We start from the raw sequence: 144,179 nt of genomic DNA, 5'->3' as shown, positions 1-144,179 counted from the left end.
CAGCTAAGTGGCAGTGCCGGGATTTGAACCCATGACCTCTGACTCCAAAGACCGTGCTCTTCCCACTGAGCCACACTGCTGTGGGGACTAGACTTGGGGTGGGAGGTTGTCTCTTACAGGGAGGGAGAGGAGCCGTAGCTTTGCTAAGTAAGCCTCCCGCTGTGTTTTGTGTCTCTGAGATCAGGATGGCTTCCATGCAGTGTTCTAGCTGTGGACTGCTTTTCTCTGCAACATGCAAAGCCTTCTTCTCCTCAAACCCTGCATTCGCCTGCCTGCCTCCACCTGCTCCAGTGAAAGGAGAATGTACCATCTCAGTCTCAGTGGAAAGAGCCCGGGCTTGGGAGTCGGAGGTCATGGGTTCTAATCCCGGCTCCACCGCTTGTCAGCTGTGTGACTTTGGGCAAGTCACTTCACTTCTCTGGGCCTCAGTTACCTTAGATGTAAAATGGGGATTCAGAATGGGAGCCCCCCCAATCACCTTGTATACTCCCCAGCGGTTAGAACAGTGCTTTGCACATAGTAAGGGCTTAACAAATGCCATTATTATTATTATTATTATGAGAGAAATGGGGCACTGACTGATCCCTCATTCCCAACCCCACCTCAGCTTACTCCATTTCTCCTTCATCTCCCCTTTCATAGGACACCCCCTCCCCTCACAGAGTCCCCTGCTCCATTCCCAGCGGCAGCCCCTCCCTCCTAACACCCATTTCCCCAAAATACAGCCCCTATTCCTGGCCCTTTCTCTTGGTCCAGGACCATCTACCTAGTGATGAGAATCCACGCAGGGTCGAGACTCTCAGCTTGGCTGCTGCGGAGGCAGGGAGGCAGGGAGGCCCCACCTCCAGCCCTCTGAGCGATGCCCTTCCAGACCAGAGGCCAAGTGTCACCTGCCCCCAGTTAGCAAGTAGAATCCGGGGCCAGGGCGGGGCCCACAAACACCAGTCTCCAGGCACACAGCATATCACAGCATTCCCACAGCATCCCCGTAGCATTCTCATGGAATCCCTATGGCATCCCTGTGGCATTCCACAGAATCTTGCAGGATCTTGCAGCATACCGCAGCATCCCTGCAACATCCTCACAGCATCCGTGAAGCATCCCCCGGGAAGCAGCGTGGTTCAGTGGAAAGAACCTGAGGTCATGGGTTCTAATCCCGGCTCCGCCCCTTGTCAGCTGTGTGACTTTGGACAATCACTTCACTTCTCTGTGCCTCAGTTACCTTATCTGGAAAAAAGGGATGAAGATTGTGAGCCCCACGTGGGACAGCCTGATTACCTTGTATCTACCCCAGCGCTTAGAACAGTGCTTGGCATTCATTCATTCAATCATATTTATTGAGCACTTACTGTGTGCAGAGCACTGTACTAAGTGCTTGGCAACATATAGAGACGGTCCCTACCCAACAGCGGGCTCACAGTCTAGAAGGGGGAGACAGACAACAAAACAAAACACATTAACAAAATAAAATAAATAGAATGAATATGTACAAGTAAAATACATAAATAAATAGAGTAATAAATGTGTACAAACATATATACATATATACAGGTGCTGTGGGGAGGGGAAGGAGGTAAGGCGTGGGGATGGGGAGGGGGAGGAGGGGGAGAGAAAGGAGGGAGCTCAGTGTGGGAAGGCTTCCTGGAGGAGGTGAGCTCTCAGTAGGGCTTTGAAGGGAGGAAGAGAGCTAGCTTGGAGGATGGGCAGAGGGAGGGCATTCCAGGCCAGGGGGATGACGTGGGCCGGGGGTTGACGTTGGGACAGGTGAGAACGAGGCACGGCGAGAAGGTTAGCAGCAGAGGAATGGAGGGTGTGGGCTGGGCTGTAGAAGGAGAGAAGGGAGGTGAGGTAGGCGAGGGCGAGGTGATGAAGAGCCTTGAAGCCGAGAGTGAGGCATATAGTAAGCGCTTAACAAATACCATGATTATTATTATTACTATTGCTACAGCATCCCCGTGGCATTCCACAGAAACTTGCAGCATTCCTCAAAAAATCTCCAGTGGCTACCAGTCAACCTACGCATCAAGCAAAAACTCCTCACTCCCAGCTTCAAGGCTGTCCATCACCTCGCCCCCTTCTACCTCACTTCCCTTCTCTCCTTCTCCAGCCCAGCCCACACCCTCCACTCCTCTGCTGCTCACCTCCTCACTGGGCCTCGTTCTCACCTTTCCCGCCATCGACCCCCAGCCCACCTCCTCCTCCTGGCCTGGAATACCCTCCTTCCTCACATCCGCCAAGCTAGCTCTCTTCCTCTCTTCGAAGCCCTACTGAGAGCTCACCTCCTCCAGGAGGCCTTCCCAGACTGAGCCCCCTTTTTCCTCTCCCCACTCCATCCCCCCGCCCTACCTCCTTCCCCTCCCCACAGCACCTGTATATATGTTTGTACAGATTTATTACTCTATTTATTTTACTTGTACATATTTACTATTTTATTTATTTAGTTACTGATGTGCACCTAGCTCTACTTCTATTTATTCTGATGACTTGACACCTGTCCACGTGTTTTGTTTTGTTGTCTGTCTCCCCCTTCTAGACTGCGAGCCTGTTGTTGAGTAGGGACCGTCTCTACATGTTGCCAACTTGTAATTCCCAAGCGCTTAGTATAGTGCTCTGCACACAGTAAGCGCTAAATAAATTCAATTGAATGTATGAATGAATGAATGAATGAATCCCATAACGTCCTTCAGCATCCCCACAGCATCCCTGCCACATTCCTGCAGTATCCTTGTAATATCTCCACAGCATTCCTGCAACATCTCTGCAGTAGCTCCACAGTATTCCACAGTATCCCAACATCCCCGCAGCATTTTGGAGTATGCATGCAGCATTCCTGCAGCATCCCACAACATTCCCGTGGCATCCCCGCAGCCAGCTTGGACCACTGCCTGTGGCCTAGGAGGCCCACAGAGGGCGCTCTCCCCATGACCCACGGAAGCCAGCTGGTCCAGACAAATCAATCTTTTCCTTAGGATCCTGTGATTTCTTTATTCACCGTATAATCCAGTCCACGGGGAAGCCTTAAGATTCTGAAATTAAAATGTCCCTTTAAGGATAAGGAGGCAGGGGAGGCAGGGAGACCCAACTTCTGCCCCTCTGAGGGATGCATTATTCTGGAAATACTGCCAAATACTTTCTTGTTCTTTAATTGGCTATCTTTTAATTGGCTAGCTTTGTACAGAAACGCTCTGGGCGTGCTACTCCCCTCCACAAAAACCTCCAGTGGCTGCCTGTCAACTGACGAATCAAGCAAAAACTCCTCATTCTCAGCTTCAAGGCTTTCCATCACCTCACCCCCTCCTACCTCACATCCCTTCTCTCCTTCTACAGCCCAGCCTGCACCCTCCATTCCTCTGCCGTTAACCTCCTCACTGTACCTTGTTCTCACCTGTCCCGCCGTCGACCCCTGGTCCACATCCTCCCCCAGGCCTGGAATGCCCTCCCTCCACACAACCACCAAGCTAGCTCTCTTCCTCCCTTCAAAGACCCACTGACAGCTCACCTCCTCCAGGAGGCCTTCCCAGACTGAGACCCTTTTTTCCTCTCCTCCTCCCCATCCCCCCACCCTACCTCCTTCCCCTCTCCACAGCACCTGTGTATATATTTGTACAGATTTATTACTCTATTTATTTTACTTGTACATATTACTATTCTATTTATTTTGTTAATGATGTGCATATAACTTTAATTCTATTTGTTCCCACGATTTTAACACCTGTGTACATATTTTGTTTTGTTGTCTGTCTCCCCCTTCTAGACTGTGAGCCCGTTGTTGGGTAGGGACCGTCTCTGTATGTTGCCGACTTGTACTTCCCAAACGCTCTGCACACAGTAAGCACTCAATAAATACAATTGAATGAATGAATGAATATCTTTGCTTTCCACGGATGAGCCTTCATGGTGAGCCCTGGAGAGGCAGGAGGAGGGAAGGACAGGGCAAGGGCAGAGGCAGGGGCAGGGTCAAAGCCAGGATCGGGGTAATGAGCTGCCAAGCCAAGGTGGACCTACCCAGGACTATCCCCCTCCATCTCCCCTTCCTGGTCAGTCACCAAAAAAGGCAGTCAAGGCACGAACCAACCCCAGTGCCATGCCCCTCCCCGAGATGCCGCCCCATTCACGGCCTTGATGAGGGGTCCAGTGAGCATCTGAAAGCATTTGGGTTTGGTGGGGGTGGACATTGGACAGTCGGGTAATGGTTACTGTAGCTGAGGGCCGTGGACGGCTGAAAGAATGGACATGAAGGACCTTGGGAAACTGAGCAGAGGCCGGTGACCCAGCTGGACTGACACCAATGCCCCCACCACTGGAGGCCTCTGACCTCTTTCAGGATGAGGGGTCACATTCCAGACCTTCCCTCCTGGTCAGGGATGGGCTCTGTTCAGACCGACCTGCTGTACTCCCTCTCTGGGCCTCCAAAGGGTATGCTTCCTTCACCCAGCTGCTTGGAGCAGGGGGAGGCTGAGCCTCTGGAGGCTGCCCAAAACTGGCCCCCAGTAGTACCTGGGACCACTTCTAATAATAATAATGAATAATTATGGTATTTGTTAAGAGCTTACTATGTGTCAGGCACTGCACTAAGCACGGGGGTGGACACAAGCAAATCATACTTGACACAGTCCCTGTCCCATGAGGGGCTCACAATCTCAATCCCCATTTAATGGATGAGATAACTAAGGCACGGAGAAGTAAAGTGATTTGCCCAGGATCCCACAGCAAAGCGGCAGGTGGGACAAGTGTCCCAGCTAACTTCTTGGGGCATCTTTGCCCATCACCATCCCCTTCATCCTCCCAGCCTGCCTTGTGCTGAGCTGGCTCTCTCCGCTTTCCAACTGCCCTTCCCATCCACCTGAATAACGCATCTCCCCTACCTCCTGACCACTTTCAAGGTATTTTAGTCTCCTCTTCCTCCTAACCCCTGCAAGTAGTTCAGGGGAACCCAGTGAAAAGAGCAGCTCAGGAACTCTAAGAAATCCTTCCCCAGGAGGGTTAGTACTAGCAGGAGTCCCAACATCTTTGGGGCCTACAGGCTCTCCTCCCTACAGGGTCATTGACACCTCAGTTACCTGGGGCTGGCCTGGAGGTCATGGCAGATCCTGTGCCTTGGGCTTCCCCCAAGATCCTAGGGCAGAGATGGGACAAAGACTTGAGAATTTCTGGCAAGATTGCATCTGTCATGTGCATGATCCCACTTATTCCTCTGTGTGATACTGTCAGGGGCGAGCAGAGGGTTCTGGGAGCTGCTTCCCTGCTCCCTTTTAGCCCTCTGGGGGAGGAGGAGGAGGAGGAGAAAGAGGAGAAGAAGGAGTAATAAGAGGAGGAGCAAGAGGAGAAGGAAGAGGAATAAGAGGAGGAGCAAGAGGAGAAGGAGGAGGAGCAGAAGGAGGAGGAAGAGGAGGAGGAGGAAGAGGAGAAAAAGGAAGAACAGGAGCAGGAGGAGGAGGAGGTGGTTTTATTTGTACATATTTATTTTATTAATGATGTGTATATAGCTGTAATTCTATTTATTCTGATGGTACTCACACCTATCTACTTGTTTTGTTTGTCTCTCCCCTTCTAGACTGTGAGCCCGTTGTTGGGTAGGGACTGTCTTGATATGTTGCCAATTTGTACTTCCCAAGCACTTAGTACAGTGCTCTGCATACAGTAAATGCTCAATAAATACGACTGAATGAATGAATGAATGAACAAGAGGAGCAGCAAGAGGAGGAGGAGAAGAAGGAGGAGGAAAGGGAGGAGGAGGAACAGAAGGAGAGGAAGAACAGGAGAAGAAGGAGGAGTAGGAAGAGGAGGAGGGATGGAGCTGTCTTTGAAGACCAACTTCCCCCTCCGCCAGGCCAGGCTGGGCTGGGGACAGGAGAGGTTGGACAGTCCAGAGCATGGGACCCACCGCCATTCTGGTTCCTGCCAACCCAGACAGGGCTAACATCTTGATCTGGCCACTGAGCCATAGTTCTGGACAGTTGGGTTTGCTGACCCTGGGCCAGGGACTGCCCCCGTCTCTGCTGTCTTCCAGCAGCAGCTTCCCGGCTGACATTTCTGGAGCTTAGCTTCCCGCACCGTGACCTTGACTGTTTGATCGATTTGAAGCTGAATTTCAGTTCTCATGTTTGCTCAATTTGGAAGGCAACTTATTGTCACTTAGGAAGCTCTGATTGCTTCGACTCATGGCTGCTCACACCCCTCACTCTCGTGCCTTCTCTCCAGCTGAAGTTAAATTAGAAAACATTTCTATTAGCAGATTTTCTCATAAGACATCCTTGGGCATCAGCAAGCAGTTCTGCTGTAGATTTCCATGGCCCAAGGGGGCCTGGGGAGATGGTCTGTTTTGGAATGACTTGAACAGAGATGCTTTCTGAGCTCTCTGGTTACAGCATCACCAGACTCCCACCCAAGGACTATCCATCTTGGATCGGGAGGGTGGGGCGGGGGTGGAGACTGCCTAGTCTCTCTAGGGATCTGCCTGCTCCCCACCTACCCCAAAGTCTAAGAAATGAAAACTAAGGAGCACCTCATGCTCCCTCCACACCCAGAGGAGGGGTGTTTTTCTGCCTTTGTTTCCCTGTCTAAGGAAAAGTCCACGTTGAAATCATATGTAGCCCCTGTGGTTACAGTTCAGCACTCAGCCAGTCTGAAGAAGCAGTATCGTCTGGGAGTCAGGGGATCTGGGTTCTAATCCTGACATCTTCTCTTGCCTGCTTTGTGACCTTGGACAAGTCACTGAAGCTCTCTGTATTTCAGTTTCCTTCTCTGTAAAATGGGGATTAACTATCTGTTCTCCCTCCCTCTTAGACTGGGAGCCCAGTGTAGGACAGGTGCTGCATCTGACCTGGTTGTTATGTATCTAACCCGGCACTTAGTACAGTGCTTGGCATGCATTAAGTGCCTAGCAAGTACTACAATTAATTAAGCCCTGTTAGCAGTTACAATAAACAGATTGGGCCGGATGAACTGGTGCTGGGATTTTTGTGTCCCATCTGTCTCCCTGTCATCCCTTAGGTTTCTCACTTCTTTTTGTCCCTTTACCAAGTCATGGCTGTTTCTTTCTCTTTCTCTCTTTCTTCCTTTCTCTCTCTCCCCTCCCTCTCCTGGTTTCACTCCCTCTCTTCAGTCTCTCACACCCTCAGACCCTCTTCTATCACCTGTCATCTCCTGAAAATGGCCCAGTGGACTGGGAGTCAGGGGACCTGGGTTCCAATCCCAGCTTTGCTATTTTGCCTGTTCTGTGACCTGGAGCAAATCAATTCATTTCTCTGTGCCTTGCTTGGTTTCCTCATCTGTAAATTGGAGATAAAAATGTCTGTTCTCCCTCCCTCTTAGATTGTGAGCCTGTGGGGCAGGGACTGAATAAAAATAATAATTGTGGTATTTGTTAAGCACTTACTATATGCCAGGCACTGTACTAAGTGCCAGGGTCGATACAAGCAAATCAGGTTGGACATAGACTGAGCCCCCTCCTTCCTCTCCTCCTCTCCATCCGCCCCGCCCTACCTCCTTCCCCTCCCCACAGCACCTGTATATATGTTTGTACAGATTTATTACTCTATTTATTTTACTTGTACATATTTACTATTCTATTTATTTTATTTGGTTAATATATTTTGTTTTGTATCTGTCTCCCCCTTTCTAGACTGTGAGCCCGCTGTTGGGTAGGGACCGTCTCTATATGTTGCCAACTTGTACTTCCCAAGAGCTTAGTACAGTGCTCTGCATACAGTAAGCGCTCAATAAATACGATTGAATAAATGAATGAATGAATGAACACAGCCCCTGTCCCACATGGGGCTTATAGTCTTGATCCCTGTTTTACAGATGAGGGAACTGAGGTCCAGAGAGGTAGAGTGACTTGCCCAAGGTCACACAGCAGACAAGTGGCGGAGCTGGGATTAGAACCCATGACCTTCTGACTCCTGGTCCCAGGCTCTAGCCACTACACCACGCCGCTTCTTCTTTCTGATCTGGCTATCTTGGTTTTAACCCCATATCTTAAAACAGGTTTGGCTGGCTTAACCAACACAATAATGCATGGGTTTTATTATTATTATTATTATTATTGTTACCCTGACTCTCTTTGTCCTTCTCTTTGATGTTCCCCACCTCTTCTTCTTCCCATATTCCCCTTGAATTCCTACTTCTCTGCAGGGTGGAGCAGGTCAGGGAAGGCCAGAGAAGGGAAGAGGAGAGCAGAGCAGGACAGAACAGAGCAAGGTGGGTCCAGGAAAGGGAAGGAAAGGGAGAGTAAGGTAGGACAGAGCAGGGCAGGGGAGGGGAAAGAAGGGAAAAGAAGAGAAAGGAAGGGGAAAGCAAAGCTGGGCAGGGGAGCAGAGAGAGAGAAACAAAGAGGAAGGACAAGAGGAAGGACAATTTCTGCAGAAGAATGCCTTCTTCCTGCTGCAAAGAGTTCCGCTTCATGCCCCCTTTCTCCCACAGATGGGTAGGACAACACTTCCTGTTCCTATTTCTAGTTTGTGTTGCCCATCATCAGAGTGACTGTTCTCTGTGTTCAGCTGTTCTCCTCCTTGGAGTTCCTGCTTCTGATGTTGCCTCCGAAAGCCTCTGAGAGCTCACCCTGCCTCACCTGGCGACTGTGTGGCCTGCCAATGAGATTTCAGTGCTGAGCTAGAGGCAAAACCCACCCCTCTTTCTGAAAGCGATGTCTTCCTTCCTCTCCTCCTCCTCCTCCTCCAAATCACTCAGGAATTCTCCTTCAGTGTCTGCCTGCGGCCGCCCCTCCTCTCTCTCCATCTCTGTTCCCGAGACCCATGCGACTCTGCAGAAAGGTCAAACCGCTACGCCCTTCTTCCTCCAAATTTGAAATAAGTCACTTGGCAGCTTTGAGGGACGCCCAGCCTTCTGGGGAGAAGATAGGTAGCTGGGACTGCCTCCTGCAGCGACCCCTCACCCTCGCCCTCAACAATGTTTCCTGGCCGGCCGGATGGTTACCCAGACAGGCAGAGAGGATCTCGCAATCTGTCTTACCAGAGGAGCCAGCCCAAGAGCATGGGCGGTCAGGGGAAGTTAGGGACAGTCAGAGGCCTGAAACTCAGGAACTCCATGGCCACCAGTAGCCTAGGCCTTTTCATTGTTCCTCGGTAACTACTGGTCAGTCATATTTACCTAAAAATAGAGAATTGGGCAATGTGTTCCAGGGATGAAGAACTTCTGGTTAGAGAGGAAATGAGAGTGAGAGAGACAGGCAGAGATAAATGGCAGAGAGACAGCATGTACAAGTGGGAGAGGAGAGACACGCAGAAATCGAGACCCTTAGAGACATTCGCACAGAACATACACAGACCTACAGAGACCCAATCCACACTCAGAGACCCATGAAGAGACATACACACAGATCTGCAGACATAACACCCACACCACACAGCCATAGATACATACACAGAAACGTAAACTACACAAAGAGTTCAACAGAAACACATACATTCATAGATAGAGACTTGAGAGACACACACACACAAACACAAATGCATGCAGAGACTCTCAGAGGGACACTTGCACTCAAAGGCACAAATCAATCTATCAATCAGTAGTATTTATTGAGTGCTTACTCTGTGCAGGGCACTGTATTTATGTCTTGACAGAACACGATAGGCATAGCAGACATGATTCCTGCCCTCAAGAAGGTTGCAGTATAATGGGAAAGACAGGTGCTAAAATGAGTTAAAGGTTGGTGGGAGCATTGGGCAAAAATTATGCACATGCATACCCAAGTACCTATGTGACTAAGAAGAGGAGGCAGAGGGAGGGGGAAACTGTTTGAGGATTATGGACAGGAATGGAAGGAGGAAGGTGTGTTAACCGGAAGGTGAAGTGGAGTCCAAAAAGGGTTTTGTTTTAAGACAAGGAGATGTATGGAGTGTTTGAAAGCAGAGAGGAAGAAGCCACTTGAGAGTGAGCAGCTGAAGATGACACACAGGCAGCAGAAAGACACTCACAGAAACAGACACACATAGACACATGCACACACAGCTTAGGAGACACACTGACTCACAGAAACCAGTAGAGATCTATAGAGATTCATTCAATCATATTTATTAAGTGCTTACTGTGTGCGGAGCACTGTACTAAGCGCTTAGACACACACACAGCCACAGACGGCCACAGAGACAAAATTTTGAAGACCCGCTACATACACTCACACAGAGTCATAGGGCGATATGCCCACACAGAGACACAAACTGAAGGCAAAGCCTGCATTCATTCATTCATTCAATCGTATTTATTGAGAGCTTACTGTGTGCAGAGCACTGTACTAAGAGTTCGGGAAGTACAAGTTGGCAACATATAGAGATGGCCCCTACCCAACAATGGGCTTACAGTCTAGAAGACCCACACACATACACAAAGACACAAACTAGAAATGAATCAGTCAATCATATTTATGGAGCACTTACTATGTGCAGAGCACTGGCTAAGCTCTCGGGAGAGTACAATATAACAGATAAGCAGAGCGTTGCAGATACACACACACACACACACAGCTTACCGAACACCCTGCAAACGCACATACATACAAATTGCAGATTAATAAAGAACTGCAGACAGACACGCGCACACTCTCACACACATGCAGAGCAAGAACAAGTGTCTTCTCAGAAGCAGTTGAACATCACGGCCCTGCTCTGCCTAACCACCTGCTTCCCTGTGATATTAGGCTCTCCCTGGAGTTTTTCAGGCCCGGGCCCTGGAAGGGTTCAGCCCAGTCCAGCCCAGTCCTCACTACTGTCAACATCTGCATTCTCTCTGAGCCACTGTCTCTGTGCCTCTGAACTAGACACAGCCTCTCCGGAACACTGCTGAAATCCACAACCCAGAAGCAGCACCCATTTGCACACAGACCTGGGAGGAGGATTCAGAGGCTCTGAACTAAGTATTACGGGTTAGGGTTTGCCCTGGAGAGACATCCTGGACTTGGGTGAACTCGTCACACTTCTGCAAAATGGTTTGGGATCTTTATAATTCGCTGTGCAGTCGGTGAGATGACATGCTCACATAGACCCCTGCCCCATGAGGAAGGGCCAGCGTAGGTGGGACATTTGATCAGGTGAAAGATTGTCTAGTCAGGAGGTGGCCAGAGAGGTTTGTTTAGGAAGGAAATGAGGACACTAACTCGTGACAGTCTTCCTCCCCTAGCCTCGGGCCTAACTGCCCTACTCTCTCTACTTTTAGACTGTGAGCCCACTGTTGGGTAGGGACTGTCTCTATATGTTGCCAACTTGTACTTCCCAAGCGCTTAGTACAGTACTCTGCACACAGTAAGCGCTCAATGAATACGATTGATGATTGATGATATTGAGTGAGCAAAAGTGGGTGGGGGAAGATCTCGGGATCCGGGTGTTGTCATTGGGCTCATCTAGAGACTGGGCCCACTGACTCCAACCAGTATGGCCAAGTGGATAGAGCATGGGCCAGGGAATCAAAAGGACCTGGGTTCTAATCCCGGCTCCACCACTTGTCTGCTGTGTGACCTTGGGTGAGTCACTTAACTTCTCCGTGCCTTAGTTCCCTCATCTGTAAAATGTGAATTAAGACTGTGAGCCCTGTGTGGGACAGGGACTGTGTCCAACCCAATTATTTTGTATCTACCCAGCTCTTAGAACAGTGCCTGGAACAAAGTAAGCATTTAACAAATAAGACAATTATTATTAATGATGATGATGGCATTTATTAAGCGCTTACTATGCGCAACACACTGTTCTAAGCGCTGGGGAAGTTACAAGGTGATCAGGTTGTCCCATGAAGGGCTCACAGTCTTAATCCCCATTTTACAGATGAGGTAACTGAGGCCCAGAGATTACCATTCATTCATTCATTCATATATATGTTGCCAATTTGTACTTCCCAAGTGCTTAGTACAGTGCTCTGCACACAGTAAGCGCTCAATAAATATGATTGATGATGATGATGATGATTCAATCATATTTATTGAGCACTTACTGTGTGCAGAGCACTGTACTAAGTGCTTAATTACTATTCCAGAGCTTGGCTGCCCCGGCCATCGTGGTCAGGCAGCCTGGTTGCCCAGAGCCAGGGTCGGTGGGCCACGGGGCCCTGAGATCTGGCACTTAGCAACCTCATGGCCAGTCTGGAAGCTCCATTCTTTGAAGTCCTCGGTTCTTCCTAAAGTCAGACAAACCTTGTTTTCCACAGAAAGGATTTACTATTTCAACTCTTGCTGCTATTCTAATACAAGATGACGATCTGATCTGCTCCCCAGGTCAGAACCCTGGAGATGGGGTTTGCAGGGACCCAGAACCAGTCCAGATTATTGGCTGGGGGGCAGTTGAGGAGCCAGAATCTTCTCTGACATCAGACACATGAATTCATGCTCTTTGAAGATGCTTCTCTGTGCTCCGTGGGTGCAAGATTCAGTGGTGAAAGGAAATCTATGTGGGGCTTTGGCTCCCACTCTGGAACCTCAGAGGGAGAAGGGGGAATTAAAATCTCTCCAATATAGAGTTCAACTGAGGGTCTGTTGGATTTTCCCCTGGAAAACTGCCATCTGCTTCCCCGGAGGGTGGTGTTTCAGGAAACACAAGGAATTCACTTCTAAAGACAGCTCACTTATGGGTCATTTTTCAAATTATTTGTTAAGCACCTACTTTGGGCCAAATTCTGTGTTATACTATATTAAACACTGGGGTAGATACAAGATAAACAGGTCCAATGCAGTTCCTATTCCTGATGGGGCTACAATCCTTAGAGAGCGTAGAGAACAGGTAATTAATCTCCATTTTGCAGATGAGGAAACCGAGGCCAGAGAAGTCAAGAGACTTGACCAGGGTTATACAACAGGCAATGTTCTGATGATTTTGACACCTGTCTACATGTTTTGTTTTGTTGTCTGTCTCCCCCTTCTAGACTGTAAGCCTGTTGTTGAGTAGGGACCGTCTCTATATGTTGCCGACCTGTACTTCCCAAGCGCTTAGTACAGTGCTCTGCACACAGTAAGCGCTCAATAAATATGATTGAATGAATGAATGAATGAGACAGAATTGGAACTCAGGTCTCCTAACTCAGTCAGTCAATCAATGGTATTTGAGCACTGAACTAAGCATTTGGGAGACTACAGGGCTGTAGGATTGATTAATTGCATTCCTGCCCACAAGGAGCTTACAGTCCAGAAGGGGAGGCAGGCATTAAAAGAAAAAACAGATAGGGGAAATGGCAAGAGTGTAAGGATAAGGGCATAAGCACTGTGGGGCTGGTGATGGGGTGAGTATCTAGTTCTTCCCAGGCCCATGCTTTTTCTGTTAGGCCAAGCTGCTCTTTCTAGGCATTGAGGTGAGCAGGCTTGGGCTAGGGGTCCATGTCAGCAAATAACCAAGCCCAGCCCTGCACACTGGCTGCCCAGAGGGTGACTGGAGGAAGCCAACCCAAGAGTTCACATAGGCTCAAGATGGAAAAGCACCTGCTAGCCTGCCAGCTCCCAGGTGACCGGACTTCTCTTAGCTCTGTTAGAGCCAAGAGACATCTGACAGACAATTGCTCTTCCCTTCTTCAAAGACTAATTGAAGGCATATCTTCTCCAAGAGGCCTTCCCTAAGTCCTCCTTTCCTCTTCTCCCACTCCCTTCTGGGTCACTCTGATTTACTCCCTTTATTCATCCCCCCTCCCAGCTCCACAGCACTTATGTACATATCTGTAATTTATTAATTTATATTATCGTCTGTCTCCCCCTCTAGACTGTAAGCTCGTTGTGGGTGGGGAATGTGTCTGTTTATTGTTATTTTGTACTCTCCTAAGCTCCTAGTACAGTGCCCTGCACAATTTAAGTGCTCAATAAATGGGATTGAATGAATGAATGAAAGGGGAAGGACTGACTCTGGGAACCATCTCTGGGCACTGAACCCGCAGCCTGCTGGGGAACACATGCAGTAGGACTCAGATTGGCAGTTAGCCTTCTGGTGCCCAGCCCTCTGGCTCCCGGCTTGGAGACGATGGGAACTAGGACAATCAGCCAGGGTGGTTGCAGTGGTCCGGCTTCATCAGGCAGCGACTGGGGCTGGGGAGGGAACCAGAGATGATCTGAATTCCAGCTATGCCCATCTCTGAGAGAATGAGGAGCCTTCGTTCTAGGTCTTGTCTGGCAGGGATTAGGGCCGAGCTGTGGAGACATACGTGCAGGAGAAAAAGGCAAGCACGCTCCGTGACATCAGTGGAAAACTGGAGGCAGCCCTGGAGGATGCTAGGAAGCTCCAAGCTGCCTGACTGGTCAGTCGAGGAGCCTCTGAGAGACATCTTACTGATACTGAATGGAGAACTCCAAAAGGTTAGGATCCCATTGGAAGAGTTGAGTGAGGCAGGGAGTCATCCCTGCTCGAAAGGAGAACCGGGAAGGATGAAATGACAGAGTTCCACCAGAAGTGGGGTGTCCTCAGAGAAAGGCCAGAGAAGGAGCACAGGGCTGGGAGTCAGAAGACCTGTGTTCAAATCCTGACTGCTCCACTTGCCTTCTGTGTGACCTTGGGCAGGTTACTTTGCTTCACTCTGCCTCAGTTACTTCACTTGTAAAATAGGGATTAAACATCTCTCATCCCTTCCACTATGACTGTGAGTTCTATGTGGGACAGGGAATAGATCTCTTCTACTTGAATATATCCACCTCAGTGCTTAGTACAGTGACACATATAATTAAGAATTAATAAAAACGACAATAATGGGGATATTTTTAAGCACTTACTATGTGCCAAGCACTTTTCTAAGTGCTGGGAGTAGGTACAAGGTAATCAGGTTGTCCCACGTGGGGCTTACAGTCTTAATCCCCATTTTACAGATGAGGGAACTAAGGCACAGAGAAGTTAAGTGTCTTGCTCAAAGTCACAGAGCTGACAGGTGGCAGAGCCAGGATTAGAACCCATGTCCTCTGACTCCCAAGCCCATGCTCTTTCCACTAAGCCACTCTGATTCTCTAACAAATAATTACAATATTTGCTAAGCATTTACTATGTGTCAAGCACTGTTCTAAGCCCTGGGATAGATACAGGTAATCAGGTCCCAACCAGGGCTCATAGTCTAAGTAGATGGAGAACAGGTATTGAATTCTCATTTTACAGATGAGGAAACTGTGGCAAAGAGAAGTTAAGTGAATTTCCCAAAGACACACAGTAGGCAGGTGTTGAAGCTGGGATTAGAACCCAGTTCCTATAACTCTGAGATCCCTGATCTATCCACTAGGCCACACTGCTCCTCTACATAATCAGCGAGGCTCAGTGGAAACAGCACGGGCTTTGGAGTCAGAGGTCATGGGTTTGAATCCCGGCTCCGCCACATGTCTGCTGTGTGACCTTGGGCAATTCACTTAACTTCTCTGAGCCTCAGTTACCTCATCTGTAAAATGGGGATTAAGACTGTGAGCCCCACGTGGGACAACCTGATCACCTTGTATCCCCCCAGCGCTTAGAACAGTGCTTTGCACATAGTAAGTGCTTAACAAATGCCATTATTATTATTATTATTATCAGCACTTAATGAAACATTAATTATTATTATTATACCAATAAAGTTATTGATGTAATAATTATAATACTGTTACCTTCGGGAGGCACCATTGCAAGACTTCTGCTACTGAGGAGAGAGGAAAGGAAGAGGCTGTTGTGGGCCTGGGCTTTGGGGCCAGCTCTCACAAGCAAAAAATCCTTCCAGGGTGCAAGAGAGGCCTTGAGAAATCGGGATTTTTTGGAACCAGCTTGGGAGTACAAGGAGTTTTGTCCATGCAAGAAGTTTCAGTACCACAACTCTGCAACAGGACAGGGAGAATGAGAAGCGGCATGGCCTAGAGGAAAGAGGCCTGAGAGTCAGAGGACCTGGGTTCTAATCCTGACTCTGAAAATTCCTTGCTCTGTGACCTTGGGCAAGTCACTTAACTTCTCTGTACCTCAGTTTTCCTGTTCTACCTCCTATTTAGACTGCGAGGCCCATGCGAGACAAGGTCTGCGTCCAACCTGATTAACTTGTATCTATCCCAGCACTTAGAAAAGTGTTTGATACATAGTAAGGGCTTAATGAATGCTAAAAAAATGATTACCTACCAACCAGAGTCAGCATGTAATAACAATATTTATGGGGTTTGCTAAGTTTTTACTATGTGCCAAGCTCTGAGGTAGAGACAAAATAATCAGGTTGGACAAAGTTCAGGTCCCACATGAGGCTCGTGGTCAGAGAGGGAGGGAGAACTTGCATTTTGCCCCATTTTTCAGATGAGGAAACTGAGGCTCAGAGAAGTAAAGTGGATTCCCAAGATCATACAACAGGCAGGTGGCAGAGCTGGGATTAGAACCCAGGTTCTCTGTCTCCTGCAGTGGGTCATATTGCATGGGCAGAGGTTGGGCCTGACATCATACTCTCCTAAACATTTAGTACAGTGCTCTGCACACAGTAAGTGCTCAATAAATTTGATGGACTGACTGCCTTGCGATTAGGAGTTGAGAAAAGTCTTCCATGTGACTTTTGCCTCTGGCTTTTTACCCTCTTTGTCTCTGTGCTTTTCACGGCAGAGAAGTTTCTGGGGTGAAGAGTCACTGGCCATATCATCTCAGCCCTGATGCTATGAGCAGAGTCTGCAGGCCACAAATGAGAGACAGTGGTCTGAGGATTGTGGTGGCCATTGAGGGACACTTGGGATCAGGGTGACCCTCCGCATCGGTCCCTGTCCTGGACCCCTCAGCCCCTAGAAGCTCCCTTTGAGCTTTCTCAGGTGACCCCTTTCCCTCTTTCCCCCAGCCAGTGGTGCAGTAGGCCCTCAAGTGAGAACAGTCAGCTTTGGCTTAAGTCCCGCATGGAAAATCAATTGCGCGAATGGCAAAGTGCATCCTGTGGCCATCTGTGGTGGACCAGATGGCTTATCTTCCTGGGGACTGTCCATCTTCATGGGTCCTTTGATAACATGAGGACAAGGCAGGAAAGAACAAGGCTTACGGATTCAGGGGGTGAACATGCCACTGGCAAAAAAAAAAAAAATTCCATCTGTTCTCCTTACACAGCATGTCCCATGTCTCTATGACTGAGAAATAAGAGAAATCTTTCCCTGGACCTTTCCTAGAATCTCCAGGCAAGCAGTAGTATCCAGGCCTACACTTAGATGCCAAAATCCACATCAGACCCGTGAACTGCCCTCAATCAATCAATCCACTGATGGTATTTTTAAGCACTTACTATATGCAGAGCACTGTACTAAGTCCTTAAGAGTGTACAATAATAATAATAAGTACTTACTATGTGCCAGTACCTCTCAGGGTCGCACCTGGAGGGTTTCCAGTACTCTACCATCTCGACTATGGGAAGAAGAATTAAGCAGAGGCATACCCATTCTATTCCTAGCTTGAGCAGTGGCTAGCAAGTGGAAGGCAATCTGCTACAAGTCAAAACTCACCAGTGCTGGGCAGCAGCGACATGGGAGAGAGTCAAGGGCGGAGACTCAGGTTTACTGTGCAGAAGGAGGCAATGGTAAACCAATTCCATATTTTTACCAAGAAAACTCTGTAGATGCACCACTAGAACGATTGCAGGTGGAGAGTGGGGCGTGCTAGGAGAGATATGGGTCAGACACAACTCGACAGCATAAGACAACAACAACGTGCGCCATGGACCATGCTAAGCACTGGGATGGACACAAGCAAATCAGGTTGACCACAGTCCCTGTCCCACACAGGGCTCACAGTCTTAATCCCCATTTTACAGATGAGGCAACAGAGGCACAGACAAGTGAAGTGACTTGCCCAAGGTCACCCAACAGATAAGTGGCTGAGCTGGGATTAGAACCAAGGTCCTTCTGACTCCCAGGCCTGTGTTCTATCCACTAGGCCACACTGCTTCAGTACAACAGAATTAGCAGATACAGAAAATCTGCCCAGTGGGAAGCAGCGTGGCTCAGCGGAAAGAGCCCGGGCTTTGAAGTCAGAGGTCATCGGTTCAAATCCCGGCTCTGCCACTTGTCGGCTGTGTGACTTTGGGCAACTCACTTCATTTCTCTGGGCCTCAGTTACCTCCTCTGTAAAATGGGGATTAAGACCATGAGCCCCACCTGGGACAACCTGGTCACCTTGTAAATTCCCCAGCGCTTAGAACAGTGCTTTGCACATAGTAAGCGCTTAATAAATGCCATCATTATTATTATTATTACAAGTTGGCCACATAGTAAGCTTGGTACATAGTAAGCCCCCTTCCCCTCATCCCCCTCTCCACCCCCCCCATGTTACCTCCTTCCCTTCCCCACAGCACCTGTATATATGTTTGTACCTATTTATTACTCTATTTATTTATTTATTTATTTTACTTGTACATATCTATTCTATTTATTTTATTTTGTTAGTTTGGTTTTATTCTCTGTTCCCGCCTTTTAGACTGTGACCCCACTGTTGGGTAGGGACTGTCTCTATATGTTGCCAACTTGTTCTTCCCAAGTGCTTAGTACAGTGCTCTGCACACAGTAAACGCTCAATAAATACGATTGATTGATTGACTGATTGATTGATTCCCTGCCCATAACAAGCTTATAGTCTACAGGGAGAAATGAAAATTTCCTTGGCCTGGGGAGGCGGCTTTGACGAAGGAAAGAGGTAGGGCCACAGAGATGCCAGCTTCCAAACACCCCATTGGGAACACTCCCCTCCTTTCCTCCATCCCTTTCTTTCTCCTCTACTCCCTGCCCTTTGGCCACCAACCCCTGGAGTCTCCCTAAATGTTCAAAACTAGATGTTTGGTTTCCTATGCCTCAGCAGCTCTAGAGATACATCTTCTCCTCCCAGACAATCTCCCTGAGCATACCTTGCCCAGAGCACTGTACAAAGTCCTTGGGAGAATACACTAGAATAGTGATGTAAGACACTCTCCATTTCCCCATGAGCTTACAGTGTTGAAGGGGAGACGGACATTAAAATAAATTACAGATATGCACTTAATCAATCAATTAATCAATCGTATTTATTGAGCGCTTACTGTGTGCAGAGCACTGTACTAAGCACTTGGGAAGTACTTAAGTGCTGTGGGGCTGAGTATGGGGTAAATATCAAGGGTTTGATGGGATTACATGTGGTCAATGGAAGGGCCCAAAGGTCTGGGACTTCAAAAGGTATTTTTTTATGGTATTGGTTAAGGAATTGCTATGTGTCAGAAACTGTAATAAGCACTGGGGTAGATACAAGCTCATCAGGTTGGACACAGTCCATTTCCCACATGGGGCTCACAGTTTTAATACCATTTTTCCATTGAGGGAATTGAGGCGCAGAGAAGTTAAGTGACTGGCTTGAGGTCAGCAAGCAGAAAGCTCTGATTCTTCCTGAAAGCCCAACTGGACAGAAGCTCATGAAACTGACAATCGCTCCTTCATTCATTCATTCATTCAATTGTATTTATTGAGCGCTTACTGTGTGCAGAGCACTGTACTAAGTGCTTGGCACTGTACTAAGCTCTTGGTACTGTACTCAATGGTATTTACTAAGGGCTTACTGTGTGCAGAGTACTGTGCTAAGTGCTTGGGAGACTACAGTACAACCGCAGTGTGGCCTGGTGAATAGAGCATTGGCCTGGGAGTCAGAAAGACCTGGGTTCTAATCCTGACCCTGCCACTTGTCTGCTGTGTGGCCTGGAGCAAGTCACTTCACTTCTCTGGCCTTCAGTTTCCTCATCTGTAAAATGGGGAGGAAGACTGTGAGACCCATGTGGAACATGGACTGTGTCCAACTTGATTAGCTTATATCTACCCCAGTGCTTAGCATAGTTGTCTGGCACAGAGTAAGCGCTTATCACATACCACAAAAAAACCCTAAAAACAGAGTTGATTCATTCATTCATTCATTCAGTCGTATTTATTGAGTGCTTACTGTGTGCAGAGCACTGTACTAAGCGTTTGGGAAGTACAAGTTGGCAACATATAGAGACAGTCCCTACCCAATACAGGCTCACAGTCTAGAAGTTGATGAACATGTTCTCTGCCCACAAGGAGCTTATAATAATAATAATAATAATAATAATAATAATAATAATAATAATGTCATTTGTTAAGCGCTTACTATGTGCAAAGCACTGTTCTAAGCGCTGGGGGGGGATACAAAGTAATCAGGTTGTCCCACGTGGGGCTCACAGTCTTAATCCCCATTTTACAGATGAGGTAACAGTCTCAGAGAAGTTAAGTGACTTGCCCAAGGTCACATAGCAGACATGTAGCGGAGTTGGGATTAGAAGCCATGAACTCTGACTCCCAAGCCCGTACTCCTTCCACTGAGCCACGCTGCTTCTCTAGTCAAGTCTATAATTCACTCTGTTGCCCGGATTATCTTTCTACAGAAACGCTCTGGGCATATCACCCCCCTCCTCAAAAGTCTCCCTTCATATCAAGCAAAAACTCCTCACTATTGGCTTCAAGGCTGTCCGTCATCTCTCCCCCTCTTACCTCCCTTCTCTCCTTCTACAGCCCAGCCCACACACTCCAATCCTCTGCTGCTAACCACCTCACTGGGCCTTATTCTCACCTGTCCCGCCATCGACCCCTGGCCCATGTCCTAGCTCTGGCCTGGAATGCCCTCCCTTCGCACACCCGCCAAACTAGCACACTTCCCCCCTTCAGAGCCCTACTGAAAGCCCACCTCCTTCAGGAGGCCTTCCCAGACTAAGCCCCCGCCTTTCCTCTGCTATTCCTCCCCTCCCCATTGCCCTGACTCCCTCCCTCTACTCTACCCCCTTCCCCGCCCCGCCGCACTTGTGTATATATGTATATATTTATTATTCTATTAATTTTTATTAATTATGTTTATATATCTATAATTCTATTTATTTTTATTGATGCTTATTGATGCCTGTTTACTTGCTTTGTTTTGTTTTGTTGTCTGTCTCCCCTCCTTCTAGACTGTGATCCTGTTGTTGGGTAAGGATTGTCTCTGTTGCTGAATTGTACATTCCAAGCATTTAGTACAGTTCGCTGCACACAGTAAGTGCTCAATAAATAAAATTGAATGAATGATTGATTGAAGCAAGCAAGCAAGCCAGACACGCAAGCCAAAGAGCACTCATCTTCTCACATTTACAGAAACTGTGCCCTTCTTCTCACCACTGTGTTTTTGCCTATCCATCCCACTCCTCTCCTCACCATCCCTGGCCCATTCTTGCAACTTTCAGTCAATCAATCAATCAATCAATCAACTAATCAATGGCATTTCCCTTTATTCATTCATTCAATCATATTTATTGAGCACTTACTGTGTGTAGAGCACTGTACTAAGCGCTTGGGAAGTACAAGTTGGCAACATATAGAGATGGTCCCTACCCAACAACAGGCTCACAGTCTAGAATGTGAGCTTATTCCCTCTAGATTGTGAGTTGGTGTGGGTAGGGAATGTGCCTGTTTATTGTTATACTGTACTCTCCCAGGCGCTTAGTACAATGCTCTGCACAAAGTAAGCACTCAATAAATATGCTTGAATAAATGAATGAATATTTACTGAGCGCTTGCTGTGTGCAGAGCACTATACTAAACACTTGATGATGATGATGATGACGATGGCATCTAAGCACTTACTATGTTCTAAGTGCTTACTATGTGCCAAGCACTATTCTAAGTGCTGGGGTAGATATAAGGTTGTCAGATTATCCCACTTGGGGCTCACAGTCTTCATCCCCATTTTACAGATGAGGTAACTGAGGCACAGGAGAAGTTAAGTGACTTGCCCAAAGTCACACAGCTGACAAGTGGTGGAGCTGATTAGAACCCACAACACTCGAGAGAGTTACAATACAACAAATTTGGTAGGCATGTCCCCTGACACAAGGAGCAGTCTAGAGGGGGAGACAGGCATTAAAATCTCCTGTGTCCTGCCAGCTTTAACATTCCTCAAAAGAATGCTCTGTTGTGGCTGAGTCTCCTCGGCAACCTCTTCATAAGTCAATCAGTCAGTCAAGCAATCATATTTACCGAGTGCTTTCTGTGGGCAGAGCATTGTACTAAGCCTTGGGAGAGAACAATAATTCAGAATTGGTAGACGTTACCTGCCCACAGTGAGCTTAGTCTAGAGGGGGAGACAGACATTAATATAAATTACATAAATTATGGCTATGTACATAAATTGAGCTGAGAGTGGGGTGAATATAGGGTACAAATCCAAGTGCAAGGGCGATGCAGAAGGGAGGTGGGAGAAGAGAAATTGAGGACTCAGTTGGGGAAGGCCTCCTGGAGGAGATGTGCCTTCAACAGGGCTTTGAAGGTGGGGAGAGGGATTGTCTGTTGGAGATGAAGAAGGAGGGCATTCCAGGCCAGAGGCAGGATGAGATTGAGGTACAGTAAGATAGAGGTACAGTGAGTAGGTCAGCATTAGATGAGCAAGGTGTGTGGACTATGTAGTAGTGGGAGAGCAGGGAAGTCGGGGGCACAGATAAAGAAAGGGGTTTGGCACAAGAATTCCATATGCCTCTCGATTCCCCTGAGGGAAAGTTGAAAGGGGTGATGACTCCAAACCCAATCCTAAAGGAATAGAGGCCCCTCAGTAAGGGAGAGCCACAATGGGGAGAGAGCTTCCTGAGCCCCTAAGGCAGAGGAAACTCAGCGCTGTGGAAATGGTGAGGAGACAACACCGAACTTGGAGGGAAAGCTAAGCCCCAGCCCCACCACTGTGGAAATCATTAATCTATTGACGCAGCCGCTGGAAAAAGCCGGCTTCAGCGGGAGGTGTGCTCGCACAGGAAATGAGCAGAAGGATCTGGCCCCAGGAGGGCCGGGTGAAGGCCTGGAGGCCATCGACAATCCCAAATACGATCACAGGAAGAATGCCGGGGCTGGGGCCCGGGACCCTGGTGGAGCAGAGAGGTGGCAGATGGGTCTGAACCATTCCTTCGCCAACACAGTCAGAAGGAAATTGCCCCTCTGTGGAGAGGAAATTAAAGAAGCTATAGTGGCATCAGACACTTGGAGTAAGAGAACTTTACTGCTAGAAAGGGGACTTATAGCCTTAAAGAACCCAAAGATATAATAATAATGATAATAATAATTGGTACTTGTTGAACACTAGCTAAGTGTCAAGCACTGTGCTAAGCACTGGGGTGGATGCACTGCAATTAGATTAGTCACAGAATTTGCCCCAACTGGGGCTCTTCGGCTAGGGGCTGGCGAGGGGGTGGGGCAGACATTGACCCCAGATGATTCCTTCATTGGTCCTCGGCCTTTTCTGGTTGTAGTAATAATAATAATAATAATAGTATTTGTTAAGCACTTACCACATGCCCAAGCACTGTTTTAAGTGCTGGGACAGATACTAGGTAATCAGGTTAGACACAGTCCCTGTTCCACATGGGGCTCGCAGTCTCAATCCTCATTTTACAGATGAGGTCACTGACACACAGAGAAGTTAAATGAATTGCACAAGATCACACTCCCTCTCTGCACTCCAGGATTTCTATCTCCTTATCTAAATTTCATTATCTTTACAATTTAGATTTATTTTCTCACTTTTAACCATGGTTTATTAGTCTACTGGACCTGGAATTAGACTGTAAGCTCCTTTAAGGCAGCGATAGCATCTTTAACTAATTTTGCACTTTCCTCAAGCACTTTGGACAGTGCTCTACCTTAGCAGGCACTTCAAAAATCCCCCTGACCTTGTGGCCAGAGCCTCTGGAGAAAGAGACAAAAACAAGACAGAGCCAGGGGTCAAAGCCTCATTAATTCATTCATATTTAGTGAGAATTTACTGTGTGCAGAACACTGTGCTAAGTGTTTGGCAAAGTAGAACACAGCAATAAAGATAAACAATCCCTGCCCACAACAAGCTCACAGTCTAGAGGAGCCTCTGGGGGCTACAGAGGCACCTGTCCCACTCTCAAGCTCACATTTTATATCCCTTTGGAGTGATGGTGGTCACTTCCTTTTCCTCCTTACTGTCCACTCTGCAGGCTTAGTATGCACTCCTGCATTAAATACACTGGACAAGACCATTCAAATCAATTTCTCACTGTATAAAAATCGTCACTTTTACCACTGTGCTTGTCTGGTTGCTGAAGGAAGGGCGTGGGTCAGCCAAAAGGTGGACAGCTTCTCCTCTGTAGCAACAGGGCTGCTGGTCAACTTTCAGTTGGCGCCAGCAAGTTTATCATCTCCTTATTTTCTCCGAAGTTTCCCATCTCCTCGCACCCAGTCCTATTATTATCTTGGGGAGTAGGCTCCCCCAACATGATCCCCCCTCCCTCCACCAGTGCCTTTTTAATATTAACCTTTACCCTTCCCCAAGAGAAGGTGCTGAATGTCAGCCAGTCCCTAGGCCTCCCATCGCCCCACACGTAGAGATCCGGGAACTCTGCCCCGCTGACCACCGCCTGGTGGGCCAGGCATGCCCAGCAGGATGGGCATGGCTGTTTGGCCAATCTGAAGAGCTTAACTTAGTCAGCTGAGGGAGGTGGGAAGTTGGGAAAGGGCAAGAGGAACGACCAGAGGCAGGGGCGGGAGTGAAGTGCCAGACAGGGGAGGACAACTGGGAGATGGGGCTGGACTAAGAGGAAATGACCCCGAGGAGAAATCATAATCGGTGGACTGACAGCTGGAGCCGCATGGAAGTGACAGGTAAACAGAGGACCCGAGGGTCTCCAGTTGACGGGGTCCCCTCTCTGAGGATGAGCCAGGACACTGGGGAACAGGAAGCTGGAAGGATGCATGATGTTTGCAGAGGGCCTAGGGGATCTACAAGCACAATGCTTAAGGCTAAATTAGCATTTATCCAGGAGGGAGAGGTGAAAGGCTGAAATGGTCATCTGCTGACATTCGAGGAGAATTTTGATGGATAAATGCAGCTCTGGAAGGAGAGAACCAGGCAGAGATGTGGCAGAGAGCCCAGAAAGACAAACTTTCTGGACTCAACCCCCGCTACCTTTTTTTTTTCAGGGTATTTGTTAAGTGCTTACTAAGTATTAAGTGCTGGTATAGAAACAAGCTAATCAGATTGGCACAGTCCCTGTCCCACATGGGGCTCATATTCTTAATCCCCATTTTACAGTTGGGGAAACTGAGGCACATAGAAGTAAAGCAACTTGCCCAAGGTCACAGAATTAGAACCCTAGTCCTTCTGATTCCCAGGCCCATGCTCTATCCACTAGGCCACACTGCTTCTTTACTCTACTTCCACGTGTCCTGACCAACTTCATTTCATTCTACTTCCCGGTCTCCTGGGCCCCCTTCCCCATTCAGTTCCTTTGGGCCAGAAATGAGGGTGTTCAGCAGGAAGACTAGCAGGATGAGGCCCCAGACCCTTAAAGGAGTGGGTGGTTTTATGGAGGAGGGACGTCCAGCACACTCCTGCTCCCAGCACGCTCTCCTCTCCCTGCCTACCCCTCATGAGCCAGCAGGGCCGGGAAGGTTCAAAGTCTCGAGGGGTGTAACAGATCTTGACCACAGTCCCACTCCAATAGAGCGGGTAGCAAAGGGGCGGTTATTAAGTCTGCAGGAGGAGATTTCCAAACTTCAGCAAAAAGGCATTTGGTAGGTCCATAGTAAATGACTGTGACTGTAAGCTTGTTGTAAGTGACTGTAAGCTCACTGTGGGCAGGGACTGTGTCTGTTATATTGTATATTGTACTCTCTCAAGCACTTAGTACAGTGCTCTGCACACAGTAAGCACTCAATAAATATGATCAGTCAATGGAGGAAGAGGAAAAGATTTTCAAACTTTACCTCAGAGAAAGGGCAGTTGGTAGTTCTGCAGTAAGAGGTAGAAGAAGAGGAAGAGATTTCCAAACTTTACCAGGGAAACCAGTTTGCAGGCCTAATCACTCACAAAATCAGGCAGTTCTTTTCAGCATCCTTCATGGATGCCTCCTGCTGCAACTGAAGCCAGTTTCCTCTCCTTCTTCCTTCAGTGGAGATGGGAAACAGCCTTCTGCCTACTCCGATGGCCTAGTTATGTGCAACGTGCTAAATCTGCTCTGCACGGAGCTGCGACTGAGCGTGGCTTTACGTTGACTGGAACCTAATTAGCCCTCTGGGTTTGGATGTGGTGATCATCCCTCCGCGGCTAATGGAAAGGAGGACTCAGTAGGTCTGAGGGTTGCTTCCCTGGCTGTGTTTCCTTGGGAAGCAGCTTGCCTTCATAGTAGGAGTACAGGGCTGGGAATCAGAGGACCTGGGTTCTAATCCCAGCTCTGCCACTTATCTGCTCGGTGACCATGGGAAAGTCACTTCACTTCCCTGGGCCTCAGTTTCCTCTTCTCCAAAATGGGGGTTCAATACCTCTTCTCTCTCCTGTGTACACCATGAGCTCCACGGGGGACCTGATTATCTCGTATCTATCCCCAGGGCTTTGTGCAGTGCTTGGCATATAGTCAGCATTCATTCGCTTAGAACAGCGCCAGCGCTTAGAACAGTGCTTTGCACATAGTAAGACTTAACAAATACCATCATTATCATTATTATTATTCATTCATTGTCGTATTTATTGAGCACTTACTGTTTGTAGAGCACTGTACTAAGCACTCGGAAAGTACAATTCAGCAACAAATAGAGACGATCCCTGCCCACAAAGGGCTCACCATCTAGAAAGGGGAAGACAGACATCAAAACAAGTAAAAGGCAACAAAACCATCACTATACATAAATAGAATTATGGATATATGCACATCATTAATAAAATAAATAGAATTATAAATATGTACATATATGCACACACTGAACAAATACCACTATTATTATTATTATTGTTATTATTATTATTATTTCATCTCCAGATGTACTTTCTACTGCGTTCCAAGCTTGGGCCTGCCTGCTTTCAGGAAGTAGTAAAAGTAATTGTGGTATTTGTTAAGCTCTTGTGACGTGCCCATCCCTTTGGTGGATACAAGATAATGAGGCCGCACACAGTCCTTGCCACACGTGGGGTTGACAGCCCAAGTAGTGGGGAGAACAGATATTGAATCCCCATTTTACAAATCAGGAAACTGAAGCACAGATAAGTTGTGTGACTTGCCCAAGGACACACAGCATGCATGTGGCAGAACCAGGATAGAGCATGGGCCTGGGAGTTGGAAGGACCTGGGTTCCAATCCCGACTCTCCCACTTGTCTGTTGTGTGACCTTGTGCAAGTCACTTCACTTCTCTGTGCCTCAGTTACCTCATTTGTAAAATGGGGATTAAGACTGTGAGCCCTATGTGGGCTAGACTGTAAGCCTGGTGTGGGCAGGGATTGTCTCTCTTTCCACTGAGCAGCGTGGCTCAGTGGAAAAAGCACAGGCTTGGGAGTCAGAGGTCATGGGTTCTAATTCCGACTCCTCCACTTGTCAGCTGTGTGATTTTGGGCAAGTCGCTTAACTTCTCTGTGCCTCAGTTACCTCATCTGTAAAATGGGGATTAAGATTGTGAGCCCCACGTAGGACAACCTGATCACCTTGTATCCCCCTAGTGCTTAGAGCAGTGCTTTGCACATAGTAAGCACTTAACAAATGTCATTATCATTATTATTATTATTATTGCTAAATTGTACTTTCCAAGATCTTAGTACAGTGCTTTTCACATAGTTAGGGCTCAATAAATACGATTGAATGAATGAATGAATTCATGTCCAATGTTATTACCTTGTATCTACCCAGTGGTTAGTACAGTGTCTGGCACATAGTTAGCACTTAACAAATACCATTAAAAAAAGATCTCTGACTCTCAGGCTCGCTAGGCCAGGGAGACCCTTCTATAGCAAGAGACTCCTCCTCACGGGGTTAGCTTTCCATTTTGAGTGTGGCATGAACTGAGACATTCCCAGGATGGGGTGATGAAAAAGGGGAAGGGGAGAGACATATTTATTACTCTATTTATTTATTTATTTTACTTGTACATATCTATTCTATTTATTTTATTTTGTTAGTATGTTTGGTTTTGTTCTCTGTCTCCCCCTTTTAGACTGTGAGCCCACTGTTGGGTAGGGACTGTCTCTATACGTTGCCAACTTGTACTTCCCAAGCGCTTAGTACAGTGCTCTGCACACAGTAAGGGCTCAATAAATATGATTGATTGATTGATTCAGAGACAGGGGCATCTCTTTAGGTCAGCCCGGGGATGGGGGGGCGGGGGGTTCCACACACTAAGAGGGGGCTGAGGAAGGGAGATGCTGGGCCCGTGAAACCATGATGGCCTGTATGGCCTGTGGTTGGGGAAAGCGAATCTATTAATTGTGATTAATGACGGATACACCAGGCTTTTTTTCCAGACCATGGCTGATTAAAAATACGAACCCAGTTCTGAGATTAATTAACTCTCAAATAGGAGGAAAACTAATCAGAAGTCTGGAACCAGGGAAGAGTTGGACCTGATTTCCCACTCCCGACTCGGTGTGAGAGCCGCCCAACTTTCTGGTTGTTGCGGAAGACAGAAGGGAATCTGATTCCCCTGAGGGGGGTCTGGTGTTGGGGGTTTAACCAGTGGGACCTAGCTGAGGCAAGCTGGCACCAGAGATCTGATTATAGGCTACTAGGGTAATAGAGCAGATACTTACCTTCTGAACTTCTGGTCAATTGATCAGTCGATCATATTTATTGTGCACTCAGCATGTGCAGAGCACTGTACTAAGCACTTCCCCGGGGAAAGGTCAGACTGGTTGGAGAAACAGGAATAGGATCCCCATTTTACAGTGCTTTGCACATAGTAAGTGCTTATTGAATACCATCATTATTTTACAAATGAGGAAACTGAGGTACAAAGAAGTGAGCAGCTGGGGCAGACACTGTAAGCCCCATGAGGGCCAGAGACCATGTCTAATTCCCACCTATGTAATCTCTCCTAATCAATCAGTCAATGACATTTTTTGAGCTCTTTGACCACTTTACTAAGTGTTTGGGAAAGTGCAATACAACAGAGTTGGCAGACACGTTCCCTGCCCACAACGAACTTGCAGTCTAAAAGGGGAGATAGGCATTACTGTAAATAAATAAATTACCGATATGTACATGTGCTGTGGGGCTGAGGGTGGGGTGAATACCAAGTGCTTAGTACAGTGCTCTGCACATAGTTTGCACTTACTAGATCTATCAATCAATGGTATTTGACTTTAGTGAGCTTGGTGTGGGCAGGGAATGTGTCTGTTTGTTGTTGTATTGTACTCGCCCAAGTGCTTAGTACAGTACTTTGCGACAGTAAGTGCTCAATAAATGAGATTGAATTTAATTGATTACCTGCTGCATGAAGTGCACTGTAAGTGCGACAGTAAGTGCTCAATAAATGCGATTGAATTGAATTGAATTGAATTTATTACCTACTGCATGAAGTGCACTGTACCAAACATTTGGGAAAGTACAATACAGTGAAGTTGGTAGACACAGACTCTGCCCACAAGGAGTTTACAGTCCACTAGTATACTAGATACTACTAGATACTAGTATAATAGTAGTATTATTATACTGCTATGATACTACATATTACATTGCATTATATAATATATTATCATAACAGTATATATTATATATCAATATATGATAAGTGATATAATTAATTATATGGTAAATATATAGTGTACTGCTCTAGACTGTAAGCTCCCTTTAAGACTGTAAATTCATCATGGGTAGGGAATGTATCTGTTTACTGTTGTAGTGTACTCTCCCAAGCACTTAGTAAGTGCTCAATAAATGCTACTGAATGATTGACTGTGTTGACCAACTCTGTTATTTGTACTTTTCCAAGTGCTTAGGACAGTATTCTGCACACAGTAAATGCTTAATAAATATGATTTATTGATTGATTGGTGGAATAGATACTCTGAGTACTAATACCACCTTGTGAAGCCAGGCCACCTCTGTGCTCCACCTGGATCCTGGAGAACTCTGGGCCAAAAGCCAATTGTCAGCTGTGCAACTTTGGGCAAGTCATTTAACTTCTCTGGGCCTCAGTTACCTCATCTGTAAAATGGGGATTAAGACTGTGAGCCCCACGTGGGACAACCTGATCACCTTGCAACCTCCCCAGCGCTTAGAACAGTGCTTTGCACATAGTAAGCGCTTAATAAATGCCATTATTATTATTATTATTATTATTAATAACCACCTGGAAACTCATTCATTCATTCATTCAGTTGTATTTATTGAGCACTTACTTTGCGAGAAGCATTGTACTAAGCACTTGGGAGAGTACAGTACAACAATAAACAGACGCGTTCCCTGCCCAAAACAAGCTTACAGTCTAGATGGGGGTAGACGGGCATGAATACAAATAAATGAAATTATAGATATGTATATAAGTGCTAAGGGGCTGGGATGGGGCAAGAACAGTGCTTTGCACATAGAAAGTGCTTAACAAATGCCATCATTATTATTATTATTAATAAAGGGAACAAGTCCGGGTGATGCAGAAGGGAGTGGGAAATGAAACTTTATGAGTCCATCCCAAAGCTATGGGTGCCACGAGCCCCAGCTCAGGAAGTCCTCACCCCCTCATCCCCAGCTGGAAGCACACTTGGGCCATCTGGAGTTTGCCATTTTCAGATGGCACCCAAGACAGGCCTGGGATCTAAAAACTCATCTCCTTCCCCCAGAAAAGTGGGATGGCCAGAGGGGAAACAAATAGAGGAAGCTGCAGTGGGGGCCAACCCCCCTCCCCACCAAATAATAATTATAAGAATAATTATAATAATTATTCTGGTATTTATTAAATGCCTATTATGTTCCAGGTACTCTACTAAGCACTGGGGAGGATTCAAACAAATCGAGTTGGACACAGTCCCTGTCCCATATGGGGCTCCACAGTCTCAATCTCCATTTTATAGAAGAGGTAACTGAGGCATAGAGAAGTGAAGTGACTTGCCCAAGGTCATACAAATGATAGATCTGGGATTAGAACCTGTGACCTTCTCACTCCCAGGTCTGTGCTCAATCCAATATGCCGCGCTCTGGGCATGTTACTCCCTTCCTCAAAAATCTCCAGTGGCTGCCTGTCAACCTACGAATCAAGCAGAAATTCCTCACTCTCAGCTTCAAGAGAAGCAGCGTGGCTCAGTGACAAGAGCACGGGCTTTGGAGTCAGAGGTCATGGGTTCGAATCCCGACTCCACCATATGTCTGCTGTGTGACCTTGGGCAAGCCACTTAAATTGTCAGAGCCTCAGTTCCCCTATCTGTAAAATGGGGATGAAGACTGTGAGCCCCACGTGGGACACCTTGATCACCTTGTATCCCCCCCAGCGCTTAGAACAGTGCTTTGCACATAGTAAGTGCTTAACAAATACCATCATCATCATCATCATTCAAGGCTCTCCATCATCTCGCCCCCTCCTACCTCACCTCCCTTCCCTCCTTCTCCAGCCCAGCCTGCACCCTCTGCTCCTCTGCCACCACTAACCTCCTCACTGTACCTTGTTCTTGCCTGTCCCGCCGTCGACCCCCAGCCCACATCCTCCCCCTGGCCCGGAATGCCCTCCCTCCACACATCGCCAAGCTAGCTCTCTTCCTCCCTTCAAAGCCCTACTGAGAGCTCACCTCCTCCAGCAGGCCTTCCCAGACTGAGCCCCTTTTTCCTCTCCTCCTCCTCATCCCCCCCAGCCCTACCTCCTTCCCTTCCCCACAGCACTTGTAGATGTTTGTACAGATTTATTACTCTATTCATTTTACTTGCCCATATTTACTATTCTATTTATTTTGTTAATGATGTGCATAGAGCTTTAATTCTATTTGTTCTGACGACTTTGACACCAGTCTACATGTTTAGTTTTGTTGTCTGTCTCCCCCTTCTAGACTGTGAGCCTGTTGCTGTGTAGGGACCATCTATATGTTGCCAACTTGTACTTCCCAAGTAATGTAATGGCGTTTGTTAAGTGCTTACTATGTGCAAAGCACTGTTCTAAGCACTGGGGGGGATACAAGGTGATCAGGTTGTCCCATGTGGGGCTCACAGTCTTAATCCCCATTTTACAGATGAGGGAACTGAGGCTCAGAGAAGTGAAGTGACTTGCCCAAAGTCACACAGCTGACAAGTGGCAGAGCTGGGATTCGAACCCATGACCTCTGACTCCCAAGCCCGGGCTCTTTCCACTGAGCCAAACTGCTTCTCGTGCTTAGTAATAATAATACTAATAATGGTGGTATTTGTTAAGCGCTTACTATGTGCAAAGCACTGTTCTAAGTGCTGGGGAGGTTACAAGGTGATTAGGTTGTCCCAAGTGAGGCTCACAGTCTTAATCCCCATTTTACAGATGAGGGAACTGAGGCACAGAGAAGTTAAGTGACTTGCCCAAAGCCACACAGCTGACGAGGCCGAGTCGGGATTTGAACCCCTGACCTCTAACTCCCAAGCCCGTGCTCTTACCCACTGAGCCACGCTGCTAGTGCTCTGCACACAGTAAATATGATTGAATGAATGAATTCTTGCATTAAGCGCTTGGGAGAATGCAATAGTTAACATAGGCACTATCCTTGCCCTTGAGGGAAGGCACAGTCTAGCAAGGGAGGCAGAGACCAGATTTCCATTCCCCTTCTTCCAGCTTTTCCCCAGCCAGCCCCACCTCTCTCCACCTGCAGGCTGGGTCATCCCAGGAGCCCAGCAGGGACTGGTGTGAAGCCATCCTGCCTGCTGCTGATGCCAGAATCAGGGGTCAGTGGAGGGTTTTCCAAGTGGCCAACAAGGCCGAAGCCTAGAGCAGCAACTTTTAAGGGTCAGTAAATGATATAACATGCAAGCAAAAAGAGATAAGGAACTGCAGCTAGACTCAAAGATCTGGAAGACCTTTCCTGATTAAGCCTTCATTTCTTTTCCTCCCACCTCCTTCTTCATTGCCCTGATTTGCCTCCTTTATTCACACCCTCCCCCAGCCCAGACCCCACAACACTTATGTACATATCTGAAATGTATTTATTTACATTAGTATCTGTCTCCCCTTCTAGACTGTAGAGAGCTCATTATGGGCAAGGGGTGTGTCTATTATATCATGCTCTTCCAAATGCTTAGTACAGTGTTCTACACACAGTAAGTGCTCAATAAATATGATTGATTGATTGATTAAAGAGATCGCAAGAGCTCACTTGACCCAGCAGGGGCCAATCATCTGCCCTCCTGCCTGGTTATTGTGGCCACCTGGCAGCAGAGGTAGACCAGTGGTAGAGGAATACCCCTCCCTTGACAACTTTTTCCTCACAATGAATTTACTTCGTATTAATTTGCCCATTTTTCAGTCATTCAGAAGTGCAGTGCACAATGTTGCTAGGAGACAAATCAGCTGGGCCACATCCATTGTCTGATGCTTGAATGTCCTGAATAGAGCCATCCTTCGGGCTTTTCAAAGCTATCTCTCCTCACTTCAGGAATTTGTCATAATTACCACATTCGTGGAAGAGAAAACATTTGAATTACAATTAGGTTTAAATTCACAGTTCCAGGCAAGGCCATTGGAAAGATTTAACCTGAGGAGCAGTGTCACTCAGTGGAAAAGACAAGGGCCTAGGAATTGGAGAGCCTGCATTCTAATCCACACTCTGCCACTACTTGCTATTCATTCATTCTTTCAGCCGTATTTATTGAGTGCTTACTGCGTGCAGAGCACTGTACTAAGCACTTGGAAAGTACAATTGGGCAACAGGTAGAGACAATCCTTACCCAACAATGGGCTCACAGTCTAGAAGAGGGAGACAGACAACAAAACAAAACAAGTAGACAGGCATCAATAGCATAGACAGGAATCAATAGCATAGATAGGAATCAATAGCATGCTACTGATGTAACCTGGGGCAAGTGACTTAACTTATTTGTGCTGCAGTTTCCTCATTCGTAAAATGGGGATTCAATGCCTCAGAATGGAAGGCCCGAGAGGGACAGGTATTGTGTCCAACCTGATCAACTAGGATCTGCCCTAGCTCTTAAAACAGTGTTGGACACATAGTAAGTGTTTAAAAATATAATGATAATAATAATAATAATAGTATTTGTTAAGCACTTGCTATATGCTAAGCGCTGTTCTAAGCACTGGGGTAGATACAGGGTAATCAGGTTGTCCCATGTGGGGCTCACAGTCTTCATCCTCAATTTTCCAGAGGAGGTAACTGAGGCATAGAGAAGTTAGGTGATTTGCCCAAGGTCACACAGCGGACAACTGGCAGAGGTGGGATTAGAACCCATGACCTCTGACTCCCAAGCCCAGGTTCTTTCCACTAAGACATGCTGCTTCTCAATCATCATCATCATCTATCACTAGCTCCTTCAGAGCAGGGATAGTGTCTACAGACTCTATTGCACTGTACTCTTCCAAAGTGCTTAATACAGTGCTCTGCACTTAATAAATACCTCTGATTGATTGAAGTAGTGTATAAAGGCACAGACATTATCCCCTTGGAAGATCTGTGCTGTAGAAGCCCATCCTGTGACTACTAGCCAGTGGGGATGAGGTCAATGCCAGCCAAGAAGTTGGCACTTTTGCAGAAGGAAATAGGAGTAGGAGCAGCTGACCTTTAAACTCTGTGCCCCCCTTACACCCGACCCTACCTCGAAGTATGTGGGAAGCCCCCAGTCCTCAGAAATCTCTCTCCCTCAAGGTGCCTCTGCTTCCCCTCCTGCCTCGGGAACCTTATCCCTCAGAAGTTCCACTTGGAAGCTTGGCTTCCTGACCTACTGACCTACTCTCCCCTGCTTTGAAACCTTTTTGAAGGCACATTTTCTCCAAGAGGCCTTCCCTGACTAAGCCCTACCTTTCCTCTTCTCCCATTCCCTTCTGCATCACCCTGACTTGCTCCCTTTATTCATCCCCCCTCCCAGCCCCCCAGCCCTTACGTACATAGTTTGTAAATTATTCATTTATTTTAATTATTGTAATTATTATTATGTAATATAATAATATAATATTATTACCCTCCACTGACCCCTTGACTGACCCCTGATTCTGGCATCAGCAGCAGGCAGGATGGCTTCACACCAGCCCCTGCTGGGCTCCTGGGATGACCCAGCCTGCAGGTGGAGAGAGGTGGGGCTGGATGGGGAGAGGCTGGAAAATAATAATAATAATATTATATTATATAATAATATATAATATTATGTAATAATAATAGTAATTATTACTATTAATTTATTTTAAATTATTCATTAATTTTAGAGAAGCAGTGTGGCTCAATGGAAAGAGCCCAGGCTTTGGAGTCAGAGGTCATGGGTTCAAATCCCAGCTCCGCCACTTATCAGCTGTGTGACTTTGGGCAAGTCACTTAACTTCTCTGGGCCTCAGTTCCCTCATCTGTAAAATGGGGATGAAGACTGTGAGCCCCCCGTGGGACAATCTGATTACCTTGTATCTCCCCCAGCGCTTAGAACAGTGCTTTGCACATAGTAAGTGCTTAATAAATGCCATCATTATTATTATTATTTATTGTCTGTCTCCCCCTCTAGACTGTAAGCTCTCTATGGTCAGGGAATGTGTCCGTTATATTGTTGTGTTGCATTTTCTTGAGTGCAGTACAAGGCTCTGCACCCAGTAAGCACTCAGTCAGTGTGGGCAAGGAAGGTATCTGCTTATTGTTATATTGTACTCTCCGAAGCACTCAGTACAGTGCTTTGCACACAGTAAGCGCTCAATAAATATGAATGAATGAATGAATGGATAAATTGACCGACTGACTGTTGGGGTCCCTCAGCTTCAGAGCAGATGAACTGCCGCTCAGAGACCCGGCTGAGGTCCCCTGGCTGGGGGCGGCTCCACTCCGTTACAATTTCACCTTGTCATCATCATCGTCAGGATTCCCCCGCTGGACGGCTGGGGAGGACTGTGCCTCTCTTGGCCACCACGGGCTCCAGACAGCCAGGGCTGCTCCCAAGGTCAGTAGTGAAAGTCACCTCAGCACCCAGGCAAATGCATCTGATTTGGCAGCATCAATAATAATAATGATGGCATTTGTTAAGCACTTACTATGTGCCAAGCACTGTTCTAACCGCTGGCATAGATACAAGGTAATCAGGTTTGTTAAGCACTTACTATGTGCCAAGCACTGTTCTAACTGCTGGCATAGATACAAGGTAATCAAGCTGACCCACGTGGGGCTCACAGTCTTAATCCCTATTTGACAGATGAGGTAACTGAGGCACAGAGAAGTTAAGTGGCTTGCCCAAAGTCACACAGCTGACAAGTGGGGGAGCTGGAATTATAACCCATGACCTCTGACTCCCAAGCCCGGGCTCTTTCCACTGAGCCACGCTGCTTCCCAAAAAACAAACCAACTCTGGTGGGATTCAAACCCATAACTTTTGAATCACTCTCTTATCACTAGAAGTCCATTGCGCTATCCACTGAGCCACAGAGCTACCGGTTGCCAGGGCCCAGGACAGGGAACAGAAGGAAGGGGCGGCAGTATAGCCTAGTGGAAAGAGCAGGGGCCTGGGCATCAGAGGACCTGGGTTCTACTTCTGGCCTCACCATTTGCTTGCTGCATGACCTTGGACAAGTCACTTAACTTCTCTGTACCTCAGTTTCCTCCTACTTATACTGTGAACCCCATGTGGGATGGAGACTGTGAATGATCTGATTATCTTATGCAGTGATTGACACATAGTAAGTACTTAACAGCTATTATCGTTTATTATTATTATTACTAAATAGGAAGTGGACAACTATCCATTCAATTGTATTTATTCAGCACTTACCGTGCTCAAAGAACTGTACTAAGTGCTTGGATGAGTACAATATAACATCCGTTGTTGGGTAGGGACCGTCTCTGTATGTTGCCGACTTGTACTTCCCAAGCGCTTAGTACAGTGCTCTGTACACAATAAGCGCTCAATAAATATGATTGCATGAATGAATGAACAAACATTCTAGCTCCTTGCCCAGGGTGACACCTATTTGTCTTTATAAAAGCTTCAGCTACCGTTTGCTATGCTTTAATCAATCAGTAATATGTACTGTGTGCTTACAATGTGCAGAGCACTGTACTAAGCACTCACAAGAACACAATAGTCAGTTGACAGGATCTTTGCTTTTAAAGAGCTTTCAGTCCAGCAGGGGAGATGGATATAAAAATAACTTATAGGGGGGAGGCAACTTAATCAAAGGATATGGATGTAAGTGCTGAGGAGGTAGGGGTGGAATGAGTACCTAAGGGCTTAGGAAGTGCAGATGTAAATGCATAGGTGATGTGGTAGTGAGGGAGAATAAGGTTGAGTTACTTTAGCCATGCCTTGGCCCCTTGTCCAGTTTCCCCAACTTTAGCTTAGGGGAGTGGAAGGGACAAGGGGGAACCCCAGAGCTCTGCTTCCATGGAGGGAGTTTCAAGCAGTGATTTGTTCCTTCAGTCGTATTTGTTGAACATATATGGCATTTATTATTAAGCACTTTGGGCAAAGCACTGTTCTAAGCACTGGGGAGGTTACAAGGTGATCGGGTTGTCCCACATGGGGTTCACAGTCTTAATCCCCATTTTACAGATGAGGGGACTGAGGCACAGAGAAGTTAAGTGACTTGCCCAAAGTCACACAGCTGACAATTGGCGGAGGCCGGGATTTGAACCCATGAACTCTGACTCCAAAGCCCGTGCTCTTTCCACTGAGCCACGCTGCTTCTCATATACTGTGTGCAGAGCATTGTACTAAGTGCTTGGAGTGATGACGTTTTGTGTTGGGAGTCCGAGGGGATGGGGCAACTGGAGAAGTCCTGACTTTTCAGTGGAACACCATGAAATGGCCGTACTCTTGCAGGAACTGTCTAATCAGGCCCTGGAGGTGCTGACCAGAGAGGGTAAGAAGGAACAGGGCTGTTGCTTGATATCACCCAAACTAATTTTTCTGTCTCCGTAAACAGGACCACCATCCTTCCTGTCTCATAAGCCCATAACCTTGGAGATATCCTCAGGTTATCGCTCTCATTGGACCCACATAGTCAATCTATCACTAAATCCTGTCGGTTCGATCTTCACAACATTGGTAAAATCCACCCTTTCCTCTCCATCAAACTACTTCCACATTAATCCAAATGCTTATCCTATCCCACCTTGCCTACTGCATCAGCCTCCTTGCTGACCTCCCTGCCTCCTGTCTCTCCCTACTCCAGTCCATACCTCACTCTGCTGCCTGGATCATTTTTCTACAAAAACAGTCAGTCTATGTTTCCCTACTCCTCAAGAACCCCCAGTGGTTATCCATTTATGTTCACATAAAACAGAAACTCAGAAACTCCTTACAATCAGCTTTAAAGCACTCAATCAACACACCCCTTCCTACCATACATGGCTGAACTGTTCTATAACCCAGGCTGCACACTTTAATCCTCTAATCCTCTCAACCACTGTGTATTTATTCATTGGTTTTTTTTAATGGAATTTGTTAAGCACTTACTATGTGTCTGGTAAATTGTATTTAACACTAGGGCAGATACAAGGTAATAGTATTGGACACAGTCCCTGTCCCACAGAGGGCTTACAGTCTTGATCCCCATTTTAATAATAATATTGATGGCATTTATTAAGCACTTACTATGTGCAAAGCACTGTTCTAAGCGTTGGGGTAGATACAAGCTGATCAGGTTGTCCCACAGGGGGCTCACAGTCTTAATCCCCATTTTACAGATGAGGGAACTGAGGCACAGAGAAGTTAAGTGACTTGCCCACAGTCATACAGCTGACAAGTGGTGGAGCCGGAATTTGAACCCATGACCTCTGGCTCCAAAGCCCGTGCTCTTTCCACTGAGCCACGCTGATTTATAGATGAGGGAACTGAAGCACAGAGAAGTAAAGTAATGTGACATCCAAAGTCACTCAATGGACAAGTGGTGGAGCTGCGATTAAAACAGTGCCTGGCTCAAAGTAAGCGCTTAATAAATACCATAATTATTGTTTTTATTGAGCATTTACAATTTGCAGAGCACTATACTAAGCTCTGAGGATAGTACAGTACAACAGTCGGTAGAAATGTTCCCTGCTCAACAAGCTGGAAACGCCAAACTTTGGGAAACTACTCTCTGACGGATATTTATATTGTATCGGGCATTTTGTTCAACTTCTTTATTGCCATAAAATAATTAAGTTTTCATTTGCATTCCTCTGGAAAGTGAGATTTTATTGTTTATCATTCCATTTAGGGGGTTTTGTGGAAGCAGCAGCATGGCCTAGTGGAAAGAGCACGGGCTTGGGAGTCAGAGGACCTGGATTCTAATCCCAGCTCTGCCAACTGCTTGCTTTGTGACCTTGGGCAAGTCACTTAACTTCTCTGTGCCTCAGTTCTCCTACCTAGACTGCGAGCCCTATGTGGGACACAGACTGTGTCCAACATAACTTATCTACCCCAGCACTTAGACACAGTGTTTGACACATAGTAAGTGCTTAACAAATACCATAAAATAAATAGATAAATAAATCTGATGTGTACTGTCTACAAGAATGGTGTCTTTTACTACTTATATATTAGTCAGTGATATTTATTGAGAGCTTATTACGTGCAGAGCACTGTTCTAAGCACTTGGGAGAGTATAATACAACTGAATTAGGGGGCAGATTCCCTATCCATAATGAGCTCATTGTTCTCTAAACACCTAGAACAGTGCTGTACCGCCACAAACTTCAGGTCTGAACCTACCATTGGGTTAGAGACTCAGTGCAGTCATGGTATAGATACAAAGTAATCAGGTTGGACACAGTCCCATGTCTCACATGGGCTCACAGTCATAATTCCCATTTTACAGATGAGGTAACTGAAGCACATAGAAGTTAAATGACTTGCCCAGGGTCACGGAGTAGGCAAGTGGTGGAGCCAGGACTAGAACCTAGATCCTTCTGACTCGCAGGCCCATTTCCCTTAGAGAAGCAGTGTGGCTCAGTGGAAAGAGCCTGGGCTTTGAAGTCAGAGGTCACGGGTTCAAATCCTGCCTCTGCCAATTGTCAGCTGTGTGACTTTGGGTAAGTCACTTAACTTCTCTGTGCTTCAGTGACCTCATTTGTAAAATGGGGATTAAGACTGTGAGCCCCCAACCCCTGGACAACCTGGTTACCTTGTAACCTCCCCAGCACTTAGAACAGTGCTTTGCACATAGTAAGTGCTTAATAAATGCCATTATTTTTTTTCTCCTTTGCAGGTTTCCTGAAGAAACCTCCAGTAGTTGTCCATTCCTCTCTGCAATAAGCAAAAACTCCTGATCATTGTCATTAAAGGCATTCAATCAGCTCTCTTCCCATTATTTTTTTATGGTATTAAGCACTTACTCTGTACCACTCCTCTCCCACTATACCCCAGCTCGCACTCTTCATTCTTCTACAGCCAGCCAGAGGGGGATGAAAGAAGAGTCTGAGGTTATTGCAGTTTTTCTAAGCCTGCTACCCAATTTCCATTAGGCTCATCTTAATTTCTTAGAGGCCCCAGCTGGTGAACTTGTGTTTCCTAGAATGTTTGTGATACTAGCTTTGCTTTTTGAGCTTTATGCCTTTCCTCCTTGGAAACAGAGACAACTTTATCATTTATATTGATTGTGAAGCCCTAGAATTGCCAAGGACACAAGTAGTGAAAAGCATACTAAGCCTCTTGTCTTCCTTCTCCTTGCTTCTGCAGCCTTGCTATTTTTGTGATAAAAGTTTAATAAATTGAAAGACACGGTTTTCATTCCACTGGTAATTAACTTCTGCTTCTGGGTTCCCGCTTAATTGTCTCTATTACTCCAGATATTCTTGAGATCAATAGAAACTGAACTCTCCGGGCTGGGAAAGTCACAATTAATTAATTATCTCCGTGGGTGCATCTCCATCAGCTGCTGATCAAACAAGATTGGCTGCTGGACATTTCAGGCCCGGGCCCGCTTATCAAGACCTGGTCTCTCCTGGCCAAAGGCGATGGCCGTTTGGGCGGTTGAGGTCCGGAGAGAGAGTGAGGGTCTTGTTCTGCCTCGCACTGGAGCCGACGTTTTCCACGGTTGCTAACCACCCCCATCTCCATCTCTGTCTAGAGAGGAGGAGAGCATCTGATGAGGCCTGGGTTTCTAGAACTCAAGGGTCCGGGGGTGGAAGAGAACCCCTGGTTTCAAACAGGATGTACCAGTCACAACTTCAAAATTTTGGGGGCCCAAACACTCAGGCCCAGCACTCTAAGGCACCCTGGAGCCTGGCAGCCTCCATACCCAATTGATCAATGAATAAATAAATCAATCGTATTTACTGAGAGCTTACAGTGAGCAGAGCACTGTACTGAATACATGGGGGAGTACAATATAATAATGTAACAAAGTTGGTAGACACGTTCCCTGCTCACGATGATGTTACAGTCTAGAGGGGAAGACAGGCATTAATATGCATAAATGAATTGCCAATAGGTACATAAGTGCTGAGGGGCTGAAGGAGGGGTGAATAAAGGGAGTAAATCCAAGTGCAAAGGCCACTCAGAAGGGAGGGGGAGAAGAGGAAATGAGGGCTTAGGGAAGGCCTCTTGGAGAAGATGTGCCTTCAACAAGGCTTTAATGGTTGGGGAGCGTAATTGCCAGATATTGTAATTGTCTGTAATTGTCTTTGTGCTCTAAGTCTTCCCTTGGCCTGCCAGCCTCCAAACCCAGGACTCTAAGGCACCCTCTATGCCTCAGTTACCTCATCTGCAAAATGAGGATTATTATTAATAATAATAATAATAATTGTAATAATAATTGTGGTATTTATTAAGTGCTTACTATGTGCCAGGTACTGTAACAAGCCCTGGGGTGGATACAAGCAAATCAGGTTGGACATAGTCCTTGTCCCACATGGGACTCAAAGTCTCGATTCCCATTATATCGTGGCTTAGTGAAAAGAGCACAGGCTGTGGAGTCAGAGGTCATGGGTTCAAATCGCAGCTCTGCCAATTGTCAGCTGTGCGACCTTGGGCAAGTCAATTAACTTCTCTGGGCCTCAGTTTCCTCATCTGGAAAATGGGGATGAAGATTGTCGGGACAACCTGATCACCTTGTAACCTCCCCAGTGCTTAGAGCAGTGCTTTGCACATAGTAAGCGCTTAATACATGTCATCATTGTTATTATATCTAAGAGGTAACTGAGGCACAGAGAAGTAAAGCGACTTGCCCAAGGTCAAATGGCAGTCAAGTGACAGAGCCAAGATTAGAACCCATGACCTTCTAACTCTCAGGCCCATGCTCTATCCACTATGCCATGCTTCTTCTCATAATTGTAGTTTTGTTAAGGGCTTGCTAAATGCCAGGCACTGTACTAAGCACTGGGGTGGATACGAGCAAATCAGGTTGGACACAGTCCCTGTCCCACGACAGGCTCGCAGTCTCAATCCCCATTTTACAGATGAGGTAACTGAGGCACAGAGAAGTGAAGTGACTTGCCCAAGGTCACACAGCAGACAAGTGGCTGAGCTGGGATTAGAACCTAAATCCTCTGACTCCCAAGTCCATGTTCTTTCCACTAGGCCATGGTTCTCAGAGGTTTGTCAGGAAATAATAATAATAATAATGATGGCATTTGTTAAGCGCTTACTATGTGCAAAGCACTAAATACCCCCTGGAGGAGGTAATGTTTTTAAGCTGGCTTTGAATGTGATATCTGAGTGCTGTATTTTTTCATCTATAAAAAGGGGCAAAGTTTCTCTTCTCCCTCTTTCCCTCTTAAGATTGTGATTCCCATGTGGGAAGGGGACCGTGTCCAGTCTAATTATGCCGTATCTACCCCCAACGTTTAGCACAGTGCTTGGCACTTTAGTAAGCACTTAGTAAGTACCAAAATCATAAAAGAAAATTCTATGGGCCCAAGCTGTTCTCAAAATTGACTCTTTTCCTGGGCTGTTACACAGACCAGGGACCTCTAGAAAATTAGTTAGGGGAGAGAAAATGGGGGTTCTAGTTTGTCTGAGCCTCTGTAGAAGGAGGAACAGAGCAGAGAGAATCTAGGGCGCCTTTCAGACAGACCTGCCCTTTCTGTATCTGGTTGGGGAACCGGCACATTTAATGTCAGAAATCTGTCAGGAACTCCCCGTGGAATGAGACGAAGAGGAAATCCTTGACAAAAGAGAAGAACTTCCCAAGGTGTCCTTTAAGCTTCAGAGGACACAGACAGGCTGATCGTGGCTTCCGTTCCCTCCAAGGAAACTGCCTGTCTAGGTTTTCTCTCTCTCTGTCCACATCAATGGGATCAGTCTATGCCCAGCTCCTCCTGTGAGAGCCAGAGAGGCTCCTTGGGCGTCGGCTCCGGGGAAATCATCCTTCCCTGGGCTGCCCCGGTAACCATCTCTGACAACCCATTTCAGCCTGGCAGGGTGCCACGGCCGCAGTGTCAGCCCGGCAGATTTAGGGAGGCCTTCTCACCCTGTTATCATCCTCATCATCATGATTATCAACAGCATTTATTGAGCATCTGTATGCAGAGCACCATACTAATAATAATAAATAATGATGGCATTTATTAAGTGCTTACTATGTGCAAAGCACTGTTCTAGGCACTGGGGAGGTTACAAGGTGATCAGGTTGTCCCACGGGGGGCTCACAGTCTTAATCCCCATTTTACAGATGAGGAAACTGAGGCCCGGAGAAGTAAAGTGACTTGTCCAAAGTCACACAGCTGACAACTGGCGGAGCTGGGATTTGAACCCATGACCTCTGACTCTGCAGCCTGTGCTCTTTCCCCTGAGCCATGCTGCTTCTCTATAAAGTTAATTTGTTATAGCATTTTTATTGCCAAAACGCTCTAATATTAATTAGTTCATTTCAACCCTCACAACAACCCTCTGAGGTAGGAAGGCAAGGCAGGTATTATTATCCACACTTTTGCAGATACTAGGCCCTTGGGAACATTCTGAAGAATTGATGCCACCTCTGCCCTTCAGGAGTGGACAATTTTAGCTGGCAAAATCATCACCATCATCATCATAAATGGAATTTACTGAGCACTTACTGTGTGCAGAGAACTTTACTAAGGGCTTGGGAGAGTACAATACAACAGAGTTGATAAACATATTCCCTATCCATAATGAGTTTACAGTCTAGAGAGATAGAGTGTGTGTATGTCTGTGTGAGCGAGTGTTTGTGTGTGTATGCGTGCATGTACACATGCACCCTCTCCACCATCTCTTCCATCTCTCTGTGTCTGTGTCCTCTGCGGCCCCTTCGATGGTCACCACGTGAGCCAACTGGTGACCCAGTCTACCTGGCAGATAGAGCTGAGATGCATCCAAATTTGACACTGCCAGTGTCCAACCAGAGCCACACACCAACCTGCCTAAAGATTAAAGATTAAACCTTAATGGACTGTACAGAATTCAGGTTTGTTGTTTTCAGAAAAATGACTATTATGGTATTGGCTAAGCACCGTTCTAAACTCAGGGGTAGATAGAAGACAATCAGGGCAGACACAGTCCATGTCTCATTTGCTCACAGTGTAGGAGGGAGAACAGGCGTTGAATCCCCATTTTTAATGGTGAGGAAACTAAGGCACAAAGAAGCTAAGTGACTAGCCCAAGGTCATACAGCAGGTAAGTGTCAGATCTGGGACTTGAACCCAGGTCCTCTGTTGTTGTTTCAAGGACTTACTATGTGCCAGTCACTGTTCCAAGCACTGGGGTAGATACACAGTCCCTGTCCCACATAAGACTTACAAACTTAATCCCCATTTTACAGATGAGGTAACTGAAGCACAGAGAAGTTAAGTGACTTGCCCAAGGACACACAACAGACAAGTGGCCGAGTCAGGGTTAGAACCCAGGTTCTTCTGACTCCCAGGCCGATGGGCTATCCACTAGACCATGCTACGTCCGCAATCCAGGGACTTCACTGCTCCTCCAACCTAGCTGCAACCCGACATAGTAAGTGCTTAACAAATACCACCATTAATATTGTTATTAATAATAATAACAACACTTGTTAAGCACTTAAGTGCCAATCACTGTTCAAAGTGCTGGGGTAAATAAAAGCTAATCAAATTGAACACAGTCCCTGTCCCATGTGGGGCCTACAGTCCAAGTAGGAGGGAATAGGATTTAATCCCCATTTTGCAGATGGGTTAACTGAAGCAGAGAAGTTAAGTGACTTGCCCAAGATCATCCAAGTAACAAGTGGCAGAGCTCCCAGGCCTACGCTCTTTCCACTAAGCTGTGCTGCTTCTGCTTTATTCCCAGAAGACATGGGAGTGCCAAGATCTTACCTGCCCATCCAAAAACCTTGTTCTCCCTTTGTTATCGGGAGCTGGACCCCAAGTCCCTCCCAATGCCACGGGTCCTTGCCCTAAGCCAGCTGGACTCAGGACACCTGAGCCCTTGCCCTATCCTGCCGGATAGCGGACACCTGAGTCTTTGCCCTCACCCAGCTGGACACAGAACACCTGCATATTTGCTCTCACCCCGAGCCCTGCCCACTATCCTGCTGGGTAGCCCAGGGTCTAAAGGCCCCAGGATCCAAAAAGTTTGGAGTAGGGCAGGGAGACAATGGCAAGGAAGTTGGCAGCTGTTGCTAAGCTCTAGTGGATTTGTGACCACTCAACCTGGCCTTATTCACGCTAACCACTTAGCATCCTTCCACCTTGCCCCAACCGCTCTGCATTCCAGCCCCTCAACCTGGGCTGTCTAGTCATGGACTGACCGGTACCCCCAGACTTTAAGTCCCTAATGACAGCAAGCACCAGCACTCCAAGGAGATACAATCAGTCAAATTCTCCATTTTAATTCTCATCAAAATCGTACCTGCTCACCGGCTGGTCTGGCCTAATTTCTTTTAGACCCCAGGCCCGAGGGCTCTGGATAATTTGCATAGCAGCTCTAATCCTTTTGTTGCTCTTCTCTGGAGGCTTACTTTAGACTTCCTTGAATATTATAATCCTGCTCATTCATACCAGTATCATAATGAGTTTTTTTTCTTTTTCTGAAAATTGCCCTTCTGTCATTGACACAGATTACATTTGTGGTCTAATCTGACCCCAGATTATCTTCTGCTCCTGCAGGGTTTACCACCCCCTACAAACAAAACCATTAAACTATAAACCAAACTTTAAATGTGCTCCCTTCGCCTCACTTCTTTCATGCACACTCACAGTGGCTAAAACAGCAGGTCTGCTCATCATGGGATCCCCGTAAGACTCCAGTGTTCACCCCGAAAGGAACCAGGATGAGCTGAAATGTTTCCAGTGGTTCCATGTGCGGCCTCTCCTGCAGCTCCCTGGGATTCTTTAGAGCTAGGAAATGTGCCTCAAATCAATCAATCAATAACAAGTATTGTCTGCTGTGTGTGCAGAGCACTATGCTAAGTGCTTGACAAAGCGCAATAGAAGTAAATAATAATAATAATTATGGTATTTGTTAAGCACTTACTATGTGCCAAGCACTGTTCTAAGCCCTGGGGTAGATACAAGGCAATTCCACGTGGGGCTCACAGTCTTAATCCCCATTTGACAGATGAGGTAATTGAGGCAGAGAGAAGTGAAGTGACTTGCCCAAAGTCACACAGCTGACAAGCGGTGGAGTCGGGATTAGAGCCCATGCTCTCTGACTTCCAAGCCTGTGCTCTTTCTGCTAAGCCACACTGCTTCTCAGGCTTCTCAGTAGACATGATCTTTTTTCTCAAGGACCTTACAGTCTAGAGGAGACAAACATTAAAATAAATTAAAGATGGCGGATTCATTCATTCATTCGTTCAATCGTATTTATTGAGCGCTTACTGTGTGCAGAGCACTGTACTAAGCGCTTGGGAAATACAGGTTGACAATATATAGAGACGGTCCCTACCCAATAGTGGGCTCACAGTCTAGAAGGGGGAGACAGAGAACAAAACCAAATGTATTAACCAAATAAAATAAATAGGATGTTACCAATATAAAGGTAGATACATATAGTAGTAGTAATACTAGTAGTAGTAGAGAAGCAGCGTGGTGGAGTGGATAGAGCACAGGCCTGAGAATCAGAAGGTCGTGGGATCTAATTCTGGCTCCTCCACATGTCTACTGTGGGACCTGGGACAAGTCACTTCACTTCTCTGGGCCTCAGTTCCCTCATCTGTAAAATGGGGATTGAGACTGTGAGCCCCATGTGGGACAGGGACTGTGTCCAACCCAATTTGCTTGTACCCACTCCAGCACTTAGTACAGTGCTTGGCACATAGTAACCACTTAACAAATTCCGTTATTGTTATCGGTAGTAATAATGGTATTTATTAAGTGCTTACTGGGTGCAGAGCACTTTACTAAGAGCTGGAAAAGATAAGCACTCAATAAATACGATTGAATGAATTAGATATGATGCTTGTCCCTTAGGGAGCTCACCATCTAAGTGAGGAGAAGAGACTGGAGACAGACACATCAGGAGAGGTGAAACATTAAACTACAACACAGACAAATACGCAGAATAGGTTAAAAGTCTTAGTGATGGTGGAGGAGTCCAAGAGCATGAAGGAGCCGCTTTTATCCCTGATCTGGTGGGCCTGGAGCTTGCCAGGAGCAAGGACCCTCGGAGGTGAGAGGGAAAGCGGCAGTTACTGCCTGCTTTTCTTGGCAGAGATGGAAGGGTCTAAGAACACCAGGAGCGGCTTTTATCCTTGACCCAGTGCAACTGGAGCATGCTGGAAGTGGGGTCCCTTGGGAGTGGGAGAGAAGGCAGCAGTTTACCTTGATGCTTGTTGGGGATGTGGAGTGACTACCTAAGTGCTTAGTCTTAAGTGCTTAGTACAGTGCTCTGCACACAGTAAGCGCTCAATAAATACAATTGATGATGATGATATGTTGCTGACTTGTACTTCCCAAGCACTTAGTACAGTGCTCTGCACACAGTAAGAGCTCAATAAATACGATTGAATGAATGAATATAGACCCAAGGGCCTAGGCAATGTAAAAGGGAGGGAAAATAGATATCTAGACTGTGAGCCCACTGTTGGGTAGGGATCGTCTCTATGTGTTGCCAACTTATACTTCCCAAGCGCTTAGTACAGTGCTCTGCACACAGTAAGCGCTCAATAAATACGATTGAATGAATGAATGAATGAAAATAGGGTGGAGAGATTCTAAACTGTAGACTTGTTGTGGTCAGGGAACATATCTACCAACCCTATCATATTATACCCTCACAGAAGCAGTGTGGCTCAGTGGAGAAAGCACGGGGTTGGGAGTCGGTGGTCATGGGTTCTAATCCCGGCTCTGCCACTTGTCAGCTGTGTGACTTTGGGCAAGTCACTTAACTTCTCTGAGCCTCAGTTACCTCATCTGTAAAATGGGGATTAAGACTGTGAGCCCCATGTGGGACAACCTCATCACCTTGTATCCCCCCAGTGCTTAGAACAGTGCTTTGCATGTAGTAAGCACTTAACAAATGCCATTATGATTATACTCTCCTAAGTGCTTACTACAGAGCTCTGCCCACAGTAAGTATTCAATAAATTTATATAAATATGTTATTTATATTAAAGTCTGTCTCCCCCTCTAGACTGTGAACTCGTTGTGGTCAGGGAATGTGTCGGTTTCTTCCAGGTGCTTAGTACAGTGCTTTGCACACAGTAAGAGCTCAATAAATGCGATAGAATGAATGAATGAATGAATATTATTGATCGATTGATTGAGAGATAAGAGGTTAGTCAGGGAAGCCTTCCTGGATGAGATTTTAGAAGGGCTTTGAAGGTGAGGAGAGAGGTGGTCTGCAGGATGTTAAGGGGGAGGGAGAGTGAAGGGGGAATGGCTTCTGAGGAAGCCACTGGCTCCAGAGGAGAGATTCCCTTCTTGATCCAGGAGGGGCATGGGGAAAGAGCGAGGGTCTTCACATCCTGCCCTCAAAACTTGAAGGAGAGAATAAGTTCCACGAGTTTAATTGTCATCCTCTCTCTCAGTCTTGAAAAGTCTCTTCTCCCTGGGAACGATGCTCCCCACCGCCACCCCAGTTCGCAGTTTTTGGTGCAGAGTTGCGTGATTTTGAAACTTGATGAGCGCGGATCCCGAGAAGCTGGAAAAAGCCAATTCAGCAGGAAAAAGCCTCCAGGCCAGGTTCGTGTCCTCCATCAGGAAAACGGTGATTGTTCCAGAGTGGTTCTCACGGAGGCAGGCAGAGCTGCGGGGGGGGGGGGTCAGATTCTCAGGGCCGATCAGACTCCAGCTGGGATTGGCAACTGCTGTGCCCTGCTGGGGATCCCTGGGGGTGGGGCAGAATAATTGGAAGCTGGACTTTCCCCATCCCAGCAGACCTAGGTGGGCAGCTCAGGCCTGGGCTGGGGCCTGGGTTGGGGCCAGTGAGGGGCTGCATTGGGCTCAACTCCCCAAAGACCAGGTCATCTGGCTGCTCCTTAGAGCCTGTCAGAGCCTGACAAAGATGGTCAGAGCCCATCAAAGTCTGTCAGAGGCCAACAGATCCTGTCAAAGCCTGTCAAAGCCCATCAGAGCCCATCAAAGCCCATCAAAGTCTGTCAGAGGCCAACAGATCCTGTCAAAGCCTGTCAAAGCCCATGAGAGCCCTTCAAAGCTCATCAAAGCCCAACAAAGTTTGTCAGAGTCCAACGGAGCCTGTGAGAGCCTGTCAGAGTTATCAGAGCCCATCAGAGCCCGTCAAAGTTCATCAGAGGCCAAGAGAGCCTGTCAGAGCTGTCGGAGCCTGTCAGAGCTCATCAGAGCCTGTCAGAGACTGTCAAAGCCTGTCAGAGCCCACTGAAGTTCTCCAGAGGCCAACAGAGCCTGCCAGAGCCCATCAGAACCCATCAAAGCTTATCAGAGTGCTTAATAAATACCACTAATTGAAAACTTCACTTTGAATTGAAACTTCACTCTGCTGCCCAGATTATCTTTCTACAGAAACGCTCTGGGAATGTCACCCCCCCCCCTCAAAAATCTCCTGTGGTTGCCTATCAACCTCATTATCAAGCAAAAACTCCTCACTATTGGCTCCAAAGCTCTCCATCACCTTGTCCCCTCCTACCTCACCTCCCTTCTCTCCTTCTACAGCCCAGCCCGCACACTCCATTCATTCATTCATTCAATCGCATTTATTGAGCACTTACCGTGTGCAGAGCACTGTACTAAGCACTTGGGAAGTACAAATCGGCGACATATAGAGACGGTCCCTACCCAACAATGGGCTCACAGTCCTCTGCCACTAACCTTCTCACTGTGCATCATTCTTGCCTGTCCTGCCATCGACCCCCGGCCCACATCCTACCTCTGGCCTGGAATGTCCTCCTTCCTCAAATCTGCCAAACTAGCACACTTCCCCCCTTCAAAGCTCACCTCCTCCAGGAGGCCGCCCCAGACTAAGCCCCCTTTTCCTCTGCTCCTTCTGCTCCTCCTCCCTCCCTCCTCCTCCTCCCTTCCCCATCACCCCAACTCTATCACCTCAACACCCCTGCTCTATCCCCCTCCCCACCCCACATCACTTGTATATATATGTACATATTTATTATTCTATGTATTTTAGTAATGATGTGTATATATCTATAATTCTATTTATTTATATTGATGCCATTGATGCCTTTTTACTTATTTTGATATCTGTCTCCCCCCTTCTAGACTGTGAGCCTGTTGTTGGGCAGTGATTGTCTTTATTTGTTGGTGAACTGTACTTTCCAAGCACTTGGAACAGTGCTCTGCACACAGTAAGTGCTCAATACTGTGCTCAATACTGGGAAAGCAGCTTGGCTCAATGGAAAGAGCATGGGCTTTGGAGTCAGAGGTCATGGGTTCGAATCCCACTCTGCCAATTGTCAGCTGTGTGACTTTGGGCAAGTCACTTAACTTCTCTGGGCCTCAGTTACCTCATCTCTAAAATGGGGATTAAGATTGTGAGCCCCCTGTGGGACAACCTGATCACCTTGTAACCTCCCCAGCGCTTAGAACAGTGCTTTGCACATAGTAAGCGCTTAATAAATGCTATTACCATTATTAATATATTCGATTGAATGAATGAATGAATATCTCTAAACTCTATTACTGTCTTCTACCAGATATTCATTTGTTTCCTCTGCTAGACAGTAAGCTCCTTTAAGTACTAATTCTATTGTACTCACCCGAGAGTTCAGTACAGTGCCCTGCGCCCAGTAGGCACTCAATAAATGCTATATTGAGTGACTGGTTATGATGCACTAGTTATATCTGGGAACATATGTCTGAGTATGTATATCTGTTTTTGGAGCTGTGTGCATATTTATGTCCATGTGGGTCTGTGTGTCCATACCTGCGTGTTCATATGACAGTGTCTGAATATGTATTCGTGTGTATGTCTCTGTGACTGTCTCCCTTGTCCTCCCAATTTCCTCTTTGACCTCTCTGCCAACCTACCTCTCTCACTCCCTCTCACCCCTCTCTCCCTCCCTCTTCCTCCCCCCCACCTCTCTCCCTTCTCTCTCTCCATCTCTCCTTCTCTCTCTCCATCTCTCCCTCTCTCTGCCCCCTCTACTTCCTCTCTGCCCTCTCCCTGCCACCATCTCTCTTTCTCTCTCTCTCCTTCTCACCACCTCTCCCTCTCACCATTTCTCCCTCTCTCTCCCCTCTCCCTGTGTGTCTGTCTTTCCCCCTCTGCTTTTCCTCTTCTTTTTCTCCCTCCAGCTCTCTCCCTCTCTCTGTCTCTGTCCTTCTCTGGTTCTCCTTGTTTCTTTTTTTCTTCGTTTCCTTTTTAGTGCTGGCCCCTTCTCACCTTGGTTCCCTACCATCTGGTCTTCTTTCCTCCCTGTGGATTGCAGGGGAGCTAACTGGGAGAAGTCGCTGTTTTCGGTTTTGCCCTCCATTAAGGGGCTGGGTTGGGAAGGCGGTTTTTTGGTCCAGGGGAGCGCGACTCTCCTGCCTTCTGAAACGCTATCCACTCCGATAATTAGCAGCTCTTTCTCCCAGCCAGTGGGAGCCTGGGCCATCCATGTACACTTTGACATGTTAATCAGCTCTCCTCCCTTCATTAGACCCAGGGAAAAGGCAATTTCCTGTTAGATTCCATTCTCTCTCTGGGTACCCCTGGGTTACACATCCCGATTATGAGGCTGACCCTGGAGTCTGATTATTGCTGCTATGAGAGGCTCAGTGGCTTCTGCTGCTTTCAGGCTGGATTTTTCAGCCTAACCTGTCCTCTCCATGGGCTTTAAGTTGCTCAGCTCTCTCCCCTTTACCTATTCCAGTTTCTCTCCCACTACAGCTCAGCCTTGCATTGCATTTGCTATTGCATTTGTTAGGTGCTTACTATGTGCCAAGCACTCTGCGAAGTGTAGGGTGGATTAAATACAATTCGAGTGAACAAGTCCCTGTCCCCCACAGGACTCCCTGCCTAAGAGGAGGGAGAAAAGGTACTGAATCCCCATTTTACAGATGAGGAATCTAAGTGACTTGTCCAAGGTTACATGGCAGGCAAGTGGAGGATCCAGTATTAGACCCAGCTCTCCTGACTTCCAGTGCTTGTACTCTTTCTGAAGGACAGGACCATGTCCAGTTTTCCTGTCTAATTCTCTCCCAGCACTTTGTACAGTGTTCTGTCCAGAATAAGCACTGAGTGAATACCATTAATTGAGCTCAGCCTTGCAGAGTAGGAGGGTTCTGTTGCAGTGAGGAGAGAAGCAGTGTGGCTCAGTGGAAAGAGCATGGGCTTTGGAGTCAGAGGTCGTGGGTTCAAATCCCAGCTTTGGGCAAGTCACTTAACTTCTCTGTGCCTCAGTTACCTCATGTGTAAAATGGAGATTAAGACTGTGAGCCCCCCGTGGGACAACCTGATCACCTTGTAACCTCCCCAGTGCTTAGAACAGTGCTTTGCATGTAGTAAGTGCTTAATAAATGCCACTATTATTATTATTAGCGAGGGACAAGGGACAAGCAGTCCACATCTGGTCAGTTGCTATGATACAGCCCCAATGTCCAACTGCAAATTCGCTGCTGCTCCTTCCCAGCAGTATCCTCAGAGGAGCTCTCCTCCCTCCTTTCAAGTGCTACTCTGGCCACCTGTGCTTCTGACCCCATTCCCTCTCATCTCATGAAATCTCTCGCTCCGTCCCTTCTCCCCCTCCTTTACTTCCATCTTCAACCACTCACTCGTCACTGGTTCCTTCCCCTCTGCCTTCAAACATGCCCATGTCTCTCTCATCCTAAAAAAAAAAAAACCCTCTCTTGACCCCACATCACCTTCTAGTTATCGCCCCACCTCCCTCCTACCATTTCTTTCCAAACTCCTTGAACGAGTCATCTACATGCGCTGCCTCGAATTCCTCAACGCCAACTGTCTCCTCGACCCCCTCCAATCTGGCTTCCGTCCCCTACATTCCATGGAAACTGCCCTCTCAAAGGTCACCAATGACCTCCTGCTTGCCAGAGCCAACGGCTCATACTCTAACCTAATCCTCCTCGACCTTTCAGCTGCCTTCGACACTGTGGACCACCCCCTTCTCCTCAACATGCTATCCAACCCTGGCTTCACAGATTCCGTCCTCTCCTGGTTCTCCTCTTATCTCTCTGGTTGTTCATTCTCAGTCTCTTTTGCAGGCTCCTCCTCCCCCTCCCATCCCCTTACTGTAGGGGTTCCTCAAGGTTCAGTTGTTGTTACCCTTCTGTTCTCGATCTACACTCACTCCCTTGGTGACCTCATTCGCTTCCACGGCTTCAACTATCATCTCTATGCTGATGACACCCAGATCTACATCTCTGGCCCTGTTCTCTCCCCCTCTCTCCGGGCTCGCATCTCCTCCTGCCTTCAGGACATCTCCATGTGGATGTCTACCCACCACCTAAAACTCAACATGTCCAAGACTGAACTCCTTGTCTTCCCTCCCAAACCCTGCCCTCTCCCTGACTTTCCCATCGCTGTTGACGGCACTACCATCCTTCCCGTCTCACAAGCCCACAACCTTGGTGTCATCCTCAACTCTGCTCTCTCATTCACCACTCACATCCAAGCCATCAACAAAACCTGCCTGTCTCACCTCTGCAACATTGTCAAGATCCGCCCTTTCCTCTCCATCCAAACCGCTACCCTGTTTATTCAACCTCTCATCCTATCCCGTCTGGACTACTGTATCAGCCTCCACTCCGATCTCCCATCCTCCTGTCTCTCCCCTTTTCAATCCATACTTCACACCGCTGCCTGGATTGTCATTGTCCAGAAACGCTCTGGGCATGTTACTCCCCTTCTCAAAAATCTCCAGTGGCTACCAATCAACCTACGCATCAGGCAGAAACTCCTCACCCTTGGCTTCAAGGCTTTCAATCACCTAGCCCCCTCCTACCTCACCTCCCTTCTCTCCTTCTCCAGCCCAGCCCGCACCCTCTGCTCCTCTGCCACTAATCTCCTCACTGTGCCTCATTCTCAACTGTCCCGCCATCGACCTCTGGCCCACATCATCCCCCCGGCCTGGAATGCCCTCCCTCTGCCCATCTGCCAAGCTAGCTCTCTTCCTCCCTTCAAGGCCCTACTGAGAGCTCACCTCCTCCAGGAGGCCTTCCCACACTGAGTCCCCTCCTTCCTCTCCCCCTCCTCCCCCTTTCCATATCCCCGCCTTACCTCCTTGCCCTCCCCACAGCACCTGTATATATGTATGTATGTATGTTTGTATTTATTTATTTATTTATTTTATTTGTACATATTTATTCTATTTATTTTATTTTGTTAATATGCTTTGTTTTGTTCTCTGTCTCCCCCTTCTAGACTGTGAGCCCACTGTTGGGTAGGGACTGTCTCTATATGTTGCCAACGTGTACTTCACAAGTGCTTAGTACAGTGCTCTGCACACAGTAAGCGCTCAATAAATACGATTGAATGAAAGAATAAATGAATGAATGTGCCAGTGCCCCCTGAGCAGCCCTGGCGGTGGTGCCCACCCAGTCCTGTCTCCACAGCCAGCCCAACACTGTGGGCAGCCATCCTTAATGAGAAGTAGTATGGCAGTACCTCATCTGTAAAATGGGGATGAAGACTCTGAGTCCCCCGTGGGACAACCTGATCACCTTGTAACCTCCCCAGCACTTAGAACAGTGCTTTGCACATAGTAAGTGCTTAATAAATGCCATTATTATTTCTTCTAGACTGTGAGCCCGTTGTTGCATAGGGACTGTCTCTATTTGTTTCCAACTTGTACTTCCCAAGCGCTTAGTACAGTGCTCCGCACACAGTAAGCACCCAATAAATATGATTGAATGAATGAATGAATGACAAAATGGATAGACCATGAGCCTGGGAGTCAGAAGGTTATGAGTTCTAATCCCGGCTCCACCACTTGTCTGCTGGGTGACCTTGGGCAAGTCACTTGACTTCTCTGTGCCTCAGTTATGTCATCTGTAAAATGGGGATTAAGACTATGAGTCCCCCACGGGACAGGGACTTGATCCAACCCCACTGACTTGTATTCACTCCAGTGCTTAATACAGTGTCTGACACATGGTAAGCATATAACAAACACTATTATTATTATTAAATGCTTCTCTTGCACCATATTCTGCCCTGGCAGAGGGAGACACCATCAGGAAGAGATTCCAGTTGAGGAAGACATTGACAGAAAGAGACACTGATAAAGGGAGATACACATTGGCAGTGGGACACACTGGCAGAGGGAGACACTGGCGGAGGGAGACAGTGGAAGAGGGAGACACTTGCAGAGGGAAACAAAAACTGGCAGAAGGAGACACTGGCAGAGGGAAACACTGGCAGAGGGAGACACCAGCAGAGGAAGACACTAGCAGAGAGAGACACTGGACGAGGGAGACAGTGGAAGAGGGAGACAGACACTGGCAGAGGGAGACACAAACAAAGGGAGACACTGACAGAGGGAGATACTGGAAAAGGGAGACATTTGCAGAGGGAGACAGACAATGGCAGAGGGAGACACTGGCAGATGGAGACACTGGCAGAGGGAGACACCAGCAGAGAGACACCAGAAGCAGGAGATTCTGGAAGAGGGAGACTCTGGCAGGGGAGTTCCTGAGGTGGGTGGATATCTGGCAGCGCAAAGTGGGGTGGGGATAGAAAGGCAGAAACACAGAGATTCAGAGAGGTCAGAGAGAAAAAGAAAAGGATATTAAAGTGGAAAGAGATGTGGAAAGAAGACACAGAAGGAGATAGAGGGCAGAGAGAAAAGGAGCTTTTGGTTACAGGTGGAAACATGGAGATGAAAAGGGATTCAGGGGCAGTTTCTACAAAAACCACACACATATAGAGACACAGTCAGCTATAATAATAAGTTTGGTATTTGCTAAGTCTTACTATGTGACAAGGACTAAGTGCTGGGGTAGGTATGAAATAATTAGGTTGGAAACAGTCCCTGTCCCCCATAGGTCTAAGGGGAAAGGAGACCAGGCATTGAATCCCCTGAGGAAATTGAAGCCCAGAAAATAATAATTATTATTATAATAATTGTTAAGTGCTTACTACATGCCATGCACTAGTCTAAACACCTGGGTAAATGCAACTTAATCAGGTTGAAGCAGTCCCTGTCTCACATGGGACTCATATGGGACACCCTCTTCTATTCATTCATTCAATCATATTTATTGAGTACTTACTGTGTGCAGAGCACTGTACTAAGCACTTGGGAAGTACAGGTTGGCAACATATAGAGATGGTCCCTATCCAACAGTGGGCTCACAGTCTAGAAGGGGGAGGCAGACAACAAAACAAAATATGTGGCCAGGTGTCAAGTCATCAGAACAAATAGAATTAAAGCTAAATGCACATCATTAACAAAATAAATAGAATAGTAAATATGTACAAGTAAAATAAATAGAGTAATAAATCTGTACAAGCATATATACAGGTGCTGTGGGGAGGGGAAGGAGGTAGGGCTGGGGGAGATGGGGAGGAGGAGAGGAAAAAGGGGGCTCAGACTGTGAGCCCATTGTTGGGTAGTGACCGTCTCTATATGTTGCCAACTTGTACTTCCCAAGCGCTTAGTACAATGCTCTGCACACAGTGAGTGCTCAATAAATACAATTGAATAAATGAATGAATAAATAGGAGGGAGTAGGATTTAACCCCCATTTTATAGGTGGGGTAACTGAATCACAGAAAAGTTAAGTGATGTGCCCAAGGTCACACAGCAGACAAGTGGCAGAGCTGTGATTAGAACCCAGGTCCTCTGACTCCCAGCCCCTGTGCTCTTTTCCAGTCCAAGCTGCTTCTAAATGCTGGTACCGTTACCTCCAAAGCTCAAGCAGTATTTCCTGTATCCTCTCCCCCAGGTAAAGTCCATTAAGTGAACATCCTGCCCCTCCTAGCCCTTGGGCCTTTCCTCAGATAACCTTCCCAGTGGTTATCCCGGAAAGGCATTGCTGAGTTGCTATGGATTTCCTGAAGTTCTGGATGGAATCCAGGGCTGCAGGGACAGCTGGCAGAGCCAGCATTCCTGCCTTCAGTCCAGATGCCCTGGCCCTGGCTCTAGTGTTGGAGAAACGAGCCCCTTGGCTCCAGCCCTGCCCCCTTTCTGACCCCTTCCCATTCCCGCTAAGCTCCAGCTCCCTTACCCAACTCCAGGAGCGATCCAGATCCGTGTCCATAAAGGAACATGCCCGAAGCGGGATCCAAGATCTCTTGCATGAGAAAGATTTGTCTTAGAGCCAGCTGCCCTGACCACGGGCTGGCCATCTGGCCCAAAGGGCCAGTGAATCTGAGAGCTGGGCTGTGAAAAGATTCCTATCTTCCTAATTAATCTGTTTGCCAGCTTTGGAACTGAGAACTAATTTCCCTCCTCTCCTGCCTCTGTGGAGCTCTCTCCCTCGAGGATCTGATCTGCTTCCAGCCGCTCTCTCCTTTTTTTTTTTCTTTTTGAGTTTCAGCTTCAACTCCTCTGCTTAATTATTATTCCTGCTCGGGCTGTCATCTGAATGAAGAGACAGAAGAGCCTGGGGTATTAATCCTCCCCTGATGCAGTCCTTCAGGAAGCAGTGCGGGGTGGGGGTGGGGGGAGAGCTGGAATCCCGGGCTCTAGAAAGCACCCTCCGAAGTCGGCTGATATCAAGGGACAGAAGGAAACGGGGAGCAATGCCCACTCCCCATGGGCTTGAAAACTGACAGGACTTGATGGTGTATCCTGAAAGGGAAGGGAAGGGAAGCCCCAACCCAAGCCCCCTGCTCCAACTGAGGTCCAGGGGTTTTCTGGGCCTCAGCATCTCTGGTACAGACAGTTCATAGCCCAAGCACCTCTGGGATAAACAGATAAAAATAATAATAATTATTGAATTTGTTAAGCACTTACTATGTGCCAGGGACTGTACTAAACACTGGGGTGGACACAAGCAAATTGCAATGAACACGGTCCCTGTCCCACATGGGGCTCACAGTCTAGAGAAGCAGCATGGCTAGAGAAGCAGCATGGCTCAGTGGAAAGAGCATGGGCTTTGGAGTCAGAGGTCATGGGTTCAAATCCTGGCTCCGCCAATTGCCAGCTGTGTGACTTTGGGCAAATCACTTAACTTCTCTGTGCCTCAGTTACCTCATCTGGAAAATGGGGATTAAGACTGTGAGCCCCATGTGGGCCTGATCACCTTGTAACCTCCCCAGTGCTTAGAACAGTGCCTTACACATAGTAAGCACTTAATAAATGCTATTATTATTATTATTAATCCATAAAATGAGGATTGAGACTGTGAGCTCCACTTGGGACAGGGACTGTGTCCAACCCGATTTGCTTGTATACACCCCAGCACTTTATAGAGTGTCTGGGACATAGTAAGTGCTTAACAAATGCCATAATCATTCTTATTATTATTATTATTATTATTATTATTATTATTATTATTATTAATCCCCATGAGGTAACTGAGGCACAGAGAAGTGAAGTGACTTGCCCAAGGCCACAGAGAGACAAGTGGCAAAAGCAGTGTTAGAACCTATGACCTTATGATTTCCAGGCCCGTGCTCTATCCACTCACCATGCCTGCTTCCCCTCAAAGCCCCAGCACCTCTGTGCTAGACAGTTCATAGCCCCAGCCCCTCTGGGCTTGGCAGTTCAGAGTCCTGGCACCTTTGTGCTTGCTGTTCCATGTTCTGTGTTTGAACCATTGTACTGCCACCCAGATGAGCTCTGGCACCTCTTTCATTACAAATTAAGCCCTGCAGCACGTGGATGTGAGGCCAGGATAAAAAGCAGGAAGGGCTAGCCTAGAGCCCAAAGTTTGAACCTCCCAGATTAGTAATGATAATAATAATGATCGCATTTGTTAAGCCCTTACTATGTGCAAAGCACTGTTCTAAGCGCTGGGAAGGATACAAGGTGATCAGGTTGTCCCAGGGGGTGCTCACAGTCTTAATCCCCATTTTACAGATGAGGTAACTGAGGCACAGAGAAGTCAAGTGACTTGCCCAATCAATCAGTCAGTCAATCACTGGCATATATTGAGAGCTTACTATGCGTAGAGTACTGTACTAAGCGTTTGGGAGTATAATACAACAGAATTAGCAGACATATTCCCTGCCATAAAGACTTTACGGTCCAGATGCCTGAAGTGTGGGGAGAGGGCTCTTGGATACAGTAGGAGGAGGAGAATGAGGAGGAAGAGGAGTTGGAGGAGTCATAGTAGCATTTATTAAGTACTTACTGTCTGCAGAGCTCTGTACTAAATTCTAAGAGAGAATACAGAGGTGGGAATTAGCCATGGTCCCTGTGCTAATCCCCCAAAGATTTGATCTCCAGCTCCCAAACAAAATGGAAGATTGAGGGAATTATCCAGACCACTGGTTCAAAGATCCTGATGGCTTTTCCCTGCTTTGTCGGTATGGTTCCTTCAGCCTCAGTTTGGTTCTGGCAATGTGGGCCAAACAAAGACAGTGGCAGGGTGAAGCTACTGGATATTTTCAGCAGGCCCGGGGATCCAGATTTGCAAGTCATTCTGCATAAACCTGGGCACCAATTTAAATGAATTTGCATGATCTCTTCATGTATATAATTTTAGATGTATGTAAAGTAAAGCCAACAAATTATAGCAGCTATAGAGCAAGGGTACCAGAACCAGCACTCAAGAGGGAAGTAAGGGGGGGAGGGGTGTGTCTTTGGGGTGGGGGGTGTCCTGAGAGATGTGCCAGCCTGAAACAGGAATCATCTGTGAGCTTTGCTGAAGGACCAGAGAAATAAAAAGGGTAGCAAAGGGAGAAAATCAGGTGTAACTATGAGGAGGGTAGAAAGAAAGGAATAGGAGAACTAGGGGTAAGTCAGTTTGGCTAAACTGGGACACCAGTCCACTTTGGATCCTGGATCTTGCAGTTGGTTTGTCTACATGGAGATAATCAGTAGGGTAATTTCTTCATTGTTTTCTTTGTTTGGTGAAAGGTGGGAAGAGAGAAACATTTAGATAGAGTGAGAGAAAGTGAGATATGCAGCAAGAATGGAGATGGAAGAGGAAATGGATAGGTAGAAAGAATGAGAGAGTTAACCAAGAAAGGCAAAGAGAATGACAGAGATTAAATGATGTGGAGAAAAAGCAAGAGCTAGGGTGAGAGTGAAGAGTACAGGAGGCACAGAGACAGAGATAAGAGAGAGGGACAGAGAGACAGAGGTCGAGGGATGGTGAGAGAAACAGGGGAAAGAGATGGGGAGGGAGACACAGAAGGGAAGAGAGATGTAAGGAGAGAGACACAAAGTGGAAGAGAAATGGAGAGAAGAGACATGGGGAAAGTGAGAGGAGGGAGAGATGGGGGAGAGAGAGAGAGAGAGAGAGAGAGAGACAGAGAGAGAGAGAGAGAAAGAGAGAAAGAGAGAGAGAGAGAGAGAGGCATAGAATGAGAGACTCAGAAAAAGTGAAAGGGTCTTGGTCCTTAAAAGCAGGATTTTCTTTTCCTTTCCAACTGCCCTTTAACTAGCTTAAGAAGGCTTGGCTGGAAGGAGGCAGCTCAGCTCCTGGCCTCTGGGAAGTGGAAGTCTTTATGAAGAGAGTTGGGGAAATGGGGACGCAGAGGTGGGGGGTGGGTAAGTGGGGGAAGTAAGAGAAGTGGGGGGCAGAGGGAATGGTGAGGGAGGAGGCCAGAGGGAGTGGGGGACAGGAAGGCAGAGAGGGCAGGGGGGTAGTGCCTGATTTGCACTCCATCAAGAGCAGAAATAAGATGTCAGGTATTTGCTGAGTGTTCTATGGACACAAACATTGGAAGAGGAGGGGGACGAGAGGAGGGGGAAGAGAGGGAAGATGAGAAGGGGAGAAGGAGGAGGAGAAGAAGGAAGAAGAGGGGGAAGAGGAGGAGGAGGAAGAGAAAGCGGTGGAGGAGGAAAAGAAGGAGGAGGGAGAGAAGGAGTAGGAGAGTTGCACAGATGATTAATAGGGCTGGAGAACAGGGCCTATTGGGAGGAAAGGTTAAGGCCACGGGGATTATTTATTCTGTTGAAGAGGGGATTTAATAGTCTTAAAGTCTCTGAAGGGCTGTTATCCAGAGTAGAGTGATCCCCATTTCTCATCCTCACAGGTCAGAAGAGGAAGTGCTTCAGGAGGGAGGTAGATCAGAGAGAGGCAAAGCTTTCTAACAGGGAAGCGGGCAGAGAGGTAGTCAAAGAGAAATTGGAAGAGCGATGGGCTGAGTCAGAGGACCTGGGTTCTAATCACAGTTCTGCCATTTGTCTGCTGTGTGATCTTGGGCAAATCTTTTTCCTTCTCTGGGTCTCAGTTTCCTCCTATGAAAATGGGGTTTCTAAACCTGTTTTCTCTCCTACTTAGACTGTGAACCCCATGTGGGACCTGATCATTTTATATCTACCCCAGCACTTAGCACAGTGCTTTGCACATTGTAAGCACTTAACATATGTCACCATTACAACAATTTATAATAATAATAATAATAATAATGGTATTTGTTATTGTTAAGCATTTCCTATGTACCAGACACTGTACTAAGCACTGGGGTGGATACACGCAAATCGGGTTGGACACGGTCCCTGTCCCATGTGGAGCATGTTTCCTCATGCAACAGATGAAGAAAATGAGGCACAGAGAAGTTAAGTGATTTGTCCAAGGTAACACAGCAGATAAGTGGCAGAGCTGGGATTAGAACCCATGACCTTCTAACTCCCAAGTCCATGGTCTATCCACTACACCATGCTGCTTGTCATGATAATAATGATAATTATCATTATTACTATTATTAGAATCTCCTCCAAAAGCCAATATAAACAGAAGAGTCCCACCTCTGTTAATGGGAAGAGGTAATTCTGCTTGGGAGGAAACAAGAGTGAAAGAGTCCTGGTCCTTAAAAGCAGGATTTTCTTTTCCTTTCCAACTGTCCTTTAACTAGCTTAATAAGGCTTTGATTGGAAGGAGGCGGCTCAGCTCCTGGCCTCTGGGAAGTGGGAGACTTCAGGAAGAGAGCTGGGGCAACAGGGAGGCAGAGGTGAAGGCAGAGGTGGGGTATGGGTGAGCTCTTCCAGCTCCTGGATTCTAGGATTCTGTTAGATTGGAAACTCTTTGAGGGAGGAGAATGTGTCTTGTAGTTTTGTTGTACTTTACCAAGTGCTCAGTACAGTGCTCTATACTCAACAGGTGCTCAATCCAAGGATGGTTTGATTTACATTCTCCCAGTATTACAGGGGCAGGAGGCAGGAGATGAAGGTGATGCTCCTTGGTGGCTCCAGATAGGGAAACGGAGGGTCAGAGAGTCTCTGGAAGAGTCAGTGGGAACTCAGATACCCTCCCATAGGTAGCTGAAGCTCTAAAGGAGCCGGCCGGCTTAGCCTGATCCTTTCCATGGGAAGCGGCATGACCTAATAATAATAATAATAATAATATTGGTATTTGGTAAGCACTTACTAAGTGCCAGGCACTGTACTAAGAGCTGAGGTGAATACAAACAAATCAGGTTGGATGCAGTCCCTGTCCCATATGGGCTTCACGGTCTCAATCCCCATTTTACAAATGAGGGAACTGAGGCACAGAGAAGTTGAGTGACTTACCTAATGTCATATAGCAGACAAGTGGCAGAGCTGGGATTAGAACCCATGGCCTAGTGCAAAGAGCCCAGGCCCGGGAGTCAGAGGACCTGGGTTTTTTTTTTTTTATATGGCATTTATTAAGTGCTTACTATGTGCAAAGCACTGCTCTAAGCGCTGGGGAGGTTACAAGGTGATCAGGTTGTCCCACGGGGGGCTCACAGTCTTCATCCCCATTTTCCAGATGAGGGAACTGAGGCCCAGAGAAGTGAAGTGACTTGCCCAAAGTCACACAGCTGAGAAGTGGTGGAGCCGGAATTTGAACCCACGACCTCTGACTCCAAAGCCTGGGCTCTTTTCCACTGAGCCACGCTGCTTCTCTGGGTTCTAATCCTGGTTCTGCCAGTTGCTTGCTGTGTGACCTTGGGTGAGCTATTTCACTTTCCTGTGCCTCAATTTCCTCAACTGTAAAGTGGGGATTAAATCCTGCTCCCTCCTATTTAGACTGTGAGTCTCATGGAGGGCAGGGACTATGTCCACCCTGATAAACTTGTATCTACCCCAGTGCTTAGAACAGTGCTGGACAAATACCATAAAAAAAGAGAGAGAGGAGAGGCAGCCACTGGCCCCCAAACTGACTAGGCCCATCACAGTCCTGGGTCATAGTCATTCAGGCAAATGTGTCTCTAGGGGTGGAACAACTTGGATTCTTGGAATAACTTGGAATACTTTATTTAGATTGAAATGGATATTTTCCCCTGAATTGTCCTGATTAATGCCTCAATTCCCCCTCTCAGGATCGTACCTGGAGAGTTTCCAGTACTCTACCAGTCTCGGCTACAGGAGGGAGAGTCAAGCAGAGGTGTACCCATTCCACTCTTAGCTTGGGTAGTGGCTAGCGAGTGGAAGGAAATCTGCTACAAATCAAAACTCACCTGTGCAGGGCAGCAGCGGCACTGTAGACAGTCGAAGGCAGAGATTCAAGTTTACTGCATGGACCAAGGCAATGGTAAACCACTTTTGTACTTTTACCAAGAAAACTCTGTGGATTCACTACCAGAATGCTTGAAGATGGAGGTGAGGCATTTTGGGAGAGATGTGTCCATGGAGTCGCTATGGGTCAGAGACGACTCAGCAGCATAAGACAAATGCCTAAATTTCCATTTCACTTTGCCAGCAAAGACCTATCTCCTCCAGGAGGTCTTCCATGACTAAGTCCTCACTCCCCTGTAGCCCCTGGGTCTGTAGCCCTTAAGCATGGTTTAGTGGAAAGAGCATGGGCTTGGAAGTCAGAGGTTGAGGGTTCTAATACCGGCTCTGCCACTTACCAGCTGTGTGACTTTGGGCAAGTCACCTAACTTCTCTGTGCCTCAGTTACCTCAGCTATAAAATGGGGATTAAGACTGTGAACCCCATGTGGGACAACCTGATTACCTTGTATTTATCCCAGAGCTTAGAACAGTGCTTGGCACATAGTAAGTGATAAACAAATACCATCACTATTGTTATTATTATCATTATTAATAAACACTTGGATATTTACCCCTCCCCCAGCCCCATAGCACTTAAGCACAAACACATCTATTTTAATGTTCATCTCCTACTTTAGGCTCCTGCTCATTGAGGATAAGGAACATGTTTACCAATGCTGTTGTATTGTACTCTCCCAAGTGCTTAATACAGTGCTCTGCTCACAGTAAGTGCTTAATAAATACCATTGATTGTTTGACTGATTGATCTTCTCAAAGAGGCCTTCCCAACAACATGGCCTAGATAGAGCATGGTCCTGGGATTCAGAAGGATCTCGGTTCTAATCCGATCTCTGCCACGTGTCTCCTGTGTGACCTTGGGCACGTCACTTCACTTCTCTGGGACTCAGTTTCCTTAGCTGCAAAATGGGGATTAAGACTGTGAGCCCATATGGGTCATGGACTGTTTCCAACCTGAATAGCTTGTGTCCACCCCAGTGCTTAGTAGGGTGTCTGGCACACAGTAAGCACTTAACAAATACCGCAATTATTATTATTGTTACTTTGCATTTGGTTGTGTACTCCTTAAGCACCCTGATTCTCACCCCACCCCTACGATCCTTAGGTAAATATTCTTATACTCTATTTCCCCTGACTCTAATCTATTTTAATATCTGTCTCTCAATGTAGACTATAAGCTCTTTAAGGGCAAGGATCATGTCTAACAATTCTAGTTGTATTGTACTTTCTCAAATGCTTAACACGGTGCTCTGCACACAGGAAGTGCTCAGAAAATGCCATTAATTGATCTATTGTTGGCACTCTCCCAAACACTTATTACAGCACTCTGCACACAGTAAGCACGCAAGAAATACCACTGATTGATAAACTTAAAGGGTGGAGAGGGGGAGATGGAGACAGAGGCAGAGGTAGATGAATGAAAAGCAGAATGGCTGAGGGATAGACCACAGGCCTGGGAATCAGAAGGACCTGGGTTCTTATCCTGGCTCTACCACATGTCTGCTGTGTGACCTTGGGAAAGTCACTTAACTTTTCTGGCCTCCTTTACCTCACCTGTAAAAAATGGGGATTAAGAGTGTGAGCCCCATGTGAGACAGGGACTATGTTTAACCTAATCAACTTGTATCTCCCTCACCTCTTTGAACTGTGCTTGGCATATAGTAAGCGCTTAACAAGTACTACAAATTAATTAAATTAATGAAAGGTCAAAGAGATTGTTTATCTCCGTGAAAAATCACACTGGTACCATGAGAGGACCTGAAAGAAAAACCCTTTGTTTTTCCAGGAGACTTCACTCTGAGAGTCTGGTTTTCCCCCATCTTCCTGTCACTGGAACTTGTCCTCCCTTAGAGGGTATGAATTGAACAAGCTTCCTCCTTTATAATAAATATGAACACATCTGATACTCTAGCACTGACGTAGGGTTCTAATCTTTAACCAGTTTCAATTAGGCCATCTTCTTAATCTTCTGTTTTCCTCCCCTGAACTTTGGTCACTGTCCCTGATGCTGCCTGTCACCTCTCCTCCAGGACCCTGACCGGGGAACCGGGATCCTGATTGGGAGTCAAGACTGACTGGGAAGTCGAGACCCTGACTGAGGAGCTGGGATCCCGCCGGGGGAGCCAGCCCCTTTGCAGTGGAAGGCCAGAAGCAGGGAGGAGGAGGCAGAGTAGCCAAAAAGGGCAGGACTACCTACCCTCAGCTTCTGGAAGCCTGGACGGGGGTCATCCCCACCTTCCATGGGGCAGAACCCCCCCTCTAACCACCACACCCCCTAACACCACGTCCGTGGCTTAGTGGTAGAGCAGCACTTAGAACAGTGCTTTGCACATAGTAAGCGCTGAACAAAGTGCTTAGAGAAGTAGTGTGGCTCAGTGGAAAGAGCCCGGGCTTTGGAGTCAGAGGTCATGGGTTCAAATCATGGTTCCGCCACTTGTCAGCTGTGTGACTTTGGGCAAGTCACTTAACTTCTCTGGGCCTCAGATACCTCATCTGTAAAATGGGGATTAAGATTGTGAGCCCCATGTGGGACGACCTGATTGCTTTGTATCCCCCCAGTGCTTAGAACAGTGCTTTGCACGTAGTAAGCGCTTAACAAATTCCATTATCGTCACTATTATTATTATTATTATTAAATGCCATCATTATTATTATTATCATTATTAGAGCATGGGAAGGGGAATCAGAAGGACCTGGTTCTAATCCTGGCTCAGTCGCATGTCTGCTGTGTGATCTTGGGCAAGTCACTTGACTTCTCTGGGACTCAGTTACCTCATCTGTAAAATGGAGATTAAGACTATAAACCCCAGTGGGACAGGGACTATGTCTAATCTGATTAACTTGTATCTACCCCTGTGCTTAGAACAGGGCTTGGCATTCATGCATTCATTCAATCGTATTTATTGAGCACTTACTGTGTGCAGAGCACTGTACTAAGCGCTTGGAAAGTACAATTCAGCAACAAAGAGAGACAATCCCTGCCCACCACGGGCTCACAGTCTAGAAGGGGATTTTTAAGTGCTTACTATGTGACAGGCACTGTATTAAGCACTGGGATGGATATGCTGGGATGGATACAAGCAAATCAGGTTGTGCACAGTCCCTGTCCCCTGTCTCCAGGACTGCACCTGGAGAGTTTCCAGTACTCTACCATTCATTCATTCATTCAATAGTATTTATTGAGCACTTACTGTATCCAGAGCACTGTACTAAGCGCTTGGGAAGTACAAGTTGGCAACATATAGAGATGGTCCCTATCCAACAACGGGCTCACAGTTTAGAAGGGGGAGATAGACAACAAAACAAAACATGTGGACTGGCGTCAAGTCATCAGAACAAAAAGAATTAAAGCTAAATGCACATCATTAACAAAATTTATAGAATAGTAAATATGTACAAGTAAAATAGAGTAATAAATCTGTATAAACATATTTACAGGTGCTGTGGGGAGGGGAAGGAGGTAGGGCAGGGGGGGATGGGGAGGAGGAGAGGAAAAAGGGGGCTCTGTCTGGGAAGGCCTCTTGGAGGAGGTGAGCTCTCAATAGGGCTTTGAAGGGAGGAAGAGAGCTAGCTTGGCTAGCGCCTCTTCCCACCACAGCCAAGACTGTTCCACCTGGACACAGCCCTGCCAGAGGAGGAGGATTGTGAAGGAAGGCTGGAACTATCCTGGATTCCCCAACAGCCATGGGCCTGGGGCAGCTGCTGGCCAGGATCCGGTATCGGTTTGTGTGACTCAGAGCGGCTCTGGAGACAGCAGTCCTCTCTCTCATGAAAGAAACATCAGCGCTAATTGAATCCAACCCCACCTGGCAGCACACATGGGGCCCCGGCCTCTCATTCATATTTTATTTCACTGTTTAAAACAGAAAAAAAGGAAAGGAGAGGAACAGGTTGGGGGAGGAAGGGAGCAAGGAGGAGGAGAAGGAGATCAAGGAAGAGCAGGAGGACCGGGAAGGGGAGGAGGAGGAAGAAGGAGAGCAGGAGGAGAAAGAGTTGGAACAGGTTCAGGCCAGTGGATTGCAGTACAGTGCTCTGCACAGTGTAAGCGCTCAGTAAGTATCATTGAAGACAGGCTAGAAAAAGCATCGATTCTTTTGAAATGTGGTGTTGGAGAAGGCTTTTGCAAATACCATGGACTGCCTGAAAAACAAACAAATGGATTTGGAGCAAATTAAACCAAAGTGGTCTTTGGAAGGCAAAATGACTTGACTTGGATTAACCTTTTTTGGGTACATAAGCAGGAGGACTAGCTCTCTGGAGAAGACACTAATGCTAGGAAAAGTCCAGGGAAAACGTGGAAGAGGCAGACCAGCAGCTAGATGGATAATAATAATAATCATGATGATGGTATTTATGAAGCGCTTACTATGTGCAAAGCACTGTTCTAAGCTCTGGGATAGATACAACGTCATCAGGTTGTCCCACGTAGGGCTCACAGGCTTAATCCCCATTTTACAAATGAGGGAACTGAGGCCCAGAGAAGCAAAGTGACTTGCCCAAAGTCACACAGCTGACAATTGGCGGAGCAGGATTAGAACCCATGACCTCTGACTTCAAAGCCCAGGCTCTCACTGAGCCATACTGCTTCTCTGAAGAACTGTTAGAAAGATTGCAGGTTACGGCAGAAGACAGGATGTTCTGGAGAAAATCTATCCATAGAGTTGCTATGAATTGGAAACAACTCGATGGCGCTTTATAATAAATACCATTGACAGATGGACTTACTGACACAGAGGCTGAAGCTCGTTATGGGCAGGGAATATGTCTGTTTATTGCTATGTTGAACTTTCCCAAGTGCATAGTACGGTGCTTTGCACACATTAAGCGCTCAATAAATGATTGAATGAATGACTGGAGGAGAGGGAGGGGAGGCAGGTGAGGGAATGGGTGATGACTAGGACTAGAGAAGCAGCTTGGCTTAGTGGAAAGAGCCCGGGCTTGGGAGTCAGAAGTCATGGGTTCTAATCCCGGCTCCACCACTTGCCTGCTGTGTGACCTTGGGCAAGTTGCTAAACTTCTCTGTGCCTCAGTGACATCATCTGTAAAATGAGATTAAGCCTGTGAGCCCCATGTGGGACAACCTGCTGACCTTATGTCTATCCAGCACTTAGAACAGTGCTTTTCACATAGTAAGCGCTTAACAAATACCATAAATGTCATTATTATGATTATTATAATGGGACAATCTGATTACCTTGTTTCTACTCCAACACTTAGAACATTGCATGGCAGGTAGTAAGCACTTAACAAATGCCATTATTATTATTATTACTATTATTAGGGTGGGGTGGGGGTGGGGCTTCAGCAGGAGGGTCCTGGCGGGAAGATCGTGAGGCATGGGGCTTCTAGCTTCAATCCTGGAGAGTTGGCGGAAGAAGGTGCTGGAAGCTCAGGGTCAGTGCAAAAACTGGAGTAAGTATTCATTTTATTATCATCATTATTTTGATTAGAAGTAGTAATAATAAGAATAATCATAATGCTAGTGGTGGCATTTATTAGGCACTTACTAAGTGCCAGACAACCCTGCCCCCATAGCATTTATGTACACATACTTATATCCTGCGGCTTCCCCTAAAATTATAAGTTCTTCAAAGGCAAGGATCATGTCTTCCAGTTCTATTGCACTACACTCTCCCAAGGGATTAGTACAATCCCTATAGGGAAGCAGCGTGGCACGGTGGATATAACACGGGACTGGGAGTCAGAATGACCTTGTGCAAGTTACTTCACTTTTCTGTGCCTCAGTTACCTGATCCATAAAATGGGGATTTAGACGGTGAGCCCCACGTGGGACTGGGACTGTGTCCAACCCGATTTGCTCATAACCACCACAGCACTTAGTACAGGGCCTGGCACATTGTAAGCAGTTAACAAATACCATAATTGTTGTTATTATAATAATTACAGTGATCTGCTCACAATAAGCAATCAACTAACACCACTGATTGACGGATTGATCCACGTTTATTTTATGCTCTGTCTCTCCCACATTAGCTCCTTTGTCTACCAACTCTATTGTCCTCTCCCAAGCGCTTAGAACAGTGCTCTGTACAAAAAAGCGCTTGATAAATATTGTTGATTGATTGATTGCTGGGGTAGATACAATATAATCAGAGCAGACACAGTCCTTGTCTGATAAAAGCTCACAGTCTAATGTGTTGTGACAGAGTGGTTGTCATTAAAATCCTAGATATTATCAATTCCTTCTTCTAGACTGTGAGCCCATTATTGGGTAGGGACCGTCTCTATATGTTGCCAACTTGTACTTCCCAAGAGCTTAGTACAGTGCTCTGCACACAGTAAGCGCTCAATAAATATGATTGAATGAATGAATTCCTTGAAAGGAAAGCCAGACCTAATGCTTTATAACAAAGAACAGCTTTATCATCATTTAAAATGGTATCATTGATACTCCAAGGAATGGTAAAATCAGAATTCAGCCCGACCTTCAGTGGGAGGGATTGGGAATCCAGTAGTGGGAAGGGCCCCAGACTGGGAGTCAGAGGACCTGGGGGTGGGAGCCTCTCGGGGTGAGGGGTCCTGGGCTCTCAGGTCGGCTGCTCCGTCTGTGGGATCCATCTGGGCCCGTGGAGTGGGGAGACTTGACAGCTGGCTGGCAGCAGGCCCGGGCTTGGCCAGCTGAGGGAAGAGGAGTCTGAGGGCAGGAACGTTTGTCAGGGGCTGGGTCCCCGCCTGCCCATCAAAGGCAACCGAGGGTTCAGCTAGGGCTGCCGGTCAACTCTGCGGCTGTCAGTCAATATCCCCGGAGCCCCTCCGTATCTTGGTGGGAGGGGTCTCACTGAGGGTCTGCCTGAACCCCCTGCTTCATCAGACATCCATCCATTCTACAGACTCCTCTCCTGGGGGAGGTGAAGGAGGGCTACCTGTCTGCTGGTCATTTGGCTCCTTGGAGAGAGGGTGGTGGAAAATAAAAAGGCAACCCCTTTAGTAGGACTGGCACGGAAACTTGTTCTCATCTATCATGCCGCCAACCTCTCACCCTTGTCATGCCTCTGGCCTGGAACACCCTTTCTTTTCATATCCGACAGATAGATAGTCTCCCCAATTCATGATACTTAACAAGTACCATAATTATTATCTTTATTATTATTGAAAGTCTTACTGAAGGCACAACTCCTCCAAGAGGCCTTCCCTGACTAAGCCTTCATTTCCTCTTCTTCCACTCCTTTCTGTCACCCTGACTCACTCCTTTTATCTGCCACTACCCACCCCCAGCCCCACAGCAGTTATAATAATAATAATAGTAATAATAATAATGGTATTTGTTAAGCACTTACTATGTGCCAACACTGTTCTAAGCTCTGTGGTAGATCCAAGGTAAGCAGTTGTCCCACAAGGGGCTCACATCCCCATTTTACAGATGAGGTAACTGAGGCACAGTGAAGTGAAGTGACTTGCCCAAAGTCACCCAGCTGATAAATGGCGGAGCTGGGATTAGAACCCACAACCTCTGACTCCCAAGCCCGGGCTCTTTCCACTAAGCCATGCCGCTCTCTCTAAAGTTATTTATATATCCATAATTTATTTGTTTTTTATTAATGTCTGTCTCCCCTTCTAGACTGTGAGCTCGCTGTGGGCAGGAATGTGTCTGTTATATTGTACTCTCCCAAGAGTTTAATACAGAGCTTTGCACACAGTAAGTGCTCAATAAATAGGATTGAATGGATGTCTGTTATATTGTTGTGTTGAATTCTCCCAAGTGCTTAGTATAGTTCTTGGCACACAGTAAGTGCTCGATAAATAAGATTGATTGACTGATTAACTGTTCCTCACTTAAGGCAGAGGTGGCTTCCCCTTGGCCAGTGTATTCTGCATGGAAAGTGCTAGAGGAAGGCACCACATCACCAGATCTTCTCCGGCCATTCCCCAGTGACTGCAGCCTTCAGTGAACCCCAGCTACTCAAGCTCTTTCCCTGCAGACCTGAAGATGAGGGAGCCCCGTCCCCAGACCCTTGATTTCCTGGCTCTGGAAACAATGGACAACAAATCTAGGCTCCACATCATCTAGCCACTCCACATTAGCTTTGGCCAGGCCTCCCCTTCCGTCACTGGGGTAGTGATTGATGTCCCGGGTGGGTGAGCTTTGCTGCCCAGGAGGATGCTCCTAAGGAGCAAACCTGTTTCTAGGCCTATTGGCGCTTGGACTTCCTCCCCGTCCTCCAGGCAAGGGGCAAAACTGGCTTGACAGTTACAGCCCTTGGGAGAGAAAGAGACAAACTCTTTGGGGTCTTCAGACTCCCGCTCTCCCTGCCTGCCCAAGTGAGTGTGAAGTCATAGGGCCTCCCCTCACAGGCAGAGATCCAACTCCTGCCCATCCCTCCACCCTGGGGCTTCTATCTTCAAAAACAACTCTTCTCTATGGGGCTTCAAAGAGGCAGGCCTGCCCTGCAGAAGCTTCCACACTAAATCAATCAATCAATCGTATTTATTGAGTGCTTACTGTGGGCAGAGCACTGTACTAAGCGCTTGGGAAGTACAAGTTGGCAACATATAGAGACAGTCCCTACCCAACAGTGGGCTCACAGCACATTCGGCCCCTTGGACCCATTTAGGGTGCATCTGGGACAGGGATGCAGCAGGGACTGGGACAAAGGCCGGAACTGGGGTCAGGGAGAGGTTCATTCATTCACTCATTCATTCATTCAATCGTATTTATTGATAGCTTACTGTGTGCAGAGCACTGTACTAAGCACTTGGGAAGTACAAGTCGGTAACATATAGACACTGTCCCTATCCAACAGCGGGCTCACAGTCTAGAAGGGGGAGCAGATAACAAAACAAAACATATAGAGAGGTTGAGGCAGGACTGGCAGGAAGCAAATTTCCCTCAAGCAGAACTCAGGCAAGTTGGGGCAGAGAATGATGGGAATGGCCTATGTCAGGGGAGAATTGAGCAGCCTGGAAAAGCTACTGGGGAGACCGTGTTACCCGTGTGATCCAGGAAGACCCCAAGAGGTCATGTAGTCCATTCCCCTGCTCCTAACCAGGATTCTAACCAAACCCCTCTAAGTGGCCAGTATAAGTTTCTAACAAAATATCACCTACACAAGAATCTAGAATTCTATTTATCTATTTTGATGCCTGTCTACTTGTTTTGTTTTGTTGTCGGTCTCCCCCTTCTAGACTGAGAGCCCGTTGTTGGGTAGGGATTGTCTCTATCTGTTACTGAATTGTACTTTCCAAGCGCTTAGTACAGTGCTGTAAGTGTTAAATAAATACAATTGAATGAATGAATGAATACACAAGTAGCATTGACTAGTTGATAGAGCATGAGCCTGGGTGTCACAAGGACCTGGGTTCTAATCTTGGCCCCACCACTTGTCTGCTGCGTAACCTTGGTTAAGGTACTTCATTTCTCTGTGCCCCAGGTCCCTCATCTGTAAAATGGGGTTTAAGATTGTGAACCCCATGTGGAACAGGGACTGTGTCCATCCTGATTTGCTTGCATCTACCCCAGCACTTAGTACAGTGTCTGGTATATAGTAAGCTCATAACAAATACCATAGAAAAAGTCTTGCCGGGAAAGGCTAAAGCAGTTGGTGTTCACAGTTGGCAGGAGACGAGAATTTGGGCCACCAAGTTTCTATTAGTGAACAGTATTCGTAGTATGGCCTAGTAGAAAGATACCAGGCCTTAGAGTCAGAGGGCCTGGGTTCTAAACCCTGCTGTACCACTTGTGTGCTGGGTGACCTCAGGCACATTACTTAGCTTCTCTGTGCCTCAGTTCCCTCATCTGAAAATTGGGGATTCAATACCTGTTTTCTCTATGTCTTGGAGTGAAAGCCCCGTATGGGACCTGATGATCTTGTACTTACCCCAGCGCTTAGAACAGAGTTTGTAACATAGTAAGCACTGAACAAAAACCACTATTATTATTGTCATTATTATCATCGTCATTATTATTGTTATTAAAATCAAAAAATGAGGTTTATCTCTTTACATCTGTTCTGGAGAGCAAGAGGAAAACAAAATTAAATTGCAGTTTGATTGATGTATTTAGGTATCAATCAATCAATGGTATTTATTGAATGCTTACTAGAGGCAGAACACTGTACTAAGCACTCGGGAGAGTAGACTACAACAGAATTAGCAGACATATTCCCTCTCCATAATGAGCATACAGTCAGAGGGAGCTTACAGTCTAGATTTATAAAAAAGACCCTCCTGAGGGAAATTCTTCCTGGGGAGACTGGGTGTGAAACACCCTGTCTTTGGATGAATCAGTTGCAGTCTATTTGGAGGCAGAGGGAGGAATCAATTAACCCCTCACCCCACCCACAGAGAGAATGAGCCCACGAAATACTGGCTCCATTCAGTAAGTAGATGTTGGTCCAGTGGAAAGAGAGTGGGCCGGGGAGTTAGAGGACCTGGAGTCTAATATAGGCTCTGCCGTGTACCTGCTGTGTGACCTTGGCCAAATCCCTTTACTTCTCTGTGCCTCAATTCCCTCATCTACAAAATGAGGATTCAAAACCTGTTCTCCTTCCTACTTAGACTGTAAACCCCCACGTGGGGTCTGATTGTCATGCATCAACCCCAGTGTTTAATACTACGATGGACACATAATAAGTGCATAATTCATTATTATCCCTACCCCAAGCCACGGGTCCGTCTTGTCCATCCAGGACTGTCCACCCTCCTAGTGGCAGCCAGCCAGCCCGAGGCCATGGTTGCCCCAGTGACCCTTCAACCGGATCCACATCCCTTTCCCAGGGGCCCTGGAGCTTGGGGACTAGACACATTCCCTTCTGAGAATCCAGAGACCTCTATCCTGAGAAAGTCCAGGAGGAAAAGCTCAAGGCAGGGAGGACTCTTGAGAACCAGACCAGCTTTTGGATCAATCGCTCTAGAGAGGAGGAGGGAGAGAGGGGGGGTCACCAGTACAGTACAGTGAGCAGGGGTCACCAGAGGCAGGGGATGTGATGCTCCCCCTAGGACAGACAGCAGTAGGGGTGACGCTGCCACCAGCTCTTTGGTCTCTTTCCCTTTCCCTCAGTCTTTATCATCTGCCCATCTCCTGTCCCAAACCTGAAGACTTCCCTTCCTAGGGGACTTCAGCATCAGCTCTCTGTCCAGTCTGCCAGCCCCTCCTGCCCTCCCCTTCCTCTCCTCTCTTGGGCTTGTTTATTTTCCATTTGAAGTTTGCTGATTGCCATTTTTTTTGTATTCAGAAAGGAATGTTTGTCTCTAATCTCTCAGCTCTAAATGCTCCTCACACTTCTCTTAAATGAGAGGAGCCCCCCCAAATTTAATCTTTTATTCATAATCCTCCTCCAGGTCCAACACAGGAAAACATGTAAATTCAAAACCTACGAGAATTGAAAATTTCACAAGTGCAGCTGACCCTTCCCCACTAGCGCAGGATGTGAGAGAAATAAAGCAACTCTAATGAGGAGCCTTGCCTTTGGGTACTGGGGGCTAGAGAAGATGTCCGCTAACAGAGACCCGTCTTCTGTCTTTGAGGGGAAGGGGGAAGCAGAGGAGGGGAGAAGAGGCCAAAGGGACAGAGGAAGAGGTAGTCGGGTGGAAAGAGCACTGTACTGGGAGTCAGATGGCCCAGCTTCTAATCCCGGCTCCTCTGCTTGCCTGGCTGCATGCCCTTGGACAAGTCTCTTAACTCCTCTGTGCCTCAGTTTCCTCATCCACAAAATTGGGAGTAAATATCTTCTCTTCTCTGTGCCTCAGTTAGCTCATCTGTAAAATGGGGATTTAGACTGTGAGCCCCATGTGGGTCAGGGACTGTGTCCAACCTGATTTTCTTGTATTCATATCAGTGCTTAGCACAGTGCAGAAACTCCTCACCCTCGGCTTCAAGGCTTTCTATCACCTCACCCCCTCCTACCTCACCTCCCTTCTCTCCTTCTACGGCCCAACCCGCATCCTCTGCTCCTCCGCCGCTAATCTCCTCACCGTGCCTCGTTCTCGCCTGTCCCACCATCGACCCCCGGCCCACGTCGTCCCCCTGGCCTGAAATGCCCTCCCTCCGCACATCTGCCAAGCTAGCTCTCTTCCTCCCTTCAAGGCCCTACTGAGAGCTCACCTCCTCCAGGAGGCCTTCCCAGACTGAGCCCCCTCCTTCCTCTCCCCCTCCTCCCCCTCTCCATCCCCACTGCCTTACCTCCTTCAGTGCCTTGCACATAGTAAGCACTTAATAAATACCATTATTACTATAAATATTATTATTATTATCTATTCTCCATCCAACTTAGACTGTGTCTAATCTGATTATGTTGTAACTACCCCAGTACTTAGCTTGACTACTTGTTTTGTTTTGTTGTCTGTCTCCCCCTTCTAGACAGTGAGCCCATTGTTGGGCAGGGACCATCTCTATATGTTGCCAACTTGTACTTCCCAAGTGCTTAGTACAGTGCTCTGCACACAGGAAGTGCTCAATAAAGATGACTGAATGAAGGAATGAATGAAATGCCATCGATATTATTATTAGGAGACCAAAAAAGGGAGGAAGGAAGTGGGAAGGGCTAGAGGGATGGGATATGTGGAAGCCAGAGAAGTTGAGAATTGAAAAGGCTTTATGAGAAGACCCAGACCAGACCCCCAGGTGGGTCTTAACCATTCAGACCCTTCCCTGCCTGCCCCACTGCCTCACCAGTGTTAGCTTGAGGGCGCAGATGTGGGTGCAGTTGGGATTGTGAGGGTCTGAACGAACAGAGGTGGATGGGACCCCGGCGGGGGTGAAGACAACCACTGAACAAAGTTTGTGTAGGAGGTTGTGAGACAGGGAGAATTCAGAGCCAGGGGAGTGGGGGTGGATGGGACAGGGTGGAGTGGAGGGTTCTGCAGGCAGCGGAAAACAAAAACTGGAACTGAGAGATCAAGGCCGAGAGGGACATGGGATGAAAGTGGAGGAGGAAAGAATTGGTCCAGGTGGAAGGCAGGGGAAGTCTTCTCTCTGAGACTTGGAGGACAACCAGTTCCTTGGGCCCAGGCCAGGTGGCAAGGAGACAGAAGACCCAGGGAAGCAGCATGGCCTAGTGGATAAAACACGGGCTTGGGAGTCAGAGGGACCTGGGTTTTAATCCCATCATCATCATCATCATCATCATCATCAATCATATTTATTGAGCGCTTACTATGTGCAGAGCACTGTACTAAGCGCTTGGGAAGTACAAATTGGAACATATAGAGACAGTCCCTACCCAACAGTGGGCTCACAGTCTAAAAGGGGAAGACAGAGAACAAAACCAAACATACTAACAAAATAAAATAAATAGAATAGATATGTACAAATAAAATAGAGTGAAAAAAAAATATGTACAAACATATATACAGGTGCTGTGGGGAAGGGAAGGAGGTAAGATGTGGGGGATGGAGAGGGGGACGAGGGGGAGAGGAAGGAATGGGCTCAGTCTGGGAAGGCCTCCTGGAGGAGGTGAGCTCTCAGCAGGGCCTTGAAGGGAGGAAGAGAGCTAGCTTGGCGGATGGGCAGAGGGAGGGCATTCCGCCACTTGTCTGCTATGAGACTTGGGCAGGTCTTTTAACTTCTCTGTGCCTCAGTTCCCTCATTAGTAAAATGGGGATTAAGACTGTGAGCCCCATGTGGGATAGGGATTGTGTCCAACCTGATCACCTGGTATCTACCCCAGTGACTAGAGCAGTGCCTGGCATATAGTAATTGCTATAAAAATACCATTAAAAAAAGAGCTTCTGGCAATTAATCTTACACTCACAAGTCACAGGAAGGCTGATATCCCATGCACACTGGGTCAGCTTGTCTTCCCTAAATTCATCTTTGAGGAGACACCTCCATTTCCACCCGGATCAAAGTTAATCCAGAGCCAGTAGGGATAGACCTGCCCACCATTTGAGGACCCTGATTATCATTCATTCATACAATCGTATTTATTGAGCGCTTGCTGTGTGCAGAGCACTGTACTAAGCGCTTGGGAACTACAGGTTGGCAACATATAGAGACGGTCCCTACTCAACAACGAGAGAAGTAGCATAACTCATTGGAAAGAGCACAGGCTTTGGAGTCAGAAATCATGGGTTAGAATCCCAGCTCCGCCACTTGTCAGCTGTGGGACCTTGGGCAAGCCACTTAACTTCTCTGTGTCTCAGTTCCCTCCTCTGTAAAATGGGATTAAGACTGTGAGCCCCATGTGGAATAACCTGATCAACTTGTATCCCCCCAACACTTAGAATAGTGCTTTGCACATAGTAAGCGCTTAACAAATAGCATAATCATCATCATCCTGCCACTGAACCGCTCTAGGAATCCAGATGCCAGGGCCTTGGTTTGACTGGCAGGCTATTTCAGACTGTCCTTCCCCAGGCCTGATTCTCAGTGCCCAACCCCTGCTGCTGCTCTGGGGAGTCCTCCTGGGAAGAATCACCAAAATAGCGATCAACTAAAGGCTGGGTGGAGAGAGGACCACGGCAGGACCCAAGCCACCGGTTGTCAATCATGCAGACTCTTGGGGCCCCTCAGGAAGGGGCACCACGGACCAGTCACCTTGTCTTGTTCATGAGCCCAATGGAGCCGTCTCAAGGTGACCCAGCTCAATGACACCAAATAGGAGGATTCCCAGCCCGTGCACACTGACTTGAAGATAGAGCTGGCCGCAGCGGAAGGGCTATAAGCCAAGTCCAATCTGCTTGGAAGTTTTCCCAAGCAGCAGCATGGCCTAATGGATTTAATCCCAGCTCCAACATTTGTCTGCTGTGTGACCTTGGTTACTTAAATTCTCTGTGCCTCAGTTCCCTCATGAGGGACGGTGACTGTGTTCAATCTGACTGACTTGTATCTCCCCCAGAACTTAGAGCAGTGCTTGACACACAGTAAGTACTTAACAAATACTATCATTATTATTATCACTTCAATTGCTGCTCTCCTTCTGTAGACTGACCCAACAGGAAGGTTTTGTGCCCTCCTTTACTCCCTCACCTTCCCAGGGACCAGCAATTTTGGCTGACCATGAAGGCCAAGAAGAGGCAAATAACCTGGGTGGTGGACCAGAGTCTTTTGGACGGCCCTCCAGGAGGCAGCCCAGAATTCAAACCACCCCTCCCTTCTGGGGTGACCTGGTTTGGGGGTCTGAAGAAGCGGACCTATTGGCTAAGAACCATCCTGTGAAGGTCGAGCAGGAGGGAATGGCCCCAGAGCAGCACTGCTAGTTGACACAGACCAGGCCGAGCCCCAGGGTCCCATGGCCTCTGCTGGACCCAACCCGGAGCGATCCTGGGGGTCGAAGGCAGAACCCAAACTGGTCTGCTCTGCTCTGGGCTGGGCATCCACTGCTTCCCGGCCAACCTGAGCATTCAGGGAAGGGTTGGGACCGTGGACCATGGACTGGTCTAATCTCCCTCTAGACTGCAGCATGGCTCAGTGGAAAGAGCACAGGCTTTGGAGTCAGAGGTCATGGGTTCTAATCCTGGCTCCGCCAGTAGTCAGCTGTGTGACTTTGGGCAAGTCACTTCACTTCTCTGTGCCTCAGTTACCTCATCTGTAAAATGGGGATTAAGACTGTGAGCCCCCCATGGGACAACCTGATCACCTTGTAACCCCCCAGTGCTTAGAACAGTGCTTTGCACATAGTAAGCACTTAATAAATGCCATTATTGTTATTATTATTATGGGCAGGGAACATGATGATGATGATAATGACATTTGTTAAGTGCTTACTATGTACAAAGCACTGTTCTAAGTGCTGGGGGTATACAGGGTGATCAGGTTGTCCCACGTAGGGCTCACAGTATTAATCCCCATTTTATGGATGAGGCAACTGAGGCTCAGAGAAGTTAAGTGACTTGCCCAATGTCACACAGCAGACATGTGGCGGAGCCGGGATTTGAACCCATGACCTCTGACTCCAAAGCCCGTGCGAACATGTCTATTATTATACTGTTTCTCCCAAGTCCCTAGCAGAGTGCTCTGTACACAGTAAGGACTCAAATATGATTGACTGCCTGGCTGACTGGGAGAGGCTGTTCCACTGTCAGGGAGGGAGGAAGGGAAGCGGTGCCTTTGGCTGGGAAGTCACTGACAGACTGAGACAGACAAGAGGGAAAAAGATTTTATTGTCCTGGGAAAGGTGCAGACCAGGAACTTAGTGAAGGGGAAGGGGGAGACCCTGGCTCCTCCCCCGGAGCTCCCAGGGCGGCAGTGCTCTCTAAACACCCAGAACAAGCCACCACCGCTGACCGTTCTCGGCCACTGCTTAACTGAAGTGGACGCCTTTTAGCTGGGCCGGGGCTGGGATAGAGTAAGCAGCCAGGGGAGTGTCTTTCACCGCCACAGGGAGAGCCTGGTCCTGGTTTCCAACTTCCATAGGAAGGAAGAGCAGTGTGGGTACATAGTAATATAATATATAGAGATGGAGGTGGTGGAGGGCGGGGGGGCGGGAGGAGGGAGGGAGAGAGAGAGAGAGAGAGAGAGAGAGAGAGAGAGAGAGAGAGAGAGAGAGAGAGAGGTGTAGAAAACTAAAGCACAATGATTTAGGGGGTGAGTTGAGCCAGAATTATTGCAGTCGAGAAAATTGGCTTGAAACCCCCCACCCCACCCCGCCACCCGCCCCTCTATTACCCGATGCTGGTGAGACGTTGTGGACCCTCTGCTGGCTGAAGGAGAGAGTCTGTCCACCCCCCTGACCTCAGCCAGCCGTGTCCCCAGCTAACCTCCAGACTGGGGGATGGGGTGCAGGGACAGGGCAGCCTGATTTCAGAGGGGTTGGGGCCCCCACACAGACAACCCCCACCCCAACGTACACACCTGCTAAACGTGCCCTTGGAAGGGTTTCCTCCCTTGGGGACATTTCTGTGCTTTGAAGACCATTTTTGCATTGTCTAAAGTCAGGAATCAGTAAAATACTCTCAAAAGGGGGAGAAAAGACCCAGAAGGAACCAGGTTGGGAAAGGCTGGGTTTGGAGACAGGGGCCAGCTCTGCCCCCATCCTGCCTGCTGTGCCACCCCGGCTAGGGCTGAGGTTGCACCAGGCCCCTCCTTGAGCCCTGGCGATGACAGAAAGAACCCACCTTGGCTCTGCTTTCAACCTGCCTTGTCTGGGAGAGGCCTCTGAGGCCCTGCGGCACAGCTGTTTCGTCGGCAGAGCCCGGCTCCTGCAGAACCAGGGCCCGGTTCCTGGGAGAATGAAGGCCGAGGATGGGGCTGGGGAATAAGAAGGGCCCCAGACAGAGGGAGAGGGTGCCAGCTGCCAGAGCCCCACTACTGCCCTGGCACCATTTCCGCCCATGAGTGTCAGTGAGGAAGAAGACGAGGATGTCCAGAACAGTGACACTAATTACCCTGTTGGCCCGTTCAAGTCTTGTGATGGAGTCCTGGGAGTGGAAGGCATGGCAGGCAGCTGGGCTGGGTGAAGGCTCCTTGGCCCCAGACTCCCGGGCTCACCCAGCCCTGCACGGAGAGTCGGTGGGGGGGGGGGGGGGGGGCAGGAGTTCTGTTGCCCTCCTCCGCTTCCTCCTCCCCCACATCCCTCCTTTTGGCCTGGCCCACTGCAGTGGGCTAACCTGAGGTTGGGGCTCCCCGAACCCCTGGCAGCACCCCAGGGCAGGGATCAGAGGGGGTTGGTGCTGGTGAATTTTGGAAATGCAACCCCTACTTTGACTACCTCCTTAGCTGTGCAGTGGAGGTGGCAGCAGTAGCAGTTCTCCTCACAGTCAAACCCTGTGGGGCAACACCTAGGCCCGAACACACAAACACACACACACACACACACTCTCTCTCTCTCTCTCTCTCTCAAGCAGATATACATGGCCTGGTCAATGGTACACATGTTCAGGCATGTAAACATACATGGCAGACACCTGCTCAGACTAGGGCCCATCTTCTCCCAAGTACAAGGGCACACATGCGTGTATATGCACACACATGCATAGTCACCCGCAGATCCCCTCCTTCATTCGAGTGCACAGGAGTGTGCACAGTTCACACTTACAGCCCCCTCTAGCATACATGCACACACATGCTACACCCACACCCACACAAACACACACACACACACACTCGGCCTTAGGCTGGCCATCTGCTCAGACTGTGAGTCGTTCCTGAGGAAGAAGCCCCAGGGCTTGTACCGCTGCACTCTCACCCCAGCCAGGGGAGGGGCTGGAGGGGGTGGCAGTGAGTGAGTGAGATGAGCCCGCCGGATCCCGGGCCAGCCAGCGGCCTCCGGGGAGAGCCCGGGCTTCCCCAGCAACTACATAGGCTAGGGCCTCACTTGGTCCATGATGCCGGCTAGGATGGCTCTGAGGTCCAGCACCGCTTTGGGCTAAGGCCAGAGGACCCCCCCAGGCCGTTCCCCCTGGGGGGAGACCCTGACCTTCCCTCTGCCCTGCTGTGGGCAACTGCCCCAGCGGGACCCAGGAGAAGCAGCTCCGGGGTCCAGCTCTGTTTTTGGTTCGGCCCGGTCCGGAGTAGCAGATGGGGCTTGGCGGGGGTCGGTGGCCACTGTCTAGAGATGTCTGCGTGGGCCATTGGTGCTGGGCAGCTGAGTTCTCAGGGTCTGGACGCTGCTCAGGATCTTCTTCTGGTGCCCCAGGAGGGTGATCCCCAGGCCACGCACATCCCTGTGGGACCAAGGAGGTGTGTGAAGGCCATGGGCCAGCCCCTCCTCTGAGCCTGATGCCCAGCTGGGGGGATAGACACGAGTCCCCCAGGGAGGGCCTCGGGTGTTTGGGGTAGCCTCTGCCAGACAGAGCTCTCCAGAGTAGGAGATCTAGCCCCCTGACTCCTTTGGTCACAATCCTTCTGGTTGGGAAATTCTCCCGAAAATCTAACAAGTATCCCTTCCCGTGGACTCTCCCTTTCGGTCCTCAGTGGAGCAGGGGAATAGCGGCCACCCCACAATTGTCCCTAAACAATTCCCAACATTCTTGAGTAATTAAATGAGTTCCGAGACCACTCTTCTGTAGTCTCACAATCTAATTACTGCTCCCTAAAAGAGCCCTTGTGCTTGGTCCTCTGAACAGGTAGTCTAGCACTTTGGTTAGGGATCCCAAACTGCACCACCACCTGCTGCTGGGCCCATCTGGGTCCTTCTGAGTCCCAGTGGCCATAAATGGGTACTAGGATGGGGGTGTCTTCAGGCTGGTGATGGGTTTGACCCTCTCTTCATTCCTGGGCAGTTGTGTGTAGATGAATTTCCTCCTGGTCCCCAGCTGGGGCACATCTCACAGGTGGGGTGAAGAAGGGGCTGCTCCTGAGCTCATGGTTCCAGGAACCACCCTGTTGTCCTGAGGACACGCTCCCCTTGGAGCATCTGGGGGCAGCCTCCTCTCTACTCTCCTGCCCTCAAATGCACCCCTCAGCTGGACTGTGGCCTGAGTGGGACAGGCTGGGTGGCACGACCTTGGTAGGGGTAGGCTAGGTGGAGGCGGGATGGTTAGTGTGGCCTGAGTGGGGGCAGACTGAGTGCTGTGGGCTGGGTGGGGTGGGCTGGGTGCAAGAAGCAGCGTGGTCTAGCGGCAGGAGCACGGGCTTGGGTGTTAGAGGATGTGGGCCCTAATCCTGGCTCTGCCACTTGTCTGCTGTGTGACCTTGGGCAAGTCACTTCACTTCTCTGGGCCTCAGTGACCTCATCTGTAAAATGGGGATTAAGGCTGTGAGCCCCTTGTGGGACAACCTGATTACCTTGTATCTACCCTAGTGCTTAGACAGTGCTTGGCACATAATAAGCGCTTGATAAATACCATAATTATTATTGTTACTGTAGGCTGGGTGGAGGTGGGTTGAGTGGTGGTGTGATGGGGGTGCAGGCTGGGTACTGTGGACTGGGTGGGCTGGATAGGGGCAGGTTGAGTTCTGTGGGCTGGCTGGGGTGGACTCCAGAGCTCCAATATTTGACAGCCTGGGCCAGGAGGATGTTGAAGGAGGGGACGGCTGACCACTCATCCTACGTGCCCGGGATCAGGACAGCATGGGGCGAGCTGGGCAGGACTGGGACGGAGGTTGGGGGGACCAGGTCTGGGAGGATGAGACTCACTCGGCGGTCATCTGCAGGACCATGGCCAGGGACGAGTATCCGGCCACCGCGAAGTGCTCTCGGTAGCGGCCCATGCGGATGGAGTCCAGCCAATCGTCCACCGTCACACCGCTGCGCAGGTCAAAGCAGCTGCGGGCGAGGGCCGGTGGGGGACAACTGGGAGGCAGGACGTGGACAGGGCCCACAGCAGAGTGGTCAGGGTCCGGGCAGGATGTGGGCAGGGCCAAGAGCGAGACACAATAAAGGCCAAAGACAGAACTCGGGTCAGCAGAAGCATAGCTGGCAAGGGCCCAGGACCTTGTGTCCTCACAGCTCTTCCACCTCCCTCCCCGTCCTCTCCCAACATCCGTTGGCCAGGCATGGCCCTGGGACTGGGGCACCTCAGGGGAGTCGGGACAGGTGTTGGGCTGCTTCCCTGAGGAAAGGAGCCAGGGCAGCCCTGGCAGAGCCCTCTGGCTGCCCCGGCCTGGCCCTCTGGCCCCTGAACCCCACCCCTCAGATCCAGAGGATGGATCTCTTCCAGACTGGAAGGAAGCCCGGGATGCCAACTCAATCTAGCAGAGGGGACCGGGGCAGGTGCAGAGGCCAGGGAGTAGGAGGAATTGGAAGCTGGGGTGGAGGGAGGACTGGGATGGAGCTGGGGCCAAGGAGGAACGCGGGGCTCGGGGCGTGGTGGGGGTGGAGGAAGGTACCGGTTGACCGTGGCGGTGACCCTGAGGTTCTCGGGGCTGCGGATGAGTTGGTCGAGGACACCAACGATGTGAGGGAAGCGGGGGCGCTGGCTGCGGTCCTTGTGCCAGCAGTCCAGCATGAGCTGGTGCAGAGCCTTGGGGCAGCCCATGGGGGCCGGCAGCCGGTACCCCTCCTCCACCGAGTTGATGACCTGAGAGATGGGCTTGTGAGGGGGCCGGGGAGAGACCTGCCTTCCTACTCACTTCCACAGCCTCCCTGATTGCTCCCCTGGTCCCTCCTCCCCCGGATCACCTAGCCCCTCCTCTCCCATCCTCCCCACTCATTCCCCTGGTCCCTCTTCCTCTCCCAGGGGCTGCAGGCTGTGGTGAGGAGAGAGGGCTGCCCCGTGGGAAGGGGGCTTCGCTTACATCCCTGTTGTTCATGTTCCAATAGGGCCGCTCGCCGTAGGCCAGGACCTCCCACATGACTACGCCAAAGCTCCAGATGTCGCTGGCCGAGGAGAACTTGCGGAAGGCGATGGCCTCCGGAGCCGTCCAGCGGATGGGGATCTTCCCGCCCTAGCATGGGATAGGCAGACACGGGCACGGCCTCCTGTGAGACGAGCCAGTTTCTCAGCACCCAGGCCCCCAGAAGGCACCATGTGGGGTGTGCCCACCAAGTATAGTAGAGGGGTAGTGGCAATGGGGGTGTACCCACCGTGGGATTTTTTGGTTTTGTTTTTAATGGTATTTGTTAAGCACTTACGATAGGCCAGGTACTGTACTGAGCACTGGGGTAGATACAAGCTGATCAGAATGGACAGTCCACATTCACCATGGGGTTCACAGTCTTAACCCCCATTTTCCAGATGAGGTTACTGAGGCGGAGAAGTAAAGTGAGAAAAGCAGCATGGCGTAGTGGATAGAGCATGGACCTGGGCATCAGAAAGTCGTGGGTTCTAATCCTGACTGTGCCTCTTGTGTGCTGTGTGACCTTGGGCATGTCGCTTAATTTCTCTGGGCCTCAGTTACCTCATCTGTCAAATGGAAACTGAGACTGTGAGCCCCCCATGGGACAGGGACTGTGTTCAACCTTATTTGCTTGTATCTACTCTGGCTCTTAGTATAATGCCTGGCACACAGTAAGCGCTTAACAAGTACCGCAGTTATTATTATTTGCCCAAGGTCACACAGCAGATAAGTGGCAGCAAGAGTTTGGCCACTGTGTGTCACAAGGAGGAGTGGCAGAGGAGGTCACAGTGTGCAGCAGAGGGAGTTTGGCATCGGGGGCGTGGCCATAGTATGTTGCAGAGGGGGCAGAGCAGTGAGGGGATGGTTGTGGGGTGTGGCATGGGGGGCCATGTCAGCAAGAGCTGTGGCAATGGAGGTGTGGCCCTGGAAAGAGAAGTGGCGAGGCACTGAGGGGTTTGACAGCACAGGTGTGTTAGCCAAGAGGACGGCAGCAGCAAGCTTGTTAAACACAGGGAATGTCTCCCTTATTCTATTGTACTCCCCCAAGTGCTTAGTACAGTGCTCTGCACACAGTAAGTGCTCAATAAATGCGATTGAATAAATGACTAAACCTGGGCCGAGAGTTGGCGGGGCAAAGATGTCCTCAGAATCAGAGTCACTCAAGCCCAAGACAGAGTGAGGATAAGATCTGGGGGTCCAGACTCCTTGTCGGTCACTTGGGCCTAAGCACTTATCCTCTGTGCATCCCGGCAGCTCAGGGGGAAGTGAGGAAGCGGCGGGGAGCGACATACCGAGGTGGTGTAGGCGGCATCGGGGTCGTCCTCCAGGACCCGCGTGAGGCCAAAGTCGGACACTTTGCAGACCAGGTTGCCATTGACCAGGACGTTGCGGGCGGCCAGGTCCCGGTGCACGTAGCCCAGGTCGGAGAGGTAGCGCATGCCGGCCGCCACGCCCCTCAGCATGCACGCCAGCTGCACCACGGTGAACTGCCCATCACGGGTCTGTGGGAGGAAGCACCCCAGCCTGGGCAGGTTCCCCGGAACCTCGGGAGCCAGCAGTCTGGGAACCCCGGGGGGCCGAGGGGGCAGGAATGGGACTGCACCCCAAGAGCCAGGGATTCTAGGATGCTGGCAGGATGATCATCATCATCATCAATCGTATTTATTGAGCGCTTACTATGTGCAGAGCACTGTACTAAGCGCTTGGGAAGTATAAATTGGCAACATATACAGTCCCTACCCAACAGTGGGCTCACACTCTAAAAGGGGGAGACAGAGAACAAAACCAAACATACTAACAAAATAAAATAAATAGAATAGATATGTACAAATAAAATAAATAAATAGAGTAATAAATATGTACAAACATATATACATATATACAGGTGCTGTGGGGAAGTGAAGGAGGTAAGATGGGGGGGATGGAGAGGGAGACGAGGGGGAGAGGAAGGAAGGGGCTCAGTCTGGGAAGGCCTCCTGGAGGAGGTGAGCTCTCAGCAGGGCCTTGAAGGGAGGAAGAGAGCTAGCTTGGCAGATGGGCAGAGGGAGGGCATTCCAGGCCCGGGGGATGACGTGGGCCGGGGGTCAATGATGGGCTCCCGGAAAAATAAAACAGGGGTGGGGGGCTCCCCCCACCCCCACCAGGCCCGGAAGATGCTCTGCTTCGGCCCAGGCCCCATGTGTGGACTACTGACAAGGCAGTGAACTGAGCTGCCCATTGGCCAACTCCGCCAATGGGGGACATTCAACAGCTTCTGAGCTCAAGCCAGGCAGGAAGCCGGTCCAGTGCCAGGGCCGGAAGAGGGGGTGGCATAACCGTCTACCTTGTCAATGTGTAAAATGTGCAGAGGGCAGGGGCTTGGCCCATTCATTCATTCAATCGTATTTATTGAGCGCTTACTGTGTGCAGAGCACTGTACTAAGCACTTGGCAAGTACAAGGTGGCAGCCAGTTCGCAGGAAGAGTGGGTCCTCTGGGGGTTGGGTCTCTTGGGGGTGGGAGAGGTTTATCCTATCACCGAGTGACCCCCCCCCCCCGCCCCAACACTTGCTTGTATTGGGACCACTCACGCGCAGGAAGTCATCCAAGGAGCCATTTTCCATGTACTCGGTCACAATCATGGCCAGGCGGCCTGGAGAGCCAGAGACAGATGCCTTGCTGGGGTGGCCACCGCAGGAATCCCCCAAAACTTCCCGTCCTAGGGAACAAATCCTTCCTCCCTTCCCCTCGCACAAACCAGCCCCCGTGCAGCCAAAGTCCCATGCAACCATCAGTCCCAGTGCAACTTTCAGCCCCCGGGCACCTGGAAGCACCCATGCAGCTCCTCTGCAGCTGACCAAGACGTGGGGCTTCCAACCACCACAGCCATTACTGGGACTAGCCGAAGGTGCCCCCAAGATTTTGGAATTCTGGGGATGCCCAAGGGGGCGGAGGTGAAGTGGGGCAGAAGTCAGAGAGGGTCACAGCTGGGGATATTGAGTCAGGAGGATCTGGGTTCCAATCCCTTGTTCCACCATTTTTCTCCTGTGTGACTTCAGGCAAAGTCACTTAACTTCTCTGGGCCTCAGTGACCTCATTTGTAAAAGGGGGATTAAGACCGTGAGCCCCACGTGGGATGTGGTCTGTGTCCGATCTGACTCTCTTGTATTTACCCCACACCCAGGCAGGGCTCCAGCTCTGAGAGAGATTGGTTTCCCCTCCCCACCCCACTGCTCCTCTCCCAAGAGCATGCGGGCCCCCACTCCTCCCGGCCACCTACTGCGGGTGACAACGCCCTCCAGACGTATGATGTTGGGGTGGTCGAAGCGGCCCATGATGGAGGCTTCGCTGAGGAAGTCCCGGCGCTGCCGCTCAGAGTAGCCGGCCTTCAGGGCCTTGATGGCCACGGGCACCTCCCGCCTGCCGGGTAGCTGGAGCCAGCCATAGCAGACCTCTCCAGACTCTCCTGCAGGGGAGACCAGGCTTGGCCCACCCCAGACCACCTCCCACTGTGTCCCTTTGGACTGGTCTGCCCATGCCCACCTGGCTTCCCCGACCCAAAGACCGGACAAAAACGTGCATGCAGCTGAAACGACTCCCTTTCATAGGAAAGATTTTTTTATCAAAATCCTGACTGTCTTTGGCTGGCAGCTCCACTGTCATGGTCCCCCTGGGCTCGCCCCTACCTCCTCCTCCTCTTCCTTCCACTCCCATCAACTCCTCTGCCCATTGAGCCCTGCGGCCTCCTGCCCCCGCTTCCAACGCTCACTGGGCCTTGTGGCGTCCTGCCCCAGACTCCCACCGAGGCTTGCCGCTTCCCACCCCCCACCACCTATTAGACCCTGCAGCCTCTAGCTTCCCATCCCCCACCTCCCACCAGGACCTGTGGCTTCCCACCCCCCTACCCCTCCATGCCCACTGCATCACCTTCCAGGCCCTAAGCCTCTTGCCCACCTCCAACCACCCACCAGGCCCTGTGCCCTCCTGTACCACCTGCCCCTAGCCCCCACTGGACCCTGCAGCCTCCTGGCCCCAGCTGCCACCACTGCTTACTGGGCCCTGTGGCCTCCGACTCACACTCCCACCACCCACCGTTCCCTGGGGCCTCTCTTAGCCCCGCTCTCCGCAGACCAGCCCTGGTGCCGCTCACCAGAGCCAATGATTCTCTCGATCCGGATCATAGAGGCCTCGATCTCCCGGGTGACCCCGCAGCGAATTCGGCTGGGGTCCTCGTAGGTGTGAGGGTCCGTGTAGAACTGGGGCTCCGAGCACTTCCCTGGGGTTGTGTGCAGCGGAAGGAGGGCCGGGGGAGGGGCTGGGGATGGACATGGACCATCACCGGGGCTCAGGGTGGGGGCGCCTACCAGGAACCCCCACTCTGAAGTCCAACAGGGTAGAATTGGGTGACAAGATGGGAGAGGAGGGAAAGAGATGGGTCTCCCTCAGGGCTCTCTGGGAACCGAGGGGACACGGGTCTTTATAGGCTCAGCTGCCTCTCCCCTACAGTGGACTTCACTGGCCTGCCTTTGCCCCCTCCCCTTGGGGTGCATCCCGGAACCCCTCTCTTCCTCCTCCCTCTCTCCCCTTCTCTCTTCTCCCTGACTTTCCCACTCACCCTGGCCATTCTGCTGATAGTGCATCTTCTCCTCATCAGGGTCCTGGAAGGCTTTGCTGTAGCCACAGTGCCTGCAGGGAAATAATTGAATGAATGAATCAAGCAATCAGCCAGTCAATCAGTGGTATTTATTGGGAAACGTGGGGCATGACATGGGGCCGGTAGCTCTCACTGTATCAGCCAGGCCCATCCAGGGGCTTCAGGAGGACTGGCGGGCCTCACCACCAGTTCCACCTGGTGCCAGTTTCATTGGCTACCCTCCCTCTCTCCATTCTCCCTCCCTTCCCTCTCCCTCCAAATCAGCCCCCAGAAACTCAAACCCAGTCCCAGGGACTCCAGTCCGTGGACATTCCTGCTGCCTCCTGGCTTCTCCACTGGAAACTCTGGCCTTTTCCCGGGCAGGAATCCACACCAGCAAGAGAGAAGGAATATGAAGGAGGGAACCCCCATCACCCAGACCTCAAGGTGGGGGGCCAAATGCACTGGGATCTGGGACCCAGGTTTGTTTCTTTTAAAAAATAATATTTGTTGATCACTTACTATGTGTCTAGCACTGTTCTAAGCCCTGGGGTAGACAGACTGGACTCAGTCCTTGTCCCACATGGGGCTCATAGTCTAAGTTGGAAGCAGCATGGCCTAGCGGATAAAGCCCAGACTTGGGAGTCGGAAGGACCTGGGCTTTAATCTCAGATCTGTAATTTGTCTGCTGTGCGACCTTGGACAGGTCATTTAATTTCTCCGTGCTTCAGTTACCTCATCTGTAATATGGGGATTAAGACTGTGAGCCCCATGTGGGACAGGGACTGTGTTCAACCTGACATCTTAGTATCTACCCCATTGTTTAGTAGAGTGCCCGGCATTTAGGGAAGCAGCGAGGCTCAGTGGCAAGAGCCCGGGTTTTGGAGTCAGAGGTAATGGGTTCAAATTCCCGCCCTGCCAATTGTCAGCTGTGTGACTTTGGGCAAGTCACTTCACTTCTCTGTGCCTCAGTTACCTCCTTTGTAAAATGGGGTTGAAGACTGTGAGCCCCCCGTGAGACAAGCTGATCACCTTGTAACCTCCCCAGCGCTTAGATCAGTGCTTTGCACATAGTAAGTGCTCAATAAATGCCATCATTATTATTATTATTATTTAGTAAGCACTTAGCCAATACCATTGTAAAAAAGTCAGAGGGAGAAGGATTTAATCTTCATTTTACACATAAGGAAACTGAGGCACAGAGGGTTTAAGTGAGTTGCCCAAGATCACATAGCAAGGAATTGTCAGAGCTGGGATCAGAATGCAGGTCTTCTGACTCCCAAGCCGGTGCTCTTTCCACTAGGCCATACTGCTTCGCCTAGCCAATTCCAGAGGGATGGGGGAGAGGTACTAGGGTCTTGTTTAACCTATTCCCTTCCTGCTACAATGCAACTGATGGGCCTCAAAATATGCATTTTGGCCCATTAACATGATGACTTGAGTCAAATTCACAGGGTCCTAGAGCCGGAAGAGACGTTGAAGGTCATCCTGTCTATCCCCCTGCCACCCAGCAAGACAACACCAAACCCAGCCCAGGCAAGAGAGAAGGAGCTCTGTGGCAGTTCCACAGGTGCATGGTTCAATCTACAAGACCGTGGGCTTTAAATCCAGATGAGAGGGTCAGAGAAGATGTGTGTGTGTTTGGGGTGGAGGGGATCAGGAAAAGGAGGGGCAGGGAAGGTGGGACATTGTGAAAGGTAGGGGGGGCCAGGAAAGGTGGGGGCGGCTGAAAAATGTTTGGGAAGCAGAAGGTGGGGGATGGAGGCCACGGGTGAGCCCATTGTTGGGTAGGGATCATCTCTACATGTTGCCGACTTGTACTTCCCAAGCGCTTGGTACGGTGCTCTGCACACAGTAAGTGCTCAATAAATATGGTTGAAAAAAAAAAAAGGCCCAGCGGAGAAGGTACCCAGGGGAGAAGTAGCCCAGGAGGAGTCTCCTTTTTTTCTTGAATTTGGTAAGTGTTTACTATGTGTCAAGCACTATGTGCACTCAGATCTAGGTTAGCTCGGCCCAGCAGCTAAAGTACGGTCCTGAGAGTCAGAAGGACCTGGGTTCTAATCCCAGCTCCGTCACCTGTCTGCTGTGTGACTTTGGGAAAATCACTTGACTTCTCTGTGCTTCAGTTATCTCATCTGTAAAATGGGGATTAAGACTGAGCCATATGTGGGACAGGGACTGTGTCCATCCGATTTGCCTCTACTCCAGCACTTAGTATGGTGCTTAACAAATGCCACAATGTATTATTATTATTACTTTTATCATTATTATCATCATCTGGGGTCCTCGGTTTTTTTCTAATAGTATTTCTTAAGTGTTTACTACATGTCAAGTGCTGTGCTGGGGTAGACACAAGTTTTTCAGGTTAGACCCTGTCCCTTCCCCATATGGGGCTCACAGTCTAAATCAGAGGGAGGAGGATTTAATCCCCATTTTACTGTTGAGGTAACTGAGGCACAGAGAAGTGAAGTGACTTGCCCAAAGTCACACACAGCAAGCAACTGGCAGAGTGGGGATTAGAACGCACATCCTCTGACTCCTAACCCTGTGCTCTTTCCACTAGGCCACACTGCTTCTCCCAGGGGAGACAGTGTCCAGTAGAGAAAGCTGCCTGGAGGAGGCTCCTGTTGGGAGAAGGGGAGGTGGCGACAGGGCAGTGGGGAGGGGGACGGCTCCCCTAGGGCCCCTGAATTATTTCTTCAGCCCTCAGTCTCCTCCTCCCCCCTCCTGCTGGCTCACCCATAGTGGCACACCTGGAGGGGCAGAGGGTGGGGGATGGAGTGGGCGGACAGTGGAGCCTGGGGACCCCCCAAGAGCTGCCAGGACAGGAGTGCCCAGGCCTCCTCCTACCTCTTCTTGCAGATGAGCAGCAGCAGCAGGAGGACGAGGCCGGTGATGAGGGTCAGGCAGATCCAGACGATGGTGCGAGTGTCGTAGCGTAGTCCCGCTGCAGGAGAAGAGGGGCCTAGGCCTGAGCCCCCTCCTCACCCTGCCATCTGGCCTGGGAGCCACACCCCTGACTATCCCAGCCACTGATACAACCCGGAGGGCTGTGCACTCACTGACTGGGCTGGGCACTTTTCTGCATTTCCCCTCTTCTGGGCTTGGGGAGTGAGGGGAATTCCCCAAAGTTGAAACACCTGTTCCCCACCTCTCTGGCTCCTTCTCTGGGGCCCAGGCTGTGAACAGCAGGCACAAAGGCACAGAACAGACTGGCTAGGCTGTCAGCTCCTTAAGGGTAGGGGCATGTCTTCTACTTCTATCATGCTCTCCCAGTAGCTTCAAACAGCGATCTCCATACACACTCAGTAAATACCAGAGATTGATTAGTTAAAATTCCCTTTCTCCTCCAGCTCCTGTTTTCCCTCCTAGCACCTGCTTACCCTAATCAATCAATCAATTAATCACTCATATTTACTGAGCGAGCAGAACACCGTACTAAGGACTTGGGAGAGTACAATACAACAGAGGTGATAGACACGTTCCCTGCCCACAATGCAGAACATGCTATCTATAGCGAGTGAGAGAGTGTGCGTGTCTATGTGTGTATGTGATGGTTGTCCTTTGACCCCTTTCACTCCCCTCCCACAGGAGAAATTCGGATATGAGGGAGAAGCTCTGGATGCCGTATAGTGGCAACACAGGCCAATGGGTGGGAAAGCAGGGGCTGCTGAGCGATTTCCCAGATTTCCTAGAATTCAGTGCTCTATCCTACTGCCCAAAATGTCTAAAGAACCACTAGGGTCTTCTTTTTGGCTGGGGTGGTCGGGGGGGGGTCTCAGTTATGGCTACAATGGGATGTGGTGGGAGTGGGGAAAAGAGAAGGAGGTGAGAGAGGAGGAGGGGAAAAGGAAGGAGGAGGAGAAGTCCCCCAGTTAAGGGCTGAACCCACATGACCATCAATGCAGTTTGGATGGTGAGGGTAGAGAGGGTAGGGCCTGTCTCTCCTGACTCCCTGTCCTTTCTCCTCCTCCTTCTCCTCCCCGCACTCCTCCCCAACTTCCTCTCTTCTTCTCCCCCTCTAGATTGTAAGGTCGTTGTGGGCAGGGAATGTGCCTGTTCATTGTTAATAATGATGGCATTTAGTAAGCGCTTACTGTGTGAAAAGCACTGTTCTAAGCACTGTTGTTGTTGTTATTGTTGTATTGTACCCTCCCAAGTGCTTAGTACAGTGCCCTGCACACAGTCAGCTCTCAATAAATACGAGTGACTGACTGACTGATTGCTGTTCGTCTCCACCCCACCTGGTGTGGGCCATCACCAGATCCCTCTCAGACACCCCCACCTTGAGGCCTGGCTCCTCTCTGTACCACCCCACCCAGCCCCGCCAGGACCCCCTCTGCACCACTCACTGGGCTTTCCGGTCTGCACCTCCACCGTCTGGCTGAACCGCCCGCAGCCGGCAGACGTGCGGGCCCGCACCTGAAACACGTAGTGCGTGGCCGGCTTCAGGCCGGCAACCGTGGCACTGGTGGTCTTGGCCTTGAGGGTGGAGTAGCTCTGCATCTCCTTGTCCTGGCGGGCCGGCAGGGACCATCTCACTGAGGACACCAGAGCCTCCCTGGGCCACAGCAACCTCCCTGCTGCCTGGCTAGGCCCCCGGAGGGGCAGACCCATCCCCCTGCCCGCCCCTCGCCTGCGCCAGGCCAGGCCAGCCAGTGCAAGCCCTCCCCGTCTCCTCCCCGTCTGCCCCATTCCGGCCCTCCCTGTCCACTCCTGCCTGCCCCTCTGCCCGTCCCTGCCCACCCCCGGCCCTCCCCCACCTTCTCGTAGTATTTGATCTCGTACTCCAGGATGATGCCGTTGGGCCTCTCGGGTTCATGCCACAGCAGGGTCACGCTGTTCTGGCCAGTCCTCTCCTGGCGGAGGACCACCACCTGGGACGGGGCTGTGGGCACCAGCAGGAGGGTCAGAGATAGTCCTGCTCCCTGCCACCCTCACCGAGCTCTCCCCCAGCTCCTCCCCTCAGACACATGCTCGACAGCTGGCACTGCCCACAGCTGGGCAGTAGCATTGAGCAGGGAGTTGAGGGAAGGTAATGGTGAGGGCTCCCACTCCACCCCGCATGCCAAATGGTCTGTGCCAGGGACAGAACGAGAGGGCAGTGTCTGGGCAGAACTCCGGAGCCCAGCAGGCCACCCAGGCCCGAGATCATTATTTAAAATGTCATCCTAGATCGGGGCACACTAGATTACAGGTGCTCAGAGATGTGGAAATGAAAATTGTAGGAAAAAGTACAATCTGAGAGGGGAGGCATCTTGGGGGCACCATAGGGGGAATTGGCACCTCTCCACAGAGTCAGTCTGTTGTCACTTGCTGCTGTTCCCCAGGAGAGCCTCTCCACCCTCCTTTCTCCCAGCCAGCCCCACTCTGCAGGACTTACTTCCATTTACCGCCCCCTCCCCCAACCTCGTGGCCCCCCGGGGAGCTGTTGCTTTTGCTGGGTATCACCGCTGTGGCCCTCACCATCCCCTCTGGGACCCTCAAAGTTCCAGGGACCAGAACAGATGGGGCAGATGGATGGACGGGAGTGGTCCACCATCACTGCCCTCCCCACATCCCATCTCAGCCCAGGCCAGATCCCGTGGTTTGAGTGGTTTGGGGGGCAGGGGCTGATGGCCCCCAGTTTGTGCTTTCCCAGTCTGCTTTGCACTCTCCCAACCCATCTGGAGCCAGTTCATTCATTCCAAGCCCTCCTGCCTTGTCCCCTCAGTCCTATCCAGGCCCCTCCCAGATGCATCCTCACCCTCAGCCCACCCAATCGGTCTCAGTAGAGAGGGTGGCAGAGAGGGTAGCCACAATGTGTCTGTTTTGTGACAGAAAGATGGGGTGCCAGTACCTGGACCTTGGGCAGAGAGACTCTATGTCCACCTAGGCTGCCCCCCGCCCTGGACTCTGGGCCCCACCTTTGTTCCAGCAGAGAAGCTTCCAGGGGCGGGACCTTTCAAGGCCTCAGAGACCCTGGGCAGGGCCCCTTCCACTGCCCCGAAGAGGCCCTGACACTCCCTGTCCATCTGCTCGTCCTACCCGCCTGGTTCGTGGTGATGTTGACCGACGTGGCATGGCGCGGCTCCAGACTCAGGTCGGACACCCCATTGACGGCCTCGACCCAGAAGGAATAGTTCATGTGGGCCAGCAGGTTGGTCACGGTCAGAGAGGCCTGTACCAGGCTGGTCTGTTGGGGCAGGAAGCGGACGGTGCCCCCGCAGGCCTGGCACAGGGCCAGGGCCCCGGCGCACCGCCGGCAGATCACGTTGTACGTGACGTCGCTGCGGCCTCCTCGGTCCAGAGGAGGGCCCCACTCCAGGGTCACCGAGGTCCCGTTCACACTGGAGATGAGGTTAATGGGGGCAGAGGGAGGTCCTGGAAGCAGACAGAATGGAGCCTCACAGTATCAGGGAACCAATGGCTGGGCGTCCGGACCCCGGCCCTTGCAGCAGGCAGAATGGGCCCTCACAGCATTGCGGGGCCACCAGCTGAATGGGCCCACATCACATCTCAGAGCTACTCTCTGAGCACCTGGGCTCCAACCCTGGGCCCCTAGGCCCTGCCTCCCTATAATAATAATAATAATGATGATGACATTTATTAAGCGCTTACTATGTGCAAAGTAATGTTCTAAGCGCTGGGGAGGTTACAAGGTGATTAGGTTGTCCCACGGGGGGCTCACAGTCTTAATCCCCATTTAACAGATGAGGTAACTGAGGCAAGTCACTGTCCTGGCAGGCCGGCAGGGACCATCTCACCAAGGACACCAGAGCTCCCCTGGGCCACAGCGACCTCCCTGCTGCCCAGCCAGGCCCCCAGAGGGGCAGACCCATCCCCCTGCCCTCCTCTTGTCTGCGCCAGACCAGGCCAGCCAGTGCAAGCCCTCCCCACCTCCTCCCTGTCTGCCCTGTTCCAGCCCTCCCTGTCCACTCCTGCCTGCCCCTGCCTTGCCCAAGTTAAGTGACTTGCCCAAAGTCACACAGCTGACAAGTGGCAAAGCTGGGTTTTGAACCCATGACCTCTGACTCCAAAGCCCGTGCTTTTTCCACTGAGTCACGCTGCTTCTCATATGAGTTCCCCAGGGGCAGAACCTGGCGTTTTCCTCCTTCTGCCCCTATCACTGCTCCCCGTATGAGACTCTGGGTACTGTGGGCACTCAGGACTGGTGGGCAGCTTGGAGACTGATAGCAAGATGATGATGGTATTTGTTAAGCACTTACTATGTGCAAAGCACTGTTCTCAGCACTGGGGATTTTACAAGGTGATCAGGTCATCCCACGGGGGGCTCACAGTTTTTTAATCCCCATTTTACAGATGAGGTAACTGAAGCCCAGAGAAGTTAAGTGACTTGCCCAAAGTCACACAGCTGACAGTTGGCGGAGTGGGGATTTGAACCCGTGACCTTTGACTCCAAAGCCCGTGCTCTTTCCACTGAGCCATGCTGCTCATGGATGGAGGGTGGATGGCCCTCAAGGGGCAGGCCCAGGCAGGGTGGGCCTGGGGATGGGTCAGGGCCCGAGAGCCGGAGAGGGGAACAGGAAAAACACCGGGATCTGCTTCCTAACAAAGAGCCTGTTCCTGTTTGGGGAAGTTTTGAAGGGAAATGAATGGTTTTCTGGTTGGAATGGGCAGTGGGGGTGCCCGGGAATGTGCCAGGGGGCTGTGGCTGGTGGAGTGTGCCCAGAGAGGCCATTAGACAACTGTGGGGGGGAGGAGGAGGTGGAGGGAAACCTTGGGTCTGAGCGGGAGGGGCAGGTTCACCCCTTAGGTCTGGTGTGACCCAGGCTGTGAGCTGGGGCTCTGATCAGGCCACAGGGAGAGTTACTCCGGGTGAACTGCTCAGGGGGAGCTGCTCCAGGAGACCCACTTCGAGAGAGTTGCTCCAGAAAATCCACTGAGACAAAGCTGCTCCAGGAAATCCATCCTGGGAGAGCCACTTGGGGAGAGCTTCTCCAGGAGAGCGGCTCCAGGAGGATCTCTCTGGGACAGCTGTTCCAGGAGAACTGATCAGGGGGAGCTGCTCCAGGAGAGCCATTCTGAGAGCCGCTCCTGGAGAGCCGCTCCAGAAGAACTGTGGGGTGGGGGGAGGTTTCTGTCCCTGTCAGACAGGGGATAGGCCAGAGAAGTGAGGCTGGGGCTCCTGGCCTCCAGCTCAGCCCCACAAAACATCACAGTTTGTTCTGTGCCCAGAACTACATGTGACTTCATGAGTGCCCGGGGAAGAAACACAAGAAGGGATGGCCTTTTTTGGGTGCCCGCTGTGGCCAGGATAGTGGATCTCACACTGGCTTTTTCAGCCACACCCACAGTCACAGGTGAACTTCCGTGCCAGTGGTGTCTTTCCAATATTACCCCCTCCTCAGTCCCCCTCCCCCAGAACATGATGTCCACGGGAGTGGACACTGAGGCGAGGCAAACCCCGGGATAATCGCCCACCCATCCCTGCATTTGCTGCGCTGACCCGGCAGGACCCAGAGGCCTGGCCCCTCCACCAGGACCTCGATATTTCAGTGGTCTTGTCTGAGTAGAAAGAGGTGGGCCTGTGCCCGGAGGGCACCTGGGAGCTCGGGGGTGGGTGGTGGGCGGCAGCCCGGGGGCACTCACTCACGCGTGCAGTCTGAGGACGGGGGGTCCCGGGCGGCTCGGTAGTAGTTGGGGTCACAGGGGCAGGCTCGGGCCGCTGGCGCTGGCGAGTGGCTGTGCAGTGGGCACCTGGAACACAGCTGATCCCCAGGCGCCGACTTGTAGAATCCCTGCTCACAGGCTGCAGAGAAGGAGAGAAGCAGCCAGTTGGGGTATTCCCAGTGGTTGCACCTAAGCGCTTAATATAGTGCCCTGCATCCATGTCTAATTCACACTTGTGTATTTTCCCAGTGCTTAAAATACACTGGGAATTTTAGTGGGCCCTGCACACAGTAAGCACTTAATAAGTACTATAACCAGTGTTACAGTTGCTCCCAGCAGATGCTCAATAAAGGCTTTCGAACGATTGATTGGATGAATTCCATGAACATGCAGTCGCCACTCTTTTTTAAAAAAAAATTGTACTTGCTAAGCGCTTTCTAAATGCCAAGCACTGTACTAAATGCTGAGGTGGATACAAGGCAATCAGGTTGGACACAGTCCCTGACCCAGATGGGGCACTTCGAGTAGGAGGGAGTAGGAATTAATCCCCATTTCATAGGTAAGGTAATGGAGGAACAGAAGCAGCATGGCCTAGTGGATAAAGCACGGGCCTGGGAGCCAGAAGGTCATGGGTTCTAATCCCAGCTCTGCCACTTGTCTGCTGTGTGACCTTGGACAAGTCACTTCACTTCCCTGGGCCTCAGTTCCTTCATCTGTAAAATGGGGATTGAGACTGTGAGCCCCACGTGGGACAGTAACTGTGTCCAACATGATTTGCTGGTGTCCGCCCCAGTGCTTAGTACAGTACCTGGCACATAGTAAGTGCTTGACAAATACCATAATTATTATTATTATCATTATTTACCAGTAACAGAGACATTAACTGACTTGCCCAGGGTCTAATTCCACACAGCAGACAAGTGGAATTAGAGCCTGGATCCTCTAACCCTCAGGACCATATTCTTCCACAAGGCAATATTGCTTTCCTAGTTCCTCTCTACCACCTCTCTTCTTTACCTCCCTGACACTGAAATTTGGTTTTCACTTTCCCGTCCTCCTCTGAGTGCTCCTGGCAAGTTCTCCTACTCTCCCCCTTCTCTGTTCTCATCTTCCCCAGCCTCTCTCCTCGAAACTGGCTCCAGCCATGGATTCAAGGACCTGCATCGCTCTGATGACTCCTGCTTCATCTCCTTTCTCTACTCCTTGCCCTTAAATGGTGGGAATATCCCAGGGCCCCCTTCTCTTTGGTTTACACTAACTCCCCCCAAGAGTTCATGATTCCATGGTTGTGAAACTTCTCACAAATCTATGCCTCTGGTCATGGCTCTCCCCTGCCTCTCTCATGTCAAGTTTTCCTCTTTTTTCTGGGACAATGTTCCTGCCTCTCTGATGTTGATTTTGCTTTTTTTTTCTGGGATACTTTTCATCAGAAAGTCCTGCCCCACCACTTGGAGTGTAACAAGTCCAAAACTGAATAATTATGATGTTTGTTTAGCACTTACTATATGCCAGTCACTGTTCTAAGCTCTGGGGTAGATACAAGGTAATTAGGTTGGACACAGTCCCTGCCCCACATGGGGCTTACAGTCTTAATCCCCATTTTACACATGAGGGAATGGAGGCACAAAGACGTGCAGTGATTTACCCAAGGTCACACAGCAAACAAGTGGCAGAGCTGGGTTCAGAACCTATGATCCACACATCCAATCTTCTAGATTGTGAGCCCGTTGTTGAGTAGGGACTGTCTCTATATGTTGCCAACTTGTACTTCCCAAGTGCTTAGTAGAGTGCTCTGCACACAGTAAGTGCTCAATAAATACGATTGGATGAATGAATCCAATCCATCACCAAAACCTGCCGGTCTCACCTCCACAACACCGCCAAGATCTGCCCTTTCCTCTCCATCCAAATTGCTACCACGTTAGTACGATCACTCACCATATCCGGCCTGGATTACTGCATCAGCCTCCTTTCTGATCTCCCATCCTCCTGTCTCTCCCCGCTTCAGTCTATACTTCACTCTGCTGCCCGGATTATCTTTGTACAGAAACGTTCTGGGCATGTCACTCCCCTCCTCAAAAATCTCCAGTGGTTGCCTATCAACCTTCAAATTGAGAAAAAACTCCTCACTCTCGGCTTCAAGGCTGTCCATCACCTCGCCCCCTCCTACCTCACCTCCCTTCTCTCCTTCTACAGCCCAGTGTGCACACTCTGCTCCTCTGCCGATAACCTCCTCACTATGCCTCATTCTCGCCTGTCCCACCGTCGACCCTTAGCCCATGTCCTACCTCTGGCCTGGATTGCCCTCCCTCCACACATCCGCCAAACTAGCTCTCTTCCTCCCTTCAAAGTCTTACTGAGAGCTCACCTCCTCCAGGAGGCCTTCCCAGACTGAGCCCCCCTTTTCCTCTCCTCCTCCTCCCCTCCCCATCAGCCCCCCTCCCTCCCTCTGCCCTGCCCCCTCCCCTCTCCACAGCACTTGTATATAATTGTACATATTTATTACTCTATTTTATTTGTATATATTTATTACTCTATTTTATTAATGATGTGTATATAGCTATAATTCTATTTATTCTGACGGTATTGACACCTGTCTACTTGTTTTGTTTTGTTGTCTGTCTCCCCCTTCTAGACTGTGAGCCCGTTGTTGGGTAGGGACCGTCTCTATATATTTCTGATTTGTACTTCCCAAGCACTTAGTACAGTGCTCTGCACATAGTAAGTGCTCAATAAATATGACTGAATGAATGAATGACCTTCTGACTCCCAGGTATGAGCTTTATCCACTAGGCAATACTGCTTCTCTAACTCAGCTTGTTGCGGGCAGGGAACATATCTACCAACTCTGTTGAATTGCACTCTTCCAAGTGCTTAGTACAATGCTCTGCACACAGTAAGGTGTTTGCCGTGTGGCCCTGGGCAAGTCACTTAATTCCCTGTGCCTCAGTTCCCTCCTCAGTTAAATAGAGATTAAGACTGTGAGCTCCATGTGGGACAGGGATGGTGTCCAGGCTGATTAGCTTGGATCTACCCCAGTGGTTAGCACATAATAAGGACTTATCCAATACCATTAAAAAAATGTAAAACTACAATGGATTGAATGATTAATTGATCACCCACCCATGCTTCCCCAATCTACTGAAGAGTAAAAGAGGTGGGAGGGAGGTGAAGCATCAGGAGGGAAGGAGAGAGTGGGAGAGGGGCTAGCAGAACAAAGGCCAGGCTGTAGGGAAGCAGGGAAGTAAAAACAATAATAATAATTGCGGTATTTCTTAAGCGCTTACTATGTGTCATTCATTCATTTCATTCAATCGCATTTATTGAGTGCTTACTGTTTGCAGAGCACTATTCTAAGCACTGGGGTAGATACAAGGTAATCAGGTTGTCCCACGAGGGGCTCACAGTCTTAATCCCTATTTTATAGATGAGGGAAATGAGGCACAGAGAAGTTATGTGGCTTGCCCAAGGTCATACAGCAGACAAGTGGCAGAGCCGGGGTTAGAACCCATGTCCTCTGACTCCCAAGCCCGTGCTCTTTCCACTAAGCCCCACTGCTTCTCAGTGTCAGGCACTGTACTAAGCGCTGGGGCGAATACAGGCAAATTGGGTTGGACAGATTCCCTTTCCCGTGTGGAGCTCACAGTCTCAATTCCCATTTTACAGATGAGGTAACTGAAGCACAGAGAAGAGAAGTGACTTTCCCAAGTTCACACAGCAGACTAGTGGGGGAACTGGGATTAGAACCCATGACTTTCTGACTCTCAGGCCGGTGCTCTAACCACTATGCCGTGCTTAAAATAACAACATGGTTTTTGTTGAGTGCTTACTATATGCCAAGTATAGTATATGCCAAGAGAGAAGCCTTATGGCTCAATGGAAAGAGCCCAGGCTTTGGAGTCAGAGGTCATGGGTTCAAATCCCAGCTCCGCCACTTGTCAGCTGTGTGACTTTGGGCAAGTCACTTCACTTCTCTGGGCCTCAGTTCCCTCATCTAGAAAATGGGGATGAAGACTGTGAGCCCCCTGAGGGACAACCTGATCACCTTGTATTTCCCCCAGAGCTTAGAACACTGCTTTGCACATAGTAAGTGCTTAACAAATAACATTATTATTATTATTAATTATGGTACTTGTTAAGTGCTTACTACTACTACTACTAATGATGGTTTTACATAGTAAGTGCTTAGAGAAGCAGCGTGGCTCAATGGAAAAGAGCCCGGGCTTTGGAGTCAGAGGTCATAGGTTCAAATCCCGGCTCTGCCACGTGTCAGCTGTGTGGCTTTGGGCAAGTCACTCAACTTCCCTGTGCGTCAGTTACCTCATCTGTAAAATGGGGATGAAGACTGTGAGCCCCATGTGGGACAACCTGATCACCTTGTAACTGCCCCAGCGCTTTGAACAGTGCTTTGCACATAGTAAGTGCTTAATAAATGCTATTATTATTAAGTGCTTAGTACAGTGCTCTGCACATAGTAAGTGCTCAATATATACGATTGATGATGAAGTACTGTTCGAAGCATTGGGGTAAATACCACGTAATCAGGTTGTCCCACATGGGGCTCACAATCTTAATCCCCATTTTACAGATGAGGGAACTGAGGCCCAGAGAAGTGAAGTGACTTGCCCAGAGAGCAGACAAGTGGTGGAGCTGGGATTAGAACCCATGACCTTCTGAATCCCAGGTTCAGGCTCTATCCACTACGCCATGCTGGTCCCCACTGGGTATCAACCACTGGGGGAGTGAAGGGGCCAGAGGTGGTTGCGGAAGCCTTATCTGCCCTGCCCGCACACACATCGTGGGTCCTCCGTGAATACTGGCAAGAATGTAGGCGACGCTCACCATTGTGGGAAGCGAGAATTGGGGGGCTCCCCTACTACAGCCCTGGCAGGAGCACTGGCACCTCTCCCAGCCCTGCCTGGACCTGAGTTCTCTCTCGGAGGGTGCCTAGTGAAACAATGTGGGGCGGTCACAAGATTCAGAAATGGAAACCTCCCATAATACCCAGGCGGAAAAGGGAAGGTCACAAGAGTCAGAAAGGAGAAACTCCCATAATACCCAGCTGGACAATGATAATTATTAAATCCCAAGAATGTTTAACCGCAATAAACTCCATCCTTCAGTGACCCAGAGAGAGAGATGCCACCTCTGGGGACTGGTGATAAAGGGGGCCTTTCCATACCCGCTCCCCCCCCCCCCCCCAAAAAAAAAGGGTGTCACCTGTCTCAGGAAGGCTTCCAAGGGGTTTTCTTTCTCCGGTCTGCCATGCCAGGGGCTGCATGGAGGCTTGGCACATTAGCCAGCTGCTCTCCAGCCTTTGATTTGATGAATCGGTTCCCTGCCTGCCAGTGGCCTCCGGAAATGAATTCTCAGATTTGTAGTGCCTTGAGGAAGACAGAGGATCTTGTCTTGTCTTGCATTTATTCCCCCCAGAAATAAGTTTCTCTGATGTTTAGAGGAATGATTAGGGTCACGGCTGGGTGGGATACTGGGTCTCAGACTGCTGAAATGCCTGGATTTCTCCCTCCAGGGCCAAGGTGGGCATCAGCCTGTGGGATGGCTGAGTTCAGAGAGCAGGTGGGCCCAAGGAAGGGGGGCCTTGAGCTATGTGCATGAGCCTTCCTTCCCAAGGGTTAGCTCTGCAGCTATGGGGAGGCCCAAGCTGTGGCTCCTCTCGTGGCTGCCCCTGAGACTCAGCCACAAGATACCCAAAAATCTGCTCCTCTAGCCAGGGTGCCCTATTGATTTGCTAATCTGATTTTCGTATTCATCCCTGTCTTTGTCTTTCATGTGGTTTATGTCTTGTTATTGTTTGATCTTTCCTTATGTGTCAGGCACCAGTTGTCCCCCTCTCTTTCATGTGCCTGTTATATTGTTATATCGTACTTGCCCAAGTGCTTAGTACAGTGCTCTGCACATAGTAAGTGCTCAATAAATTGACTGACTCTTTTGTTCTTAGATTGTGAGCCCCTGGAGGGCCAAGGACTGAGTGTAATTCCCACCCATATTTTCTTTTCCAGTGCATATTATTATTATTAATAATTATTATTATTATAAGTGCTTAACAAATACGGTCATCATTATCATATGCTAAGCACTGTACTAAGCACTGGGATAGAGACAAGATAATCAGGTCAGACACGGTTCCCGACCCATATGGGGCTCACAGTCTAAATTGGAGGAAGATCAGGTATTGAAGCCCCATTTTACAAATAAAGAAACTGAGACCCAGAGAAGTTTAGTGACTATCCCAGTGTCAACATAGCAGGCAAGAGTTGGGGCCGTATTAGAACACCGGTCCTCTAACTCCCAGACTTGTGCCCTACGTGCAATACATGCTTAATGAGTGATTTTTACTCCTACTGTTGCTACTTGGACTATTGGGGTTCAATTGGACTTCTGGACTTCTTTTTAACAATTTTGGAGGGTCTCTCTCTCTCTCTCTCTCTCTCTCTCTCTCTCGCCTGCATGTGCCAATGGATGTTCCTGCCAGAATACTCATCATTCCGTTCACCTCACATACTCTCCTCGATTTGATAAGTCCCTGCAGGAGAAAAGCAGACAGCTGCAGTGGCATCTCCACATGAGTGTCAGTGCGGGAGATGGAACCTCCCTTGAGGCAGGGATGGGTATGGCCCCAGGGACCCCAAGGGGTGAACTGTACTCTCTCAAGTACTTAGTACAGTGTTCTGCACACAGTATCTGATCAGTAATTATCTTTGCTCGTACGCTCACTGTGGGCAGGAAACGTACTTACCAACTTATCTTCCCTCCCAAACCCCGTCCTCTCCCTGACTTTCCCATCACTGTGGATGGCACTACCATCCTTCCCATCTCACAAGCCCGCAACCTCGGTGTCATCCCTGACTCTGCTCTCTTACTCACCCCACACATCCAATCCGTCACCAAAACCTACTGTTCTCACCTCCACAACATCACCAAGATCCACCCTTTCCTCTCCATCCCAATTGCTACACGTTAGTACAATCACTCACCATATCCCGATTGGATTATTGCATCAGCCTCCCCTCTGATCTCCCATCCTCCTGTCTCTCCCTGCTTCAGTTTATGCTTCACTCTGCTGCCTGGGTTATCTTTCTACAGAAATGCTCTGGGCATGTCACTCCCCTCCTCAAAAATCTCCAGTGATTGCCTGTCAACTTTAGAATCAAGCAAAAAATCCTCACTCTCAGCTTCAAGGCTGTCCATCACCTCGCCCCCTCCTACTTCACCTCCCTTCTCTCCTTCTCCAGCCCAGCCCGCACCCTCCACTCCTCTGCCGCTAACCTCCTCACTGTACCTCGTTCTCACCTGTCCCACCGTCAACCCTGGCCCACATCCTATCTCTGGCCTGGAATGCCCTCCCTCCTCAAATCCACCAAACTAGCACACTTCCCCCCTTCAAAGCCCTACTGAAAGTTCACCTCCTCCAGGAGGCCTTCCCAGACTAAGCCCCCTTTTCCTCTGCTCTCCCTCCCCTCGCCATTGTCCTGACTCACTTCCTTTGCTCTATCTGCCTCCCCACCCCACAGTGCTTGTGTATATATGAACATATTTATAATTATTTTAATTTTTATTAATGATGTGTATATATACATATAATTCTATTTATTTATATTGATGCTACTGATGCCTGTTTACTTGCCTTGATGTCTGTCTCCCCTCTTCTAGACTGTGAGCCCATTGTGGGCAGGGATTGTCTCTGTTGCTGAATTGTACTTCCTAAACACTTAGAACAGTGCTCTGCACACAGTAAGCACTCAATAAATATGACTGACTGAATGAACTCCGTTGTACTATACTCTCCTAAACGCTTAGTACAGTACTCTGCACATTGTAAGAACTCAATAAATACCACTGATTCATAAACTGATTGAAGGGGTGAAGTCATATAGGTGAGTATTTACATATGGAGGTGAGGAGTGAGATTCTCACGCTGAGTATCACCTGACTGAGCTCATGGCCTGAAGCAGAAGTGCAGAGAGGAACTGCAGAGGCTGAACCGACTAACATGCCTGGAGCTCTGAGTGGTAACAACTCTGGCTCAGGATTTGGTCCAGAGAAAGGAGGGATTGTGTTTTTTAACTGGATTTTATTTCCTGCTTTTTTGCTTCATGAGTTAGCATTTAGGGGACTTGCTTCAATACTGAATCTGTTGCATGTCATGATCTTTCTCCATTTTTCTAACCTACTTTCTCATAAAATGCCTTTCTACTTTTTAAATCAGAAATGTCTGTGGTACTGTGTTACCTCCAAACTTCCAAGAGAGGGGACAGGAAGCTGTAAGTAAGCAAGCGAGGTTTGTTCTATCTTTGGAGATGGCTCCCTTTTAGACTGTAAGCGCATTGTGGGCAGGGAATATGTCTGTTTATTGTTATATCATATGCGCCCAAGCACTTAGTACAGTGCTCTGCATACAGAGCATTTAAGGAAGCAGCGGTTCTCTGCTCACAGTAAGCACTCAATAAATACGATTGAACGAACGAACGAATGATTGACTGATTCAGTTGTGTCCAGAGCTGGATTGCAAGGAATTCTCGAGTTGCTGGATAGCCACGGCAGTTGGGAGTTTCAGTAGGAATTGCAATGCCCCATGTCTGCTGAAGGATAGAATATGACAGGGATGAGGCAAACCAACCTCAGGTGCCATAATCAAGAGAGGCATGGGGTTTGGGGGAAGAAGACTCAATCAATCAGTTGTATTTATGGAGTGCTTACTGTGTGCAGAGCACTGTAATTAGCACTTGGGAGAATCCAAGAGAGTTGGAAGTACATTAATATAAATGAATTACAGATATGGACATAAGTGCAGTGTACAGCAGTATCTTCAGATGAGATCTCCTCTCTCCTCTCAAGTGACACCCCATCCGCCTGTGCTTCGGACCCCATTCCCTCTCATCTTATGAAAACTCTGGCCCTTCCCTCCTCCCCTCCTTAACTTCCATCCTCAACCGCTCAGCCTCCACTGGTTCACTCCCCACTGCCTTCAAACGTGCCCACGTCTCCCACATCCTAAAAAACCCTATCTTGATCCCACTGCCCCTTCTAATTATCACCCTATCGCCCTCCTACCCTTCCTTTCCAAACTCCTAGGATGAGTCGTCTACACTCGCTGCCTCAAATTCCTCAACGCCAACTCTCTCCTAGACCCCCTCCAATCTGGCTTTCGTCCCCTCCACTCCACCGAAACTGCCCTCTCAAAGGTCACCAATGACCTCCTTCTTGCCGAATCCAATGGCTCCTACGCTATCCTAATACTCCTCGACCTCTCAGCTGCCTTCGACACTGTGGACCGCCCCATTCTCCTCAACACACTATCCAACCTTGGCTTCACAGACTCCATCCTCTTCTGGTTCTCCTCATCTCTCCGGCCGTTCATTCTCAGTCTCCTTCATGGGCTCCGCCTCCCCCTCCCATCCCCTTACTGTAGGGGTTCCTCAAGGGTCAGTTCTTGGTCCCCTTCTGTTCTCCGTCTATACTAACTCCCTTGGTGAACTCATTCACTCCCATGGCTTCAACTATCATCTCTACATGGATGACACCCAAATCTACATCTCCACCCCTGTTCTCTCTCCCTCCCTCCAGGCTTGTATCTCCTCCTGCCTTCAGGACATCTCCATCTGGATGTCTGCCCTTCACTTGAAACTCAACATGTCCAAGACTGAGCTCCTTATCTTCCCTCCCAAACCTTGTCCTCTCCCTGACTTTTCCGTCACCATAGAAGGCACTACCATCCTTCCCGTCTCACAAGCCCGCAAACTTGGTGTCATCCTTGACTCCGCTCTCTCGTTCACCCCACACATCCAATCTGTCACCAAAATCTGCCGGTCTCACCTCCATAACATCACCAAGATCTGCCCGTTCCTCTCCATCCAAACTGCTACCTTGCTGGTTCAATCTCTCATCCTATCCCGACTGGATTACTGCATTAGCTTCCTCTCTGATCTCCCACCCTCCTGTCTCTCCCTGCTTCACTCTGCTGCCCAGATTATCTTTGTACAGAAACACTATGGGCATGTCACTCCCCTCCTCAAAAATCTCCAGTGGTTGCCTGTCAACCTTCAAATCAAGCAAAAACTCCCCACTCTCAGCTTCAAGGCTCTCCATCACCTCGCCCCTCCTACCTCACCTCCCTTCTTCTCCTTCTACAGCCCAGCCCGTACACTCCGCTCCTCTGCCGCTAACCTCCTCACTGTGCCTCGTTCTCACCTGTCCTGTCGTCGACCCCCGGCCCAAGTCCTTCCCCTGGCCTGGAATGCCCTCCCTCCACACATCTGCCAAACTGGAGGAGATGGGATTTTTAGAAGTACTTTGAAGGGGAAGAAGAATGGGGTCTTCTAGATTGTAAGCTTGTTGAGGGCAGGGAACTTGTTTACCAATTTTGTTGTATTGTACTCTCCAAAGTGCTTAGTACAGTGCTCTGCACTCAGTAAGCACTCAATAAATATGATTGATTGATTGATAGGGGTCTTGGGAAGTGGGGAGGGAAGGGCATTCCTGGCTGGGGGAATGGTCTGAGCTCAAGTGCAGGAATGAACTGGGTTGTTTGGTGAAAGCATAGAAAACAAGCTAGATAATGATAATAATTAATAATAATAATTAATAATTATGGTATTTGTTAAGCACTTTCTATGTACCAGGCACTGTGCTAAGCACTGGGGTGGATACTAGCAAATTGGGCTGGACACAGTCCCTGTACCATGTGCGGTTCACAGTCTCAATACCCATTTTACAGATGAAGTAATTGAGGCCCAGAGAAGTGAAGTGACTTGCCCAAGGTCACACAGCAGACAAATGGCAGAGTCAGGATTTGAACCCATGACCTTCTGATTCCCAGGCCTGGGCTCTATCCACTAAATCTGTAGAGAGAGAAGAGAGTGATCAGGTTGGGACCCTGGAGGAACTGACACATAGCTCCCTTCCCTCCCTCCCTGAAGCAGCATGGCCTAATGGTTAGAGCAACAGGCCCGGGAGTCAGAAGACCTGGCTTCTAGTCCCCGCTCCTCCACTTATCTGCTCTGTGACCTTAGGCAAGTGTCCCCAGGTGACCCTGGGGTACCGGCCATCTCAAGGTCAAATACAATCTCGTGACCACCTGAGCCAGCAGGCAGAACTCAGAAATGAGGGTGGGATACTTTTTGTTGTCTGTCTCCCCCTTCTAGACTGTGAGCCCACTGTTGGGTAGGGACCGTCTCTATATGTTGCCAACTTGTACTTCCCAAGCACTTAGTACAGTGCTCTGCACACAGTAAGCGCTCAATAAGTACGATTGAATGAATGAACAAATGAATGAATGCCCCCGCAACCAAAACTGCTAGATTGACAGCCCAAGCCGGGAATACAGAAGGCATCCCTCGCCCCCGTGCCAATCAAATTAGGTATGGAGCAGGGGGGAGGGCAGAGATTGGATAGACTGAGGCCGGAAGCTGGAATGGCCTAGGGGCACAGGTGATAAATACCTGTTGCCTCTGACCTTTGGGGTCAGAACACCAAGACACACAGCAGCAGGAGGACAACCTGCTGCAGCGTGGCTCAGTTGAAAGAGACCAGGCTTTGGAGTCAGAGGTCATGGGTTCAAAACCCAGCTCCGCCAATTATCAGCTGTGTGACTTTGCGCAAGTCCCTTAACTTCTCTGGGCCTCAGTTCCCTCAACTGTAAAATGGGGATCAAGACTGTGAGCCCCGCGTGGGACAACCTGATCACCTTGTAACCTCCCCAGTGCTTAGAACAGTGCTCTGCATATAGTAAGTGCTTAATAAATGCCATCGTTAATTATCTTCTAGACTGTGAGCCAGCTGTTGGGTAGGGACTGTCTCTATATGTTGCCAACTTGTACTTCCCAAGCGCTTAGTACAGTGCTCTGCACACAGTAAGCGCTCAATAAATATGATTGAATGAATGAATGAATGAGGAGCAGCTGCTGCAGCAGCAGCAGCCCATGTGTCTCTCTGCCTAGAAGGCCAGATGCCCACTTTGCAAACAGAACCAACACACTGAGACAAGGGCCGCAGGACGGGTGAGTGTCTGCTGATGGGATTTATGAGTTGATTCCTCCCACGTAGGGAGAGCACATGGTGAGAGCTAGCCGCCCACCACGTGCGCGGGGAATGGAATGAATTCTTCCCATGTGGGGAAGTAAGTGGATTCTTCCTGAGTGGGAAGTGCACATGGGTGAGAGCTAGCCGCCTCACCCACATGCAATTAACGTATGATTGTGTTCCTCCCATGTAGGGAAGCTCTAATATTGCTAATTGATTATATTCCTCCCGAAATGGAAGTTCAATCCATTGCGCCTAAACAGTTACATAAATTCAATTCGCCTCACGGAATAAATTTTATATAAAACTCAGGCTTTCTGTCCCCAGCCTCTCTCTCTCTCGCCTTGCCGATCACTGAACGAACCCGTCCCCGGACGACGGGTGACTGCAAGTTGCTTCCCTTCTCTGTACCTCACTTACCTCATCTGTAAAATGGGGATTAAGATTGTAAGCCCCATGTGGGACAGAGATATGTGTCCAACCTGATTAGCTTGTATTAATTCCAGTGCTTAGAACAGTGCCTGTACGCACTTAACAAATACCATGAAAAAAAAAAAAGATTTTTCTATGGCAGAGGAAGGGCAGAGGGAGGGAACTTTGACTGCCCAGAGGGATCCAGGGCAGGCTGAACCAATGCAGGCCCTATGTACCCCTCCTGGCAGCCATCAATCAATCAATCAATCGTGCAGCACGACAGAGTAATAATAATAATAATAATGTTGGTATTTGTTAAGCGCTTACTATGTGCCAAGCACTGTTCTAAGCACTGGGGTAGATACAAGGTGATCGGGTTGTCCCACTTGGGGTTCACAGTTTTAACCCCCATTTTCCAGATGAGGTAACAGCAGGCAAGTGGTGGAGGCGGGATTAGAACCCACGACCTCTGAATCCCAAGCCCAGTCTCTTTCCGCTAAACCTTGCTGCAGAGTAGAGAAGCAGCATGGCATAGAGGATAGAGAACGGGGCTGGAAGTCAGAAGTGGGTTCTAATCCCACTTCCACCATTTCTCTCCTTTGTGACCTTGGGCAAGTCAGTTCACTTCTCTGGGCCTCAGGTACTGTATCTGTAAAATGGGGTTTGAGACTGTGAGACCCATGTGAGATGGGGACTATAACCAACCGGATTTACCTATAGCCACTCCAGTGCTAAGTACAGTGCGAGGCACATAGTAAGCGCTTAACAAATACCACAATTATTATTATTATTCCTTTATGGAACACTTACCGTATGCAGAGTATTGTTCTAAGCGCTTGGGAGAGTACATTATAACAGAGTTGGTAGACAGGTTCCTTGTACACAGCAAGTCCCCAGGGCTTAGAACAGTGTTTTTCACATAGCAAGCGCTTAATAAATGCCATTATTATTATTATTATTATTATGAGCTCAGTACAAAGAAATCACTTCATCAACCACCAAGTACCACTGTTCCACAGACGTCCGCTCCTTCCCTACACAGCCTTGTGGTCCTAAATCAGTTCAGAGAACTGTACTAAGCACTTGGGAGAATACAACACACCAGTCGGTAGTCAGGTTCCTCGTCCATAATAGGCTTACAGTCTACTCCTCCGGCAGCAGCCTCAGCCCAGAGGAGATTCAGAGTCCCGAGCAGATCGGCAAGGCCCTCAATCAATCAGTCGATCAATCGGTCAGCTCCATCATTGAGCGGTGCCTGCCTGCCCATCACCCGGCCCTGCCAGAGGAGATCCATCCCACTGCTCTACCTAATCCACTCTTAGGCTCAGAGGCTCAGAGTCAATAGAGCTTAGAAGGCGGGGAAAGCCCTGGGGTAGAGGGTGAGGCTGGTGGAAAGAGCCAGCCTTTCCTGACAGATTCAGGCCAAAAGCCTTATCTCCGTTTGCTCAGTGGTGATCCCCGGGCTACTGCTCAGCAGCAATTGGCCGACCACAGCTCCGGGCTGCCCAGCTCTGGCACAGGGCTTCTGGGCTTGTGACACTACAGCTTCTGGTGGGGGCACCTGATTAGGAGAAAATCCTGGGAGAGTGAGCATATGGCCTGCCCTGGTGGTCATTGTGTAAAGGAGCCAGGCAGACTCCCTGTTTTCCTCACCTTGGCCAGGATTTCTGGTTCTGAAGGGGGTCCAGGAAGGCACTGCCTGAGATCCCCTGCCTTCAGGATATGCCAGAAGGGCAGGGAACTGTGGTGCCTCAGTTAGGGTCAGAGCCACGCTGTTACCCCCTGCTTCTCAGACCCACTCCTTTGGGTACTGCTCATGGATGATGACTTGGGCTTCAGACATTTCATCATTTTGAGGCAGGGAAGAATTTGTCACCCTCGACTCACCCTTCTTAACTCCAGGGCTACTCTGCCTCCCCCCAGGTCCCTGGGCTACAGGTGCTCCTTCCAACGAGCGGACACTGTTCAACTGCAATTGCTCCTTCCTTCTGCCCATCCCCTGATGACCCCTGTCACTTTCTGCGGCTTGCCAGCTGATCACATGATCGTTCATTTTGAATCAATGGCCCCACTCTCGGTTTGGCTGAAATGACCTTGGGGAGTAGGCTTGTTCCCTGCAGGGCCTTGAGACACTCTGATAACCCCTGAGGCCCCATGTTTAGTGGCCCAACCCCTAGGGGCCTGGGCAAAGTTGGGACATGTAGGGCTTATGGTGGGGGCAGATGCCAGGGGCTGGGGACCTCCTGGGAGTATTTAGGAATCCCCTGCAGATGCTCAACCTGAAGGATCCAGGCAGCCTAGAAGTCTTGGGATGTCACCCCAAATCCCTTTCCACCCGGGGTCTCTCCTCCACCCTACCTCCTTCCCCTCCCCACAGCACCTGTATATATGTTTGTAAGATTTATTACACTATTTATTTTACCTGTACATATTTACTATTCTATTTATTTTGTTAATGATGTGCATCTAGCTTTATTTCTACTTGTTCTGACGACCTGACACCTGTCCACCTGTTTTGTGTTGTTGTCTGTCTCCCCCTTCTAGACTGTGAGCCCATTGTTGGGTAGGGACTGTCTCTATATGTTGCCGACTTGTACATCCCAAATGTTTAGTACAGTGCTCTGCACACAGTAAGTGCTCAATAAATGCGATTGAATGAATGAATGAATTCCAGCTCAGAGAGGCCAGGCCTGGCTCCCCAAGGGCTGGCACGAACGCCTGCTTCCTCCTCTCACTACTCCTTGCTCCTCCCAAGCCTTTGTGCTCCGGCAACTCTGGGAAGGGGCTGGGTCGTGGCCCTGGAGGTGGCGGGCCCAGAGCAAGAAGACACCAGGACATCCTCCCTACCACCTCGGCCAGACCCCAGACCCGTGGCCCCCAGCCCAGTGTCTGGGCTCTGCCCATGGAGGGGGAACAGAGCGATGGACGCCTACCGTCATCATTAGACAAGTTTCATCCCGATTGCCAACCTTCCCTCCTGGTCTGCCCCCTTCTCTGGCTATCTGGGAAGTGTCCAAGCCCTCCATGAATCTCATGATCAATCTGGAGGACGGACTGTCCTGGGGGCTAGTGCCCAGGCCCTGGACATACACCACCTGGGACCTGAGACCAGAAGTCACATGACCATGGGCCCCAGGCAGAGCCAGGGCAGTGGACTGGAGGCACATCTTCAAGAAACCTTCCCTTGACTAAGCCCTCTTCTCTTCTCTCACTCCCTTCTGCGTCACTTTTACTTGCTCTTTCATCATCCCCACTCCCAGCCCCACAGCACATATGTATATATCTGTAGTTTATTTATCTACTCATTTCTATTAATGTCTGTCTCCCCCTCTAGTCTGTGAGCTCATTGTGGGCAGGAGTGCGTCTGTTTGTTGTTATAGAGAAGCAGCATGGCTCAGTGGAAAGAGCCTGGGCTTTGGATTCAGAGGAAATGGGTTCAAATCCCGGCTCAGCCACTTGTCAGTTGGGAGACTTTGGGCCAGTCACTTCACTTCTCTGGGCCTCAGTTCCCTCATCTGTAAAATGGGGATGAAGACTGTGAGCCCCATGTGGGACAACCTGATCACCTTGTAACCTCCCCAGGGCTTAGAACAGTGCTTTGCACATAGTAAGTGCTTAATACATGCCATCATTATTATTATTATTATGCTGTATTCTCCCAAGCACTTAGTACAATGCTTTGCACACAGTTAAGAGTTCAATAAATAGGATTGGATTGAATTAAATTGAACTAAAGCTTCACACTGGGTTGGGTTGAGCCCAAGTTGGTGGGTCTGGCTCTTGGCCCTATCGTAGTTTCCCTCCATCTGATTCCTCCTTCTCTAATCCCCCCTCACCAGGCTCACCCCGCTCACCCTCATCCAGCTCCCTCTAACTCAGCTCCCTCTCACCCAGCTCCCTTTCACCTTGCTTTCCATCACCTGACTCCCCTTCATCCAACTCCCCCTCATCCAGCTGCCCGTCACCCGGCTCCGCCTGGCTCACCCACACACGCATCCCGGTGCTCCTGGTAGCCGGCCCCGCAGACACACTTGCCGATGGGCACCAACCACTCCCCCTCGGCGCTGCAGTACATCTTTGGCGTGTCCCTCTCCTCCGAATGCCGGACACACTCGCCCCGCACCTCCACCAGGGAGGACGAGTCGGCGCCCGTCACCGCCTCCGAGAAGGCCGCCAGGTTGCGCACCGTGGCGGGGCACTTCTTGTAGTAAACGCGGAGGGACAGGATGGCGAGGCAGGCCCCGATGTCCTGGAAGGCCAGGTAGAAGCCCCGTTTGCTCAGAGGCCCCACTCCCCGCACCTCCGTGTTCAGCTTAAGGCGTCGGGTGCCCAGGTCGGCGCCCGTGAAGCTCTCGTCAGCCGCGATGGTGTCGATCTTGACGAACTGGCGCTCCTGGGTGCTGGGGCCCAGGTCCCTGTCGGACTCCAGGTAGTAGAGGTTGAAGGTCTCCTTGCAGGTGCCCAGGACTCCCGGCATGCTGTTGCAGTCTCTCAGCGTGAACTTGACCTCCGCATATACCCGCCGGGCCCCATCCCGGGGCATCCAGTTGGTCCTCAGCCAGTTGTTCTGGTTGGGGCTCATGACGTTGCAGACCTGGTACGTGTGGATGGGACTGAAGAATTCGTCCATCTCATTGATGGAGTCCCACTGGGGAGAGAGAGACCAAGAGGGCTGTGGTTAGAGACCGAGGTCCCGGGCCCCTGGAGTCCCAGCTGGGACCAGGGAAAGGCAGGGAGGCTGTCTGCCAGGCAAGTCTCTTCCCTGCTTCGGACTCTGGGCTTGGAAGGGGGAAGCTTGGGCACAGTTCCGGCTCCAGCAGGCATTTAGTCTACCCAGGTGGCGAAGCTGAGGATGGCGATGACAGCCTGGAATGCCCTCCCTCCTCATATCACGCAGATTATTGCTCTCCCTCACTTCAAAGCCCTATTGAATGTGCATCTCCTCCAGGAAGCCTTCCCTGACTGAGCCCTCCCCTCCTCTTCTCCCACTCCCTTCTGTGCCTCTCATACTTGCTCCTTCATTCATCCTCTCTCCCTTCCCCATGGCACGTATGTATATATCTGTAATTTATCTATTTATTTATCTATCTATTTCGTAGTGGTTAGAGCACGGGCCTGGGATTCAAAAGGTCATGAGTTCTAATCACAGCTCCACCACTTGTCTGCTGTGTGACCTTGGGCAAGTCGTTTCACTTCTCTGGGCCTCAGTTACCTCATCTGCAAAATGGGGATTGAGACTTTGAGCCCCATGTGGGACAGGCACTGTGTCCAATCCGATTTTCTTGTATCCACCCCAGAGCTTAGTGTCTGGCACATAGTAAGTGCTTAATGTCTGCCTCCCCCTATAGACTGTGAGCCTGTTGTGGGCAGAAAATGTGTTTGATGTTATTTTGTACTCTCCCAAGTGCTTAGTATAGTGCTTTGCACTCAGTAAGCACTCAATAAATATGATTAATAATAAAAGGCCGGAAGACTGTTAGGAGGGGCAGCGGGCCACCTGCCCAACACCAGCAAGGTTCTCCCTGGCCCTTCTTGCAACCCCAACACCTCTCCTTCCTGCCAGAAGCAGGTGGCTGGGAGACTGGGGGAGTTCTGATGAGTGGCTCTGAGACCCTGAAGCCCTGAGGACTTACGGCCATACGGGCCGGGGACCGATGAACTCGAGACTCCAAAGCAGGCTAGGGGAAGAGAGCTGAGAGTCAGTCAGTCAGTCAGTCAATCATATTTATTGAGCACTTACTGTGTGCAGAGCACTGTACTAAGTATTTGAGAGAGTATACTATGACAGACGCATTCTTGCCCAAACAGAGCCTACAGTCTAAGAGGGGGAGATGGACGTTAATAGAAATAAATAAAATTGCAGATATGTACATAAGTGCTGTGGGCCTGGGAGCAGGGGCTGAATAAAGGGAGCAAGCAGAAGGGAGTGGGAGAAGAGGAAATGAGGGCTTAGTCAGGGAAGGCCTCTTGGAGGAGATGTGCCTTCAATAAGGTTTTGGAGGGGTGGGGTGGAGTAACTGTCTGTCGGATATGAAGAGGGAGGGCATTCCAGGACAGAGGCAAAATGTGGGTGAGAGGTCGGTGGCGACATAGACAAGATGGAGGTACAGTGAGAAAGTTGGCATTAGAAAAGTGAGGTGGGAGGGCTGAATTGTAGTAGGAGAGTAGCGAGGTGAGATAGGAGGGGGTAAAGTTGATTGAGAGCTGAGAGGGTGGATGAGGTACGAAAGGGTAAGTTCATGAATTTGCCGCTCTCCTGCCTGGTTCCTGGGCAAAGTCAGACTGCAAGCCAATGAGAATGGTACAAGGGGGAGATAGTGGCAGGGGTGAAGAGTGGACCCAGTGAGGAGCTGCTGGGCCTCACTCAACCTCCATGCCCTACATCGCTGCAGCAGGGCAACTGCCCCTGAGGTCCAGGGGATGTGAGGCTGGAGCCATTGTCCCATGGCTCTTAGGTTAATCTCTCCTTAAATACTGGCTCAGCCTCAATGGCGGCCACTAGGCCCTAGGTCAGGGAACCCTGGACAACTGACCTGGGTGCTCCCTAGTTGGGGGAATGGGCAAGAGGAGAGGGCAGCAGGGCCATGGTGTCCCTTCTCTTCCTTTCTACCCTGGTGCATTAGAGTGCTTCTCTCTAGGGCTTGCCAGAGACAGTCCCCTTAGGGCATACCCCTAAACACAAACACAAACACAAACTCACACTGTGGGGGGTATGCCTCTCCCAGAGAAACACACACACACACACACACACACACACACACACACACACACACACACACACACACACACACATGTTCTGGCTGGGCACATGGACAGAGGTAGTCCCAGAAACCTCCATGATACATCTGCAGTAAGGTGCTTACACAGACACCAATCACATCCCCAGGTTTGAGCTCAGGTGCACCCACGTACAAAGGTAGACCCACCCAGCCCTGGTATTCCCAGCTAAACCTATGGATACTCAGAGATCCCCTCATGGGCAGAGAGCTCCACATATGGCCATCCCCACAGAGCACAAGGGCACAGAGCTCAAACACACTCAATCACGCCCTTATGGGTTCTGTTGCTTTGGAACTGGCTCCAGAGAGGTAGAGGTGGCTGGAAGGAAATGGAAGCTGTGGGTCCAGTCCTTCAGGCCTCCCAGTTTATGGACTGAGCGGGGTCACTGGAGCCCGGATCCTGGACAATGGAGACACCCTCTCTACGGCAACTCAACCCTGCTGTTCTCTAAAATGTGATTCAGCCGTGCCCCTGACAGGGCAGGCAGAAGAAATATACTCCCCACTACCAGGAGAAGCAGCGTGGCTCAGTGGAAAAGAGCATGGGCTTTGGAGTCAGAGGTCATGGGTTCAAATCCCGGGTCCGCCACTTATCAGCTGTGTGACTTTGGGCAAGTCACTTCACTTCTCTGGGCCTCAGTTCCCTCATCTGTAAAATGGGGATGAAGACTGTGAGCCCCACATGGGACAACCTCATGACCTTGTATCACCCCAGCGCTTAGAACAGTGCTTTGCACATAGTAAGTGCTTAATAAATGCCATTATTATTATTACCAGGCATGGAATAGTGGGAAGAGAGGAAAGAGTGGAGACCCGCTTCATGAGCCATTTAGGGGCTCCCAGCTTTGGACACCCCACTTCTGCCCTTCTGCACTTCTGCTTCTGCCTCCTCATGGCTCTCCTTCACCCGTTTGAGTTTCTTCCTGTTCCTTCCTGGCTCTCTCCCTCATCCCCTGATTTCTTCCTCTGTGGGCAGACCCTCTCTCTGACTGGTCTTTCTCTAGGGACCTCTCTCCCTGAACTCATCATTCTGCCTGATGGTGGAGCCACCCAGCCCAGCCCCATTACCAGCCCAGTTATAAGCCTCACTACCAGCCCAGCCCGCACCCTCCGCTCCTCTGCCGCTAACCTCCTCACTGTACCTCGTTCTTGCCTGTCCCACCATCGACCCCCGGCCCACATCCTCCCTCTGGCCTGGAATGCCCTCCCTCCACACATCCGCCAAGCTAGCTCTCTTCCTCCCTTCAAAGCCCTACTGAGAGCTCACCTCCTCCAGGAGGCCATCCCAGACTGAGCCACTTTTTCCTCTCCTCCTCCCCATCACCCCCACCCTACCTCCTTTCCCTCCCCACTGCACCTGTATATATGTTTGTACAGATTTTCTACTCTATTTTACTTGTACATATTTACTATTCTATTTATTTTGTTAATGATGTGCATTTAGCTTTACTTCTATTTATTCTGATGACTTGACACCTGTCCACATGTTTTGTTTAGTTGTCTGTCTCCCCCTTCTAGACTGTGAGCTTGTTGTTGGGTAGGGACCGTCTCTATATGTTGCCGACTTGTACTTCCCAAGTGCTTAGTACAGTGCTCTGCACACAGTAAGTGCTCAATAAATACGATTGAATGAATGAATGAATGAACCAGACTTACTACCGGCCCTGCCAGCAGCCCCATTACCAGCCCTGTCACCAGACCCACCTCCAGTCCCGCCAGCTCCTTGAGATGGTTTTCCTGGGCCTCTGTAGCTGGCTCTCTGCCCATAGAGGAACCTGGGTTCTAGGTGCCTTCAAGATCCCCTTCCACACTACCCCAGACCAAAAGCTCTTTAATGGCCTCAGCCCCCGAGCCCCCTCAAGCTTCCCCAGTTGTCTTCCACACAACTGGCCAAGAAGCTGACGGCAGTCCGTTGGCATGTGCAGAGTTAAAGTCACGGTCACAATTAATCGAGCACAGAATAGCCCAACAGCTGTTTTTTGTCAGCTTTCTGCCAGAGAAACAAAACAACTCTGTCAGCACAGAGAGGTATCCACGGTGGAGCGCCCCTCCAAAGCCACACCGTGCCAGTGGTGGCGATGCCCAGAAACATTCTCCCTGCCAGCTGCAGAGTCAGAAGGCAGAGCAGGTGCCCCTGGTCTCAAAGGGGGTCACCAGAGTTCAGAGCTCCTCCGAGAAGGCGGTGGAACTGTAATGGAGAGGGAAGGTGATGTGGAGGCCCCTTTCACCCATCCCGACACGACCTGGTTCAGATCCCAGGCAGCTGCAGTTTGCCTCTCTGCCAACTGCTTGGTTCCCCACTGCATCTGCTCCAAGTCCCCCAAATTAACCCCACCTTTAACCCCACTTCCATTCCTCACCTCAACCCTAATTCCAACCTCACCTGAAGCCTGAACCCAACCCCGGCTTACGCTCACCTCATACAGAAACCCGCAACAAAAACCCAAGTCTCACTCCAATCCCAATCCCGTCAGCCCCTTCTGCCATCACAGCCTTAGCCAGGCTCTGTGCCAAAGAGAGCCCTGTCCCGCCCCTTCGCCAATGAATGAAAGACAGAGTGCGGCCCACGGGGAGACAGTTTCCTTGGCCTCCGGCATCATCCGAGGCTGCCAGCCCTCAGAGTCTGATACCCATGGTGTATGTGTGTGTGTGTGTGTGTGTATGTGCACCACTGACACTCCCCATCCAGCTGCAGAAGACAGGGAGGACTGGGGGCTTGTGAGTCAAGGAAAGATTTTAATTTGATTTTCTATTTTTGATCAGTTCTACAATACTCCACTCTGAAAGCCCACTTGTTTCTGTTACACAGGATTCCAACACCACAGGAAGCCTAGCTCCTTATCTTCCCAACATCCTTAGTAGCCGTGACAACAACCCAGAGATTCCCTCCTCCCACACGTGGCACCGGGTCTGTGCCACAGAGCTGATGCTACTCCTCAGGCCTCTGTCATGGTGCTATCATGGTGCCATCATGGAGCCCTCACTGTGCCCAGAGACCAGAGGGTGTGCTGGGTTGGTGCCAGTGTGAGGGAGGGCTGTAGAGACTTGACTGCTTGCCCTGAGGCTGCAGGTTTTTACTTCAGTCCCATCTAACTCAGGACACCAGGCGCTGGCACTCTGCTGGGTCCCGAATCTTCGTTTCAGAAATTGGTTATAGTGGGGCACGGCGTCTTCCCTCAGGGCGTTCCAGGAAGGAGAGAAAATAGCATGAGAGGGGCAAGGTCCACGGCCTCCACTGCATGCTGAGCTTTGGCTTTGCCTAGGGGAGTGGAGACCAGGGTCTCGGGCCTCACCGAGGATTTGGTGGGCCAAATCTCCTGAGGACAAGGCAGGGGGGAGGGAGAGAGCCAGACGGGAGCAGGAAGAGACAGAGCAGGTGAACGAGGGCCACAGGGGATCTTGTACGCTCCTAGTAGACAGGGAATGTGTCTACCAACTCATTGTACTGTATGCTTCCAAGCCGAGCAGGAAGAGACAGAGCAGGTGAACGAGGGCCACAGGGGATCTTGTATGCTCCTAGTAGACAGGGAATGTGTCTACCAACTCATTGTACTGTATGCTTCCAAGTGCTTAATACAGTGCTCTGCAACCATTCAATCAATAAATCAGTACCCAATGGTATTTATTGAGGGTTTATTCTGTCCAGAGCCCTGTACTAAGTGCTTGGGAGATTATGATGCAACAGAGTTGGTAAACACGTTCCGTGCTCACAACGAGCCTTACAGTCTAGAGGGGGACACAGACATTAAAATGAATTATTGAGCTGTACATAAGTGCTGTGGGGCTGAGGGCGGGGTGAATAAAGGAAAAGGATCCAAGTGTATAAAAAATGAAGAAGGGAGAGGGAGTAGGGGTGATGAGCGCTTAGTCGGGGAAGATCTCTTGGAGGAGAAGTGATTTTAATGAGGCTTTGAAAGTGGGGAGATAGGTGATCTGCCATGTATGAAGGGAGGGGAGTTCCAGACCAGAGGAAAGATGTGGGCAAGGGGTCAGTGGTGAGCTAGGCCAGATCGAAGGTATTGGAGGTGTGAAGGGTATGAGTGAGGTGATAGCAGGAGATCGGCAGGGTAAAATAGGAGGGGCCGAGCTGACTGAGTACTTTCAAGTAGATGGTAAACCGTTTCTGTTTGATGCAGCGGTGGTACAGCAATCCCTGAAAGTTCTGGAGACGTGGGGAGATGTGGATTGGACATTGGTTTAGAAAAATGATCCAGGAAGCAGAGTGAAGTAAGGACTGGAATGGGGAGATGCAGGAGGCAGGTAGGTCAGCGAAGAGGTTGATGCAGTAATCAAGGCAGGATTAGAAAAGTGTTGGGATTAACATGGTAGCAGCTTGGATGGAGAGAAAAGGGAGGATTTTAGAGATGTGTAGGTTGAACTGAAAGGATTTGGTGGCAGAATATGTGGGGTGAATAAAAGAGTCAGGGAGGGTAGTGGTGTTGCCTACAGTGTTGGGAAAGACAGGGAGGGGATAGGGTATGAGTGGAAAGATGAGGAGTTCTGTTTAGAACGTGTTGAATTTTAGGGGTTGGTGAGACATCCAGGTGGAGATGTCCTGAAGGCAGGAGGAAACAAGAGTTTGCAGAGAGGGAGAGAGGTGAGGGCTGGTAGATTTGGGAAGCATCTGTGTAGAGATAGTAGCTAAAGCCATTAAAATAATAATAATAATAACAATAATAATAATAATTTTAGTATTTGTTAAGCGCTTACTATGTGCCAAGCACTGTTCTAAGCACTGGGAGAGATACAAGGTAATCAGGTTGTCCCATATGGGACTCACAGTCTTAATCCCCATTTTCCAGATGAGGTAACTGAGGCACAGAGAAGTTAAGTGATTTGCCCAAAGTCACACAGCTGATCAGTATGTTTGGTTTTGTTCTCTGTCTCCCCCTTTTAGACTGTGAGCCCACTGTTGGGTAGGGACTGTCTCTATATGTTGCCAACTTGTACTTCCCAAGCGCTTAGTACAGTGCTCTGCACACAGTAAGCGCTCAATAAATACGATTGATTGATTGATTGATTAGAAACTGAATACCTTGTATCTATCTCAGTGTTTAGAACAGTGCCTGGCCCATAGTAAGCGCTTAACAAATACCATAATTATTAATATTATTATTATTAATGAATATGTTCTTCTAGGGAGTGGGTGTAGATGGAGCATAGAAGGGGACCCAGAACTGAGCCTAGAAGCGCCCTCACAGTTATGGGGTGGGAGGCAGAGGAGGAGCCTGTGAAAGAGGCTGAGAGAGAGCAGCCAGAGAGATGGAGGAGAACCAGGAGAGGACAGTGTTAGATGATGTTTAAGGACCAGTTGAATGATTGTTTAATTGAGGAGGCAGAAACAGCTTTCCTTGGGGGTTGAATCTTGGGACCCCCTGTATGGAAAAGCAAGCCTGAGCAGGGGCTGAGGAGGGCAGAGGGGAGACTTATTGAGACAAACTCCAGCCTGGGGAAAGTCTCTGCCCACTCCTGACCCTGTGTGCCCACACTGACAGGAGACTGGTTCCTCCCAGGGCTAGTGAGCCTCCTGGAGCAGAAAGAGGCCTCCTCTAATCACAGCCTCCAAGACCCTCAGCTTCCCCAAGGGAAGACATGCCTCCTGGGTGATGTTCGGAGATGTCAATTCGGTAGCCCAGTGGCCGCCCATGGGACCCGTGGGCCCTGGTCGGTTATAGGCCCAGGCTGCTAGTCTGATTGGCATTTGGGAAAGGAGGCTCAACCCTGTTGCATGATAAGGAACCCCACTGAGCCCAAAATGAGGGCACTGATTGCCAAGGGATGCAGGTGGGCATGAATAGGAGATTGCTCTGCTGATGGCTTCAATGAAAATCATTGCTGGCTTCTGAAGTAGAGGTGAGATAGGGAAGGAAGGAGAGGGATGTGTGTGTGTGTGTGTGTGTGTGTGAGATGGAGTAGATGTGTGTCTGTGGAGCTGGTAGGTGTGAGAGAGGGAGTGTATGTGTAGGGGAGGGTCAGTGGAAGGGGTTGTAGGAATGTGCCTGTGTGTTTAGGTGTGGGTGTGTGGAGGTGTGTGTGTTGGTATGTTTGTGTGTGTGGGGGTGTTGGTACGTTGCTCTCAGTTATGTGGAAAGTGAAAATGATTGTCTGCACCTGACTGGGCATTAGCATGCCCTGTGTAAAAACCAGCCCCAAGGCAGGGCTGGGCAGTGGAAGAATCTCCTTTCAGTGCCTGCTTGGCCGAGTGGCAGCTGGCGGGGCCTGGAAAGCCCTGGGCTCACAGATGACCTGCATGGGCAGCGGCAGGGAGGGAGAGGAAGCAGAGGCATTAGCTGATCCATGCTGCCCAGGACCAACCTGGCTTCTGCCAAAGTTGCTTCCCAGATTTGGAGGTGGTGTCAGGTGACATCCCCTGCCTCTTCAGGAAGGGATTGGAGGAAGAAGGCACGATTGGAGGAAGAAGGCCTGTGGCCTCATTCAGAGACTCGTATGTGGGGAGGGATGGGGAGTGAGCCTGCCTGGATTAACACCCGGTTGGCACAGACACACACCAGACTCCGGAACCTGACCCACCTGGCCTGGTTGGGCCCCCCAACCAGTCTGGAAAAGCTCCGGTCCCTCTGAGCCAAAACTGGGTTATTCAGGCCTATCTGTGCCAGATCCTCCTTTCCCCGGCTCCACTCACCCCCAGCCCCCAGCCCCACATTCCCTGCCAGTGTTTTAATGGTGCTGTTGCTGGGTATGTGTGAGCTGACAGGAAGGGTGACTGGCAGAAGTCCTGAACTGTCACTGGGAGTATGGGGGCATTAAGGGGGCATCAGCCTTCTCTCTGATCTCCCAAACTCGTGTCTCTCCCTACTTCAATCCATACTTCATGCTGCTGCCCAGATTGTCTTTGTCCAGAAACGCTCTGGGCATGTTACTCCCCTCCTCAAAAATCTCCAGTGGCTACCAATCAATCTGCGCATCAGACAGAAACTCTTCACCCTCGGCTTCAAGGCTGTCCATCACCTCGCCCCCTCCTACCTAACCTCCCTTCTCTCCTTCTACAGCCCAGCCCGCACCCTCCGCTCCTCTGCCGCTAATCTCCTCACCGTGCCTCGTTCTCACCTGTCCCGCCATCGACCCCCGAGCCTGGAATGCCCTCCCTCTGCCCATCCTCCAAGCTAGCTCTCTTCCTCCCTTCAAGGCCCTACTGAGAGCTCACCTCCTCCAGGAGGCCTTCCCAGACTGACCCCCTTCCTTCCTCTCCCCCTCGTCCCCCTCTCCATCCCCCCATCTTACCTCCTTCCCTTCCCCACAGCACCTGTATATATGTATATATGTTTGTACATATTTATTACTCTATTTATTTATTTTACTTGTACATATCTATTCTATTTATTTTATTTTGTTAGTATGTTTGGTTTTGTTCTCTGTCTCCCCCTTCTAGACTGTGAGCCCACTGTTGGGTAGGGACTGTCTCTATACATTGCCAATTTGTACTTCCCAAGCACTTAGTACAGTGCTCTGCACACAGTAAGTGCTCAATAAATACGATTGATGATTATGATGATTGATTGATTGATTAAGGGAGCAGGATGACGACTGGGAGGGAATCAGCTTCAGCGATAACAGTCCAGAAAAGCTACCATTGGGTGCCTTTTCAGCCCTGAATTGAAACAATCGGGTTTTGCCAGAGACCTGGGATAAACTCAAACAGCTATGGGAGTTTCCACTCCATCACCCTGTGACACAGGCAGCCGTAGTGACCTGGATATTTCACTCCACACAGGTCCTTTGTCCACATATTCTCTGGCTTTTGGCCAGCTGCGGGGCTGGGTGTCAGCGGAGATCAGCTGAGAGCAAGGCTGAGTCAGGGCCGATCGGTTGGGAGCCAAACCGAGTCTTGGCTGATTAGGCGGAAGCAATGCTAAGTAACGGTTGATTGGGCAGGGGGAACACTGAGCCATGGTCGATAGTATGGGACCAATGCTGAGTCAGGGCTGACTGGTTGAGAGCAGTGCTGAGTCATGGCCCCCCATCAGTCCCACCTCCTAGGAGCCTGTAGGAGGTTCCCAGGACTGCAGCCCCCGACATTCATTCATTCAATCGTATTTATTGAGCACTTACTATGTGCAGAGCACTGTACTAAGTGCTTGGGAAGTACAAGTTGGCAACATATAGAGATCAATCAATCAATCCATCGTATTTATTGAGCGCTTACTGTGTGCAGAGCACTGTACTAAGCACTTGGGAAGTACAAGTTGGCAACATATAGAGACGGTCCCTACCCAACAGTGGGCTCACAGTCTAGAAGAAGAAGAATAATGATGGCATTTATTAAGCACTTGCTATGTGCAAAGCACTGTTCTAAGCACTGGGGAGGTTACAAGGTGATCAGGTTTTCCCCCGGGGGGTTCACAGTCTTAATCCCCATTTTACAGATGTGGGAACTGAGGCCCAGAGAAGTGAAGTGACTTGCCCAAAGTCACACAGCTGAAAAGTGGCGGAGCCGGGATTTGAACACACGACCTCTGACTTCTAGACTGTGAGCCCACTGTTGGGTAGGGATCGTCTCTATATGTTGCCAACTTGTACTTCCCAAGCGCTTAGTACAGTGCTCTGCACACAATAAGTGCTTAATAAATACGATTGAATGAATGACTCCAAAGCCAGGGCTCTTTCCACTGAGCCACGTTGCTTCTCTTGTTTAATAATAATAACATTTATTAAGCATTTACTATGTGCAAAGCACTGTTCTAAGCACTGGGGAGGTTACAAGGTGATCAGGTTATCCCACTAGGGGAGTTCACAGTCTTAATCTCCATTTTACAAATGAGATAACTGAAGCACAGAGAAGTTAAGTGACTTGCCCGAAGTCACATTGCTGACAATTGACGGAGCAGGGATTTGAATCCATGATCTCTGACTCCAAAGCCTGTGCTCTTTCCACTGAACCTTGGTGTCTATCAATCAATCAATCAATCATATTTATTGAGCGCTTACTATGTGCAGAGCACTGTACTAAGCGCTTGGGAAGTACAAATTGGCAACATATAGAGACAGTCCCTACCCAATATTGGGCTCACAGTCTAAAAGGGGGAGACAGAGAAAAAAAAACCAAACATACTAACAAAATAAAATAAATAGAATAGATATGTACAAGTAAAATAAATAAATAAATAAATAAAATAAATAGAGTAGTAAATATGTACAAACATATATCCATATATGCAGGTGCTGTGGGGAAGGGAAGGAGGTAAGATGGGGGGGATGGAGAGGGGGACGAGGGGGAGAGGAAGGAAGGGGCTCAGTTTGGGACAGAAGTCTATGGACAGAAGGAGTCATTTTTTCCCCTCCTCAAAGTGGCTGAGGGTCTGTGGGTACATGGTCTGAGGGAGCATGGAAGGAACAAGTGTTTCACCCCCCAAACTCAGCCCTCCGGCACCACCCTCAGGGAAAATCTGTCACTTCCGGACCACTGGGAGTCCCTTCTCCCACCCCTCGCCCCAATTATGTGATGCCTCTTCCGCCTCTTCAGAGAGGGCAGTTCGGGTTTCTGTTGGTTCTCCAGAGAGCCCAGGTAGGCTGGCTCAGGCTGGTTTTGGAGCCAGGATCTGCCAGTCCCCAGAGCGCTACGACCCCGCTGAGAAAGGGCCTCCCCTTCCACACTCCGCCTGCAGAAGCTCGGGCCCCACTGCTGTGGCACTGAGTCCCCCAGAAAGGCCCCTCCGCTCTCACTCACCCCGTGGGCAGGATAGGTGAGCCAGCCCCAGTCCCCAGGGATAGTGGCCGTATCCAGCAGGTTCACTGAAAAAGAGGAGACAAGATCACGTTAAGGCCTGCTGGTCCCTGCAAGCTCACCACCGCCTCCCATACCCCAGAGTACCCAGTCCCCAGCCCACTGATGAGCTCTACAAAGCAAGCCAAAGTCCCAAAACCGCTGCTGCAGTTCATCTCCGCGATCCTTACAATTGTGGTTATTTGTTAAGTCCTTACTATATGCCAGGCCCTGAACTAAACACTGGGGTGGATACAAGCAAATTGGGTTGGATACAGTCCCTGTCCCATGTGGGGCTCACAGTCTCAATCCTCATCATCATCATCATCATCATCAATCGTATTTATTGAGCGCTTACTATGTGCAGAGCACTGTACTAAGAGCTTGGGAAGTACAAATTGGCAACATATAGAGGCAGTCCTCATTTTACAGATGAAGTAACTGAGACCCAGAGAAGTGAAGTGACTTGCCCAAGGTCACACAGCAGATAAGTGGCAAAATCGGGATTAGAAGCCATGACCTTCTAAAAATCCAAGGCCCATGCTCTATCCATTATGCCGTGCTGCTTCTCACATGATGCTACGCCACGTTGCTTACCCCTTTTGGGATCTCGGCAGCCTAGAACTGAGTGAAGAAAGCTCATCTCTAGACCTTATGCTCGTTTTGGGCAGGGAACATGTCTGTTTATTAGTTTTATTTTTTATTTTATTTTATTTTTTTAAAGTGCTTACTATGTGCCAAGCACTGCTTTAAGCGCTAGGGGGGATACAAGGTAATCAGGTTGTCCCACGTGGGGCTCACAGTCTTAATCCCCATTTTTTCAGATGGGGTAACTGAGGCCCAGAGAAGTTAAGTGACTTGCCCAAAGTCACACAGCTGAGAAGTTATTGTTATATTGTATTCTCCCAAACATTCAGTACAGGGCTCTGCACACAGTAAGCACTCAATAAATAAGATTGACTGACTGAAGAAGGAAAGACATGGAGATGAGTCTGGGCTCCTGCATTTCTGCTGGGAATCTTACTGCTCCAGTTTCCCCATTACCCAGAAGACTGGTGAGGGTTGTCAGTCTCCCTGCCCCATGGTGGTCATGACATCTAGCTAGCTGTCTCAGTGCCCCAGCCCAGGCTTTAGATGAGGAGCAAAAGGGCAGACCCCAAGCCCATGCTCCTCCCCAGTCATTCCGAATTGGAGTTTGGGGTCTTTGGTCCTGACATTTGCCAAAGGATGAGGAGAAATGGGAGATGGAATAAATGGTTACTAAATCCTGCTGGTTCTTCCTACACAGCACATTCCCCAATCCATCCCTCCCTCTCCACTCAAACTGCACCATCATGATCCACATTCATTCATTCAGTTGTATTTATTGAGCGCTTACTGTGTGCAGAGCACTGTATTTCATTCATTCATTCATTCAGTCGTATTTATTGAGCACTTACTGTGTGCAGAGCACTGTATTTCATTCATTCAATCATATTTATTGAGCGCTTACTGTGTGCAGAGCACTGTATTAAGCGCTTGGGAAGTACAAGTTGGCAACATATAGAGACGGTCCCTACCCAACAGCGGGCTCACAGTCTAGAAGGGGGAGACAGAGAACAAAACAAATTAACAAAATAAAATAAATAGAATAAATATGTACAAATAAAATAGAGTAATAAATACGTACAAACATATATACATATATACAGGTTCTGTGGGGAGGGGAAGGAGGTAAGACGGGGGGGATGGGGAGAGGGAGGAGGGGGAGAGGAAGAAGGGGGCTCAGTCTGGGAAGGCCTCCACTGTACTAAGCACTTAACCCTACATTCTCCTCATAACATGGTTAGACTATTATATCAGCCTTATCGCCGGTCACCTTGTTTCCAGCTTCTCCTTCTTCTGGTCTACACTAGGTAATCCTGCCTGGATCACAATAACAATAATAATAATAATAATAATAATAATAATGGCATTTGTTAAGCACTTACTATGTGCCAAGTACTGTTCTAAGCACTGGGGGGATACAAGGTAATCAGGTTGTCCCACACGGGGCTCACAGTCTTAATCCCCATTTTCCAGATGAGGGAACTGAGGCACAGAGACGTGAAGTGACTTGTCCAGTGTCACACAGCCGACAAGTGGCGGAGCCAGAATTAGAACCCAAGTCCTCTGACTCCCAAGCCCGTGCTCTTTCCTCTGAGCCACGCTGCTTCTCTGAGGATCATCTTCTTGAAGCATCGCTCAGCACACACCAATCCACTCCTCAAAAAAACAACCTGGCCGGGCTGAAAGAGCATGGGCCTGGGAGTCGGAGGATCTGGGTTCTAATCACCGCTCTGCCCCTTGTCTGCTGTGTGACCTTGGGCTAGTCACTTCACTTCCCTGTGCCTCAATTCCCTCACTTGTAAAATGGGGATTAAATCCTGCTTCCTCCTACTTAGCGCGCTCCATGAGGGACAGAGACTCGGTCCACTCTGATGATTTTGTTTCTACTCCAGCACTTAGTATAGTGTTTGGCACCTGGTAAGCCCTTAACAAGTACCACCAAATAAATTTTTAAAAAAACTTTCCATTGGCTTCCCATTTCATTCTGCATCAAGCCAAAACTCCTTACCATCGGTTTCAGGGCCCTCCATCATCTAACCCCACCTTACTCCTCTGCCTTACTCCTCAGTTTACATTTTGTTTCCTCCCAAACTGTACCTCGTTCTCAACTCTCCCATCCCCATCTCCTCATTCATGCTGTTCCCCCAGCCTGAAACCCCCCTCCTTCCCCAAGCCCCACAGACCCCACCTCTCCCCATCTTCAAAGTCCTCCTAAAATCCCATCTCTTTCAGGAAGTTTTCCCCTAATACTTCAAACACCTTAGTCATGTCAACCCAACAGCCCCCCTTAGCATATATGTATTTTATTTTATTCCTGTCCTCAGCACTTATGTATATATGTAAATTTTTATTTGGATTTTCATTTGTATATTCAATTACTTATTCTGTAACTTCAGCCTGCTACACTTTGAACTAATTCCTAGTACATCCTCCTATGCACACGATTTGTAAATAATTTATGTCTGGCTCCCTCATTTGATTGTAAACTCCTCAAGGGGAGGGAACATGTAGGCGGCTTCCATTGTAACGCTCCACATGCTTAGTACAGTGCTTCTCGCTCAGCAGGTGTTCAAAAAATGCCACCTAGGACCGTCTAGCCAATTCAAGGGAGAGAAAATTGACCCTATAAGGAAGTTTGGGAGAAATGTGGCTTTTGTGCCTAGAGAAAAGATTAAAGGGGCTAAGAAAAGGCCAAAGGCTAAGGGTAGGAGTGGGGAGACTGAAAATTTGTCTTCAAGGGTTGGATGATCTTTTTTATGGTATTTATTAAGCGCTTACTATGTGTCAAGCACTGTTCTAAGCCCTGGGGTACATACTAGTTGATCAGGTTGGTCACAGTCCCTGTCCCACATGGAGTTTACAGTCTAAGTAGGAGGGGGAACAGGTATTGAATCCCTATTTTACCATTGGGGAAACTGAGGCACAGAGAAGTGAAGTGACTTGCCCAAGGTCACATAGCGGACAAGTGGTAGAACTGGGATTAAAACTCTAGCCGTCGGACTCCCAAGCCTGTACTCTTTCCACTAGGCCACACTGCTTCCCACAGTGTATCTCTCCAAAGCCACGGAGGCCATTCATCACCGGGAAGAGATTTTGGCTTGTCTGTAGCTTGAGATGTATTAAATAACTATCTCTGATGGGAGACTGACTTATTTCTCCAATGGAGGCAGTGGGCTGGACCAGATGATCTTTTGGGTACCCATCCAGGAATAAGATGCTATGATTCTAGAGCCTAAGGGGCATGGGCTATCTACAGAGAAAGAGAGGAAGCCAGGAGGGGTTCATTGTGCTTGGAAGGAGTATGAGGCCTAGTTGATGAGGTCGAACCAGGGGCCGGGGAAAGACGGAATGGTTCAATTCCACCAGTTTGATCCCGGGCAGTCTGGTCTGTCTCTGATTCTGCTCAGATATGGCTCTGGATGTCTTTATATCTGTTGGTTTTAATTTTCTATTTAATAATAATAATAACAATAATGATGATGGCATTTGCTAAGAACTTACTATGTGCCAAGCACTGTTTTAAGCACTGGGGTAGATACAGGGTAATCAGGTTGTCCCACGTGGGGCTCACAGTCTTAGTCCCCATTTTACAGATGAGGTAACTGAGGCACAGAGAAGTTAAGTGGTTTGCCCAAGGTCACACAGCAGACAGGTGGAGGAGCCGGGATTAGAACCCACATCCTCTGACTCCCAGGCCCGTGGTCTTCCCACTAATCCACGCTGCTTCTCGTGACTAATATTAATACAGTCTTATTTTGACTGTAAGCTCCGAGTGGATAGGGAGTGTCTCCCACTCTGTCATACTGTACTCTCCCCAGAGCTTAGTACAGTGCTCTGACCACAGTAAGTGCTCAAAAAGTACCAGGATTGATTGATTCTGTGGTGAGCCTCCCTCCACCTTGGCTCAGATTACAAATTCCATGCTTGGACTTGGTGCCTGGTTTACGGGAAAACGAGAACAGACCACAAGGTCTCTGAAGCAAGAGAGTGGTCAGGAGTCTTCCGGGGAAATGCTCTAGGGCCTGGGATTTCCACAGAAGATTCCATCTGGCATCATTAAGTGATGCCGTGTATCCCGTGTAACCCACTTAACGTAGTATGATGAATGGCATTTGTTTCCAAGAGGGGTACGGTTTGCCAAGTGCTGCCATCAGTGGCCACCTGTGCCTAGGGATAGCTGCCGTTCTGGGGCAAGTGTGAACCCCCTCTCTAGACTGTGAGATCGTTGAGGGCAGAGATTGTCACTCTTTATTGTTGTATTGTACTTTCCCAAGCGCTTAGTACCGTGCTCTGCACAGAGTAAGCACTTGATAAATACAACTGAATGAATGAATGAACCCCAAGTCCCCCTGGTTCCTCTTGGGCAAGGCAAAGAAATAGGATTTGGGGGCCATGCCCTAGTGGAGCTGTAAAGTCTTCTGAGGGCTCCTGGGAAAAGTGGACAGGGAACATTAGCAGGGTTAAGTGCCTCCTCCCATCAGTCTACACTATTTCCCTTAATGCCAGGCCCTTGGGGTGGGTCTATTTGGGTGTGGGTTTGCGCGCTCTCTCCTCCCACTCCACCCTGGGCTGAGGTTTTGGCAGAGAAGCAGCATGGCCTAGTGGATAGAGCATGGCCCTGGAAGTCAGAAGGTCCTGGGTTCTAATCCTGACTCTGCCACTAGTCTGCTGGGTGGCTTTGGGCAAGTTACTTCATTCTCTGTGCCACAGTTCCCTCATCTGTAAAATGGGGATTAATACTGGGAACCCCATGTGGGTCAGGGACTGTGTCCCACCTAATCAGTTTGCATTTACCCAAGTGCTCATATCAGCGCTTGACCCATAGTAAGCGCTTAACAAATACCATTATTATTAAGGAAAATAATGTCCAGTGCTCCCCCCACATCTGTTCCCTTCCTGAGCCCACCTACGTGGCCCAAACCCCCTGCTTCCTCTCCTCTTCAAATCTTCCTTGGCTCTCCTGGGCCTCCCTGCCTCAAGGTCTGTGCTGGGTCTTTTCTCATGCAGGTCATGGATTCTAATCCCGGCTCTGCCATGGGTCTGCTGTGTGACATCGGGCAAATCACTTCACTTCTCTGTGCCCCCGTTACCTCATCTGTACAATGAGGATTGAGGCTGTGAGCTTCTCATGGCACAGTGACTGTGTACAACTCAATCTGCTCATATCCAACCCAGCACTTAGTACAGTGCTTGGCTACAGTAAGTGCTTAACAAACACCACAATTATTATTATTATTATTATTATTGTTATATTATCCCTCCCTGCTTCCCTTTGGTCTTCCTGCCAGGCTACTTGGCTACCACCATCTCTCCCTGATCCTGGAAGCCGTCCCCTTTTCCTCTTTCAAGTCTTTCCATTGAACTCACCTGGTCCCAGCTCCAGCCTGGCATCCCGTTGCCCCTTCCCAGCTGGAGCCTGCCCTCCCCTATTCCCACCTCCACCCCTGGCCCCTCTCTCTGGGGCTGCCCGACTCCTGCTAGCAGTTTTAAACTGCAGGGATCATTGCCACGATTTTCAGAGGGCCCTTACCCACGCAGGGCAGAAAAGTTTGAATTTGCATTTGGTTTGCATTTACTGAGCATATGTGTCTTTAGACCACACCACCAAGTCTCAAATAATTTGAGTTAACATTTTTTTTTAATCGCTGCCTGCAAGATTGTCTTTTCTTGATTTCGCCTTTCACCCACCCACTCTCCCTGGCCTAGAATCCTAAAAATTTGTGCAGCAGATAGAGAGGGAAAGAGTGAGGGGGAGGACAGGGGCTGTGAGGCATACTCAGCCAGGTCACCGAGGTCCCAGTTTCGAGACTCCCTCCGACTCCCGCCCCTTCCCCAGGGGACTGACACCCCAGATCCTGACCAGGGGTGCAGAGCCCTGGACATCCTATTCAGGAGCCCCCAGATGCCCAGCAGAGCCAGATTGGTATTGGGAGGTGCTGGAAAGAGGGAGAGAGGGAGGAAGGAAGAGATAGAGGGTGAAAGAGAGAAAAAAATTCCTCCTCCTCCTTCCCTTCCTCCTCCTCCTTTTTCTCCTTCTCCTTCCCCTCCTCCTCCCCCTTCTCCATCTCCTGTCGTGGTATGGGAGAAAGTGGGTCAGACAGCAGGTTAGCTATCGTCTCTGGCTGGCGTTGTACCTGTAGTGGGAGGGAGGAGTAGCAGGCACCCTGTGCCTTCCCCAACGGGGGAGTCCAGATTTATGAGAGGGAAGAGGATAGTTGGGGGAAGCAAAGGGGTCCCATGGGAGGGAAGGTCTTGGATATTTCTGCACCTCTGCCCTGAAGGGCTGTTCTCCCCTTCATCTGGGGGACTTCAAAGCCTGAACCAGATGGTGTTGGATGGTGAAGGAAACTGAGGCCCAGGAGGTTGCTGAGCCTTCTCTTAAAGAGCCTGAGGCACAGCTGGGCAGAACTCAGAAGGCGGTGATCCCTTGCCTAGCTGATTAACCCCTCTGCAGGATTTTAGAAAGCTCCCAACACTTAGGCTAAGGCCCCAGGCCTCACCACCCACAAGTTCTTCGGTTTAGGGACAGGCCCCTGCTAGGCCCCCCAGGGAGGGGCATGGGGAGACATGGGGGTGGGGGCACTGACTGACGGGGGGTTGGGGTGGAGGACCCATCCGGCCCGCTGCTCCAGATCCCACCTGCTACTTCTGATCCCGCCCGCTGCACCTGCCACACTCCCTGCTGCGTCTGCTGCTGTCGACACTCCCAGCTGCACAGTCCTGCCAGAGCCCGGGTAAGAAGGTAGAAAAGACATGGGGCAGGTTCCAAAGCAGTTTGGCCACCCATTCCAAATCCCTCTGGGACCCCTAACCACCTCCCTCCCACCCCCACCCGGCCCTGGGACAAATGTGTTGCTCCTGCCCCCCTTTTCTTGCCCTGGGCATCCTCCTCTCTCATCTCTCCTTTCCCTCCTCCAGCTCTTCAGGGTCTTCTTGAAACCCCACTGTAGCCCTCCCCTGCCTTCACTACAACTCAGTGAGAGAAACCTGCTGGAGCTCCGCCCCTCCTCTCCCCCACGAAGCCCCCTCCTCCCAAGCACGCCAATGCAGGAGACCTCACCGTTCAGAATCCAACCCACGCCCTCTCCTCCCCGGGGCCGCTCTTCCCAGCGTGACTTTTATCATTTGGGTACGGAATCGCTGCTCCCCCATCCCACCACCGCCCCCCACCCTCCTCAGGGACCCTCCTACCGTCATGGGGGGGGACCCCCTTCAACTGTCCCTACCTCCCCTCCCCACCCCACTCTTACCTCTTTCCCGACATCTGAGCCTAAAAATAGCCGGGCCTGTGTTGGGGAAGGGAGAGGGGGGTGGAGGGGAGCTCACACGTGGCACGGTGAGGGGGAATAAAATCCTCCCTAGCTTGGCCTCTCTCCGTACGTGCTGGAGGGACTTTGGCCGGGCCCAGAGCCATCCAGCTGGTAGTCCAATCCAGACCTATGGAAGGCCCAGCTCCATGCCTCTTGCCTGCATCCCATCACTCCACCAGCACTGAGGAGGTGCAGATGGAGCAGTGGGAACGCTGGGAGCAGGCGCAGAGGCCGGCGGGAAGGGGCAGGGAAGGACCTGACAACCCCTTCCTCCGGGCACCCGAACGACCCTCCACCCGCAGCAAGTCCCAGAGAAGCAGCGTGGCTCAGTGGCAAGAGCCCGGGCTAGGGAGTCAGAAGTCATGGTTCCAATTCCGACTCTGCCACTTGTCTGCTGTGTGACTTTGGGCAAGTCACTTCACTTCTCTGGGCCTCAGTTCCCTCATCTGTATAACGGGGATGAAGACTGTGAGTCCCGTGTGGGACTACCTCATTACCTTGTAACCCCCTCAACACTTAGAACGGTGCTTGGCACATAGTAAGCTTTTAACAAATGTCATTATTATTATTATTAAGTCTGGACCCCGACCTTCTTCAACTTCCCAAGTTCCAACTTCTACAGCTCCTGGGCTCGGGGCCGGGGACATTGTGTCCCTCCCTGGGCTCTCACTGAGTTTAGCTTCCCTGTGCCCTCCTCTGCCCTCTGCAGATGCCATTATCTGAGGGCGCGCATGGGAAAGGGATGGAAGGCGATGGGACAGTGGAGTAGACAGCCCTCAATAGCCTAGCGAGGGAGAGTCGGGACCCTCAGCAGAGCACTCTGCCCTGGCTAGCTCCCTGGGAGTTCATCTCCCCACTGCTCCCGGCCTTGAGGTGGGGGTCACGAGGTTGACCCCTGCGGGGAAGACTCTGGGGGACTGTCTCGAGGGACCAACAGCCTCAAGTTCCTTTCTAACTCCTTCCCAGGACTGGTCGATGGCCCAGACCCAGCCAGGCCCTAACCCCGACGGCTCCAGCCTCCCTCCCTGCCCACCCGTGCCACATCCTGGGCCACTCTCTGACAGGAGTTGGGGGAATGCTCTCCCCGCCCATGCTCCCCTGAGGCCCTCCCCTCTCGGTATCCCCTTTAAAACTGCATCCCTTAAAGCATACGTTAATTAATGATAGCATTTGCTAAGCGCTTACTATGTGCCAAGCACTGTTCTAAGCGCTGGGGTAGATACAAAGTGATCAGTTTGTCCCACGTGGGGCTCACAGTCTTTATCCCCATTTTACAGATGAGGTAACAGGCACAGAGAAGATAAGTGCTTAGAACAGTGCTTGGCACATAGTAAGCACTTAACAGATACTATCATTATTATTATTGTGACTTGCCCAAAGTCACACAGCTGACAAGTGGATGGCAAATGTACATCACCTCCCCCCACCCCCGGCCCAAGAATACAGCCCCACCTTCCTCCCCCGCAACCCCCCAATCCCCCCGTCCCCGGCAGCTTGTTCTAATTCCCTCCATGTGTGCCAGCCCCCACCCATTCCTTGGGAACCTGCTCTTCTCTCCATCTCTGCTGTCTCTGTTTCCAGGCCCCGGTTCTGGCTGGGCACTGGGGCATCAGATCCCTGCCCCAGGGACTGGCAGGGACTTACGAGAAGCAGCGTGGCTCAGTGGAAAGAGCCCGGGCTTTGGAGTCGGAGGTCATGGGTTCAAATCCCGGCTCCGCCAATTGTCAGCTGTGTGACTTTGGGCAAGTCACTTCACTTCTCTGGGCCCCAGTTCCCTCATCTGTAAAATGGGGACTAAAACTGTGAGCCCCACGTGGGACAACCTGATCACCTTGTATCCCCCCAGAGCTTAGAACAGTGCTTTGCACATAGTAAGCACTTAACAAATGCTAACATTATTAAGGGCTACTGGGGGACTCCCGGTCGCTCAGACTGTCCGAAGTTCTAGCTGTTTGGTTTGGAGACCCTGCCCTCTTCTGCTCGTTGGTCACTCCCTTCCTGGACCGCTGAACCAGTCTGACCTCACTGGGAAGCAGCACGGCGTAGTAGCCAGACCGCGGGCCTGGGAGCCAGAAGGTCGTGGGTTCTAATCCCGACTCCGCCACTTGTCTGCTGTGGGAACTTGGGCAAGTCCCTTCACTTCCCTGGGCCTGGGTTCCCTCATCTGCAAAGTGGGGATGGAGACTGTGAGCCGCATGTGGGGCAGGGGTTGGGTTCAACCCAGTTTGCTGGGAGCCACCCCAGCGCTTAGTCCAGGGCCTGGCACATAGTAAGCACTTAACAAATACCACAATTAACTGGAGATTGGAGAGGGGGGAGCTCTGCCCAGCTACTCTGCCCGACGGGCCTGCCCCCGCCACTGTGCCCGGCTGGCCTTCTCCCACCACCCCATCCTGTTGCCCTCCTCCCGCTTCTCTGCCCTGCCCCGTTGGCTGCCCTCCCAAGTGTGTTAGCAGTCCCTCGCCCTCCACCCTGCCCCCGGTGACCCTTGCCCCTAGGGCTCGCCCACTCCAGCCGGCCGGCCCAGCTCCGCACCCCCGACCGCTCCCACCCGCATCCACGGCCCCTGGGGACTTCGGATCGCTCTCCTCCTCTTCCTCCTCCTTCTCCTCCTCCTCCTCCTCCTCCTCCTCCTGGCTGCCCATCCTCGCCGCCGCCCCCCTGCCCTTCTCCCGTTCCAGCCCCGTCCCCCGCAGCCCTGAACCCCCCGCAACCGCCCTCCTCCGCAACCCCCGCCCCGGAGGTCCCCGGGAAGGAGCCCACAGGACCGGACAGGACCAGACCGGACAGGACAGGGCAGGGCAGGGCCAGGACAGGACCGGACCCGACCGGACCGGGCAAGGCCGGACAGGACACGACCGGACAGGACAGGACCAGATAGAACCGGACAGGACCGGACAGTACCGGACCGGACAGGGCAAGGCCGGACAAGACAAGACCGGGTAAGGTCGGACGGGGCTGGACAGGATACGACAGGACAGGACAGGACAGGACCGGGCAGGGCAGGACCGGACAGGAGAAGACCGGACCGGACAGGGCAAGGCCGGACAAGACAGGACCGGGCAGGGCAGGACAGGGCTGGACAGGATGCGACCGGACAGGACAGGACCAGACAGGACCGGACAGAACCGGGCAGGACCGGACAGGACACCACCGGACAGAGCAGGACCGGACAGGATCGGACAGGACCGGACAGGGCAGGGCAGGACCGGACAGGACCGGACAGGACAGGAGTGGACCGTCCTCGGGCCCGGCGTTGGGGGTCCGGGGGCACGGGGGGAGGTGAACTTTGGCGGCGACTGGAGCGGCCCCGGCCCCCGCCCAGGGTCTGCCCGCCCGGTGCCCGGTGCCCGGCGCCCGGCGCCCCCTCTTACCTTCGGCGCGGGCAGAGGCCACGCAGGCGGCGGCCACGGCGGTGACGGCCCAGAGCGGAGAGGGCGGCAGCGCCCCCCGCCCCGGGGCCATGGTGGGGGGCACCGGGGGGTGGGGCACCGGGGGGTGGGCACGGGGGGTGGGCACGGGCAGGGGCGCGGGAGGAGCCGGCTCTCAGCCCCGCGCCAGCTCCGGCTCTGCCTGGCGCATCCAGGGACACTTTCCGCACATTGGCGCACGAAGCACACACTCACACATACAGACACACGCACACAGGCGCACACACACACAGTGTCACGCAGATGATACACACACACGCACACACACACACACACACACGCTGCGCTGGGGAAGGAGCCAATGCCCGTCACTACCTACCACCCAATCAGCCGTGAGGACTTTGAATGAGAGCACACACACACACACACACACAAACACAGTCACACACTCACTCACACCCAGATCCTCAGCATCACACGCGCACATAATGACAAGAGATGGAAGTCTCTCTTACCTCCCACCCTCTTCTCTTACCTTCTCTCCTCTCCAACCCCTTGGTGGTCGCCCCCGCAGGTACTCTAGCTCTGTCTCCGTCTCTCTCCCTTCCCCTTCCCTTTGCCACCCTAACCTGCCCCCCCCCCCCCCTTTCCTTTTCCCTAGGGCATACATCGTGGGGACTGAGAGGTGGTTCCGTCCTCTTCCTGCAACTGGGATCAGGAAATACAAAATGCGTACTTTGCTAGCCCGAGTGCCTGGGATAAGGCATGGGCACCTATTTCAAAAAGGAATTCACCGACTCGGGGCTGCTACAAAGTCGGGGCTGATAGTTCCTTAGAACCCAGCTCTGGGCTGGAGAGAGGATCGGGGCTCCTGTCCTGACCAGGGGGAGTTTTCCCACGATGGTGGCTGGGCGTTTTCAGAGGCAGACCAACCACTGGGTCACATCTGTGTATCCAAATAGCCACCATTCTCCTCTCCAGTCCAGCTTTTTTGGCTTCAATGTACACCTCTACATCGATGATTCCCAAAATCTATTTCACCAGCCTGGACCTCTCTCCTTCCCTGCAATCATACATCTCCCGCTGCCTCCAGGACATCTCCTCATGGATGTCCCGTGGGTGCCACAGGCTCGACATGTCCCAAATGGAACACTTCACCTTCCTCCCCAAATCCCCTCCTCTTCCTAACATCTCCTTTACTTTCGACAACACCACTCTCCTTCCTGACTCACAAGCTCACAAGCTTGGCATTATCCTTGATTCCTCTCTCTCTTTCTAGCCCCATATTCAGTCTGTAATCAAATTCTCCTAGTTTTTCAGGATTTACCCCTTCTTCTCCATCCAAATGGCCACTACTAGGTCCAGGCGCTTTTTATTTTCCAGCTTGACCAGCCTCCTCATTGGCTTCCCTGCCTCCAGTGTCATGCCTCTCCAGTCCATACTTATCTGCCTGGGTCGTGATTTTAAAACACCTTTTAGTACACATTCCCCCACTCCTCAAAAACTTCCAGTGGTTACCCATTCCTCTCCACAGCACTTCATCAGTCATCAATCAAAAGTATTTACTGAGCTCCTACTGTAAGCAGACACCTTAATTTTTATAGCACTTTGATTCCAGTAATAATAATAATAATAATGGTATTTGTTAAGCACTTACCATGTGCAAAGCACGGTTCTAAGCGCTGGGGGGATACAAGGTGATCAGGTTGTCCCACGTGGGGCTCACAGTCTTCATTCCCATTTTACAGATGAGGGAACTGAGGCACAGAGAAGTGAAGTGACTTGCCCAAAGTCACCCAGCTGACAATTGGCAGAGCCAGGATTTGAACCCATGACCTCTGACTCCAAAGCCCGGGCTCTTTCCATTGAGCCACGCTGCTTCTCTCAGTAAACAGTAAACTTCTTGTGGGCAGGAATCACCTATACCTACTCTATTGCATTGTACTCTCCCAAGCACTTAGTACAGTGCTCTGCACACAGTAAGCACTCAACAAATACCATTAATTGAATGACTGATATTGCGCTGACCTTTCCCAAGTGCTCAATTCAGTGCTGTGCATGCAGCAGGAAGCACTCAATAAATATGATTGATTTACTGATTGATTGATTGATTCCCAGAGGGCTCTCAGATCCTCCCAACTGGCCCTTAAGCATTCTTTGGCCACCTTCACACTTGTACTGATTCACATACCTTACAATTTAACATTCTACATGTCCACCTACACGTCTTTCGTTCTCTTCATCTTCCTACCTCATGTCATTTTTGTGTCTGACTCCCCCACTAGACTGTACACTCCTCGAGGACAAGGATCATGTCGACTAAGTCTATTATAGTCTCATGAGCCCTTAGTACAGTGCTCTGCACATAGGAGGTGCTCAGTAAATGCTACTGACTGTGTCTGCAGCCCATGCCACTGCCAACCCTGACACACTCCAGAAACTCCAGCTCTCAAAGGAGCAGTGTAACCTAATGGATGGAACAGGGGTCTGAGAGGCAGAGGGACCTGGGTTCTAATCCCAGCTCTGCCATACATCTGCTGTGTGATCTTGGGCAAGTCACTTAACTTCTCTGTGCCTCAATTCCCTCATAGGTAATAAGGGGATTAAGACTGGGAGCCCCACATGGGACAGGGAATGTGTCCAACCTGAATAGCTTGTATCTCCCCCGGCATTTAGAACCCATGGTAAGCACTTAGCAGATACCATCGTCATTATTATCCCCCCCATCCCCATTATTATCCCCATCCCCCCCACCCTACCTCCTTCCCCTCCCCACAGCACCTGTATATATGTTTGCACAGATTTATTACTCTATTTTACTTGTACATATTTACTATTCTATTTATTTTGTCAATGATGTACATCTACCTTTACTTTCATTTATTCTGATAACTTGACACCTGACCACATGTTTTGGTTTGTTGTGTGTCTCCCCCTTCTAGACTGTGAGCCCATTGTTGGGTAGGGACCATCTCTATATGTTGCCAACTTGTACTTCCCAAGCACTTAGTACAGTGCTCTGCACACAGTAAGTGCTCAATAAATACAATTGAATGAATGAAGGAATGACCTCCATGCACCCTGCTCAAACTCCTGCAAATCCCCATTTCTCCGATGGATAGGGCAGGGGCCTAGGAGTTAGAAGGTCATGGCTTCTAATCCCGATTTTGCCACTTGTCTGCTGTGTGACCTTGGGCAAGTCGCTTCACTTCTCCGGGCCTCAGCTACTTCCTCATTTGTAAAATGGGGATTAAAACTGTGAGCCTCATGTGGGTCAGGGATTGTGTGCAACCTTATTAGCTTGTATCTTATGAGGGACTTAGAACAGTGCCTGGCAGAGAGTAAGCTCACAAGAAGTACCATTATTATCAGTAGTAGTAATAGTAATGTCACTATTAAGTTACTATTATGTTACTATTATTAATAATAACTTATGGGAAGCAGTGTGGCTCAATGGAAAGAGCACGGGCTTTGAAGTCAGAGGTCATGGGTTCAAATCCCGGCTCTGCCAACTGTCAGCTGTGTGACTTTGGGCAAGTCACTTCACTTCTCTGTGCCTCAGTTACCTCATCTGAAAAATGGTGATTAAGACTGTGAGCCCCCCGTGGGACAACCTGATCACCATGTACCTCCCCAGTGCTTAGAACAGTGCTTGGCACATAGTAAGTGCTTAATAAATGCCATCATCATTATGATTATTATCATTATTATTAATAATGCTATTATTACTACCTCTTCTCTGAGGCTTCCTGCCCAAAAGCAAAGGTAAAGAAAGCCTGGGAGGGGGTGAGGCAGCCTTGTCCACAGTCTGAAGGGGAGAGTTGAGATCCTGGGGTTATTCCTACAAATGCAAATGTTAAGTGCTTACTATGTGTCAAGCACTGTTCTAAGTGTTGGGGTATATAGAAGCTAATCAGGTCAGACACTGTCCCTGTCCCACAGTGGGATCCCAGTCCATTTTATGTATTAGGTAACAGAGGCCCAGAGAAGTTAAGTGACTTGCCCAAGGTCATACAGCAGACAAGTGGAGGAGTAGGGATTAGAACCCAGGTCCTTCGAACTCCCAGGACCGTGCTCGAACCATTAGACCATGCTGCTGCCCTAGAGCATAGGGCACCCACTGGGCTTAGTACAGTGTTCTGCACAAATAAGTGCTCAATAATACGATCGAATGAAAATAAAGACCCTTCCCAGGAACCCTCCAGGCCACCACCTACCTATTCTGAGGGGCTTTTGACAAGAGTATCAGACTCTTGATTCAGAAGTAAAATAATAATAATAATAATAATAATAATAATAATAATAATAATAATAATAATAATGGCATTTGTTGTGCTTGGGGATTAAGATTGTGAGCCCCACGTGGGACAACCTGATCACCTTGTAATAATAATAATAATAATAATAATAATAATAATAATAACATTTATTAAGTGCTTACTATGTGCCAAGCACTGTTCTAAGTGCTGGGGAAGTTACAAGGTGATCGGTTGTCCCTCAGGGGGCTCAAGTCTTAATCCCCATTTTACAGATGATGTCACTGAGGCACAGAGAAGTTAAGTGACTTGCCCAAAGTCACACAGCTGACAATTGGCAGAGCCAGGATATGAACCCATGACCTCTGACTCCGAAGTCCATGCTCTTTTCCACTGAGCCACGCTATATCCCCCCCAGCACTTAGAACAGTGCTTCGCACATAGTAAGCGCTTAAGTAAAATAGCAACAGGCACATCATTTGGCTCCAGTTTGCACAATTTTCCTCATTTCTATAGATCCAGTGAAGAGCACATGGGGCTCGTGTCCCCCAGAAAGAGAATCAGGACTCTGAGATGAAACAGCAGAGAAGCAGAGACTCGGAGCTGCAGGCTTGCCTGACTAATGAGGCAGGAAGAGACCCTGCAGGAAGTCCGGGATACTCGGGCTGATGTTGGAAAATCTGGGGAAGGAGGCAGAGCAGGGAGCGGATAAAGGATAAGGCTCTACCTGGAAGTGGCATGGGATGATGCTTCAAAGAGAGGGGCTGGAAGCAGAGGGGGACATCTGTTTTAAATAGAGAAGGAGCGTCGTAGGGCCAGGACCCAACTAGTACCAAGGTGGTCCCAGAGGAGCTCTGAGGGCCCAGTCCTGGAATTCAAGAATGCCCATCTCCTTTTCAACATCCACATCAGTCATCAATGGTATTTACTGAATGCTTACCGAGTGCAGAACACTGTGCTATGCCCTTGGGAGAATACAATTCAACAGACTCTGTAGACACGTTCCCTGCCCCCAACAAGCTTACAGTCTATAGTTCCTACCTTCCTAGCCAGTTCTTTCCACTGTCCCAGTACCACTGTCCCAGACTGAGCCCCTTCCTTCCTCTCCCCCTCGTCCCCCTCTCCATCCCCCCATCTTACCTCCTTCCCTTCCCCACAGCACCTGTATATATGTATATATGTTTGTACATATTTATTACTCTATTTATTTATTCATTTATTTTACTTGTACATATCTATTCTATTTATTTTATTTTGTTAGTATGTTTGGTTTTGTTCTCTGTCTCCCCCTTTTAGACTGTGAGCCCACTGTTGGGTAGGGACTGTCTCTATATGTTGCCAATTTGTACTTCCCAAGCGCTTAGTACAGTGCTCTGCACATAGGAAGCGCTCAATAAATACGATTGATGATGATGATGATGATGATGATGATGACCACAAGCACCTGTGAGGCAGCCAAATTGTAGCACATTAACAAAAATCTGGAAGGAGTGGGGGAATGGGGAGGAGATATGCAGCGACGTCAGAAGTTAGTAACCCATTCCCAGACCATGGGGAGGACAAACCCTGGGTCACACTGCGTCTCTTTGAGGTCCGCTCAGTCGGTCAATCGTTTTTACTGAGTGCTTACTGTGTGCAGAGAACTGGCTCAATGGAAAGAACCCGGGCTTTGGAGTCAGAGGTCATGGGTTCAAATCCCGGCTCCGCCACTTGTCAGCTGTGTGACCTTGGGCAAGTCACTTAACTTCTCTGTGCCTCAGT

General features: G+C 49.6%; 1 protein-coding gene and 1 non-coding gene across 2 annotated transcripts; one reads left to right on the top strand and one right to left on the bottom strand.

The window, feature by feature from the left end:
- The first annotated feature begins 63,396 nt into the window (after positions 1–63,396).
- LOC119928976 lies at positions 63,397–63,534 on the top strand. Its single transcript, XR_005451121.1, has one exon. It is a non-coding gene; the product is annotated as a small nucleolar RNA SNORA7 (small nucleolar RNA).
- Positions 63,535–81,050: 17,516 nt separating this feature from the next.
- On the bottom strand, positions 81,051–138,216 carry EPHA8 (EPH receptor A8). Its single transcript, XM_038746926.1, has 17 exons — positions 138,166–138,216; positions 126,858–126,922; positions 114,378–115,041; positions 97,924–98,079; positions 95,355–95,690; positions 94,091–94,215; positions 93,680–93,842; positions 92,178–92,274; positions 89,310–89,380; positions 88,845–89,009; positions 87,975–88,160; positions 87,286–87,347; positions 86,009–86,218; positions 84,675–84,824; positions 84,267–84,457; positions 83,575–83,730; positions 81,051–82,159 (listed from the first exon to the last, which is right to left on the bottom strand). Exons 3-17 carry the CDS (start codon positions 115,021–115,023, stop codon positions 82,045–82,047), a joined length of 2,829 nt encoding a protein of 942 aa, XP_038602854.1. The 5' UTR covers positions 115,024–115,041; positions 126,858–126,922; positions 138,166–138,216; the 3' UTR covers positions 81,051–82,044.
- Positions 138,217–144,179: the final 5,963 nt, after the last annotated feature.

Source organism: Tachyglossus aculeatus, chromosome 5 (genome assembly GCF_015852505.1).
Source record: "Tachyglossus aculeatus isolate mTacAcu1 chromosome 5, mTacAcu1.pri, whole genome shotgun sequence".
Taxonomy (NCBI): Eukaryota; Metazoa; Chordata; class Mammalia; order Monotremata; family Tachyglossidae; genus Tachyglossus; species Tachyglossus aculeatus.
The sequence above is the reverse complement of the archived record's forward strand: the minus strand, read 5'-3'. Positions and strand labels throughout refer to the sequence as shown.

What these genes read in the sequence shown, in the direction of transcription:
- EPHA8 (XM_038746926.1), bottom strand. Translation starts at nt 115,023, where the DNA reads ATGGACGAATTCTTCAGTCCCATCCACACGTACCAGGTCTGCAACGTC. An exon ending in CTGCTCATCTGCAAGAAGAG is followed by an intron (nt 89,381 to 92,177) that starts GTAGGAGGAGGC and finishes ATTTCCCTGCAG; the next exon opens with GCACTGTGGCTACAGCAAAG. An exon ending in GGAGGGCGTTGTCACCCGCA is followed by an intron (nt 87,348 to 87,974) that starts GTAGGTGGCCGG and finishes CTGGCTCTCCAG; the next exon opens with GCCGCCTGGCCATGATTGTG.